The 144,179-nt window shown below is 38.9% G+C and overlaps 1 protein-coding gene across 3 annotated transcripts; it reads right to left on the bottom strand.

Annotated features, from left to right (window-relative positions):
• Positions 1–47,216: 47,216 nt before the first annotated feature.
• Positions 47,217–127,643, bottom strand: OMA1 (OMA1 zinc metallopeptidase). Of its 3 annotated transcripts, none has more exons than XM_061186524.1 (9): positions 127,557–127,643; positions 120,436–120,954; positions 117,765–117,993; positions 114,674–114,847; positions 114,467–114,574; positions 111,229–111,357; positions 107,979–108,053; positions 66,220–66,369; positions 47,217–47,572 (listed from the first exon to the last, which is right to left on the bottom strand). In XM_061186524.1, exons 2-9 carry the CDS (start codon positions 120,933–120,935, stop codon positions 47,363–47,365), a joined length of 1,575 nt encoding a protein of 524 aa, XP_061042507.1. In that variant the 5' UTR covers positions 120,936–120,954; positions 127,557–127,643; the 3' UTR covers positions 47,217–47,362. The 3 variants fall into 3 exon arrangements, with proteins under 3 accessions (XP_061042507.1, XP_061042506.1, XP_061042509.1); XM_061186523.1 differs by having other exon boundaries at positions 127,519–127,607; XM_061186526.1 differs by lacking the exons at positions 47,217–47,572; positions 66,220–66,369 and adding an exon at positions 106,620–106,686 and having other exon boundaries at positions 127,519–127,607.
• Between the last annotated feature and the right edge of the window lie 16,536 nt (positions 127,644–144,179).

Genomic DNA, 144,179 nt, shown 5'->3' with positions numbered 1-144,179 from the left:
TCTTTCCTCACACTATAAGCTGTCACTGACCTTGTTTTACCCCCTGGATTTAGCTACCACTCATCTTATACATTATTAAATACCACAGCTATACGGCTATTTCCCATGCCCTTCCAGGGGAGTGGTAACCCATATACTCAGCTACTTGCTGGACACCTCCAGTGGATGCCCCACAGACACCTCCAAGTCATCGATCCAACCGTGAACTAAGCTTCTGTCTCCACGAAGCCATAAGAATGGATGAGGTCATTCCCAAGAGCCTATTTTCCTTTGCTCTGTCATCCCTTCTGCCTGGAAGTCCCCCCTGCCTAGCCCCTTAACCTCCTTCATCCTGGTCCTCCTCCCCATCAGCCTTCTCCTGAAAGAAGGAGATGGTTTCCTTTCCTGCCACCATTCCTGTGTTTTCACTGCCCTCAACCTTGTGTCCTGTCATTGGATGGAGGGTCTTCATTATTGATGCCTCAGGCCTAACTCTGTTAATCTGTCTCATCATTTATAAGACAGTTAACCTTAGCATGTCTGAGCTATTGAACAAATATCAGTGGGAATTAGATTTGGTCCCTGACAAGCACGGGATCTGCAGTCTGTGGCCTGGGCAAGGCCACCATGGGGGAGAGAATCAGACGGCTGCCTCAGCTTCTCAAATTAGTATGGTCTTCCTCCCTGAAACCATTCCCAACTCCAGCCTGTTTAACTGAGGTTCTGACACCCGGCCCAGCATTCACCTGCCCAGTGGTGAAACATACACAGACTTTAGAGTCCAACTGGTCAGGATTTGAAGCCAGATCTTCATCTTGGTTGTGAGATCTCAGGCAAGTCACTTCACTGCTTTGAACAGGTAAAGTGGGCCTAATAATACCTGCCCAGGTATTCCACTGAGACAACCACACTGGATGCCAAGAATTTTACCAGCATTATCTCATGGAATCCTCATGCCCCCAAATTAGCTAGTTATACCTAGGCACACTCAATGGAGTTTGGGGGATGAGTAAAGAGAAATCATGAAATATTATTCTTTATCCTATGGGATTCTGTACTGGTATGAAAGAATGGAACCATCCCCCGCAACAGAGCAGCCAATTTCCCCGAAGATTCCCAGTTGGAACAACAAAAATTCAGACCACCATATGCTTAATCTGTCAAGTCTCTTAGCTGTTCAGTATCATTCACCAGCTCTCAGTCCCATGTCACAAAGATGAAGCTGGCTCCTTCTTAATGGTCTCCTCTTGGCAAGTGAATCATACCCGAGACAGGAATTAGAAAGTCAAGAAGTTCATACCAACCTCTCTCAAGTAAAGGTCCAGAAACTCAAAAAAGAAGAAACACTAGGAAGAGGAGGAGGAAAAGAAACAATTAAGGATTTTTTATTATCTGCTGAATAATCAAATGATACCATTGTAACATGTGACTCTAAAATTACTCCTTGGAGATAGAGTATTTAAAGAAAGAAGAGCAATGTCAACGATGTCCACAGTTCATTGTTCCTGGGTGAAGGGTCCCCCGCCCCCTGCCGCCAGCATCTGAGTCAGAGCACAGGGGGCGTTCCAACTGTTCCCTCTCCTCCATCCCCACACCCTACCAGGCACCAATTCCTGTCCGTCTACCATTTAAACTTTCTCTTCTGTTCTACCACCTCCAGCTACATGTTCTCTCTCTGTTTCTGGGCCCTCTACAACCGCCCAGTCTCTGAGCCTCCAGCCCATCCTCTGTGTAGCCTCCAGAGCTTTCTAAAACACAAAGGAGATCAACTTTTTCCCCTGTTCAGAGTCCTTCTTATCTCTCTACTGCCCTAGATAGTAGTTTTCAAACTTGAATGTGCGTAAGAATCACCCGGAGAGCTTGTTAAAGATACAGTGTTAGGTCTTACCCCAGAGATTCTGAATCTGTGGGTTTGGGGAGAGGCCCAGGAACCTGAATTTTTAACAAATACCCTGCCGCCACTTGGCATTCTGATACCTGCCGTCTAAATACTACATTTTAAGAAAAAGTGGGAAGGCAGGCAGGCAGGCAGGCAGATAGGCAATCAGACCTGGCATGAGGATTTAATTCACGTTCCTCAGAACGGTGTAGCGATTCCTCACCATCTGGCCCCTGCCAGTGCCATCTTCCAAACTGCTGTCTCTGACCACCCTGCAGAACACAGTGTTCCCTCAGCCATGCCCTGTCCTCTGTACCTTGCTTTGTTTTTCTCCAGAACACATTTCACCACCTGACACGTTTATGAAGATTACTGTGCTTATTTTCTGTCTTCCCTCATTACAAGAGAAGCTTCTGGCGTAAGCAGGAACATATTTGTTTACTTTCCTGTCTCTCATTACCTGGAACAGTGGCTGACACATAGTAGGTAATATCTACAAATATCTGTGGGAGAGAAAGCACAAGATAAGACGAAAATGTGGTGTCCGCAGCTCCTTCCCGACACTTCCTTTGAGGAGCAGTGCACCTTCAAGTCATGTGACTCTGGGGGACCCATCAGTGGCATTGCCTTGCATTCCGCTGAGCTAGGTAAGCACATGACCTAGGCCTGGCCAGTCACAGTGGCCCATCTCCATGTCCTTTGTGGTGATAGTTCTAGGGGTGGGGACTTGAGTCACTCAGGTCAACTGGTGTTTTTTCCAATAGTTATGAGGATGTGGACGTGGAGATATCAGTGACCACATTCCCTCCACATCTGCAGCAGCAGAAAAGGAAGCCAAAAAGAAATAAGCAGAGTTTAGAGATGAGGAGAGAGAAGAGTCTGGCTCTGTGGAGGTGTCAGGACCAAGTCTTGAGGCCCTAGTGGCTGCTGTCAGTCTGTCCTGCCATTCTGGAGTCACACCCCCTACCCTTTCCAGCTGCAGAAGCCATTCCCCAATTTTTGCTTCAACTAATTTGAGTTGTTTTCCCATCATTTGCAAATGACAGAGTTCTACCTAATACACAGGGACCAATTACATACATAGTTAATTGCAATTTGTTATGAAGTGTTAGGAAGGAAAATATGGGGTGTGTTGAGAATGAACAATTTGGGGGTCCAACCCAGTCTTTTTTTTTTAATTAAAAAAAATTTTAATACAATTTTTAAAGGTTACTTTCCATTTAGCAGTATTACATGGGGGCTATATTCCCCGTGTTGTACAATACACCCTTGAGCCTATCTTATACCCAGTAGTTTGTACCTACCACTCCCCTACTCTCACATTGCCCCTCCCCCCAGTCACTGGTAGCCACTAGTTTGTTCTCTGTATCTATGAGTCTGCTTCTTTTTTGTTATATTCACTAGTTTGTTGTATTTTTTAGATTCCACCAACCCAGTCTTGAGGGTCAGACTGCGTCTCCAAGGAATGGCATTTAGCTGTGGTCTAAAGGATGAGAGGACTTAGCCAGATGAAGAAGGGGAGAGAGGGTTCTGGGCAGTGGGGCAGCACATATGAAGGACCTCGGGTAGAAGGAGAGAGCTGGGAGCATTCAGGATACCAAAGCAGGCCGGTATAATGGATGCTGTTGGTCCCCCCTGCTCTCATGCTCTGGGATCCCTTCTGTTTCTATATGATTTGCTGCTAGTAGCTTACCTTACACCTGTGGCCTTCAGAGGCTGGAGACACCTCACCTGTGTGGAGAGCCAGTGTGCCTAAAAGTCTACATTCTCCTCAGGTGTCCAGTGCCAACAACTGACTGGTGTGGAAGAACCAAAACTAGACAAACTCTAGAGAATAGAACAACAACCAAAAAAAAAAACAGACTCACAGACATAGAGAACAAACTAGTGGTTACCAGTGGGGAGAGGGAAGGGGGGAGGGGCAAGATAGGGGTAGGCCAGTAAGAGGTACAAACTCTTAGGTATAAAATGAGCTACAAGGATATATTGTACAGCATGGGGAATATAGCCCATATTTTATAATAACTACCAATGGAGTATAACCTTTAAAAATTGTGCATCACTATATTGTACACATGCTACTTATATAATATGGTACGGCAACTATACTTCAATAAAAAAAGAAAAAAACTAGACAAACCCTGAGGTATAAATTATACTTCCCTCCAGAGGTATAACCTACACTCCAGCGCTTCCTGTGGGATCAGGAACAGTCTGGAACTACACCTGAAATCGCACTTACTTGGCTTCTTCCTGTTCCCTATCTTGCTTCTCCTGCTTCCTTAAGGTTCCTCCTGGGAACACTCAGAGAAGAAACCACCTGCATGTGAATCTTTGGCTCAGAATCCGACGTGGGGAGAAGCAGACTGAGACAGCCAGTGGGGCTAAGGCAGAGGGAGGCGGGGAGGTGGCAGGGGGCGGGGTTAGGAGGGGGAGGGGCCAGGGCATGGACTTTCACGGTTCTGTATAGAATCCTGGTCTATATTCGAAGAGCAGTGGGCTACCACCGAGGGGTTTTTAAGCAGCAGAGTAACCCTTCCGCACTCCCTCACTCAGTGTCGTAGGCCCCAAACTTTTCAACATTTTGCAGACGGCCCTTTCACAGCCCATTTGTCGGCTTCGGCTCAGGTCTTCCCTCTGCCTGGAAAGCCTTCTCCTACCTTCTCTACTCTGTTAACTCTGACGTGTCCCTCGAGACTCACTTCAAGTATTGCCTCTTCCAGGAAGCCTTCCCTGACCTCCATCAGTCACACGGACCGCCCCCAGCCAGGGCTGGACTAGATGCCGCTCCTCTGCACTCCCCCGGCATCCTCTTCTTACTTGTATCATTCGGCTCCCTTCAACAAATGAGCATTTATTGGGGGAACCTGCTCAAATATTTTATTACTGATGGGGCAAGTAATCAAAAAAGTTTAGTGACCTCACCCCCCTAGATCCTGAGCTTCCAGAGAACTAAAATTGTCCACCCTTTATTCCTTAAAGTCTTATTCAGTGCCTAGTAAAAATGAACAATTGCCTACTTGCTTCCTATGTGTCAGGCCACTGTCCCAAGCATTTCACACGCTTTTGTATTTATGACAATCCCGTGAGGAAGGTACGTGTTATCCCTGTTTTATAAATAAGGCAAGTGAGGCACAGACAGACTAAATAATTCACCCAAGATCACACAGCTAGTAAGCAGGATTCACGCTCAGGGGATACTGACTCCAGAACCTGGACTCTTAAACAACATGTTGAGACCAACCCACAGCAGGCATTAAAAGGAGGTGGGCATGATGCTCATCGTCACTGTCGTTACAAGATCCCTGCATTCCAAGCCTCATTTTGGTCTCTTCCTTCCCTGCTGGACCTCAGCTTGGTCATGCCGATACACTTTTCATCTCCTGCCTGCTTTTTCTCATACACCTTAATAGTCCTTGAAAGCTTCTGTAGCTCCAGCAGGCCCTCACCATGGGACGTTCCTGGGATTAGATTCTCATTTATCTCTATGCGGTACCACGTGAGATCCTTGTCTTCCCGACAAGATTTTAGGGAGGACTAGACACCTTGATGAAATTTTGGAACCCCCAAGAGGCCTGTCAACCACATTTATAAACCCTCTCTGCAGCAGGAATGGGAGGAGAAGAGAATTTCCTCGAAAGATTTCCAAGATGCTCCCAGTTGAAATCCGAAGACCGTGAGACCCATACACAGACTTACACCCTGGGGTTTATGGCGAAGGTTGGGGACGCGGGGGGGAGGGTTCACTGCCTTGTTCGCTGCTGCTTTATTCAGCCCTCACTAGAAGCCTACTACGTGCAGGGCACCAGGCTAGATGCTGAGCTTACAGAGATGCCAAGGAGGGAAGGTCACAGGCCCCAAGGAGCTCCAAACCTAGGCAGAAATTCTGACAAGCAAGCAGACCATTTTAATACACTGAGGCAAGTGTATTAAAGTGTATGCTTCCCATCACAATGGAAGCACAGAGGAAGGACCCTTGACCTGACCCAGATTAGGAGTATCAGGGAAAACCTCCTGGAAGAGGCCAGAAAATGGAAGGAACTTCAAAGATGGATTTGTGTTACGATCAGGACATTATTCCTTATTAAGCTGCATGACTTTGGGAACATTGCTTAACCTCTATGAGCTTGAATGATCTTATTTGTATAATGGGGGTAATTGTGTGTATAGCATGGAATTCATGACATAATTAATGAGACAAGTGTTTATCAGCCACATAGCTATCTGTTGAATTTCCACTAAAGGTCAGGCACCGTTCTTTGCATTTTCAGCCCACGTAACCCTAACAACTGTTTGTTATAAAAACTATCATTAACACCATTTTATAGATGAGAAAGCTGAGGCATTGTCTTAGCTTGAATGACCAAACCAGATGCAGTTCTTGAGACAAGGATCTGAGTGCAAATACTTTGTGGAGAGGTGCAAAGAACACGATAACAGTGGGGGAAAGAAGGCAGCAATAACAGGTACATTATTAAGCCAGCTGCTAAGGTGAGTGGATAGAGCTTAATCCTGCAGGGAACTCTGGGAAATGGTGCAAAACACATGCGTGGAAATTATCTCAGACAAGAGGCAAGGGAGCTGGGGCATTTGTACCCCCATATCTGTCAGTCATTGGTCAAAGGCTGCCCCCAGAAGACTCAGCCCTTATGTATACTGATAAATTGAGTTCTGGAGGCCCAAGGATAGCCCTCCCACAAAGATGCAGATGCTGGCCATGGAAAGTTGGGCTGGATTGAATGGGAATATGAAGGGGATGTGAAGAGTTAGGTACCAAGAACTGACAATGTCTGCTGTAGGTCCCAGAGGTTAAGTAACTTGCCAAGGTCACATAGCTAGTAAGTAACAGAACAGGGATTTGAACCCTGGCAACCTGGCTCCAGAGCCCATTCTATTAACTCCACACTAAACTGCTCCTAGATTGTTGGTCACATAAAGTGTAGCTCTTGTGGTTGTCATTGCCATCATGATTATTGTTCTTTGGTCCTGCCTTTAGAGATCAAACCCAAGGGCAAGTAGTCAAGTCATTCATTTTACCGTGTGTTGTCTTGAAAAGATTGTGTTTGGGAACGGGGCTGCTTAGTTCAAGCCCTAACTCTGCCCTGCCTAGCTAGACAGATCATTTCCCCTCTCTAGCCTTGATTTCCTCTTTTATAAAAGGAGGTGTCAGATTGGATGATCTCTATGGAAGTTTCCTGTCTGATAGTCTTTGCTCCTTTCATATGGCTTTTTCACCAAAGTGCAGGGTGCCCTCCTGGTAAGCCCAGGTCAGTGGGCTTCTCTGGCTTGACCGTCTCTGCCCCTTCAGACGGCAAGCTCCTGATTAACCAGCACTGACGGTAATTTAGGTTCTTACAAAATCCTCCTCATTGGAAACAAGAGAAAATTAAATTGCTCACTGGAGTCGGTAACAGATGGTTGGCTCCATCTTCTTCTGACTGGGACCCCCCCGGAGAGAGTAATTGAGGGCATCCTGTCAAATGAAAGGGACTGAGGGGGTGAGGGAGGCTGAAGCATGGTCGGGAGTCCTCTCTTTGGCACATAGTCACTCTGATGTCTCCCCATTTCTCAGAGAAGGACAAAATCAAATACAACCCAGAAGGAACTAAAGCAGTTTGTAAATAGGGCACGCTGGGGTGCCTCCAGCTTTTTAATTCCACTTTATTTATTTTGTTTCGATGTGTGTACGCGCGCGCACATGTGTGTATACCCCCAAAGCCAAGTTGGAGGCTTCCCAAGCATCTGGCCCAGGAAACTCAACTTGGCCAGTCCCAGGGGAACCCCTGGATGGATGCGGAGGCTGACTGGGCCCTGCTCGTTCATGCCAGTGCTGGCCGCCCTCCAAAAACTCCGAAATGCTAGTTTTAACCAAGAGCTGACACAAGATTCCTTATTATTACTCAACTGAGGAAGAGAGGAAGGAGAGGGTGAAATCATTTTCAAGCAATAGTTTCTACCCAGCAACCCACTGACAACATTCACACACACACAACCCTACTGTACCTTCTGAAGCTTCTGTCTCCCTTCCCGCAGCATCCCTTCAGGCCTTTTACCCAAATGCCTATCAGAACAGAAGGGTTCTCCTTTGATGCCAAAGTCCAAAGAAGCTTTTTTGAGAGGATGTCAAACAAGTACAATTTGGAGCATAAAAGACCAATAGTGCCCTACAGATCTAGTTCTCATCCTTACTCTGCCACTGACAATCTGTGTGTCCTTGGGCAAGTCACTTAGCCTCCTTTTGATCTGTAAGGACATCTTATTTTGAGGATTACAGGAAACAGCGTAGGTAAAGCAGCCAACAAAGGGCCTGGCACACTAAAGATACTTAATACATTTTTGTTTGAAGAATCACAGAATCTCAAGCTAAAAAAAAAAACAAAAAGGACCCACAAAAAACCTTTGGAGTCACTCTCCTAGATTTACTAGGCACTGGTAATGGACCCACAAGGTAGAATTTAAATGCATCCAGCATGTAAATTGATACAGCCACTATGGAGAACAGTATGGAGGTTCCTTAAAAAACTAAAAATAGAACTACCATAAGACCCAGTAATCCCACTACTGGGCATATACCCTGAGAAAACCAGAATTCAAAAAGAGTCATGTACCACAATGTTCGTCACAGCTCTATTTACAATAGCCAGGACATGGAAGCAACCTAAGTGTCCATCGACAGATGAATGGATAAAGAAGATGTGGCACATATACACAATGGGATATTACTCAGCCATAAAAAGAAACGAAATTGAGTTATTTGTAGTGAGGTGGGTGGACCTAGAGTCTGTCATACAGAGTGAAGTAAGTCAGAAAGAGAAAAACAAATACCGTATGCTGACACATATATATGGAATCTAAAAAAAAAATAAAATGGTTCTGATGAACCTAGGGGCAGGACAGGAATAAAGACGCAGATGTAGAGAATGGACTTGAGGACACGGGGAGGGGGAAGGGTAAGCTGGGACGAAATGAGAGAGTGGTATGGACATATATACACTACCAATTGTAAAACAGATAGCTAGTGGGAAGCAGCCGCATAGCACAGGGAGATCAGCTTGGTGTTTTGTGACCACCTAGAGGGGTGGGATAGGGAGGGTGGGAGGGAGGGAGATGCAAGAGGGAAGAGATATGGGAACATATGTATATGTATAACTGATTCACTTTGTTATACAGCAGAAACTAACACACCATTGTAAAGCAATTATACTACAATAAAGATGTTAATAAATAAATAAATAAATAAATGCATCCAGCCCCTCCAACTTCCTGTCCCCTCCTCGTGACAATGGTGGTGGCTCAGTCGCCCATCACCTGCCTCTCCCACAGCACACACATACATGCTTCTCCCTTACCCCATGGGGCCAGTAGATAATTTAAGGACTTTTCCAATCCATAACCTGGTTTGTGCTCAACAGTGCCAAATGCCCACAGTCCAGGAGCCTTCCTGTAATAACATTTCCCATAGAGTTCATCTAACAAGAGTGTTAAAGTTTTGAACACAGAAAAAAAAAAAAATCACCTATAATTCTACTGCCCTAATATCAAATCCTGATTCCATTAGCAAACAAGCTTTCCCATCATTTCTAAGGCTTTTCTTCACTTAAAATTCAGCAAGCCCTGGATTGGATCCTACAACACACAAATAACATTCATGGAAAAACTGATGGAATCTGAAAACAAGTCTGGAGGTTAGTTAATAGTAGTGTACCAATAGTTTTGACAAATGTACCACAGTAAAGTAAGATGTTAAAATTAGGGAAAGCTAGTTGAAGGGTGTGGGGGAACTCCCTGCACTGTCTTTGTAAGCTTTCTTTAAAGTTATTCTGAAATGAAGAATTCATTTTTTAAAAGGCAAGGTATAGAATAGGAGATGTTGTGTGGTACACTGTGTAAATAAATGAACAAACATGTTTGCTCTCCTACAAAAACCTTAGTAACCAATACTTTTCATTGTTTAAACATAGTAATCATACTTGATTTTTGTTGCTAAATAACAGTTCACCTCAAAATATCTCATTTCTATTTTCTTCTGACTCTTGCCACCACTTTGTAGTTGTGAAACTTTTTTTTCACCTCTTCTGCCTCTATTTCCACACCTGTAAAATCGGGATTATAGTAATTTCCAGATGTTATTATGAAGACTGAATGGGATAATGCAGTGCCTGGCAAATGGTAAGTATTGATTAGTGTTATCATTCCCCCATATTGGCTCTTAATCCAACTCCAGCATTAAAGCCCCATGTGACACTGAACAAACTATTAAATATCTCAGGACTTAGTTTCCTCATCTGTTGCTCAACACCGTCTTCTTTTGGAGGCAACCTAAATGTCCATTGACAGATGAATGGATAAAGAAGATGTGGTACACATAAACACTGGAATATTACTCAGCAATAAAAAAAAGAATGAAATAATGCCATTTTATATATAGTAGTGCCATTTGCAGCAACATAGATGGAACTAGACATTGTCATACTAAGTGAAGTAAGCCAGACAGAAAAAGACAAATATCATATGATATCATTTATATGTAGAATCTTAAAAAAAGGCACAAATGAACTTATTTCCAAAACAGATAGAAACTCACCGACATAGAAAACAAACTTATGGTTACCAGAGGGGAAAGAGGGTGGGGGAGGGATAAATTAGGAGGTTGGGATTAACATATACACACTACTACATATAAAATAGATAACCAACAAGGACCTACTGTAGAGCACAGGGAACGATACTCAATATTTTGTAATAACCTATAAGAGAAAAGACTCTGAAAAAGAATATATATATGTGTGTGTGTATACACACACCCACACAAACACACACACACACACATACCTGAATCACTGCACTGTACACCTGAAACTAACACGATATTGTAAATCAACTATACATCAATTTTAAAAAAGCCAAAAGAAAAAAAAGAAATCTAAGAGATGATCACTTAAAATACCATCAGCTAAATACACCAGAGTTATCATATTAAAAAAAAAATCATCTGTGACAGCATTAGCACCATTGGTATGGGTTGTCATACTATCCTAGAGGCAGAGTAAAGCAGGAGAAATAAAAATAGCCAACCAGAGAGCTTACCATCTGCCAAACTGTTATAAGAGCCTTACATGTATTACTCTTTTAATCCTCACATCAGCACTACGAGGTAGGGAATTTCCCTTTTAAAGATACCAAGACTTTGAATAGCCAAAGCAATCTTGAGAACGAAAAATGGAGCTGGAAGAATCAGGCTCCTTGACTTCAGACTATATTACAAAGCTACAGTAATCAAGACAGTATGGTACTGGCACAAAAACAGAAACATAGATCAATGGAACAGGATAGAAAACCCAGAGATAAACCCACGCACATATGGTCACCTTATCTTTGATAAAGGAGGCAAGCATATACAGTGGAGAAAAGACAGCCTCTTCAATAAGTGGTGCTGGGAAAACTGGACAGGTACATGTAAAAGTATGAAATTAGAACACTCCCTAACACCATACACAAAAATAAACTCAAAATGGATTAAAGACCTAAATGTAAGGCCAGACACTATCAAACTCTTAGAGGAAAACATAGGCAGAACACTCTGTGACATAAATCACAGCAAGATCCTTTTTGACCCAGCTCCTAGAGAAATGGAAATAAAAACACAAATAAATAAATGGGACCTAATGAAACTTAAAAGCTTTTGCACAGCAAAGGAAACCATAAACAAGACCAAAAGACAACCCTCAGAATGGGAGAAAATATTTGCAAATGAAGCAACTGACAAAGGATTAATCTCCAAAATTTACAAGCAGCTCATGCAGCTCAATAACAAAAAAACAAACAACCTAATCCAAAAAATGGGCAGAAGACCTAAATAGACATTTCTCCAAAGAAGACATACAGATTGCCAACAAACACATGAAAGAATGCTCAACATCATTAATCTTTAGAGAAATGCAAATCAAAACTACAATGAGATATCATCTCACACCAGTCAGAATGGCCATCATCAAAAAATCTAGAAACAATAAATGCTGGAGAGGGTGTGGAGAAAAGGGAACACTCTTGCACTGTTGGTGGGAATATAAATTGATACAGCCACTGTGGAGAACAGTATGGAGGTTCCTTAAAAAACTAAAAATAGAACTACCATACGACCCAGCAATCCCACTACTGGGCATATACCCTGAGAAAACCATAATTCAAAAAGAGTCATGTACCAAAATGTTCATTGCAGCTCTATTTACAATAGCCAGGACATGGAAGCAACCTAAGTGTCCATCGACAGATGAATGGATAAAGAAGATGTGGCACATATATACAATGGAATATTACTCAGCCATAAAAGGAAACGAAATTGAGTTATTTGTAGTGAGGTGGACGGAGTTAGAGTCTGTCATACAGAGTGAAGTAAGTCAGAAAGAGAAAAACAAATACAGTATGCTAACACATATATATGGAATCTAAGGAAAAAAAAGAAAAAAAAGGTCATGAAGAACCTAGTGGCAAGATGGGAATAAAGACACAGACCTACTAGAGAATGGACTTGAGGATATGGGGAGGGGAATGGTAAGATGTGACAAAGTGAGAGAGTGGCATGGACATATATACACTGCCAAACGTAAAATAGATAGCTAGTGGGAAGCAACCGCATAGCACAGGGAGATCAGCTCTGTGCTTTGTGACCACCTAGAGGGGTGGGATAGGGAGGGTGGGAGGGAGGGAGATGCAAGAGGGAAGAGATATGGGAACATATGTATATGTATAACTGATTCACTTCGTTATAAAGCAGAAACTAACACACCATTGTAAAGCAATTATACTCCAATAAAGATGTTAAAAAAAAGATACCAAGACTCAGAGAAGTTAAGTAAATACTCAGGGTTATTCCTGGTTGAGTTGGGCTTGAACCAGGTCATCTGGCTCTAGATTTGGTCCTCTCAGCCTTGCTGAGCAAGGACAGCTCTGAGCTCTGTCCAACTCTCTCAGCAGCTGGGGGGTGAGTGCACCAGCCAGCAAAAGGGATCTGGGAGAGGCATCACCAGCACCCACTGCAGGGAAGATGGAGAACTGCACACAGATTCTCACCTGTTTCTGCCCTGAAGTGATGCCTATCACTTCCAATCACATGCCATTGGTCAAAACAAGTCCTTTGGTCATGCCTAACATCAAAGATTCTGGGCCCAGAAGGAAGAAAACTACAAATATTGCTGCGTAGTACAAATGTCTGCTGAGCATTATTAAAATAAAGGGGTTTTCTTAAAAGGCTAGAAGCACTTGGTTTATATTGAAAAGGAAGCTGATTTAATAATGATTATTATTATATATTATTATTATTTAAAAAAATATAATTATATCAAATTTTTGTTTTTATAATTTTTGTTAACAGTTTAACAAATAATCCTCTTCCTCAAATATTTACAAGCTCACCACTTACTAATTATGTGACCTTCTAACATGACCAACCGCTCCAGGCTGTCTGGGACTGAGAGTTTCCAAAAACACGGGACTTTCAGTGCTAAAATCAGAATAGTCCCAGGCAAATCAGGACAGTTGGTCACCCTACCTTTGACAAGTATTTAACCTCTCTAAACCCATTTTTTACATTTGTAACATGAAAGATAATAATAAAATCTACTTTTCTGCGGGGATTAAATGTATATGTAAGCACAACACAATTCCTTGTGCATGGTAAATTCATTACATTCTGACGATATCGTAAATATTTTTTCCACTTTATAGATGAAAAACTTGAAACCCCAGCAGGGGATGAGAATCACCCAAGGTGCACAAGTCCATGTGCAAGGCTGTTCTTTGGGCTGTAGAGACCAGGCACTGCCCTGGGCCTGGCCCTGAACAGTGCCACTGGGCTCGGGCCCCTCTCGGGCCTGGGGAAAATCGTTACCCTATAGCGTCCGGATGGCTTCCCGCTCCGTGATTTATGCCTCCTGCAGTGAGCTTGCGCATGCACTCCTGTTCTTGCATCTGTGGAAAATGTCTCTTGCTGCTGGATTTAGAAACTCAGCTGTATGGCTAGTGATGCTCTCAGAAAATCCTCTCCTGGATGAATGGGGACTTTCCTTCAGGGAGTGATGAATTACAGTTCCCCGGCAGGAATAGTCATTCCTGGCACTTAGGACGCACGTTATACCTGGCAAAGGTCTTCCCCAGCAATCATCCCACTTGCCATTCCAACAACCTATGAGAAAGCAGAAGAGCCCATCACCCTCTTCATCGCTCAGATAGGGAAAGGCAGGCCCAGGGCAGTGAAGCAGCTCCAGAAGACAGCTCTCCACCCTACCAGAGTTCTCTCTGCCACAGTAAGATCCTCAGATAGAACTTCAGAAGTCACGTTCTGCTAAGGTGACCAACCATCCTGGTTTGCCTGACACTGTCCCAATTTTAGTTGTTAAGGTCACCCATCACAGGACACTCCTAGTCCTGGGGAAACCAGGCTGGTTGGTGCATGCCTTCCAAACCGCCTCCCTTACCCTGTTGTATAAATTTATACGCACCCTACGCTGCTCTTCTGTAGCACCCATCACAGCTGTAATTTAGCAGTCAATTGTGAAATGTGTTATTTAATTTTGTCTTGTCCACTAGACTATAGCTTTCGGCAGGCAATGATCAAATCTGCATCCTTTGCTCCTAGCCCATTACATTATGCAGAGTAGTCTCTCAATAGATCTTTCTCAACTAAATGAATGATTATGTGAATGAATGAATGAATGAATGAATTGCTCAGTAAAGGTTTGTGGTATGAGAATACCTAGCAACCACCTTTGCTCATATTGGCATTTCCCAAAATGTCTTCCTTCCGGGAGTCATTAATACATTAGTTACAAAAAATAAGTGTTTCCTTGGTGAAATAAGCACCAGAACTCTGTGTTAAACAAAGTCCATCAGGTTTCTTTATTTTGCAGGGAACTTTGTGTTTACTGAGTGAAGTATAACTATGTTTTCCAGCCAGTTTCACCATGAGCTCTTTTAGCAAAGAGCATTTGGGGGACTTATGCTCTGGAAAGCATCTTTTGAGAAATGCTGGGCTAGATAGCGTGTGTGCTTTCTGCCAACGCCATTTCCAGTCTCCTCTGAGGCTGTAGTTATTACCGCTGTTATTGATGCCATCATTGTTGCTCCTTGTCTATGGATAAGAGAAAGCTGAGGACGAGCTCTGCCTCTCACAACAAGCCCTTACTCTCCAAACTCCCATACCTCCACCTTCCAAGGCAAACTAATGCTTCATGAAAATAAATCACCGTGATATGCTGGCTTGTTTCCCTGAAATATTCCAGAGGGATGACAAGACTGTTTCAGCTCTTCTTCCCAAAGCCCCCATATCCCCCTGCAATCGTGGGCCCCATGGCTATTACTGGATAGTAAAAGGCAGCTCTTTGGACATCCCGTAAGATTGGAGTTGGTGACAAAACTTCCTTCATTTCATTAGCTAAGAGCTGAGGGCTCAATGGTGACGTAGCTAGACTCCTACATGGCTTAGCAACCTCCCTGGTCATTATTCACAGGTTATGACTGATCAGTCTCCTAGAGCCTGAAGAAGAAAAATCAAAGAAGGGGTTTGCTTAGCTGTCATGAATGCTAAAGAACAGAAGCGAGAGGGGTGTGGGGAGGAATAAATAGCACCTGCTCCTGAGGGGATGAAATAATGGTGCATTTCAAAGTAAATTTAAAACTGTTTTGAAACCTATCAGCCAATGGTGGGGTACAAAGTCATTTGTCAAGATGAAAAATAAGGAGAGAGTTGATCAACTTTTCAGTCTCAGAAAGGGCATGAAGGTAGATTTTCCTGCCAATGCCAGCTCTTTTCTAAATATGTTCATGTATTAATTTATTCTTTCATTCAACAAAGATTTATTGAGGGTCGATGAGCTGTTGGACACTGCTAGTAGCCATGGGAGACACAAAGGTCAGCAAAAGGAACACCACCTCTGCCTTCAAAGAGTCTAGAGGTCAGTGAGAGAGGGTATAAATAATCAGGTAGGCAAACTGTGACAAGTGCGATGAAAGAAAAGAAGGATAGTTACATGGTGCTAGTGACTGATGCATGACAGGATGATATGACCTACTATGAGCAATCAGGGGAGGCTTCCTTGAGGAGGTGACATTTGGGCTGAGCTCTAAAGGATGAGCAGAAAGTCTCACTTGAACTTTGTGAGACAGGCATTATAACGCCACATATCAGGATGTTTTTGGCTGTGAGTGGGAGCAAACCCAACTAAAAATGATGGAAGTGAAAGGAAATTTATCTTGCATAACAAAAAGACCAGAGGAAGCACAGCTTCTGGGTTGCTCAATTAAGTGGCTTAACAATGTCATCCAGAACTAGGTTTTTCCATCTTTCCTCCCTGTTGTCTTCTTCAGGGTGTGGGCTTGTGCTTTTGGTCTGCACCGTGCAGCCTCATGCAATGGCTGTCGTAACTCCAGGCATCACACAAAGGACAGCATTATGAGGCAGAAGGGTGAGTGTTTCCTCCCCTGAGACTTTTTCCGTTGAAGAAATCCTTTCCCAAAGCCCCCAGCAGACAACCGCCTCATGCCTCATTGACCAGAATTTCATCCCATGTCCTTTCCTAAACCAATCACTGGCAAGAAGAAAGGAATTACCACCACAATCAGCTTAGCTCAAGACTTCAACTCCCAGCCCCCAGAAGTCTGTGATTGCTTAATCGCTAAACAAAGACAGGGTTTTATTAACAAAGTAGAAGATAAGAATTTTGCTCACAATCAATTTTACAATTAGAAAATTGATATCAGAGAGTTAAACAACTTATCTCCTGCAACTTTAGATCGCAGCATGGATGAATCTGATCCCGATTTCATGTTTTCTTCTTCATCCAAGCATGCAATGAGGAATGGACCAGATCCAGGGAGGCTTCATGCTGTAACCCAAGATCTGGGGCTGGTCCTGCTGTTGAGTCTGCAGGTGAAGGAGCCCCAATTGTGGGAAGAGACAACAGGCTAAGAGCAGAGAGGGCCCAACACATTTTCAAGCGAGAAACTCGGAGACAGGGAATGCGAACAGAAGAAACTACTGTAACTAGAGATCCCATCAGGGTCTCAGAAATGAGGCAAAAATCACAGCTATTAGAACTGAAGCACTAGCAGCTGGGCTCAGTGACTGAGTAAAACCCTTGTGAGCTGCCCCCATCTCAGCACTGGATTGCACAGCTGCCTCAGCTGTGAGGACAAGAGGGCCAGAGGAGGATGGGGCAGGGAAGACTTCAAGAACAGTTCAGAGGTGAGCCATCCACACTTGTAAAGAAGAGAAAGAAAGGGAATCCATCAGAAGAGACAGGAAAGAATGGTCAGAGAGGTAGAAAAGAAATGGGAATAGTGTAGAAGGCAGAACAAGATTTCCATAGAAGGGGATAGTCAAACAAGGTCTGGCATAGAGTGTGAGTGGAATACACTTGGATGTATCTGTGCATGCATGAAGGAATTCATGAATGATTGAATACATAAGCAAATATGGGGAAAATGGCAGATCAGATGCAGGTACTGTATATATCAGGGGATGAATGAGCTCCCAGGGGTTGGGATCCAGGACAGAAGTGGGAGATGGAAGGTTATTGAAGATGACTGAGAAATCTCAGGACTTGGCACCTCTTGGATCTGAAAATCAGTAGGAGTCAGGTTACACCCCCCCACCCCACACACACGTATTTTCTAGATGCAGCTGCAAAAGCAGGCTCTGTTGCTTCCCTCCTATTTACAGATGACAGACTGGATGGGCTCCTTGGAGCAAAGCGCACATTTTTGCTTTGACAGAATACCAAGTAGATGGAACCCACCAGGATGGGTAGGAATAGGAAAGGAGACACCACCAAATACCAATTTTCTAAACTCAAGGATTATCTTGGAGGAGTCCTTATGTTCTGCTCTAGGATTATTTTCAGTCACACCCCTGTCCTGAAATCCTAGGAATGCCAAGGTCAAAGACAAGAGACATTACTTCTTCAAACATGCCCCCTTGATTTCCCAATCTCATGCTTTATATTCATGCTGCCCTTTCAAAGTGAAGTGCCTTCTTACCCCAAATTTACACGTCTCCAAGAGACAACTTCCAGAAGCTAGGCTGCCTTCTTATGGATCCCTTCATTTAAGGCAGTTGATTGCTCTCACACTGTCACAGCATCATTCCACTATATTTATATTTATCTGATAATTAATCTCCTTTTTCTCTAGCCCAAGATTATTTTGAGACAGGAACTATATCTATTTCATGTCTGTATCTGCAGTGAGTAACATAGCACCTGATTAATAGTAAGTGCTCCAAGCTGGTATACTGATTAAAATATATATGACTTCTGAGCAAATAAGTAATAATAAATAAAAGAATTAACAAATGAAGGATGAATGAGTGAATGTGAGTGAGTGAAAAAATTACTGAATACGAAGTGAATGAGTGTTTTCTGGTTCTAGTCAAGATGGAGTCAAGACACTCTCCACTCTGTCCCTCTCCCACTGAAAGCAACTAAAAACTCCAGAAAGAAAGCATGGGGCAGCTCTCTGAGGACTCTGAAAAGAAAATGGTAGCAAAAGAAACAGAACTTCAAGTGAAGCCAAACTACTGGTGAGTTTCACATTGATTTCTTCTCTCTAGTATTTCCCAGCCTGGACTCGAAGGCAGCCTGAAATCTAGACTATGCATTGGATGAACATGAAGCTCCTTCTAATTCTGGTTCGAGGAGCTACATGGCTCCAATTTTACACATGGCAAATAAGACATACGGGGTCTCTTTTGTTAGGGCATTAATCTCATTCATGAGTGGAAATGCAAAATGGTACAGCCACTCCGTAAAACAGTCTGCAGTTTCTTATAAAGTTAAACCTACACTTATCACATGATCCAGCAGTCCCACTCCTAGGCATTTATGTGGATAAATAAAAATATCTTCACACAGAGCCCTGTACATAAATGTTATAGCAGCTCTATTCATAGTTATCAAAAATAGGAAACCATGTGGATTGGATAAACAAAGTCTGATACATCCATACAATGGGATACTACTCAGCCATCAATAACAGCAAACAACAACAGCTATGAATGTCAAAGACACTACGCTAAGTGAAACAAGATGGTCTCAAAAGGTTACATACTATGTGATTCAATTTATATGACATTCTGGAAAAGGCAAAAGTGCAATGACAGAGAAGTGGTTGCCAGGGGTTACAGGTGGGAGGAAGGTTTGACCACAAAGGGGCACAAGGGTGTTTTTGAGGTGAGAAGCTGTGTGTTCTGGTTGTGATGACGATTGTATAAATCTGTACATGGATTAAATCTCCTAGAACTGTACACCCAGAAAGAGGAAGTCAATTTGACTGTATGTAAATTTATATAATAATAATAATAGTGAATGAATATATTCATATTCCCATGTCTTTGCTCACACTGTTCCCATCCGCAAAGGATTTTTTTCCATCCGCTCAGCCTATGTGAATCTCTGGCCATCTCCACTAATTACCTGGAATCCCACCTCTCGAGATGCCTCTCCTATTGCATCTCAGGGGTCCCTTGTAGCCCGAGGCATGCTGCCAAGAAGACCTGGTGCAATAAGGCACTCTGGGGTCAGCTTCTCTAGTATGCTGGTGAGAGTCCGGCCTCACCTCCCTCAGGCTGCCCTCCAGGGCTGCTACATGTTGCAGTGGCAGCTACCCTTGGGTTCTGTTTCCATTAAGACTCTTGACTGTGTGGAAGAGAAACCCACTCGAGCTAGCCTGGGGGAAAGGCATTAACCGTAGGGCTTCTCAGAGGTCTTGAGAACCTATGAGAGACAATTAAGCAGAGCCAGTCCCAGGGGCACTGAGACCTGGCCTCTCTCTCTCTTGCAGGGCCTGCGGCTCTCTGCTTCTCTCCATGGGTCTGCTCCATCCTCTGGACTCGCCCTGCTCTCTTCTGTTCGCACAGCAGCTTGTACACGGCCCCCCAGTTCCTCCAGCTCCTGGTGCACGCAACCTTCCTGCTCCAGGGCCCACCACATGCTGGCAGCAGTCTCTTACGCTTCCAATTCCAAAGTTTGGGAAAGAAATCAATTAGCTCAGCGCAACTGTTTGTCTGCCACATCATTCCAGGCTTGGGTTATGTGTCCACCTCTGACCCAGTGAGCAGCTGTGTGAAGTACAGGATCAAATGCCCTACAAGCTGCTCCTTCCAGGAGCCGTGACAAGGGCAGGCACTTCTAAAAGTGTTGTGAAAAACCAGAATGGAAAAGAATATGAAAAAGAATGCATATATATGTACAGCTGAATCACTTGGCTGTTCAGCAGAAATTTAAAACATTGTAAATCAACTCTACTTCAATAAAGCAAATTTTTTAAAAAGCGCTGCTCAAATGAATGCACTGGTATGTCAGGCTATAAAAGCACAACTCCCCCGCTGCACAAAGTCAATGCCACGCGTCCAGCTACAGGGGCGCCTGCAGTTTGGGGACAGCCAACGGAGGAGCCTCAGTGTTAAGACACATTGTCCAGCCGCTGCCTGGTGACCAGAAACTCCTTTCAGACAAGCCAGAAAATGAGGACTCAGAGAGAGTGAGGTCAGAAGGCCGGCTGGTTCAGGAGGCCTGGAGCAGTCGATGACCCAGACTCAAAGTTCACCTTGAGCAGAGGCCACGCAGAACAGCTCTGCCGACAGACGAAGGGGCTGGTAGGAGGAGGGCGCAGGAGGTGGATCTGTGAAGGGCAGGCAGATGCCAGGGCACTGGAGGACGAGAGGAGAGGAAATGGGCGTCCTAGGGGCACACGCCCTGGCTTTCTGAGTGTCTGCCTCCTCCCCCGCTCTACCTCGGGCCCCTCGCCCCTCACCTAAGTCTTGATGGAGAGCCTACCGCCTGTCACCTCTGTTACTCACCTGTCTGAGACTTCCTCAGCACCGCCTGCTCCCAGACACGATCCTCCAGACCCAGTCGGTGACAGTACGGTGCTGTCCTCCTTTCCTAGGAAAGGAGATATTTTGTCATACACTCTTCCCGCCTTTAAATATTTATTTATCCTATAAAACTCCAATACCTCTCCTTCCCTACCACCTCAAAAGCAGAGCTGACCCGGCCTGCTCTTGGTGCCTCTGGGCCACACCTCGACAGTGACTTGTAGCATCCTGACCTGAGCTGTGCTTGTGTGCCTTCTTCTCCCTAGATGGTTTGTGAGCTCCTCAAAGATAATGCATCTTTCTTGTGTGTTTCTCCACCACCTAGCGCAATTCTGAGTAGCGTCTGCGTCTGGGTTCCTGCAGAAGCGATTCTGAGATATGGATTTGAGGGCGAGTAACTCATTTGGGAGGGGATCCCAGGAAACATTTGTGGGGCTGTGAAAGTAAGAGAGGGAAAGAAGGGAAGGCAGCCAATCGACGGGTCCATTAAAACTCAGCTACTACTGGGGACAGGTGAGGCTTAATCCTCCTGGGAGGACTCTGGCAGGGAAGCATATGCATCTCAGAGCTACCCCACCAGAGGGGTGAGGGAGCTGGCTGTTATAAACCAGCTCGTATCAGTCATCAGGCCAGGGCTGCTTCTAGGGGGCCTTAATTCCCTGGGATTACAGCCCACCACTAGAACAGGCAAAGCAGGCTTTGGCAGTCAGAAAAAGCCCTCAGCAGAGACAGGCAGGCACTGGCCAGTGGAACTCGGTACAACTGAAAATGAAGTCGTAAGGAGGTGGGGATATGGGTGAGGTGGGGCAGCTTAAACATCTACCGCACTATGCTCAATTACGTTCGCTCAGAGTTCTTCAGGAATTAACTTCTGTATTACTAGGGAGTGATATATAAAAGAAGGAATCAATGTTATTATATTTAATTCTTCATATTTAATTCTTGCCAAGGGATCACAGTATGGTTACTCAAGCATTCTATTTCCTCTTAACTGTCCTTCCGCTGTACATCTGAAACTAACACAACATTGTAAATCAATTATACTTCAATGAAAAGATTTTTTAAATAAAAAAAAGGTTTTTTTTTTAAAAGCCACAAATACATCTTCTAATTTGATATATGTCACCCAATGGGCAGTTGTTCCAGAAACTGTGGTTGAGCATCTATGGGTGGGTGTCTCCTCCTTCTCCATCTCCATACCCCCGGCATCCCTCCCAGAGCTGTGAGGTCAAAGCAGATAAACGTCCCCAAAGAGGTGGCCTTTCTCCCATCAGAAGCACACAGCACAGACCCTGGAGTCAGACAGGCTTGGGCAGGACCCTGGCTCTGCCTCTACTCACTGCATGATTTTGGTTAAACAACTTTTCTGTGCCTTGTTTTTGTCGTCTAATAAACGAGCGTATCTTTCTCGCTTACTTTTGTGGGGATGAAATGACACAGGTATGGAAAATATTCAACATTGTGTCAATACTTTATTTCTCAATTCTCTTTCGTTCCCCTACGACAAGGTAACCCTGTTAGAAGGTCTAATGGGGGGAACAACTGATTTCAAAGATTGCGATCTTTGGGATCCTCAGTAAACAGATGAGGTTACTGAGCACAGAGAGGTTAAGAAAAATATTCAAGGTCACACAGCTAATAAATGGCTCAGCTGGGATCAGAGCCCAGACAATCTGGCCCCAGAGTCTATGCTCATATGCTCATGATAGTTTACTGATTCATCTGAGAATGAATACTGGAAGCAGAAAGATAATAGGCTACTGAAAGCATCCTGAAGTGCAATAATGCTGGATGGTCCAGAGCAGAGCAGTGGAAAGGAGGCATGGAGAGGAGAGTCATGGCAATGGAGGAGTATGAGGTCTAGGAAAAGGAGAAAAAAGGAGGAATCAATGGGGATATGTATTTTGCAAGCCCGGGGCTATTTTTTGGCTTCTGTAACTTAGGGCCAGAGAGCCAGGTTTCGGGAAAGAGGATGACACAAATGACCTTAAAAAAATCCACTGAGTCACCAAATACTCATTAAGTTTCTGCTAAATATGAAAACCCCCACCAAGCCTTAAATATGATTTAGAAGCACCTGAGAAGTTTATTTTTAAAATCTTAGTGCTTAGACCTCGACACAGACAATTAAGTCAGTATCTCTGAGGCTGAAGCTGTAGGCATCGGTATTTTTAAAAAGTATCCCAGGTGATTCTAATATGCAGCCAGGGCTGAGACCACCGGAATTCATTACCTCATTTAATCCTCACAGCATCCCTATGAGGTTCTATTATTATTGTCTCAGAAAGGCTAAGTAATAGCCAAGAAAGAGCAGAGCCAGGGTTCAAACTTTATGTAACTGCAAAGTCCATACTTTCAGCCACTCTGCAAGTTTAGAGGCTTAAAGAGGTCTTAAAGATTGCCATGTCCAGTCCCAGTTCATAGAATAGAAAATGGAGGTCCAGGGAGGGGAAGTGAATTGCCAGAGGTCACCCACACCAGTCGTGTCAGAGTCCAGACTCCTACCAGACCCCCAGCCCAGAACTCACTGCTCCCAGCCATGCTGTGTTCTGTTTCAGACTAGAATATTGATGCAGAGAAGGAGTAGTGAGGAAAACCACCCGAGTGCCGGGTCAGAGTGTCAGAGGGCGCTCCCTCACTCTCACGTCTGGGAAGGCAGACTCCGTGTTACAGGGAGGAAGCGTGAAAAGGAGCCCTAGCAGCCCACCCTCACTCTGTCCCCGCCCCACATCTACACAATAGCTCCTGCTCAGTGACAGCCAAAACCCTTATTAAGCGTCCTGTGCCATCTCATCTCCTGCCCCTGCTGAACTTACACCACGCGTGTTGTAAGGATTAGGGGAAAAAAATCCCTCCACCCCGAGGCAGAACAATAATAACATGGACGTTGACTGGGGAGGCCGTTCTTCGTGTGCGCTTGAAAAATAACGAAGGTGACATTTAGGGGGACCGCTCTGGCCTCCCTGTCACCGAGCCTCATCATTAATTTAACCATCTCTGTTATAGACAAACTTTCTAGTCAGCCTTGGAGGGGTGAGGAGGGGGCTTCCTGTCCTCTGTGGCCCATTAGAGATGCCCATTCCTCCTCCCCCAGTCACCTGAAATCCAGCCTCTGTCCAATTCTTGGCTCAAATGACATTTCTGCAGGAGAGCATAATTGGCTGCTGTGGACGAGGGGAGAAAAGGCAAGATGCGCACAGGCAGGAGGGGTCCAAGAAACGGCAATGCTCTGCCGCCTGATAGAAGCTATTTATCGAAGGCCCACAATGGGCCACTCATTCATGTATATATTCATCCATTCAACAATTAATTACAGGTAGCTCTTTGGTCTCAGGCACTGTGCTAAGTGCTGACTATATGCTGGTGAGCCAAAGGGGCACAGCCCCTGCCTTCCTGGAGCTTCTGGTTTAGTTCTGTGCTATCTAATATGGTGGCCTCTAGCCACAGGTGGCTACTTAAGTTTAAATTAAATGCAATAAAAAGATTCAGTCCCTCCTTTGTACTAGCCATACTTGAGGTGCTCAATAGCCACATGTGGCTAAGTGGCTACCATATTGGATAGACAGGATACATTTCCATCTTCATAGAAAGTTCAGTTGGACAGCACTGGTCTAGTGGGACAGGCAGGCACTTTCTGTGTATTCTTTCAGCTCTCCCTCACAGAACCTTTGAAGTAAGTGCAGTTTCCCCTATGTTAGAGAGGAGGGAACAGTGATCACCTGATCAGTTGTGTAGCCAGGGTTTGAACCCAGGTTTCTCCTACACCAAAACTTTTAAGTAAGTGAAAGGAAATAGGATCAAAGCCACAGGCAGAATGGCAAAGTGGTTTAGAGCACGTGGCTTGCAGTATGACCTACTAAAGTTTAAGTATCAACTTGAGCCAGGTTTTTTTAACGTCTCTGAGCCTCAGTTTATTCATCACGTGGGGATAATCATAGGATCACTTCATATTCTGGTAGAGATGAGTGGTAAGATAATGTATGTGTGCAAGTCCCTGGTATGGGGTAAATGCTCAATGTATGGTAGCAATTGTTGGTTTTGATGAGGAAGTTGAGCTCCAAATAACAGAAGTAACAATAGTGATTAAAAACCAGAAATAAAAGAGACACTCAGAAATCATTTGTTTTGGAAAACTCAAGAACAGAAAAATTAAAATCAGTGAGGAACAAGGAAGGTAAGCCCAGGATTTTGAGCATTATATTCTTTGTCTATATAACAAATTACCCAAACAGTCAATGCCTTAAAACAACAAGCATTCATTATTTCATAGTATCTGAGGGTCATGAATCTGTAAGCAGGTTATCTGGGTGGCTCTGGCGCAGGGTCTCTTCCGAGCTTGCGGTTAAGCTTCTGGCTGGGGCTGCATTATCTGGAGACTGGACTGGGGCAGAAGAATCAACTTGCAAGAAGATTTTGTCACAAGGCTGTTGGCAGGGGGTCTGGGTTTCGCTCCAGCTCTTTGGTCACCTTGGATCTTCACCATATGGGCCTCTACACAAGGTCCCGTGAGCGTTCTCAAGACATGGAAGCTGGCTTTCCCCAGAGCAACTGACCCAAGGTGGAGAGAGAGCAAGTGACAGAGAGAATCCATAGACTTTTTACAATGTAATCTCAAAAATAACACACTACCATTTTGCCATATTCTATTCATTAGAAGCAAGTTACTCAATCCAGCCTACATTGGACTGAGAGAGGAATTAAGCTCCACATCTTCTAAGGAGGAGCATCAAAGAATTTGTGGACATGTGTTACAGCTACCACAAGCATGAACTGGGCTGAGTGCCCAGGGCTCCCTTTCAGCAGAGTACATGGATGGATCAAAAAGAGTCAAAGACAAAATGTCCAGGTGCACAAACACCACTTTACCATTCAGGAGCTTGAGTCAGATCTGGGAGGATAGCAAAAGGCCTTATCAGATGAAGAAGTTGGCATCAGTGGGACATATCAGTAATATATATGCATATATGTGGGGCAGGGAAAGAAGGGTACATCATCTGTGTTATAATAGGATATAAACTTATTGTACATAAATCCTTTCTCCTAATTGGGGCATTGTGTTTGCAGAGGGAGGCACCGGAAACACTTCCAAAATTGCATTGTTTTATTTCTGGCCAGAGCATCTTCCCTGAATCCATCTCCTTTCCTTCACTTGGCCTCAGGCTGAGCAGCAGGGAAGAGGACAGAAGGAATGAATATTTATTGAACACTTACTATGCCATTTTATTTATTTCTCACAATCCTATCAGATAGGTGTCAGAGACAGATTATTAAAATACAGTGTAATCCCACTTGTGTATGTAGCTGTCCACAGTCCTGAATCTCACTGTTCTCTGAGTGGTCTGAAAAATGAGGTTGACCTACCCAGACGGCATGCATAAAGATTTATGGGAGCTGTGGATGAAAACATATTAGCCCTCTATTTATATGCTTAAGCTTAAAATAAGTAAAATATTAATGTTTACTAAGATGTAATATACAGATGGGCCCTGATGCCCTTACTAAATCTATTTGTCACCTACTCTCCCTGAGGGATCCTGGGGAAAGTGTAAGTGTCCCACAACGCAGAAGGGCTATCCACAGAGTCCTCATTCAATTTTTGGTTTCCAACATTTCATGGTTTACTGTAGTGGACATGTGCACAGTTAAGTGGCTTTACAGATTATATTATCTGAAATACTAGAGTTGGGTGAAGATGATGAAAATCTTCTATACCAAAGAGAGGCTCACTAGTTATCCCAGAGCTGAGTACTTAAAGGGGTTGTCTAGACTAAAGCTGAGATATAAAATTGTTTTTCAAAAAGACAAAGGTTTGCAATTTACTGACATTTTTGGTGATGAAACCAGCTGTTGGCAGTCCCTTACAGCCAAGACAATGATTAAATTCAACCTCTCATATAAATTAAACTTTGGGCCAAACTTTTAAATAACTGTTTCAGAAAGTGTTAAGACAAGGTTTTCAAAATCATAATATTTTAGTGCACTTCTGTCTCATTAATAAATTATTTTTAAATTATTGTTCATTTTTATCTCATGCTTAAAAAAAATCCCCATCTTAAAAATCTCCATTTGTGTATGTCTTACACACAAAATATTAGTACATATGTAACTGTACCATTTGTAAACAAAGAAATGTGCATACATTGATACTGGATGCTCAAAGTTTCCAATGCCAATAGAGGCTCATGATCAAAAGGATTGATCTAGAGCCCGGGTATTTGTCTTAATGTGGTTGAGACTCGTGCTCATTCTCTTGAAACATTTCTAAATAAGGAAAAGGCAGGATGGGCGAGAAAGGAGAGAGCAAAGATGAAGACACACAAGAGATGGAAGCTTTGGAGAGTCAGAGCTACTCAGGGATTGCCAAGGAGAAAGCAAGATTTGTTCCTTCTGAAGTTGGTTTCATATAAGCACAGTAACCAAGGACAAAACCACAACTGACCCCAGCTAAACTACTAAAGAGCTTTAAAAAAAAAAAAGTCAAAAGGTGTACATTAATGGATACAGAGGCAGGCAAGCATCGAGATGAACAATGGTAGTCCTGTGGGTGCCCCAACAGAGCACCCATGAAGAGAATGAGCTTTCTCTGTGGCTGAGTTATTCCAAAGGGCTCATGATTTTTCTCTGTTTTTATTTTCTATCTTGATGAGAAATGTGATGATTTCCACCCTGTCTCAGGACAAATAGAACTTTGACACATAGTTCACAATTTACGTAACTTATTTCATGTACTTCTGCCGGCTGTATCGTGTTTCTGACCATTACAAATACTTCTTTCCTCATTCGGTGGTGTTGTGGGTTATCCATGATCACCTTGCTGTCCCTTGATGCTCCAGTTGTGGGTGCTATTTTTTCCATCTGACACCGCAGGGAAGCGAACTGAGGCTCAGAGAGGTGTGTTACTGGACCAAGGACATATAAGGGGTAAATGGCAGATCCAGGATTTGGACCCAGATCAATAAAGGAAGTACCTTAACTAAATTCTCTTCCACATCTCAAGTGTCTCCAGCCTGAATTTTCTCAATCCCAAGGCATCTCTGTCAGTAGAAATGTTTCAGAGGTTCAGGGTACCCCAAGCCATTCTCAAAACTTCAAAAAGTCTCTTGAAATGGCATAAGACAGGCTATTTCTTAATAAATACAGTGCTTATACTGGATAAACTCTTTCAAGGGTGGAGTAGATGTATGAAAATCATATACGTGGTTATTGGTGGTCAGAAGAAGGAGAAGTCATTGCTTTAGATTTTTACCCGAAAGACAAATACCGGGACTTCCCTGGTGGTCCAGTGGTTAAGAATCCATCTTGCAACACAGGGGACGCCGGTTTGATCCCTGGTCAGGGAACTAAGATCCCACATGCAATGGGGCAACTAAGCCCATGCGTCGCTACTACTGAGCCTGTGCACCACAACTAAAGAGAAGCCCGTGCACCCCCAACGAAAGATCCCGCGTGCCACAACTAAGACCCGACGCATCCAAAAAAATAATAACTAAATAAAGTAAATATTTAAAAACAAACAAACAAAAGACAAATACCTTGCGTCAAGTCCCTTCAACTTCATATAGCATCTGGTGAAGCCAGACAGGTTGTTTATTAAGTAACCTCAGGCTGTTAATAAGACTTTATTGTGTTCAGTTTCCTCAACTATAAAATAGGGGTGAAGACAGACCTACCTCTAAGTGTTGTGGTAGGAATTTTTAAAAATCAAAACATGCAAAGTACTTAGACCAATGCCTGACATGTAGCAGGAAATCAGTGACAGTTATTGTTGTTTTAGCCTCAGTTTCCCCATCAGTAAAGTGGGCGAATTCATATACTACCTACTACCCACAGGCTTATTGTGAGACTCAAATGAAATGGTACAAAAGTGCCTTACAAGCTACAGCATGCTCTGAAGATGAGAAAATATGCTGTACTTTTCACTCTTCCGACTCACACATGAAACAAGTCTAAGAACAGCACATTCCAGCCGGGAAATTAAATGCTTTGATCCTTTGGAGTCAGAGTGTGTCCCTGTACAGATCAATGTTGCTGAAGTGAAAAGAGAGATTTAATTACCTCCAGCCTCAGTTCCTTCCCCGCTGAGAGCAGCAAGCTCCTGGTGGGAGGGAAGTCTGCGTGTGGAGGTGACAGGCCGGGTGTGCGCACCTGGGGAATCCCAGACCAGAAGCCCTGGCTCTGTTCCCAGGGCCAGACAGCTTGACACAGGCAGAGCTGACCCCAAAGAGAAGGTGTGAACCTGTGTCTTTGAAAAGGCCACGAGCTGCGATGGAATCCTGCAGCCTTAGGAGGTGGCTAAGCTTGCGTCCCTTGCCTCTGCATGCCTGTGCGTGTCGCCACGGAAGGGCACGCGGCAGTGAGTTTGCATACACTGGTATCTGCGTACTGAGGGGTATGGACACCACAGACTCGGTCTCAAATGCATAAGGTCACATGCACACTGGAGAGTCTGTGTGTGCATGTACCGGTGCATCTGGGCACACTTTGCATGTGAAACACGTGTGGGTTTGCATGCAGGCCCTGGGTCTGCCCCCATGGACATAAATGCATGTCTGTGTCTCTGCTCTTGGCCCAGTGGACATGGATCCATGTGGAGAGGTGGACCCATATGTGTAAGTTCCTGGCATCACAGGCACATACGAATTTGTACAGCTCTTGCCATGCATCTCGGTAGTGCCTGGGATCTGAGACAGGGCAGGCTGTGGGCTGCTGCCCACAGGATGTCTGTGGAGCCGGGTCTGGGAGACTCTGGGTAAATGCCCCAAAGCTAGGAAAAGGCAGGAAGGTGTGGTAGGGAGAAGCTGAGCTCACAGCAAGAGGGGTCAAGGAAGAGCAGATCTAAATGAGAGGAGATGTGGAGCCTGGGCTGTGGGGGGGAGAGGACAGGGAAGGACATGGTGCAGAGAGGGGGAAGCAGAGCATCTGGCTGACAAATCCACGGCCACAGGCACAGGCAGAAGAGCATCTTATTTTTTAACCAGAGATGTCTCCTTAAAGGTGCCGCACCAGCTGCCCCGAGTGCACACATAGGAAGTACCAGTTTGAGGGCTGTCATGCATACACGGGGTCTATCTACACGGGGCTTCTCTGGGGGTTGACGTATGATGCGACTGCATCTCAAGCATGTTGGCTTTTACTCAGGCAGCATTTAGACAGCACCTATTGTATACATGAGGTGTTTGGGAGGGACTTGAATGAAGTGGAATCACATCCCCTGAGCCTGAGGCTCTAAATGGAAGAATGACACACAATGCAGATAAAAATTACAAGCAACCTAAAGAAAGTGCGTAGGCATTCTACTTTCTAGATGTGTGTTCAAGTCTGAACTCCACCTTTTACTACTAGCTCTGTGGTCTTGGGCAAATTTTTAACCTCTTTGAGTTTCATTTCCCTCATCTATAAGATGAGATAATAGTACCGATATGACTAGGTCATTGTGAGCATTAAAGGAAGTCACCTAATAAAGTATAAATTATGTAGCATATGTGGTGGATGGGGGCCTGGTCCAGCAGACTCCTGGGAGGAGGAGGAGAGACTGACCAGGTGATGGGCTGAGAGAGGATGTGCGGGATCCAGACCTCCACGTGAGTCAGCGCTTGTTCTCAGACCTTAGCAAGATCCAAACAGCCTGCTCCCTCGAACCCTTGAACGTCAGGGCAGTGGAGGACCTTAGAGGAACACGAACCCAAGCTCTCATATTACAGAGGCAGAAAGAGACTCAAAAGGGCTCATGCAAGACCTTCCAGAAGTTTCTGGAAGGAGGCGCTAACACAGTATGAGGCACCATGTCATGCTTTTGCACACATTCTAAGCCCCACTGATTGGCAGAGCTGCTGTTAGCTGGCAGCACCTTTTTCAAATAAGAAAAGGACCCTCCTCTGTGCAGGTGCAGCCCCGTGGGGCCCAGCTTGGTGAGCTGTCACCTACAGGAGTGAATGCAGATTAGAACACCGTACCTCCTCCAGGCAGACACATCGCCTCTCAGCACATAGCCTGGAGTCCAGAGCACGGGCGAGACTGCAGCCCCTGCCCCTCTCAAGCAGATGCTCTGCAACATGGTACAGAGTGGCCCTGTGTCTGAGCCTTGCTAGGGTAGCAAGCAGCCAGCATGCCAGGCTCTGAAGGTGCAGCAGTGAGGCAGATACTGTCCCCACCCCTCAGGAAATCTCAGTTTGGTGGACAACAATGACAAAATTGCAACCAATCATTGTGGAAAGTTCCATGGGCGAGGGAGACTGCAGGATCAGAGGAGGACCCCAAACCGAGCCTCAGGGTCAGGAGAAGCTTTGCAAAAGATGGGGAGAGTGGGGCTGGGCATATCTGACACATCAGTGTTAGGGCATGGTGTTTTACATTTGATGCAGCCCTATCAAAGTGACGCATTGAAATAGCCTCCGAACCGAAATGGCTCCATTAAAGTCATAATGGATAACATTTATTGAGCACTTGTCATGTGTTTTAATTCATTTAATCCTACAACAGCCCTATGACATAATGTAAGTATCCACATTTTCAGATGAGAAAACTGGGGGGTTAAGTAGCTTGACTAAAGTACGCAGCTGGTAAGTGTCCAAGCTGGGGTGACGGCTCCAAGCTGTACCCTTATACTACCTCTGGTCAGACGTGTTCCCCCCATTAGAACTCAGGACTTGAGGCCAAGGGAGAAGCTGGACTTTGGGGATGAACAAACCTAGGGCAGTGTGGTGGCTATAAGAACATGCCTCTCAGGTGTCCAACCTCAGGGAGTGTAACTGACCAGTGGTCCCACCCGCTGTGCTCTGATGTCCAGCACCGCCTTTGCACCACGCTGGTCCGTGGCTGCTCCCAGCCAGTGGCAGAGCCCAGCAGGGACACTCAGGCAGAGCCATTCCTGGAAGACTCGGGTCTCCTGTCCCAGGCAACTTGGGCTCAAGGACTCCCAGACAGCCTTGCCAAACTTAGGATTCTCTAAGACTCTTCTACCCAACCCTCCTGCCTTGCCTCTGTCCTTTACTCAGGGTCACATCAACTCCACACGCTGTAGCTCTTGCAACGTCTCCTGGCTTCCCCTTCATTTTCTCTCCTGTTTCAGATTTCCTGCATGTTTAATCCTGTCTCGGTTTCTGGTTTCTACTTTCTCTAAGGACCTGGACTAATACGAATCAGGTGAGTGTGAGTGGGAGCAATGTGGGTGCCCAGCCGAAGTCCCTGGAGCGCTGAATTCTGAACCTGGAAGGCAGAGGAAAGGGAGGATGTCCAAGTGGTATCGCATGAAGCCCTGTCACTTTACTCTCCCTTCTTCAGGCATCGGAGAAGCAGTTCTTTCTTGAAGAAACAACCTCCCTCCCCTGCCACACGCCCGCCCCTCTTCCTTTCACCGGCTCCACCGGGGTCTCCTCTGGAGGTCACTTCCTCCAGGTAGCCGGGACAACTTGACACTGGGTGATGTGCCACTTTTTGTGCTGCCACTGCCCCTTGACCTTCACCTATCAGGGAACTCATCCCACTGCACAGCACCTGTCTGTGTCTCTGTGTCCCCTGCTAAATGGTCAGTGGGTCTGAGTCTGTGCTCTGTGTTCTGGGGCCTGGGACGTAGGAGTGGTAAATGAATAACCAAACACATTAATACCTGGATGATTGGCCTCATAGCAAACACATCACTTGACTTGTGTAAAACAGACAGAGGACCCGGAGGCAGAGCCCCACAGTGGACCACTGGGGCCAGAAAGCCCTTCGTGTGACCTGGCTCTGCTAATGAGCAGCTGGGTGGCTCCAGCTGTTCTCAAATTTGCTGAGCCTCAGTGTTCTCATCTGCAAAAAGGGGATGTAATGCCTAACTCTCCAAGTTGTGAAGATTGAAAATAAAACACACGAAGCATTTAACAAAGTGGCTGGCACAGTGCTAGGAACTCAGGCATCAGACCCTCTGACCTGGCTACCCCAGTGCCCCACAGCAGACCTATCACCCACACGCAGCGTTGCTCGGACGAAGGTGACTTCTCGGCTTTTGGAAAAGCTACCTATGCTCTGCCATCTGCTCTACCTGCCCTCTCTCTTCCCAGTCCCTCGTTTTATCACCTCCTGATTATTAAAAACATAATAAACACATATTGCTCCCCTGCTACTGTCGTAACCACTGGGGATTCAGAAATAAGGAAATGAGAGTCTTCTTAGAACTCATGGTCCAGTGAGGGTCAGGGAGAGAAAGAGAGTAGAACAAGCATAAAAATAAGGAATTGCTACTCAGTGCAGGAAAAGCCACAGTAGACTAAGACTCAGTTGCTGGCATGTGACAACATAGATCCAAGATTTTCCAAAGCAGAGCCAATTTCAAATCATTTTAATATATTTTCAGAAGAGGCGATTTGTTGGGTATGATTTAATATATATTAATTTTTTTATCGTGAAATACTTTAGGCAGATGAAAAGCACAGGTACAATGAGCAACCATGTACCAACCACCCAGCTTAAAATAGAAAACCTGACTGCATTCTCCTTTCTCTCTCCTTTCTCTCTCCTTTCTCTCTCCCCAATGGCAGCCTCACTCCTGAAGTTGGTGCTTATCACTACCTAGTGTGTTTTTATACTTTGATTACATATGTACATATCTACAAATGATGTATTGCTTTGTTCTGCATGTTTTAAAACTTTATATAAATATCACATCCTGCATCTATCACTCGCAACTTTTTTTTGTTTTTGCTCAATATTGTATTTTTGAGATGTATCCATGTTGAGGCCTTTATCTCTAATTCATTCATTCTTTTTCACTGCTCTATAGCATTCCATTGCATGTCAATATCATAATCTTGATCTGCTTTCCTGGTGATAGACATTTGGGTTGGGGAAATAGAATCACTATGTTTGTCTACTAGAGTCTCCCAAGAAGCAGACACCAAGACGGGATTAGATGTGCAAGAGATGTATTGGAGAAATGTAGGTGAATGACGTGTGGAGGGGAGAGGAGTAGGCAGGGAGAGCCTTCAGACCGTGATGAGGTCTGACACATAGGAAGGGAGAGTGGGAAGGAAGGAGGACTGAGTCGGGAGGACTTCTGACTAGTGCCATTGTAAGAAAGTCTCAGCTAGGCCAACAGGGAGTCCCCACGCAAAGGCTATTACAGGTGCCTCCTGTGAGGCAGGAATGGCCCAGCCCAGCTCTAGCATCCCTGCTGTGCCCAGCTGGGAGCCGTCCAGGTGAAACTTACAGTGGGCCTGAAGGTGTGGCAGCTAGAGCATCAGTAAGCTAAGCTCCCCACAGCAGGTTCTCTTGAAGGGGGTGCTGAGTGGGTCCACACCCTCCGTGGCTGCCATACTGTGCATGAGCAGAGAGGAGGCAGATTCCTACTCATCCATTCATTCATTCATTCTCTATCTTATGAAAAAATGTGAGATGTTTGAGAAGGTCATCACAGAACAGTGCCATGAAAGCTGGCTCCTGGAGGACTGTTTCAGACATCATCGCTAGGGCCAGCAGTCTCAGGAAACTACTTGCATTTTCGTCTTGGTGACTGCATGGAACTCTGCTGCCAAGGATCTACAGTCAAGGTCCTGAGAGGCTCCGTGGTAAGATTTTGGAGTCACACAGACCTGCATTTTATTCTCATCTCTGCCACTTGGTCATTTGTACAAGGCATTTCCCTGCTCTGGGTCTCAAAAATGAGGGTAACCAGACCTATCTCATGGAGTTGTTATGGGGATTAAAACAGATGATGTAGACATAGCGTCTGGCACACATAGTAGGTACTTTAAAAAAACATTAGTTCCTTCCCCTGTCCTTCTAGGCCATTGTTAGGGGGTATAGAAGCATTCTTGGTTGCAATAATTTTTCTCAAACAGAAACGTTAAAAACTAAGAGCCCTAGTTCTGCAAACTCCAGCTATCCATAGCAATCGGGGTAAATCGAAATGATCTCTACTGACCCTTCTTATTCACACCCGTCACTCTTTCTAAAGCAGCATTTGTGATTAATCTCACTCTAGGGCTAAATCGGTCCCAAGCGCTTCCAAGGCACTTGATAAAGAAGCTCTCTGATTTATAGCAAACACCATTATTGAGCGGTGGCAGAGAGAGGCCACTGGGGGATTTGTCTTGCTGGAAACTCTGTCTGTTGGAGCCATTTCTTCTATTTTCCTGGATAAGAGCTCAATTTCTTTCAAAATAGATAAATGGGGTCCTTGTTTTATTCCCTTGGTGGGGTGGGAAGGAGAGAAGAGTTGGCCAGTTTTTTAAAATAAAGAATAATACTTAACATTTTAAATTTGGAGAACTCTTTATAGCTGACACAGACATCAGGATTCAGCAGAAGGCTAGGCACATAGTACGTCCTCAATACATCTTTGTGGACATGTACAATCGTCTCATTTAATCCTCACAGTGGCCCTGTGAACTATACCAAGTCCATTCCTCCCATTTGACAAAGGGGGAAGCTGAGGTTCACAGGTAAGAAATGGAAGAGCTAGGACCCTGATGTAGACTCAGACCTGACCTTTATGGGTCACCACATCGTTGCCCTTGGTGGTCCAGAAGCAGAGCCATCATACCTGTTCCTTGAGCACAGATGCCTGAGATGAGTCTCAGACTGCAACCCTGGTTAGCCAGGGCTGCAACTTCTTTTTACCTAGTCTTTGGAGCCACTTGGTTCTATTCCAGAACACAGTCACAGAACATTTGCCTCTCACTCACCGTCCCACTTCCTCACTTGTGCCTACTCAGAGCTGGACTCTCCTTTCCAACAAACCTTACGGATGGTAGTCTTGTCTTTGCTTGACTATTTCCAGTAACCTAGAGCTCCCGGCGGGGAGCTGTCTACTGTTGAGAGTTCTTCTTATTTGGTTGGGCCAGCATAGTGCCCTTGGAATGTAATTCCCCTGGACCTTAGACTTGGCCCCAGGCAGAATAGCAGCAGTGAAAAGCTCAGGCCCAGACAGACCTGGCTTGAAGCATGGCCTTTCCATTTACTCGCTGGGTGACACTGGGAGGGTTAACTAATTTGCAAAATGGAACCAAAAATGTTTTATCAGTAGGATTTCTTTCAGGAGCAAGTAAGAGAATACTTAATTACCAGTGGCATAAACAATACAGACATCTAATTATCTCATTTCATAAAAGGTTTCAAGGGAGGCAGTGCCGGCATTGGCTCAGCAATACAGTGAGGTTGGCGTTCTAGGTTGGTATCTTCATGATTCTCTTGGCCTGTCCTCAAGTTCATTAAAAGGCCACAGCAGCAACAGACATCATATCTGAACACAAAACTTGCAAAGCAAGGATAGAAGACACAGGTTTATAAAAAAAACAAAATAGATGAACAACAAGGTCCTACTGTATAGCACAGAGAACTATATTCAATATCCTGAGATAAACCATAAGGGAAAAGAATATATATATATGTATGTATGTATAACTGAATCACTTTGCTGTACAGCAGAAATTAACAGAACATTGTAAATCAACTATACTTCAATTAAAAATGTAAAATAAAATAAACAAACAACAACAAACAACCAGCCTTTTCTGTGGCCTCTCTTGTCTTTCTCGGGCGGGGAAAATATTTGCCATCCTGGAAAATATTAGACTTTTCTCTATTTCTCATTGGCCAGATCTGGTCACATACCTACTCCTAGACCAATCACTGGCTTAGGGAGACAGCATTGCTATGACTGACTTAGATGATCATGATTTATCTCCTTGGACAGGGCACACTGCCATTTAAACAAAATAAAGCTTTGCTGGAAGGGAAGAAGAAGATTAGATGATCATGATTTATCTCCTTGGGCAGGGCACACTGCCATTTAAACAAAATAAAGCTTTGCTAGAAGGGAAGAGGAAGAACGGCTGTTGGCAACAATATTATACTTGAGGGTAAAATGGGATAATATATGCAAAGTGCTTAGAATTTCTGACAAGTTTTACTCCTTAAGTGTTAACTATTACTATTGCCTACTGTGATTATAAACATTAATAAAGGCATCCAGGTTCTCTCTGACCATCTCTTCTTCCACCTAGAACTTCAGTTCACCTTTAATTATGTTCTACCTTGATGATCATTCTCCTTGACAGAAAGGATAAAAGCATCATAGGTAGGGCTGCCTTGATGTATAACTCTACCAGGTGTTGTTCACATTGTAGTTTGGGTGGATGGCGCCCTTTGGAGGTGTGCAGTATATAACTTGTGTGACCATTAGCCTCAGTCCTATGAGTAGTAAAATAGTTCTTTCTGTGTCATCCACCTTCACCATACCATCTTCTCCAAGAAGTGGTCCTCTCCTGTTCGTGGTATATTTGGCCCTAAGAAAACCTTAGTTGTAATTTTTGTTTTATTTTGATCATTATTACTTTTCATAAGTCTCATGTAGAAACTTAGCCTAGTTCAACATCTTATCAACATCTTGAGTAAAAACAGGGAGAGGCAGTTCCCTTTAAGGAAGAGAGTCAGTGACCAGTTGTGGTCATTGAACTTGACCATGGGACCTCTGTCTGCCATTCATATGTCAGTGAGGCTGGGGGTAAGGAGGGCTCTCCAGCTCTGCTGCCACCTTTGAAATAGTTCAAAGAGAGAGAGCTCACTGGCAGAGGGCAGAGAAACCAGGGAAGGTATTGCCTAAATATTACGTAATGTTACCTTGAGTAGAAAACAAAAGACCTCATTGAAAAACCCTTCTTGTATTTGTCTCTTGACATTCTCTGCCTTACAAAAGAATCTCTTAAATCATTTGAGGCCTGGGAAGAAGTGAATCTCCTCTTAGATTTTGGCCCCAAACTTTCCTTTGCAAATCATCTTTGGAAGTAACTGGACTATAAGCCATAAGTTTGAAAGGAAAAGAGAAACAGCAAGTGGTGATCGGTTACCATGTGCCAGGCACATACATGCATAAACTCACTACCTTCTCATGGCTGCTCTGTGAAGAAGATATCACTGAATATTTGGTAGGAGTGAAATTAGTCCTGGGAAAGTGAGGGAATTTGTCTAAGGTCTGTCTGATTCAAAAGACACTTCTCCACATCACACTGTATTTTTGTGCATTAGAAACCAACCAACAAGCCAAACAGCCAACCCACCCTCATCTCATGGCATCAGATGGCATTAAATCTGGGGCCCATGAGCTTGGAGGATGAGGATAGTCCTCACTGTGACTCTGGGTCAAGTCACCCAAGCTCTCTAGGCTCTGATTTCTGCATTCCTCTATAAAGTGAGACGATCATATCCACTTCACAGAATGGTTGCGGGAATCAAACCAGCTCCTGCACGTCAAGTGCTTTCGGGGCCTGGCTTGTAAGAGGTGATTCATTATTCATCCACTAACGAATGGTGGCTCTCGTTATTGCTCTGGTTACTGGTCTTATTGTCAGTGACTCAGGACCTTGCTGAGCCCTAGTGACCGCATTTCCGGAACAATCCAACCTGAATGTCCCCTGTAGAGTAAGTTGGAGCGCTTCTGAGCAGGCTTCCCCAAAACTGGTTTGTCTTCCAAGCCTGCGTTTCCTTCACATTTCGGCTCCCGACAGATTTCTGAGTTCTGGACAAGGCCTTTAGTGTTACTCCGCAATCTGTTCCGGCTGTTAAATAAACTTCTCCTGCTCCCGGATGGGCTGTCGCGTGTGTGTAAAAACCACTTTATGCCTGGCCTATGATTTCCAAGTCAAAACTCCCTCTGCAGGGGCGGCTATTAGGGTCACTCCAGATCCAGAGTCTATGAATCACGGATAACAGGTTCAAACTCTGAGGCTGCTCTGGGGACTGATTATGGGGCCTGAATGAGGAATGATTAGCTATTGTACTTGGGCATGTTTATGTCTACTCTGGGCATCAGAGGATCACTTTCCGTGTCACCATCATTAGAAGAGGTGGCATTATGAAGGGACAATAAACAACTCGTGCCCAATACTACAGTTTATGAAGCCCATTTATATTTGAGAGTTGACTCATTACTTCCTCATAACAACCCTGAGAGGTAGGGGTTATTAGAACCATGTGCTGCGTAACCACGGGCCAATTCCCACCTCTCTGAACCTCAGTTTTGTCATCTGTTAAGTGGGATTGTTATGGGGACTCAATAATATAATAATGTTTGATAGCTAACTTCCCAGTTTGGGTCCCCCCAAAAGCAGGCACTGAGACAGGCACCAGGGGAAAGTAGGTACGCACCAGGTCATTTATCCGGCCTTGCTCTCAGGAAGCTCACATAAGGAAGTGGACAAACAGAGCGGGGAGGGAGAAAGCCAATGCAGGATGCATTAATGAGTGGGTTAAAGCTGCGGGCGACTGGGACTCAGTCCCACAGGGGACCCTATGACAGACTGGGGAACACAACCTAGAATCATCCCAAGAGGATGAGACATTTATCCACTGACTCTGATGCCCCACTGGTTGTGGGATACCCCGGGGAGCTCCCCTCACCCTGCACTTGTGGGTTGCCCCTGCTTGAGGCTGAGTGAAATCCTGCAGTGCCAGAGAAATGCCTCAGGAGAAAAGGAAGCAGGAGGGTGAGGAGAGCAGTGGAAAAGAAACTCTCCACTGCTGCTGCAGGCCAGCCCAGGGGGCTGAGGGCACGTGGGTGTGGCCTCACCGGTGATGCTGACACTCACTGCTGGCGCTGACTTCTTCATGCCTGGAAACGGCCCAGCACTGGACACACATTTGGTCCTCACACCGACCGCCAGGAGGCATCGACTCCATTTTCCAGAAGAAGCAAATTGAGCCTTACAGAGTAAAGTAAGTCACCCAGAATGAGCTGGCCTCCGATCCGGGTCTGTCTGGCTGCAGAGGCTGGACTATTAAGGGCAAACGTCAGGGCAAACCTAAAAGGAAAATCAGCCCATTTCACAGAAAGATGGAGACTCCCATTGTGAGGAATTTGCCAGACAACATTAAAAAGTGAATACTAGTACATATAAAATAGGTAATAAACAAGGACCTACTGTATAGCACAGGGAACTATACTCAATATCTTGTCATAAACTATAATGGAAAAGAATCTGAAAAAGTGTGTGTGTGTGTATAACTGAATCGCTTTGCTATACACTTGAAACTAACACAACATTGTAAATGAACTATACTTCAATAAATAACAAAGGTAATGCTAGTTACTATTCTTTATACTGATTTAGGAAACAGGTATTGAGCAGACCTTTGGCTTGAGGATAAAAAAGAAGGCCGTGACAGAGCCCCTGCCCTCGAGGAGGACCCGGGCACGGGGCGGGCTTGCAGTGAGATGAGGCAGGGGCAACGGCAAAGCTCTCTCCAGCCTCACGACGTACAGTGAGGATGAGCTGAGGCCCACAGATGCAGAGGGACCTGAGCCGTCACACAGCGGTGAGGAAGGGAGGATCTGAACCCGCATCTTCAGCCCTTGAATCCTCAGTGTTTCCTGAACTAGTTCCCTCAAGAGGAGGAGTTAGCTCCTTGTGACCAGCTCAGATCAAACCTGGTGACCCCAAGGACCTTGGGTAGCCATAGAGTCAAAGAGGTCTATCACTTCTGATGGAGAGAAGTCCTATGAAGACGCATAAAGCAGAGCAGAGGGTGAGTGAGATATCAGAGCATGCAGAATTAGCGGGATTTGTCTATCTCCTGCCATGGAGTGCTTGTGGTAGAGCCGAGGCTTACACAACCCTGGGGCTGGGAGGAGGTGAAGTAGAAACACCCCTGTGTGCATGGGTGAGATTTTCCAAATCTTCACTATATTATAAATAAAGCTCACCTCCAAACTGTCTCAGCATTAAAATGACTCCTATAGCTTGCTTGTTTGGATTCATTTATACATCTCTCCAGTCACTCATTCTTTCAATCCTTGGACTTGAATTCACTGAGCACTTACTATGGGCCAGTTTGTGTTCCCGAGGGCTGCTGGGCCTTTGTCATGAACACCCTTCAGTTAGCTGGTTGGCTCCTGGCAAGAGATGAGTGTTGAGAGGTGAGATCATGGGAAGTTTCAGAGCTTACGGAGCAGGAGAAAAGCCCTGGATGCAAGAATGAAGGGCCCCGAATACATGTTTCCCGTGTTGCCCTGACAACTGCTCTCATTTTCTGTGTGAGAGAAAGCATGTGAAAGCCAGTAAAGTCTTGTGAGTCTCACAAACCCAGTTAAACTCCTGGACTATCTGTGTGACCTTGGCCCAGTTACCCAGCCCTGGGAGCCTCCGTTTCCTTATACGTAGGTGGGGAGAATACCCTGTGCCTTGAGAGCTGCTGCCAGGATTACAAGGAGGGAAAGTTGTGGCATCTCGTCCTCAGTAGTGCTCAGCAAATATTAATTCCCTTCCTCCCAGTCCGTCACCTGGAGAACGGGCTGGCCCTTCCAGAAAACATTGATCTTAGTTCTCTAGATTTAAGCATCAGAATGTTGAAATTGATGGAAATCAGGGACACCGATTAATTATTAATCATAATAGGATTAATAGAATAACTAGGTTAAACACACATACACAGGCACATCCCTAAATTAGACTAAACCAAAACATGCTACAAATAAGTTTCCCTTTTTCTCACCCTTGGATAAGAACAGATCATCATCAATTCTGGGTTGTATCACATCAGGCAAATGGCCATCCTTTTGGAAATGGCCTATCCTAAATAATAATCTTATCACCCAGGCTAAGACAACGCTAGAATCAACCCGGGTACAGCATTTTGGATGTTGTACAAAGCAGATACACATTATTTTACTTAAAACCCCTAATAACCCTAGGAAGCAGGCAGGGAAAATGTTATCATCCCATTTTCCCAAATTAAAAATAGGACTAGTCATGTTGCCCTTGATTTTTCTCAAGGTATTCTAACATCAGAGGGGAATTGTTGTGGAAAAAATTAAATTCAACTTGTTTCTCTGCAAAAATAATACTTTAAAAAATCCTTAAATATGGAACAACAGAATCCTTGAGTAGACCATCCATCATCACTAACCTACAAAAATATGGTTATAATTTGATATATTGGTCAAAATTAATACATGTTAATTTTACTTTCTTTTATATTCTGGAGAGAAAAAAGCAAATCTGATTGTAAACCCATGCTGCCCAGGAAGAAGTCCCAGGCCCCTTGTGGCCTGTGAAGGTGTTATTGGAATCTGCCAGTTATGCTTAATATTTCAAAGAACCTAACTAAAAAGGTTATATTTTCTCTCATATAATTAGGCCACTCAGACTAATTAAAATCACAAATCTTTCTTTTGGCTGGAATTTGGTAGCACCAGAGATCACATGATGATCAGCGGTCCTGATTGGTCTTTGATGACATCATAGCAACTCTGAGACCTGGAAGCAGGACCACACTGCAACTCATGCCCCATGCCCAACGATCTCAGCTCCTAAACAGCCAGCGCAGCAAGAGACCCTGGTCATGTGTCTAGACACTCCAACCCTTCAAGACAGAGAGAACTTGTTTGCACAAGTCCATGCACGTACAGCCAGGTCATATAAAAGGAGTTCTTTGTCATTAAAAAGCTAGAGTCACTGGCCTACCTTTGAAGGCTATTGGTTTTACGATGGAAGTTAGGGAGTAAGGTGCAAAGGGGAAGCGCACTGATAGCGTTTTCTTTCCACAATGAAATGAGAGATATTTCTTACCAGATTAAGGAACTCTCTAGGTCTCAAATAAAAACACGTTATACAAATGCTGGAGAGGGTACAGAGAAAAGGGAACTCTCCTACACTGTTGGTGGGAATGTAAGTTGGTGCAGCCACTATGGAAAGCAGTATGGAGGTTCCTCAGAAAACTAAAAATAGAATTACCATATGATCCAGCAATCTGACTCCTGGGCATACATCCAGACAAAACTCTAATTTGAAAAGATACCTGCACCCCAATGTGCACAGCAGCACTATTCACAATAGCCAAGACATGGAAACAACCTAAATGTCCATCAGCAGATGAATGGTTAGAGAAGATGTGGTGTATGTATGTGTGTGTGTATATATATATATATATATATATATATACACACATACACACACACACACACACAAATGGAATATTACTCAGCCATAAAAAAGAACGAAATAATGCCATTTGCAGCAACATGGATGCAACTAGAGATTATCATACTAAGTGAAGTAAGTCTGAAAGAGAAAGACAAATACCATAGGATGCCAATTATATGTGGAAACTAAAATATGACACAAATGAACCTATCTACAAAACAGAAACAGACTCACAGACAAAGAGAACAGACTTGTGGTTGCCAAGAGGGAGGGGGAAGAGGGAGGGATGGACTAGGAGTTTGGGGTTAACAGATGCAAACTATTACATGTAGAAGGGATAATAACAAGGTCCTACTGTACAGCACAAGGAACTATATTCAATATCCTGAGATAAACCATAATGGCAAAGAATATAAAAAAAGAATGTATACAACTGAGTCTCTTTGCTGTACAGCAGAAATTAACACAACATTGTAAATCAACTATACTTCAATTAAAAAAACATTATAGGACAATTACCAGGAATTTTATCTCCATGTATTGGAATATACTTAAAATAGATAATTTTTACCACCTGCCATAGAGTATTACAATGAGTGCTTTTAAGTGCGGGAAGAGAGGGTATTGCCCCACTGTTCACAGGCGAGGGGTGAAGGGAAAGAAACCCTTTGCGTTCCCACTTCCTTTATGAGATTTGCCAGCTGAAGTAGTAAATGGATGAGGAGCACAGACTCTGGAGTCAGAAGATGAAGGTTTGAATCTCAGTTCTGCTGTTACTTGCTGAGTAGTGCTGGGCACACAGTTGCTTAATATCTTTGAGCTTCGGTTTCCAGATAAAAAATGGAGGTAATGCCTCTCTCTCCAAAGAATGTGGTATTGCTGAATGAGCACAAGATTACAAATCAATGAATCCTTTCCTTCCAATCCCAGTTCAGCCATTTACTTGGAGTGCATACTTGGGTAATTTGCCTAATTCCTCCAAGCTTTACTTTTCTCCCCTGTGAGTAAATGCCACTTGTCCTTCCAATCTCATAGGTTGGTTTTGAGGATATAATTCAGGTCAGAAAAAAATACCTTGTAAATAGTAAAGCAAATGTGTCAATGCAAATCCACTATCATATCACTGTAAAATTTTGCTACATTGTTTTTGTTCAGATTAAATATACTTTCAGACCAATCTTCAAAGGATCATCTTGTTACTTTCCTTGCTCAAAGAGGACAAAAGTAACAGGTTTTTATTCATTACTTACAGAGCTCGTGGTTGCATGTCCCTCAGCATGCTGTAGAGCTCTGTTTAGGTACTGTTGACTGTACCCATCCTTGGCTCCAGCCAGTTAGGACAATCGCATCCCCTGCCACGGTGATTGCTTCTGGGATGCTCTTTAGAGGCTGCAGTTAGTGTTGAAGGCTTTGTTTCAAAAGTTGCAAGATGGGTCACTCTTTCCATCTAGATGTGAAGTAAACCTGGCAGCTGCCTACAGCCATGTTGATATCATCAGGGGAGAGAAGCCAGAGCTAAGAAAAATCACAGGGAGAGAGCCATTGCTCTGATGATATCATGATCCTCTGGACCAAATTGTGTCCAAAGCTAGTGCACTTCTGGGCTTTTCTGTTAGGTGAGGCAATAACTTTTCTTGACTGAGTTTGAGTTGGTTTTTCTGTTCTTGAAAGTAAAGTAATCTTAAGAAATATACTATGTAACCTTGAGCAAGTTTCATTAACCCCCTAAACATCAGTTTCCTGATCTATAATGGGGGATCATATAATACCTATCATCTATCATCTATTATTGCAACTGCAGTGAGGTGCAATAGTACTTGAAAAATGCATAGCACAGTGCTTAGTACAAAGTAAGAATTCAATAAATTGGAGCTATTTTTATTATGTTTGGAGCTCTAGACACTGTGCTAAATGCTTTCAGTACATCATTTCCCTTAATCATCACGTCAACCTATAAGGTAGGATTTATAATCCCCATTTTACAAATGAAGAAATGAGGGTTAGAGGGTTTAAGTGACTTGCCCATGCTACCAAGAGGCAGAGATTTCACCAGGTATGATTATTTCTTTTTTTAAAAATCTTTTGACCAGATGATGTTGAGTGTACATTATCAGTAAAACGCTAATATGCCAAAAAAGGTTAGGTATTAGGGACATAGCAGTAAATACACATATTTTCTTTGAGTTTAGTTTTAGAGGATACAGTCTTACAACTATCTGGATTATAAGAGATTAGATTGAATTTGTGCCTTGGATTTACTAGCATCATGTTTCTTACAACTAAGCTAACCAGCCAACAACATCTAAATCTTACAGGCACGTAAAAAGCACTAAAAGTAAGTTATGCAACTAAATGCAGGACATACAGAGGTCGTTTCCATGTACAACTTAAAGCATACATACACATATTACATTCCAATTGTTATTTAATTTCTCCTAAAACCCTGAGCTGAAATGTAATACTTCTCTTACATTTATTGATTCCATGGATTAAAAATAAACCTTTTTCATATGTACTATAAAGGTATTATCTCTATATTTTCTCTGCTCTTTCTGACATGATGTCAACTTGTATGTGTTTCTAGGAAGTCTGAACAATTAGACGTGATAATGGAAGAAACAAAAATAGACTTAAGGTCTCCACTATACTATTTTCTTAGGAAACCTACAGGGAAATCTAATGGTGTGTTTTACTGTTTACCTGTAGGTGACATTCTCCAGATGTCTTTACATGTCATGGAGTGCCTGTGACAGAACATCAATCACTAGGGAGAGGAAAGAACAACTATATGGAGAACAGTTAATCTGAACCTCTGCCTTACAAGTGTCGTCTTGCGGGCAGATCAGGAAATTCCTTACAAGCAATCTATAGTAAGCCCCGAGAAACATAAATAGGCTCTGGACTTGTCTTCTTAACAACTAGGTCAATATTTTGTCTAAGAAAATGTAATTGTGTCAGGACACATCCCAAATGAGAAGTCACAGGCTTTCACAGGCAGGGCAAGAGGTTCCACTCCTATCCTGTCTCACTCCAGGTTTTCGATGTGAAGTTAGATAGAAGGGTCTGAGAGGAGGACCTGGAAAATCGTCCTAGAGATAATATAAGCGATCCCTGATTTTGTACTGAGGAGATTTTTACCTGTATTGAAGTCATACATGAGGAAGCTAACAAACAACTGAGAATAGAGTTTGTTCTTTTTCTTTTGATAGCTTAGTTTTTAGATGCCGAGAGTGTGGAAGTGGACAGATTTGTAGTCAGACAGATCTAGCTTTGCTCTTTCTAGATGAGAGACATTGAGTATATCATTTAACCTCTCCAAGCCTAATTCTCATCGTAAAATGAAAATACAGGCATACCTTGTTTTATTGTGCTTCACTTTATTGCACTTCACAGATACCGTGTTTTTTACAAATTTTTTACAAAGTCACAGTTTCCCAACAGCATTATTTTTTAAGTAAGGTATGTACATTGTTTTTTAGATATAATGCTATTGCACACTTAATAGACTACAGTATAGTATAAACATAACTTTTATATGCACTGGGAAGCCAAAATATTTGCGACTCACTTGATTGCGATATTCGCTTTCTTTCAGTGGTCTGGAACCGAACCCACAGTATCTCTGAGGTATGCCTGCAATAAAACCTACTTCACAGGGTTGTGTAATACATGGGCACAGCTCATAGTAGAAACTCAATAAAAGGTAGCTTATTTCCCTTTAATTCTAAGAAATGATTTATTTGATTTAATGTCTTATAAGAAAAATGTCTGTCTTAGAAATATAACCTCAACATCACTGGACTTCACCAGCTTGGGAGTACTAATAATACATAAATACTAATACATTTTTAAAACTTATTTCCACATTTAACTAATACAGTAATTTCTGGGTATCACTAGGGATGTGTCTTGTGCTTCTCTCATCTTCATTCAGCCCTTTGTCGATGTCTGCTGCCCAGGAAGATCAACTTGGGGGCCACGCCTCGCCCCTGCGTCTCCTGGTGATCCTCAGTGAGAATACGGTGGTTGTCTTCTCTGAGAACCCTAGAGATACCCAAACTAATACCCTCAAGAGGCCAAGATGACATGACTTCCTGTTAAGACTTCAATGCAACACAAGCACACTATGTATGCAGAAGATGATCCTCTCTCCCCATTTTCTCCCTTGGCCACTTGGACCACAAACAGCACTACTTGTGCCTCCCTATGAAAAAAGCTTCTTCAGCTTCTTCTTAATCCCTCATCAGCCATAAGCAAGGACCAGGAATCTGTCTATCTCAAGGTCCCCTATTCCATATAATCCCACGCTAATGCAAACCAATGTCTGCATATTTCAGACTGTCAGTTTCCCAGTTCATCATAACCACCCAGACTCTGAAATTCAGTTTAGGCTCAGCTGGAACCCTCTCGACAGTAACAATTACTGCACATTCTGATATTCTGATTTTTCATCCACTAGAGTTCTGCCTTCCAAATCAAAAGTATACAACAGAGTAAAATGTGTAATATAACTTTATTCTGTGACATTTTCCTCATTGAAGATATTTTAAAATAGATTAAAATATATCAATATTTTATGAAAAATAAATACCTAGTATAAGAATTTAGATAATACCTGTAATATACATGATTTGACCCTGAGTACCCTTTTTTTTCATTTCAAACAATATTTTTTAAAAAGTAACATGAAAATGATAAGGATTACTGCATTCTTCACATATCTGGTGTCTCATAAATTTTAATTCAACTGCCAGTTCTTTTCTCAACTATACACGTTAATGGTATTTGCTTCTCGTTTTGAATGGGAAGAGTATCCATTTTTGGTTTAACAGTGATATTTAGGTCTTCTTTCTCTGCTTCTTCAAGAAAATTCTTCATGCTGAGTTTGAACAGTAATCGAGGGTCTGGTCCAGAAAGTGGTGGGCAATTACAGGTCTCTCTAATTTTGAGTGCCTATAAAGAAAGAATACAACACAAAATATATACACATATATAAATTAATTAAGGTTATCCCAGTAATTCCTAATACGCTCTATGTAAAACAATGAAATATAAGAATACATTCTGTATTTCTGCAATAAAAGGTATCTTAATTACAACATATGAAAGAGAACCATATACAAATTCATAGTAAATAGTTATATTTACATGATTTGTTCATATAATATCTTCAAAAAACAACTATATTTGCAATGACTGCCCACTGTCCTGCTGGGGATAAATAAGCCTTCCTGGAAGTATCTCTATGATTTGTCAAACTCGAGCCAATCCCGAGAACATTATTCATATTAGAGAATATCTGAAGACGCAGAGAGATTTTTTTCAGGAGAAAGAAAACAACAGAAAATAGATGTGAACATACTGAAAGAAGATATATATGACTGGGACAGTCTGGGGTGGAAATGATGCTAATAACCTAGAAAAGTAAGCAAATCAAAATCATGACAACTTTTAACTCCAGGAAAAATAAAATGATGCAGGGAAAAGAAAAGTAAGCGCAGTATACGACATGGCTCAGCTGTGATTAGTGTTTACAGTTTTTAAAAACTGCATCTTTATCTAACCAAAATCACAACTTAACCATATCGGGAAGGGGGAGAGCTGGATACATGTGTGTGTATGCACAGGGCGTGACAGTGGTAAGGGAGAACTTAATTCTCATCCTCTATGGGGGAAAAGAAATAGATAATACCTAAAACCGAAAAGTTAGGAAGTAGCGATATAAGCACGTTATACAGATAAGGTGGGAAATACCGGAAGAATCATTTAATAGAGTTGCAAATGGTTACCCTTGAAACTGAAGGCAGGATATGGAGACTGCCGCTTTAAGTACTGGCCTTAGAGAACTATGTGCTTCTTCAAAGCGGGTACATGAATGACTTTAAGACATGAAAACTAAAATAGCAATTTTTTTAAGGGAAAAAAGTCTTAATACCTAAGGGGTTTTAAAAGAAAGATGTTTAAGGGGAAAAGCTAGTTTAGGTTTTTACTACTTCTAAATGTTTGATAGTGATGCATGTTAAGGGAAGAAAAGCAGGGGAGGGGAGAGTCAGTGCTTGGGGAGTAGGAAAGTTTTAAAAATATAAGTTCTCACTGATAAAATAATGACTTGGAGCAGTGGGGAGAAGACCTAAAGGACAAGGACCTGAGGGAAGAGGTCGCACAGGTACCTAGAAGAAGAGAATTCCAAGAAGCAGCAGTGAGTGCCAGAACCTGAGAAGGGAGCATGGCTGGAGCGCTGTGGAGCAGCGAGGAAGCCAGGGCAGCTGCAGCAGAGGCGGGAAGGCGGCAGGAGCAGACTACGGGATCTCACAGGTCAGGCTACAGATTTTAGGTTTTCCTCTGAGTGGTCCTGCTCCTGACATTTGTGGGGTCCATGGCAAGAATGCAAATGGAGGCTCAGATACCATATATTTAAACATCTAAAATGACTACATAAAAAAATGTTTTATTCTACTTTGAGGAACAGACAATCAAAATGACTCTGACAGGGACGTTCCTGGTGGTCCAGTGGTTGAGAATCCGCGTTCCAATACAGGGGACGCGGGTTCGATCCTTGGTTGGGGAACTAAGATCCCACATGCCGCGGGGTCAACTAAGCCCGCACACCGCAACTACAGAGCCCACGCCTCACCTAGAGAGAAGCCCGCGCGCCACAACAAAAGATTCCGTGTGCTGCAACTAAGACCCCATGCAGCCAGAAATAAATAAATTAATTAATTAATTAATATTAAAAAAAAAAAGTAGCTGTACCTTTTTTTAAAAAATGACTCTGACAGCCAAGCACAAAATTAGAATTCTTTAATTTCACATGTAAGGTTGCAGGGAGCCTACCCCAGCTGCTGCCACTGGCCTGCTGTCTACTCCCTTCTCCTCCCACCCCTGGCCTACCTGGCACAGTGAGGGACCTTTTGTGCGTGCGTCCAAAGGAAGAGGTCCATGCAGGCCCTGAAAGCGGGTTCCAAAGTGTTTGGGCGAGGAATTCCACTATCCCAAATACCAGAGTGCCATGTGGGGCACAGGTTCTTAAAAGGGACTACTCCCTTAGCTCCCATGGGAGAGGGGGGCATGCAACCAGAGGCAAGCCAGAAAAGGGTCTTTTTAAATGGTCGAGGCCAGGGCAAGAGTTTGGGTCTAGGAGACCTTTGACCCTGAATGAGGCTATAAGTTACCAAAATAAACTGAAGAGGAAAAAGCATTAAAGTGAAATTCTTTGGTGATAGGGGCCTTGTCTGAAGTTTCTTTGTATCTCACAATACAGTAGATTTAATATATGTATTGAGCGTTAAATGAATGTTTGTTAAAGTAAACTGAACTGAAAAAAGGAAGAAAATGTTTCCCAACTATAGCACTAAAGTAAAAAGAAATTCAGACCCTCAGCTACATGGTGACCTACTGTCCAAACAAGGATACCTTTGGGAGTGAAAGGAAATGCTATTAAAATAAGATTTACACTGAGACATCAGGCATAAACTGAGACTGTCCTGTCAAAACTGGGACGTACAGTCTACTCTTGCTTTAACTCCTTTACAACCATGTTGATGTTCTTTTCCAAGTGAGAAGACAACCTGTCACGGCTGCTACATCACATGCCTAAGGCCTTCACTGGTATCAGTAAAGGGCCAAGTGTGGAGTTCAGCAGGTAGTAGCTGGCACAGCTGAATTTAGCAATGAGAGATGCAAAGCAGCAAACAAAGAGAAGAGAGTGCCATCTCCTACAATCTTTTATATTCAGTAAAAGCTCTTCCCTTTCCCTTAAATTATTTTATTCAGTACTTTTACATTCAACAAATATTTAGAACATCACACTGAGCAAAGTGCTAGGTACACACTGATCAGAGCGAATAGTCATGGTCCCTGCCCTCATGCAATTTACTTTGCGTTTCCCCACGACTGGGCATTTGAATTGTTTCCATAGTTTTGTTTTATGTGGCTTTTATAAATTACCCTGCTATGAAAACCTTTGTTTAAAAAAAAGATGTTATTTTTTAACCTCCATTTGGGTTTACTTGAGGGAGACCCCCTAAAATAGAATGATCTAATCAAAGAGTAAGAATAGAGTATAATTTTTGTTATATAGGACCAGACTGCTTTCACCAGAAATGCTTTACCACCTTATAATGTCATCCGCATACATACATACCTGAGTTATTCATAATCAACAGAACATAAGATTTTATGATTTCTATCTAGATAACCACATAATTTCAAACCTCAGAATCCTTAGAAATCATCAGTTAAATTTTACAGAGAAGAAAATTGAGCCCTAGAGAGCTTAAGTGACTGGCAGGAAACAAAAAACTGCTTAGCGTTTGTTTATTCACTTGTAATTGCCAAAATTGGAAGCAACCAGGATGTCCTTTAGTAGGTTACTGCATAACCTGTGATGCAAGCAGACAATGAAATATTATTCAGCACTAATAAGATATAGTGCTGGCTATTTTTATGGCTTTTATCAAGCCATAAAAAGACATGGAAGAACCTTAAATGCATGTTTTTAAGTGAAAAAAAAAAAGCTAATCTGTAAAGGCTACATAGTGTATGATCATAGTTACATACATGACATTCTGGAAAAGGCAAAACCATGGAGACACTAAAAAGACCCATGGTTGTCAGGGGCTGGGGGGAAGACAGGGAGGAACAGGCAGAGCAGAGAGCATTTTCAGGGCAATGAAACTACTCTATGTGGTACTACAATGATAAACACACGTCATTATACATTTGTCAAAACCCATCGAATGTACAACACTAAGAGTGAACCCTAAAGTAAACTATGGACTTTGGGCCATAATAATGGGGCAATGTAGGCTCACCTACTGTAACAAATGTAGCACTCTGGTGCAGGATTTTGATAGTGGGGGGAGCCTGTTTCCATATGGAAGCAAGAGGTAGATGGTAAATCTCTACCTTCCACTCAATTTTGCTATGAACCTAAAATTGCTCTTAAAAATAAAGTCTGTTTTTTAAAAAGCTGGCATGGAAGTACTGATAAAAAGGCTTAGAAAAAAGAGATTAGAACTCACTTCTGTTGTTTTTAATACTTTTGCATTACATGTACTAATGTGTTTTGTTTTGTGTTTTTTTGCACCACATTATATGTTTCTTGAGTAAATCTTTTACTGAATAAAATGCACTTTGGAGATGTCTGAGCTACATTTCCTTAACTGCTAGAAAAACTATACATACTTTATAAAGGTTTTCTGTTACTATTTCTTCATCTGTGAACTGTTTTTCTCCTCTACCTATCAAGCAGAATCCTGTTACAGACCATACATATTTCCATCAAATCTTCATCTGTTTTGCATAGTAAGATTTTATTGCATATGTTGGTAAAATATTCTTTTTTCACTTTTGTTTCCACATTAATTTTATTACATTTTGCCGTGTCAACATCTTTTATTTTTTACAAATTCGAATCTTATTAAATATGCCTTCATCTCTTTTAAAGTAAGCAATGTTTTCCCACTCTACAGCTAGAATATGCCTTTCTATTTCCTTTGTTTTCTGTGTTTAACTTCATGCACTGCACATAATAGGTACTTAACAAATGCATGCTGAATTTTAAACAAACATTTAGAGAACACAAGCTATGAATAAATGGTTATGATAAATGTCATAAGAAAAACACTCTTAAGAGTTTACAGTCTAAGAGAAAAGAGGAGCACACTCTCATAACAAGAATACACAGTTCTAAGAATCCCATGGAAGATCTAGAGATAAATATGGGATTAGCCAGCCTAAAGATTCCAACTAGGAGTAAAAGGAACTAACATTTACTGTTCATTTTCTATGTACCTTGCACTGTGCCAGGTATTTTACCTGTTATCTAAATTGGTATTATGATACGAACCACTTTTGAAATCTTGGGCTCAGTGTTGAATACTTATCATTAAAGTGTCTTATAAGGGAGGGAGGGAAGGAAGGAGGCAGGACCTTACCCCACAAACATACAAGTACATACATAAAACATCCAGGACTTATTGCTATCCTAATATTACAGATGAAGAAAGCTGAATGTTAGATTAGGTAGCTACCTCAAAGTTAGGTGAGTGGGTCAGACTAAAACCCCAAACTCCTTAGACCACCGCTATTTTTTCCACTACTTCCTATAAGCATCCTTTTCCCATCACGGACTATTAATCTGCTGCATGCTAAATTTCTGAGAGAATGTAACTGTTATTCAACTGCATTGCCCAATTTTTCTATTTTTAACACAACATTTTATTACTTACCTTTCCTATTATTACCATCATGCAATAATTTAATAAATATTCGCTAAGCATCTCAGAAATGGTCTCAGGCACTATGGATATAGCAGTGAAAAGGGGCCTTACCTTCTGGGGGAGGAGACAGATAATAAGTAAACAAGGGAACTTTAGTTAAGTACACAAAGAAATTAAACAGTAAACTGTGTTACAGAATGACTGCATGGAAGACAGGCTATTGGAGATTGGGGGATCAGGAAGAGCCTCCCTAGGCACATAACGTTTGCATAAAGAGCTGAGGGAAGAATGTTCCAGGCTGAGAAATCGGCAAGTAGAGGGGTTGTAAGGAGGAAAGAGGCTCCACGTGAAATAGCTGGAATCAAGGAAAACCTGGGGAGAGTGGCACGTGAAAAAGCTGGAGAGGCAGGCAGTGGCCAAATTACATGATTTAAAGACCAAGTAAGGAGTTTGGATTTTTATTCAAAGTTAAATGAGAAGCCACTGAAAGCATGGAAATGACATTAAAAAGAGCATTCTGGCTACTGTATTGAAAATACGTTGTTAGGGATTGAGGTGAAAAGTGGGACAAGAAGATTAAAATAGGAGATGGCTGCAGTTAACCTAGGGAAGAGATGATGGTGACTTTTACTAGGGCAGTAGCAATGCTGATGGAGAAGGGAATACATCCCTAATGCCTTGTGGAGGCAGTCGACAAAATTTTCTAGTTGGCAAGATACAGAGAGTAAGGGAAGAGAGAAATTAAAGATGAGTCCTAAATTTCCTCCTCTGTGTTAATAGCTTCTCTTTTATTATGCTACCCATGCATCTGAGGATAATTTACTTGCTCACTGTAAATCATTATTGTTAAGCAGTATTGTATCGTTGGCTGGTTAATGACACCAGTCCATAAATTCTTTTAAAGGTGTTGTTCTTATCAAATTGTCAAAACAAAATCTTTTTGCTCACAAAATGATTAACATTTTGCTCATCAAATACTTAACAATGCCCCTTTTTATATTTTGAAGCTAGAATTAATTATTCACTGAATATTTGTTCTTTGAACTTTTAAAAAAATTCTCCAAAGTTAATCCCCATCAGGGCTAGGTGTCCTTTTCTTTACTTATTTGTTATGACTCTTTGGGTTTCTAATACAGTTGTTTTTGTTTATTTGATTTAATTACACCTTACCACTTTCCACAAAATTTAATTTGAGGAGGCTCATTCTAGTTATAATTTCTACTTCTAGCTGCATCCACTTTGGCAATACTCACACACACACACACTCATGCATGCACACACTTTATTTCTGATTTTGACCTGGCCCATTAAGTAATATCCAACTAAAAATAACATTCTTCGAAATATTTTTGGTTCTCCTGTATGTTAATTACTGTAGCTCCTCTCCTGATCATATTTACATTTCATTCTTTGTCTAACTAACCAATGATTCTCACTTTGACTAAATTTTCCAAAGAATCAACTATTGTAATTTTGCTTATTTCTGCTTAATTTTATTAATGGTATTTTCCCTATCTGGGACACATTACTCTATTTCTTTTCTCTTCTTCTGTCTTATTAATATAGACATTTAAATTGATAAAATTTCCTTTACACATCAGTTTGACAGCAACCCATGAAAACATAACTATATCACTGCTCTTATTGTTTATGGATTTCTCTCTTGCCTTATACACAATTTTATTTTAACTTTCACCCATCTTTTAATTTTTGTTATGCTAATTTTAATGTACTGTGTTCTGACAATTTGAACCATGACATTTTTTATATTACATACACATATTTTTTGTCCAAAAAAGTTGTATGACCAATATTGCTATAGATTTATGCACATTTAAGAAGAAAATATACATCTATTTCCAAGCATTTAGTTTCTAATGTCAGTTAAATCTTATTTTTGTACTATTCAACTCATTTTTTTGTTAACTCCTTTACATGATCTGTGGTTTTCTAAGAACAGCAGGGTGCAAGCTATAATCACAATCATATATAAACAAACTAAACTATATATTTTATCTAATTCTCGAGCGTCAGTGGATTCTGTAAAGAGCCCTACTGCTACTGAGCACTTCACTGACATATTGTTTTATGTGTTTCATTTATTAAGGGATCTTCCACCTTAAAAGAAAGAAAAGTTGGTTTGGCTAGATACCATAGCAAAGTGTATTAGTTCCATTGGCTTCTGTTTGGTTGGTTGGTTTTGTTTCTTTCCCCCTTAAACTCTTACAGTTCTCCAAAGTCTGAAAAGTAAGATCCAAAGTCATTCTTACTATTAAGTGTTTTAAAATTTTCTCTTTATACCTTGGCATCTTTAAGAGCCTGTCTTTGCAATGACGATTAAACACTTGATAAATTTAACTACCTAGGGATGTTCATGTCAGGCTTCTCATGCATGATGCTCTGGGATTCTTCTAAAAACCTATCTTGAGAAATGTTATCTAAATCAAAAAATGGATATAGAAACCAAAGTCAAAGAAATAAAGACATGAACGAATCCTTACCACTGTTACATGCAGTTTGGATTTCCTTGTATCTTCAATATGCTTCCATTGTTTAGACACTTTTTAGCTTTGGATGTTTTAATTTGGTTGTGCTATGTTCCTCTATCTCCAAGCATCAATGAGTCTTCGCTCTGGAGCATCAATTCTTCTCTTTACAACCTCCAATGAAAGTTTTACAAGCTTCTCTGCTGTATTCGCAAGTTTAGCAATTTTTGGAAATGGATGTATCTTACATTTGTAAAGTCATTCTTCTTCTGTCACTTTCAATGTAGTTAAATCAGCCTTATCATGCCAGCTTCACGTGGTGCTGCTTCTGTAGTTTTCATCACCTAGGCTGTCCTCTCCAATGTAACATTTTAAAATTAGACTGAGATTTGAGATTTGGTTTTGTTTTTTAGATTTTTCCACTCTTTGAAGCTTATCTTACTGGGGGAAAATGGGCATTTCAGGGGCTTTGTTTTTTTGTCGTTATTGTTGGATTTAGTTTAGATGAGGGTCTTTGTGGTGGTATTAGTTAAGGACACTCAGACACTACCTAGTCTTTTAAATACAATTACCTATGATCAACTTTCCTTTCTTGCCAACTCTTATGCACCCATCAACATTCTGATTTTTTAAAAAAATCTGTCTTACCTACATCTTAAATCTACTCTTGAGTAGGAGAGAAATGTGGCTGCAACATCTTTTATTCCGTTAGAGTTGACTTGGCTGGTCTGAGTTCCTTCTTCACTGTTCTATATAGATTCCTCCTGAAGACACACATGTAGCTAAGCCTTTTGAGACAGAGGAGGATGATATTTCCTCAATCAAAAACACTTCTCAGGTTGCTAAAGAACTGGATCTTTTGCAGAGTGCCATATCACCACTCCACAATCACTTGCTGGCCATAAGGGGGAAAACCACATTTCCAAAGGAGGGGTTAAGGCCATCGCCATCCAACCCCCCTGATCAAATGTGACATCACTAAACATGGAGCAGCCAGATTAAGAGAATCCTGATGTGAAGCAATATGAAGCACAGTTGCACAACCTATAAAATATTCTTGCCAAAAACGTAACTTCCATTTATAGGTATACAGAGAAACAAGTTGGTCAAAATCACAAAGAAGCAATCAGATACATCTAGAATGTGGGACTAGATTTATTCAACATGTCAACATGTTTAAAAACAAACAAAACAGAGGGGAGGGGCACTGTTCTAAAGTCAGACTTAAGGGACATAGCAACCAGATGCAGTGTATGGATCTTGACGGATTATGATTTGAACAACACAATCAGAAAACTATATTCTGAGACAGAGACATTTGAATATGCACAGGATACTTAATTTTGTTGAGGAGAATTACTTAATTTTCTTAGCTATGATAATGGTATGATTATGAAAGAAAATGATACTACTTTCTAAAATACATACTGAAGTAATTAGGAGGGAAAGCTCTCATGTCTAGGATTTGCATTAAAATACTTCTGGGGAAAGAAATGAGAGAAGAGGCAGATGAAGCAAGTGTATAAAAAGGTTGATACTACTGAATGTAAGTGAAAAACGGGGGTTTATTAAATTATTCAAATTATTCTCTATCTTTACATACGTTTTTAAATTTTTATCATCAAGAGGTAAACTAAAAAATTTTTCTTTAGAACAAAACTTCTTCCTCTCTAGCTTCCCTTTTCCTCTGTCATTTTTGCATTTCTATAACTTCATTCTTGATTTTACATCTGTATCTTTAGTTCTAAATTGCTCATGAGAGGTTTAAATGTTTCTTCTGAAAAATGAAAGCAGTCTCTTTACACCCTCTCAACCTCCAACTCTTTCCCTTGATTTCTGAAGGTTAAGCATATACTTTTCAAAAGATCTGAAATTTTAGCATCAATAATCGCAATGCAAAAGCGCACTAGAAACAAATTTAACAGAAAATAATGAGAATAGTAGGTTACCACTTTAAGAGACAGAAACTACAAGGATAATGTCTATGTGGCTACTTTAAAATAACAAAACAAAACTTCTGTTTATATATTAGTCTGACAGGATGATTTGATTTGGTATCAACTTGAAAGGCTAATGGAAGACATCAGGAAATAAAAACAGAGAAAACTGTGAAAGAATTTGAAATGGGCATTAAAAGATCATTTGGTATCCTGTCAAATGCATCCTTTGGTATTATCCCAGCCTTTCATGGCTTTAGGGCGATTTTACCACTCTGTAAGTTGTAGAAAACTTAAAACAATGTAAATGATACTTGTCCACAGAAAAGGAAATGAACTATGTCTGGTGAAATGCAACTGATTATCCCCTTATGAATGCGTCAGTTTTGCACCTACTTGTACAGTCATCTGAACTAGTTGTAAGATATTACTGGCTCCCTCATTAATAATAAGTTAAATAAAATCTCAGATGTGGTTCATTTTATATTTGTGTAAGTCATGATTTTACCTTAAAAAATTTTTTTTTTCCTCTAACTCATTTCCTTTCATAAACTGCAATGGAAATTGGAGTCTGACTAACTTTTTAAGTGGTCTAATTAAGTATAAATAACTAAAACTTTGAAGTTAATAGATATAAAAAATTAAGGCCACCTTGACACAGGTCAATTATCCTCTGGAATGATAAAATAATATGGAAAAGTTTTCAAATAAAATTTTATGATCAACCACTCCTAACATATGAGAATCAGGTATTAAGAAATGGCTGTATTTATTCCCAGTAATAACAGAAATATTTATAAAACAACTGCTGGTACATATCAGGATTCTTCTAGGTACTATATATCAAGTAAAACAGCAATTATTTATGCATAAAAATATAATAATTAAGTTCAAAAAAGGAAAAAAGACAGGAAAAAAAATTAAAGCCAAAGAAGCCTCATAATTAGATTAAAAGCTTCCTTTGAAAATAGAAACCAAGACATTTCAAGGAAAAAAAAATCACCTCAATTTTTAAACATATTTTTCTAAAAATATCATTACTTTTCTCCCCTTTCCCTATAAAAGCAATTTTTTTCTAATAGCCCATTCATTTCAGCCTCAAGTAGATACACATCACATGCACCATAATATTTTTTTAAGGTTTTAGACAATGTTACTGTCAGGCTTCCTGGCTTTATATGATTCAGAGGCCAATTCAATTACTGTAGCTGCTATGATATTTGCCTTTTCCTCAACACTCTTCTTGTCAGACAAAATGAAATTCTGCAAGGTGAACAGTGTATGTTTGTGTACATTGGCCAACAACGACATTTCACTTCAATGTTAAACACACTCATATTTTCTACTTATGAGATGTACAATATTAATGATTTATGCATTTACTTTGTCCAATTATAAATGTGTAAGAATGATTTACACATGAGTTAAAATCCCCAGCTTCCTGAAATTTGAAAGAATTTGAAATAAAATGAGATTAAAATGAATGCATTTGTAGTCTGCCACTGATTCTCATGTCTAAAAATTGAATGTAGTAACTTTGAAACTCAAGATTTAAAAAACAGTTTACAAATAAAGCTGATATTGAAAGTTCTAAGAACGTTAAAAAATAAATCTTATTCAAAATTATGATTACAATAACATAACCCCAGACAACTAGTAAGTCCAAATTAATCGTTTTTCCTACATATTCTATTATTCTCCATCCCCTTCCCCCTCACCAAGGAAAGGATGGCATAGAGTTGGTGAGAGAAGAAATAATACAAAATTCAGTATAAATGCTTTCAGTTGTAAGATAAATCTTTCAAGTAAATTTCTACCCTGGGTTATCATACAGTTTCTCTTATTCACACCTATTCATATTGTATAATGATACTTACAGAAGGAAAATTAAATAAGGTCTTTTGAGGACAACGTATGGTATATATATATAAATTTAAAATCTGAACATTGTAACTATAATTTCAAAACTGTCATACTATTAAACATCAACAGGTTGATATAACATCTGTTCTTCAGTTTTTCTCCCAAGTTGTTATGGTAACCGAATATGTGGAACATGTGTTTCCTAAATTTAACTGATTATTTCAAGTAAATAAAATTATAACATATCATATTATTAACTACCAATAATATTATTACTATAACCCTATATTTATCCTTTTCAAATGCTAGTGGATCACAGGATTATATTTAACAAGGCATTTACACATGCTTTATCTCAGAATTCACATTTAAAAAAAAAACAAGGGCATTTTTTTTTCTAATTTGGGGGCGTTTTCTTGATTTAGAAACAAAACAAGAAAGGAACTAGTCTATTTTCTGAACAATATACTATACTAAAATATTCCAAAATTATATGATTGTACTGCTTTGTAGGAGCTGTAGATCACATTCTTTTCAAACATAATTCAGATCCTGTTACTCCTCTCGTCCTCAGCTCAAAACCCTCCAGTGGTGTTCCATCTCTGAGCAAAAGCCAGTCTTTTTTTTTTTTTTTTGCGGGGCTGTAGAGCCTGCACCCTCCACCTTCCCTTGCTTACCCCATCCAATTACACTGATTTCCTTGCTGGTCCTCAAATACCAGGCTCACTACTGCCTCAGGGACTTGTACTTACTATTCCCTCTGCCTGCAAGGTTCTTCCTCCTAGGAAGCTACATGGCTCACTCTTTCACTTATTTCAAGTCTTCATTCAAATACCATCTTCCCAGTGAAACCTCCTCTGACCCAACCCCATTTCTTTTTTCCTTTTTTTAACATCTTTATTGGAGTATAATTGCTTTACAATGGTGTGTTAGTTCCTGCTGTATAACAAAGTGAATCAGCTATATGTATACATATATCCCCATATCTCCTCCCTCTTGCGTCTCCCTCCCACCCTCCCTATCCCACCCCTCTAGGTGGTCACAAAGCACTGAGCTGATCTCCCTGTGCTATGCAGCCGCTTCCCACTAGCTATCTACTTTATATTTGGTAGTGTATATATGTCCATGACACTCTCTCACTTCGTCCCAGCTTACCCTTCCCCCTCCCCATGTCCTCAAGTCCATTCTCTACGTCTCCATTTTTATTCCTGTCCTGCCCCTATGTTCTTCAGAACCTTTTTTTTTTGTTTAGATTCCATATATATGTGTTAGCATACGGTATTTGTTTTTCTCTTTCTGACTTACTTCACTCTGTATGACGGACTCTAGGTCCATCCACCTCACTACAAATAACTCAATTTCGTTTCTTTTTATGGCTGAGTAATATTCCACTGCATATATGTGCCACATCTTCTTTATCCATTCATCTGTCGATGGACACCTAGGTTGCTTCCATGTCCTGGCTATTGTAAATAGTGCTGCAATGAACATTGTGGTACATGACTCTTTTTGAATTATGGTTTTCTCAGGGTATATGCCCAGTAGTGGGATTGCTGGGTCGTATGGTAGTTCTATTTTTAGTTTTTTAAGGAACCTCCATACTGTTCTCCACAGTGGCTGTATTAATTTACATTCCTACCAACAGTGCAAGAGGGTTCCCTTTTCTCCACACCCTCTCCAGCATTTATTGTTTGTAGATTTTTTTTTTTAATTATTAGCACCTTTAATTATTCATTCATTTATTTATTTATTTATTTATTTTTTGGCTGTGTTGGGTCTTCGTTTCTGTGCGAGGGCTTCCTCTAGTTGCGGCAAGTGGGGGCCACTCTTCATCGCGGTGCGCGGGCCTCTCACTATCGCGGCCTCTCTTGTTGCGGAGCATGGGCTCCAGATGCGCAGGCTCAGTAGTTGTGGCTCACGGGCCTAGTTGCTCCGCGGCATGTGGGATTTTCCCAGACCAGGGCTCGAACCCGTGTCCCCTGCATTAGCAGGCAGATTCTCAACACTGTGTCACCAAGGAAGCCCCTGTTTGTAGATTTTTTGATGATGGCCATTCTGACCAGTGTGAGGTGATACCTCATTGTAGTTTTGATTTGCATTTCTCTAATGATTAGTGATGTTGAGCATCCTTTCATGTGTTTGTTGGCAGTCTGTATACCTTTCATGTGTTTGTTGGCAATCTGTGTATCTTCCTTGGAGAAATGTCTAGTTAGGTCCTCTGCCCATTTTTGGATTGGGTTGTCTGTTTTTTGGATATTGAGCTGCATGAGCTGCTTGTATATTTTGGAGATTAATCCTTTGTCAGTTGCTTCATTTGCAAATATTTTCTCCCATTCTGAGGGTTGTCTTTTTGTCTTGTTTATGGTTTCCTTGCTGTGCAAAAGCTTTTAAGTTTCATTAGGTCCCATTTGTTTATTTTTGTTTTTATTTCCATTTCTCTAGGAGCTGGGTCAAAAAGGATCTTGCTGTGATTTATGTCACAGAGTGTTCTGCCTATGTTTTCCTCTAAGAGTTTTATAGTGTCTGGCCTTACATTTAGGTCTTTAATCCATTTTGAGTTTATTCTTGTGTAAGGTGTTAGGGAGTGTCCTAATTTGATTCTTTTACATGTAGCTGTCCAGTTTTCCCAGCACCACTTACTGAAGAGGCTGTCTTTTCTCCATTGTATATCCTTGCCTCCTTTATCAAAGATAAGGTGACCATATGTGCATGGGTTTATCTCTGGGCTTTTTATCCTGTTCCATTGATCTATATTTCTGTTTTTGTGCCAGTATCATACTGTCTTGATCACTGTAGCTCTGTAGTATAGTCTGAAGTCAGGGAGCCTGATTCCTCCAGCTCTGTTTTTCCCAACCCCATTTCAAACAGCTCTTCCAGCACCATGACCACCTCTGCTCACACATTACCTATCTTCTATGGAATGTACTGTGTCCTCCCCAAATTCATATGTTGAAGCTCTAATTCCCAATGTGATAGTATTTAGAGATGGGGCCTTGGGGAGGTAACGTTTAGATGAGGTCATGAGGGTGTGGCCCTCATGATGGAATAGTGCCCTTATAAAAAGAAAAGACACTAGTGCAATCACTGTCTCCACCAAGTGGGACACAGGGAGAAGGCAGCTAGCTGTCTGAAAGCCACGAAGAGAGACCTCACCAGAAACTGAATCGACCATAACCTTATTATTGGACTTCCAGCCCTTAGAATTGAGAAAAAGTGAATTTCTGTTGCTTAAGCCAGAACCCTGACCTTGTACTTCTAGCCTTCAAGCCTGTGAAGAAATGAATTTCTGTTGCTTAAGCTACCCAGTCTATGGTATTTTGTTATGGCAGCCCAAGATAATACACTATTCCTCCTTCTTTATTTTCCTCCCTAACACTTATTACTGACTAACATACAATATATTGGTGATTTATTCTGTACATTACTAATTTATTCTATTCATTGTCTGTCACCCTTTACTACAGAATAAGCTTCCTGAAGGCAGGGTTTTTTGTCTATTTTGTCACTGAACCTACAATTCCTACAATCTGGCACAAAACAAGTAATCAATAAATATTTGTTGAATGCATAAAATACAGATTTAAAACATCTTAAATGTTGATATGGTACGGTAAGAAATAATACACTTCTGTGATGATATTCAAGGAAAACATTAAAAAATAAAAATATGCAATCTTTAATAAGTTAAATTAAAAAAAAAATCAAAGTTACCAAGATTTGTATTCTCAGAGGACCAAAGAATCTTTCCTGATTTTCTTGATCTTTTCTCCTCCTATGAACCTCATCTACTACAGGCTCTGTCTTCCTCTTACCAATTAAATGTGGAATCCACCTAATACTGCTAACTGTCTAGGATCATTTTCTTTGCTTATTTCCTAAGTGAACTCGCTCTCACTGCTTCAACTATCACCTTTTTTTGGTGACTTTGAAATCCTCATCTCTGGCCTAGACATCTCTGTACTATGGTGCTAGATTCCCAACTGCCTTAGAGGTATACATTACTTCAGGCATACTGTCAGGAATGTCAAAGGACATGAGCTTTAGGTAGAATATAACATTGTCCTCACTTAAGTAGGAAAAAACCTTAGATAAAATCTAACCCAAAATAGGTAGTCTTTAGTAGTATACAGACTCACATAATTCTATATATTGCCTGAGGAATCACTTTCTTCCATTACAGAAATTAGACCTATGATAGTAGGGAATTCCAATCTCTGAATTATGACTATGTGTTCTAATTAACAATATACTCGCGCCTTAACTATCAGTTTCACTTCAACCACTGAATTATTCCCAATATTGTAGTAGAGTTTTATTACTTTCAAATTGAATTTAATCACTTGGGGGGAAAATACAAGAAATTATATGAGTTTTTCAAATTAAGTTTCTGAACTAGCATAGTTTATTTTTAGAAGAAATATATCTCTCAATTTTTTTCTTTGCCATTGGCTTCCAAATAACATATCAGTTTCTCCAACCATTTTTCTTCATACTCACTAATCGATTCATTATTATTTTAAAGACTTTTCAAAGCACATTTATTACTTCTTTAAAGATCCTCGGTGCTTTGTGACCACCTAGAGGGGTGGGATAGGGAGGGTGGGAGGGAGGGAGATGCAAGAGGGAAGAGATATGGCAACATATGTATATGTGTAACTGATTCACTTTGTTGTAAAGCAGAAGCTAGCACACCATTGTAAAGCAATTATACTTCAATAAAGATGTTTAAAAAAAAAAAAAAAAAGATCCTTAGTTATCTGATGATGAAATGAAAACTTGGAATTTAGGACAGGCATCACATAAGAGTTGGGTAGAACTTATTATCCATTTTAAGCGAACCATATATTTTTAGAATTTCCTTAAGCAAAAATAAAAAAGAAAGGAAATTCTAAGAGAAAACCATGTGGTTATTATGGCTTTAGAGATAGGTTAAGCCTCCCAGGGTAGTATGAGGTCCCTGGGTGTTGGATGGCACTAAGAAGACTCTCAGAGTCAGTGCTCTTCAATACAAACCAGTTACTAATGAAACATGTATTGTCCCAGTCCTATGTTGTCTTTTAAGACGAATAATTACTACACATTATATCAAGTAAATTTCACTGCTGTTTCTTTCTCACATATTTTTTCTTCAAATTAAGAGTATAAGTGAAATATATTTAGGATAGGTCTCAAGAAGCTATGTCTGGCTGTCCCCAGTGTTCATAAAAGGCACAAAGTATGCTCAAAATATCAACAAATCTTGTCATCATTCCTTTCAAAATAAATCCAAAATCTGACCACTTCTCTCCCTCTCTTCTGCCTCCATAATCTCTTACCAGGATTATTGCAAGAGCCTATTAAATAGTCTTCCTGATTCCATCCTTGCCCCACTACAGCCCACACAGGAGTTCCAGCGATCACTATAAAACACTTGAGTCAGATCAAGTCCCTCCTCTGCTCAAAACCCTCTCTTAGCTTCCCATATCACTTGAAATAAGAGTCAAGTTCTTACAATGGTTTAGACGACCCTTCACCGCCTGGCCCCCGTACACCTCAATCATTCTCCCCTCCCTTACTACATTCAGCCCCAATGTCTTCCTTGCTATTCCCTGAACACACCAAGCATACTTTCACTTCAGGTCCTGTGATTTGCTGCTTCCTCAGCCTAAAAGATTCTCCTTCCACATACCCACAGGACTTGCTCCCCTGCTTCTTTCCAGATTCTGCTTAGTGAGGTCTTCCTTGACAAACGAACAATGACTAGTACACATTCTCTGCTTCCCAGCCTTCTCTCCTACCTTTAACCTGCTTTGTTTTTCTGCAACGTGCTTATCGCTGCTTGACATACTGTATGTATGTTTGTTTGCTTGTTTATTGTTTGCATTACCTAACTAGAATGTTAGCTCCAAGAAAACAGAGACTGTTTTGTTCCTTGCTCATTCCCCAGCAATAGAACACAGAATGGTAGATTAGCAATGAACATGAATAAATATTCACGAATGAATTAATGAATCTTACGGTAGTTTCTTATCCCAAATGAGATGCAGGCTATTCTTCCTTCAAAATGTATACCACTGTATTTCTACTTTTCTTATGATAATTCATATTCTTTACTATATTAAGAATCATTTTGTACTTATCTTAGCATCTGCAAATATCAAGACCATGTATTATTTCTTTTGTATCTTTCTTATAATAGGTAGTCAATGTTTGTTCATCTGAATTTGAAGACATGTTTAAAGATAGTTTTATAATACATCTGTATTTGTTGTGTTATCCTTTAGCAAATAAGCCCAAAACCAATTCTTAAATTGGTAAAGAATATTCCGCTTTTATAACCAACCAGCAAATTTAATGCAAGTGAGACAGAAGAGAGCATGTAGCCTGGTTTAAAGATGTCTGACATTCATTTTGTACCTATGTGGAAAGCACAGAAAACATTCTGAATGATGTTAAATCAAAAGGTTTTTAGAAGATAGTGAATACTACTTGGGAGAAAGCTGCTTCAGCTTGATCCATTAATGAATTCTACAAAAAAAACGAGAAAAAGAAGAGCACATGGCACATGCTTTATTCTATCTTTTAAAAGAACTAACCAGAAAGCAAACTAATAACGAAGGATTTTTTTTTTTCCCTAAGAAAACAAATTCCAGTGTCACTACTGGAATTAACATCCAGTCGACCCAAAATTTTTGCACAACTCATTAACTGGTATGTTTAATGATAAGCTTAAATCACTAAGAAAAGATTATGATCAGTATGATGAAAAATATGCCATGAGTTTTAGACTTTCACCAAATTTTTTTAAAATTAAAAAGTATGATACTAAAAAGGGTAAAGCTTCACCATCAAGAAAAGTCAACTATACACACCAATTTATTCACTAAGACTTGCGGACTAGCAGGATTTTACTTTTCAGTCAAATCTTTTGAAAACTGATGGTAATCAAAATAGCTGATTATTTATTCTATCTTTTAAAATAAATAACCAGAAAGCAAACTAATACAAAGGATTTTTTTTTCTAGTGCTCTTTTTCTAAGCACAAGAAGTAAAGTATTAAAAATAAATGATACAGTAAAAATAATGTCTTGCCTTATGCAGTGTTAGCTTACCTGAGGTATGAGTCTATCCAAGTGCTCAGCTCGATTTCCATGAGAAGGGTGTGTAGATAACCATTCTGGCAACTTGGGAAGACCATGGAGGCTTTCTGCAAATTCCATCTGTTGCCAAAACACTGAACTGGCTCTGACGTCCACACAAGCCTAAAATCAAAATTAATAAAAGCACAAAGTAAGCTTACTTATGAGGACATTATTTTAAATTTACCTTTATGTCATTACATGTTTTAAAAATATTTTCCATTATCATTTTAATAAAAGTAGAATATGTTCATTGCTTTAAAAAAAAAAAAAAAACTCAACCAATATGGTATTATAGAACTCAAAAAGAATCTTCCTCCCTTGCCCTTCCCCCTACACAGCATTCACAATAATCCCACTCCCAAAGATAACCCACTATTTTCATTCAGTATGATGGATATTAAGAACATGTATCAAGGGCAAAAATCTTCCACACGAATTAAAAAAATTTAGGTTTCATATAAAGATTTTAAAATCTGTTATTAAACTGTACTAAAGAAATTTTACTCTTCATCTATACCACTGGAATAATTAGGAAAAGACCTCAAATAAATATAAAGAAAAGACAGTTTTGCCCATTTTTGAATCAGGATTTTGTTGTTGTTGAGTTTTAGAAGTTCTCTATATATTCAGATATTAATCCCTTATCAGATATATGATTTGCAAATATTTCCTCCCATTCTGTGAGTCGTCTCTTTTTATTCTGTGGCTGGTGTCTTTTGAGGCAATTTTTTTTTTTTTTTTCATGAAGTCCAATTTGTCCACTTTTTCTTTGGTCAACTGCACCTTTGGAGTCACAGTTAGGAAATCATTACCAAAACCAACGTTGTGAAGCTTCTGCCCTATGCTTTTTTCTAACAGTCTTATTGTTTTGGGTCTTACACTCAGGTCCTTAAAAAATTTTGAGTTAGTTTCTGTATATGGTGTTATGGTGTTATGTAAGGGTCCAGATTCACTCTTTTGTATGTGGATATCCTGCTTTCCCAAGCATTATTTCCTGAAAAGACTGTCCTTTACCCATTTTCCACCCACGACAAAAAAATGATTTGACCATATGTGTGAGGGTTTATTTCTGGGCTACCTATTCTATACTATTAGTCTATATGCCTTTCATGCTAATACCACATTGTTTTGATTACTGCAAATTTGTAGTTAGTTTTGAAATTGGGATGTGTGAGTCTTCTAAGTTTTGTTCTTTGAAAAAGATTGTTTTGGCTATTCAGGTCCCTTAAGATTGCATATGAACTTTAGGATGGGGTTTTCTATTTCTGCAAAAAAGAAGTCATTGGAATTTTGATAGGGATTACATTGAATTTGTAGATTGGTTTGGGTACTGACATTTTAACAATATTAAGTTTACAATCCATAAACACAGGATGTTTTTCCATTCATTTATGTCTTCTTTAAGTTGTTTCAGAAATGTTTTGTAGTTTTCACTGTACGAGCCTGTCACCTCCTTAGTTAATTCCCAAGTCTTTTATTCTTGTGGACGCTACTGTAAATGGAATTATTTTTGTAGTTTCCTTTTCAGATTGTTCACTGTTCATGTACAGAAATACAACTGATTTTTGTGTGCTGACTTTATATTCCGCTACTTTGCTAAATTCGTTTATTAGTTTAAACAACTTTTTTTGTAGAGTCTTCAGGATTTTCTACATACATGATCATATCATCTGCAAACAGAGATAATTTTACTTCTTCCTTTAAAATTTGGATGCTTTTTATTTCTTTTTCTTGCTGACTAGAAACTTCCAGTACTTTGTTGAATAGAAGTGAAAGTGCGTATCCTTGCCTTGTTCACTATCTTAAAGGAAAAGCTTTCAGTCTTTGCTGCTGTGGGCTTTTCATATATAGTTTTTATTGCAGTGATGGAGTTTTCTTCTTACCTCTATTTTGTTGCATGTTCCTTATCATGAAAGAGTGTTGAATTTTGCCAAATTCTTTTTCTGTATCAATTAAGATAATCATGTGACTTTTTTCCTTCATTTTGTTGATACAGCATATCACTTTGATTAATTTTTATATGTTGAACCATTCTTGCATTCCAGGGATAAATCTCATTTGGCCATGGTGTATAATCCTTTTAATAGGCAGCTGAATTACATTTGCTAGTATTCTGTTGAGAATTTTTACATCAATGTTCTTAAGGGATATTGGTCAGTAGCTTTCTTTTCTTGTAGTGTCTTTGTCTGGATTTGGTATTAGGATTACACTGGTTTCACAGAATGAGTTAGGAAGTGTTCCCTCCTCTTCAGTCTTATGGGAAAGTTTGAGAAGGGCTGGTATTAATTCTTCTTTATATGCTTGGTAGAATTCATCGGTGATGCTGTCAGATCCAGAACTTTGCTCTGCTGGAAGATTTTGATTACTGATTCTCAATCTAATTACTAGTCACCCTTACTACTGCTTTTACTGTGTCCTATAACTTTTGGTATATTATGTTTTCATTTTCATTCATCTCTAGTATTTATTAACTTCCCTTGTGATTTCTTCTTTAAATTCATTGGTTGTTTAAAAGTATATTGTTTAGTGGAGGTTAAATAATATGTTACTAAACAACCAATGGATCACTGAAGAAATCAAAGAGGAAATCAAAAAATACCTGGAGACAAATGAAAATGAAAACACGATGATCCAAAACCTATGGGACACAGCAAAAGCAGCTCTAAAAGGGAAGTTTATAGTGATACACTCTTACCTCAGGAAACAAGAAAAGTCTCAAATAAACAACCTAACCTTACATCTAAAGAAACTAGAGAAAGAAGAATAAACAAAACCTAAAGTTAATGGAAAACTGATGAATTCATAAAAGTGCTAACAAAAGATCAAGATGAAAAAAACATTAATTACATGGGACTGAGTGAACTGATGAGGATGATTATAATTTTTGTGACTTTCTGTTTGGAAAAAAAAAAAAAAGAGAGACTGTCAAACGTTAAATAAATAAATAAATAAATTTGAATTCTAAAAAAAAAAACAAAACAAAAAACCCAAAGTTAGTAGAAGGGAAGAAATCGTAAAGATCAGAGCAGAAATAAATAAAGTAGAGACTAAAAAAAAATTAGAAAAGATCAATGAAACTAAGAACTGGTTCTTTGAAAAGATGAACAAAATTGATAAACCTTTAGCCAGACTCATCAAGAAAAAAAGGGAGAGGACTCAAATCAATAAAATTACAAATGAAAAAGGAGAAATTACAACTGACACCGCAGAAATACAAGGGATCATAAGAGACTACTACAAGCAACTATATGCCAATAAAATGGACAACCTGGAAGAAATGGACAAATTCTTGCAAAGGTACAACTTTCCAAGACTGAACCAGGAAGAATTAGAAAATATAAACAGACCAATCACAAGTAATGAAATTGAAACTGTAATTAAAGATCTTCCAACAAACAAAAGTGCAGGACCAGATGGCTTCACAGGTGAATTCTATCAAACAATTAGAGAAGAGCTAACACCTATCCTTCTCAAACTCTTCCAAAAAATTGCAGAGGGAGGAGCACTCCCAAGCTCATTCTACGAGGCCACCACACCCTGATACCAAAACCAAAGATATCACAAAGAAAGAAAATTACAGACCAATATCACTGATGAACATAGACACAAAAATCCACAACAGAATACTAGCAAACTGAACCCAACAGTACATTAAAAGTATCATACACCATGATCAAGTGGGATTTATCCCAGGGATGCAAGGATTTTTCAATATCCACAAATCAATCAATGTGATACAACACATCAACAAATTGGAGAATAAAAACCATATGATCCCAACAGACACATGAAAGAATGCTCAACATCATTAATCATTAGAGAAATGCAAATCAAAACTACAATGAGATACCGTCTCACACCGGTCAGAATGGCCATCATCAAAAAATCTACAAACAATAAATGCTGGAGAGGGTGTGGAGAAAAGGGAACCCTCTTGCACTGTTGGTGGGAATGTAAATTGATACAGCCACTATGGAGAACAATATGGAGGTTCCTTAAAAAACTAAAAATAGAACTACCATACGACCCAGCAATCCCACTACTGGGCATATACCCTGAGAAAACCATAATTCAAAAAGTCATGTACCAAAATGTTCACTGCAGCTCTATTTACAATAGCCAGGACATGGAAGCAATCGAAGTGTCCATCAACAGATGAATGGATAAAGAAGATGTGGCACATATATATAATGGAATATTACTCAGCCATAAAAAGGAATGAAACTGAGTTATTTGTAGTGAGGTGGATGGACCTAGAGACTGTCATACAGAGTGAAGTAAGTCAGAAAGAGAAAAACAAATACCGTATGCTAACACATATATATGGAATCTAAAAAAAAAGGTCATGAAGAACCTAGGGGCAAGATGGGAATAAAGATGCAGACCTACTAGAGAATGGACTTGAGGATACGGGGAGGGGGAAGGGTAAGCTGGGACAAAGTGAGAGAGTGGCATGGACATATATACACTACCAAAGGTAAAATAGATAGCTAGTGGGAAGCAGCCGCATAGCACAGGGAGATCAGCTCGGTGCTTTGTGACCACCTAGAGGGGTGGGATAGGGAGGGTGGGAGGGAGGGAGATGCCACAGGGAAGAGATATGGGGACATATGTATATGTATAACTGATTCACTTTGTTATAAAGCAGAAACTAACACACCATTGTAAAGCAATTATACTCCAATAAAGATGTTAAAAAAAAAACCCATATGATCATCTCAATAGATGCAGAAAATCTTTTGATAAAATTCACCCATTTATGATAAAAACTCTCCAGAAAGTGGGCATAGAGGGAACATACCTCAACGTAATAAAGGCCATATATGACAAACCCACAGCTAACATTATACTCAATGGTAAAAAGTTGAAAGCATTTCCTCTAAGATCAGGAACAGGACACGGATGTCCATTCTTGCCACTTTTATTCAACAGAGTTTTGGAAGTCCTAGCCGTGGCAATCAGAGAAGAAAAAGAAATAAAAGGAATCCAAATTGGAAAAGAAGAAGTAAAACTGTCACTGTTTGCAGATGACATACTATACTTAGAAAATCCTAATCATGCCACCAGAAAACTACTAGAGCTCATCAATGAATTCAGTAAAGTTGTGGGACACAAGATTAATATATAGAAATTGGTTGCATTTCTATACACTAACAATGAGCTATCAGAAAGAGAAATTAAGGAAACAATCCCATTTACCATCGCACCAAAAAGAATAAAAACCTAGGAATAAACCTACCTAAGGAGGCAAAAAACCTGTACTTGGAAACCTCTAAGACACTGATATAAGTAACTGAAGATGACACAAACAGATGGAAAGATATACCTATTTTCTTGGATTGGAAGAATCAATATTGTTAAAATGACAATACTATCCAAGGCAATCAACAGATTCCATGCAATCCCTATCAAATTACCAATGGCATTTTTCACAGAACTAGACAAATAATTTTAAAATTTGTATGGAAACAAAAGAGCCCAAATAGCCAAAACAATCTTGAGAAGGAAGAACAGAGCTGGAGGAATCACACTTCCTGACTTCAAACTATACTACAAAGCTACAGTAATCAAAAACAGACATATAGATGAATGGAACAGGATAGAGAGCCCAGAAATAAATGCATGCATTTATGGTCAATTAATCTACGACAAAGGAGGCAAGAATATAAAATGGAGGAAAAACAATCTCTTCAATAAGTGGTGCTGGGAAAACTGGACAGCTACATGTAAAAGAATGAAATTAAAACATTCTCTAGGGGATTCCTGGTGGTCCAGCGGTTAGGGCTCGGCACTTTCACTACCATGACCCAAGTGCAATCCCTGGTGGGGGAACTAAGATCCCGCAAGCCGAGTGGCGTGGTAAAAGAAAAACAAACAAGCAAACAAGCCAAAAAAAGTCCCCATTCTCTAACACCATATACAAAAACTCAAAATGGATTTAAGACTTAAATGTAAGACCAGATACTATAAAACTCCTAGAGAAAAACATAGGCAGAACACTCTTTGACAGAAATCACAGCTATATCTTTTTGGATCTGTGTCCTAAAGTAAATAAAAGCAACAGTAAACAAATGGGGCATAATTAAACTTAAAAGCTTTTGCACAGCAAAGGAAACAATTGGCAAAACAAAAAGACAATCTACTGAATGGGAGAAAATATTTGCAAATGATATGACTGATAAGGGATTAATATCCAACATATATAAACAGCTCATACAACTCAATATCAAAAAATCAAACAACCTGATTAAAAAACGGGCAGAAGAACTGAGTACATTTTTCCAAAGAGGAAATGTAGATGGCCAGCAAGCACATAAAAAGATACTCAACATCACTAATCATCAGGGATATGCAAATCAAACCCACAATGAGTTATGACGTCACACCTGTCAGAACAGCTATAATCAAAAAGAACACAAATAACAAATGTTGGTGGAGAAAAGGGAACACTCCTACACTGTTGGTGGGAATGTAAATTGGTGCGGCCACTGTGGAAAACCTCTGCGTGGCGGTTTCTCAAAAAACTAAATATAGAACTACCATATGACTCAGCAATTCCACTCCTGGGTATATATCCGAAAAAAAAAAACCCACTAATTCAAAAAGATACATGCACCCCAATGTTCATAGCAGCATTATTTACAATTGCCAAGATATGGAAACAACCTAAGTGTCCATCAACAGATGAATGGATAAAGAAGATGTGGTACATTTATATAATGGAATACTACTCAGACATAAAAACGAATGAAATAATGCCATTTGCAGCAACACAGAGGCAATCAGACATTATCATACTAAGTGAAGTAAGTCAGAAAGAGAAAGACAAATATCATATGATATCACTCATATGTGGAATATAAAATATGACACAAATGAACCTATCTATGAAACAAAAACAGAATCACAGATATAGAGAACAGACTGGTGGTTGACAAGGGGGAGGGGGTTGTGGGAGGAATGGAGTGGGAGGTTGGGGTTAGCTGATGCAAGCTTTTATATATAAAATGGATAACAACAAGGTCCTACTGTATAGCACAGAGAACTATTCTCAATATCCTATGATAAACCATAATGGAAAAGAATACAAAAAAAGAATGTATATATATGTATAACTGAATCACTTTGCTGTACAGCAGTAATTAACACAACACTGTAAATCAACTACACTTTAATTTTAAAATAAATAAATAAATGCATTAGTCTCCTAATTACATTAAAAAAAACAAGATTTGAAGTTACAAACCAAGGTTACAGTAATACTAACTTTTATACTAATAGCTGTTTTTTTCCTTTAAATATATGTCTCTTAAATCGTGTAGAAAACAAACAAAAAGTACAGTTACAAACCACTGTTACAATAATACTTTTACAACTGCCCATGTTTTTACCTTTATTAAGATCTTTATTTCTCCATACAGCTTTTGTTCTGTTTTATTCTGGTTTTTTGTTTGCTTTTTTGGCCATGCAGCATGTGGGATGTTAGTTCTCCAACCAGGGATCAAACCCGCGCCCCCTGCCCTGGAAGCGCGGAGTCTTAACCACTGGACCACCAAGGAAGTCCCTTCATACATCTATGAGTAACTATCTAGTATCCATTCATTTCACCTTGCAGGACTCCCTTGTACATTTCCTACAGGGCAAGTCTAGTGGTCACAAACTCCCTCAACTTTTGTTTAACTGGGAATGTCTTCATTTCTCCCTCATTTTTGAAGAACAGTTTTGCAGGATATAGGATTCTTGGTTGACAGGTTTTTTTTCTTTTAGCACTTTGAACATACTGAGCCCTGTCTTCTGGTATCCATAATTTCTGGTGAGAAATCTGCTGAAAATCTTATAAAGGCTCCCCTGAATGTGATGATTTGCTTCTGTCTTGCTGTTTTCAAGATCTGCTCTTTGTCTTTGCCTTTTTAAAGTTTGATTATAATGTTCCTCAATGTGGGTCTCCCTGTTCATCTTCCTTGGAGTTCAATGAGCTTCCTCGATGTTTATGTTTATGTCTTTCTTCATTTTAGGTAAGTTTTCAGCCATTATTTCTTCAAATATTCTCTCTGCCCCTTTCTCTCTCTCTTCTCCTTCTGGGATTCCCACAATGTGTATGTTGTCCACTTGATGGTTCCCACAAGTCCCTTAGGCTCTGTCTGCTTTCCTTCAATCTTTTTTCTTTCTGTTCCTCAGCCTTAATAATTTCTATTGTCTTATCTTCAAAGTTCACTGATTCTTCTGCCTGTTCAAATCTGCCTTTGAATCTGTCTTGTGAATTTTATATTTCCATTACTGTATTTTTCAGCTCCAGAATTCCTTGTTGGCTTCTTTTTAGGTTTTCTATCTCTATATGGATATTTCCATTTTGCTGATAATCACTTTCTTGACTTCCTCCACACCTTCCTTTAGTTCTCTGAGCATCTTTAGGACAATTATTTTAAAGTATTTGTCTAGTATACCTGCCATTAGGTTTTCTTAAGGGACAGTTTCTGTGGATTTACTATTTTACTTTGAATGGGCCATACTTTCCTGTTTCTTTGTATATCTTGTGCTTTTTGGTGAACACTGGACATTTGAATCTAATAATGTGGTAACTCTGGAAATCAGATTCTACCCCTTCCTTAGGGTTTGCTGGGTTTTTTGTTGTTTTGTTACTGTTTGTTTGTTTGTTTTGCTGTAGGCTGTCTCTGTGCTGAGGATCAGCCTGAGGTGTAAATTTAATGTCTTCTCAGGTTTTTTCTAGCATGTGTGGTCACTTTCTAAATCTCCCCATGTATGTACTCGTTTTTAAATGCCCCAGTCTTTAGTGTCTGGCTCCCAAAAGAAAAAATAAAAAGGGAAAAAAGGAAAGGGGGGAAGGGCACTGGACACTTAAATCCCCTGAAAGTCACTTCAGCCAGGAGGGGAGGGGCTTGCAATAATGGAGGGAGGTGCAACAATAATGGCTATCTACCTCTTTGCATCTGTGTGATCAAAAGCAGCATTCAGTGATCAGAGCACAGACCCCTGATATTTGGAGGACAGGGTCCTTTTTGGTCAGCTTCTCCCTAGGGAGCGAAAGAGTTAGACCACACTTCCAATGTTCCAACTTTTCCATGGCTGCCCAAAGACTGGCTTCTGTCTCACCTGACTCAGAGCACTAACAAGACCCAGCATACACTAGATGCCTGGTAACCAGTGAGAACCAAAATGAACTAGTGTGAACTAGCACACAAGCAGTCACCACAGCCCCTCCCCCCAGCTCAACACAGAGTGAGCAGGCAAAAAAAAAAAAAGTCCCAGCTCCCAGCTTCTCCTTCCTGGCTCTCCTCCCTGGGGATAGGAGGTGAAACCCATATCTAATGTTCCTACATTTCTGGGAGCTGCCAGAGGGACTAGCGACTGTCACACCTATCTCAGAGCACTGACAGGCTCTGGAATACTTTAGATGCCTGGGGAGCACTAAGACCAAACACAGAGGTTTGGACTAGCCTGAATGTTTGAGAAGTTTCCCAAAGTCTTTGGCTGGGCCGATTGGTAAGGATCTTCTCCTGTACAAGGCCAGTCTGTGAAGACTGGAAGAAGTGGTTGTTTTTTCCACTGTGAAGATACCAATACAAAACATCAAGAAAAATGAAGAAACAGGGAAATAAGCCCCAAAAGAACAAGTTAAATCTCCAGAAACCAACCCTAATGAAACAGATACATGATTTACCTGACAGAAAATTCAAACTGACCATCATAAAATTGCTCATCCAGATCAGGAGAAATGCATGAACTGCAACCAAGAGATAGAAAATATTAGAGTACCAAACAGAAATCTTGGAGCCGAAGAACACTATAAATAACTGAAGAATTCACTAGAGGGGTTCAACATCAGGCTAGATCCAGAAAGGATCAGTGAACTCGAAGACAAGTCATTAGAAATCATCTAGTCAGAGAAGAGAACAAATAATAAAAGAGTGAAGAAAGCTTAAGGAATTTATGGGATATTATCCAGCAGCAGACCAATATATACATTATAGGAGTCCCAGAAGGAGAGAGAGAAAAATGGGACAGAAAGCTTATTTGAAAAAATAATAGCTGAAAACTTCCCACTTCCAGAGAAAAAAATAGATATCCAGATTCAGGAAGCCAAACACACTCTAGAAAAGATGAACTCCAAGAAATCAACACCTAGACACATTATATACCAACTTGTCAAAAGTCAAAGACAAAGAGATAAGTTTGAAAGCAGAAAGAGAAAGGTGAATCAATATGTAAAAGGGCACCCCATAAGACTGTCAGTGGCTTTATTCAGCACACATATTGCAGGCTAAAGGGAGTGGGGTTATATATTCAAAGTGCTGAAAGAAAAGAAATGCCAATGAAGAATACTATAGCAAAACTGTCCTTCAAAAATGAAGGATAAAGACTTTCTCAGACAAAAAAAGCTGAGGGAGTTCATCACCACTAGACCTGCCTTACAAGAAACACTAAAGGGAGTTCTTCAAGTTCAAGCAAAAGGACTATAAACAGTAATATGAGAGCAATGAAACTGTATAAATCACTGGTAAAGGTAAATATATAGACAAATAAAGAATATTGTAATATTCTAATAGTAGTAGGTAAATCACTTTAATTCTTGAATAAAAGTCAGTAGTATTAAAAATAACTAAGAGTATGTTAATGGATGTAAATATAAAAATATGTAAATTGTAACATCAATAACATAGTGTGTAGAGGAGAAAAAGTAAAATGTAGAGGTTTTGTATGCAAATGAAGTTAAGTTGTTATCAGCTTAAAATAGACTGTTACAACTAGAAGATGTTTTATGTAAGCCCTATGGTGAAAACAAAGAAAATACCTGTAGAAAAATATATAAAAGAAAAAGAGAAAGGATTCAAAGTATATCCGTACAAAATATCAAAGAAACATGAAGACAGCCAGAAAGAGAAAGGACAAAAGTTCTACAAGACAGACCGAAAACAACAAAATAGCAACAGAAAGACTTTTCTTATCAATAATTACTTTAAATGTAAATGCATTAAAGTCCTCACTACAAAAATAAAGAGTGTCTGAAAGAATGAAAAAACAAGATCCAAATATATGCTATCTACAAGAAACTCACTTTAGATATAAGGACACAGATAGGCTGAAAGTGAAGAGCTAGAAAAAGATATTCCATGGAAATGGTAACCAAAAGAGAGGGAGGGTGGTTATACTTAGAAATAGGCTTTAAGACAAAAATTGTCACATGAGACAATGGCATTATATAATGATAAAAGGATCAATAAACCAGGAAGATATAACAATTATAAATATACATGCACCCAACATCAGAGCATCTAAATACATAAAGCAAACACTGACATAATTGAAGGGAGAAATAGCAATACAATAGTAGCAGGAGACTGTAAGTTCGTACTCTCAATAATGGATAGAACATCCAGACAGAAAATCAATGTGGAAACAGTGACTTTGAACAACATGACAGACCAAATAATCCAAAAGACACATACAAAATATTCCACCCAACACCAGAATACACATTTTTCTCAAGAGCACATGGAACATTCTTCAGGATAGAACACGTTAGGTCACAAAACAAGTATCTTTTCCAGTCACAATGAAATGAAACAAGAAATCAATAGCTGAAGGAAAACTAAGTATTCATAAATGTGTGCAAATTAAATAACATATTCCTGAACAACCAGTGGGAAAAGAAGAAATTGAAAGGGAAATCAGAGAACATCTTGACACCAACAAAAACAAAAATACTACATACTAAAATCTATACAATGCAGCATAAGGAATACTAAATGGGAAATTTATAGTAATAAACATCTACATTAAAAAAGACCTCAAATAAGTAATCTAAGTTTACATCTTAAGGAATTATAAAAAGAAGAACAAACTAAGCCCAAAGTTAGCAGAAATTAGAATATAATAGAGATTATAATGGTAGAAATAAACAAAATAAAGAATAGAAAAGCAATAGAAAAAAAAAAAAAACGAACTAAGAGCTGACTGAATCAGTAATAAATAAATATCACAACAAAGAAAAGCACAGGACCAGATGGCTTCACTGGTGATTTCTACCAAACATTTAAAGAAGAATTAATGTGAATCCCTCCCAAATTCATCCAAAAAACTGATGAGAAGGGAACACTCCTAAACTCATTTTACAAGGTCAGCATTGCCCTGATACCAAAGCCAGCCAAAGACACTAAGAAAATTATAGACAAAAATTCCAGATGAACATATAGACGCAAAACCTCTCAACGAAACACTAGCAAACCAAATTCAATAGCACATTAAAAGAATAGCATATCATGACCAAGTGGGATTTATGCCTGGGATGCAAGGGTGGTTCAACATACAAAAATCAATTAATGTTATATACTTCACTAATAGAATGAAGGATAAAAATAACATGACCATCTCAATAGGTACAGAAAAAGCATTTCAAAAAATTCAACACCCTTAATGAAAAAAAATCAACAAACTAGGAACAGAAAGAAATTACCTTACCATAATAAAAGCTATATATGAAAAACCCCCAGTGAACATCATATTCAACAGTGAAAAACTGAAAACTTTTCCCTAAGACCAAGAACAAGACAAAGATGGGTTCAAGATGGTGGAGGAGAAGGATGTGCACTCACTCCCTCTTGTGAGAGCACTGGAATCACAACTAACTGTTGAACAATCATCAACAGGAAGACACTGGAATTCACCAAAAAAGATATCCCACATTCAAAGACAAAAGAAAAGCCACAATGAGACAGTAGGAGGGACGCAATCACAATAAAATCAAATCCCATAACCACTGGGTGGGTGACTCACAAACTGGAGAACACTTATACCACAGAAGTCCACCCACTGGAGTGGAGGTTCTGAGCCCCACGTCAGGCTTCCCAACCTGGGGGTCCAGCAACGGGAGGAGGAAATCCAAGAGAATCAGACTTTGAAGGCTAGCAGGACTTGATTGCAGGACTGAGGGAAACAGAGACACCACTCTTGGAGGGCACACACAAAGTACTGTGTGCATCAGGACCCAGGCGGAAGGAGCAGTGACCCCATAGGAAAATGAATCAGACCGACCTGCTAGTGTTGGAGGGTCTCCTGCAGAGGCGGGGGGGGGGCAGCTGTGACTCACCGTGGGGGCAAGGACACTGGCAGTAGAACTTCTGGGAAGTACTCCTTGGCGTGAGCCCTCCCAGAGTCCGCCATTAGCCCCACCAAAGAGCCTGTAGGCTCCAGTGCGGGGTCACCTCAGGCCAAACAACCAACAGGGAGGGAACTCAGCCCCACCCAACAGCAGACAAGAGGATTAAAGTTTTACTGAGCTCTGCCCACCGGAGCAACACCCAGCTCTACCCACCACCAGTTCCTCCCATCAGGAAGCTTGCAGAAGCCTCTTAGATAGCCTCATCCACCAGAGGGCAGACAGCAGAAGCAAGAAGTACTACAATCCTGCAGCCTGTGGCATGAAAACCACATTCACAGAAAGATAGACAAAATGAAAATGCAGAAGACTATGTACCAGATGAACGAACAAGATAAAACCCCAGAAAAACAACTAACTGAAGTGGAAATAGGCAACGTTCCAGAAAAAGAATTCAGAATAATGATAGTGAAGATGATCCAGGACCTCGGAGAAACAATGGAGGCAAAGATCAAGAAGATGCAAGGAATGTTTAACAAAGACCTAGAAGAATTAAAGAACAAAGACCTAGAAGAAGTAAAGAACAAACAAACAGAGATGAACAATGCAATAGCTGAAATGAAAAATACACTAGAAGGAATCAACAGCAGAATAACTGAGGCAGAAGAACGGATAAGTGACCTGGAAGACAGAATGGTGGAATTCACTGCCGCAGAACAGAATAAAGAAAAAAGAATGAAAAGAAATGAAGACAGCCTAAGAGACCTTTGGGACAACATTAAACGCAACAACATTCGCATTATAGGGGTCCCAGAAGGAGAAGAGAGAGAGAAAGGACCCAGAAAATATTTGAAGAGATTAGAGTTGAAAACTTCCCTAACATAGTAAAGGAAATAGCCACCCAAGACCAGGAAGAACAGAGACTCCCAGGCAGGATAAACCCAAGGAGAAACACGCCGAGACACATAGTAAACAAACTGGCAAAAATTAAAGACAAAGAAAAATTATTAAAAGTAACAAGGGAAAAATGACAAATAACATACAAGGGAACTCCCATAAGGTTAACAGCTGATTTCTCAGCAGAAATTACAAGCCAGAAGGGAGAGGCACAATATATTTAAAGTGATGAAAGGGAAGAACCTACAACCAAGATTTCTCTACCCAGCAAGGATCTCATTCAGATTCAATGGAGAAATCAAAAGCTTTACAGACAAGCAAAACCTAAGGGAATTCACACCACCAAACCAGCTCTACAACAAATGCTAAAGGAACTTCTCTAAGTGGGAAACACAAGAGAAGAAAAGAACCTACAAAAACAAACCCAAAACAATTAAGAAAATGGTCATAGGAACATACATATCGATAATTACCTTAAATGTGAATGGATTAAATGAACCAACCAAAAGGCACAGCCTTGCTGAATGGATACAAAAACAAGACCCCTATATATGCTGTCTACAAGAGACCCACTTCAGACCTAGGAACACATACAGACTGAAACTCAGGGGAGGGAAAAAGATATTCCATGCAAATGGAAAACAAAAAAAAGCAGGAGTAGCAATACTCATATCAGATAAAATAGACTTTAAAATAAAGAATGTTACAAGAGACAAGGAAGGACACTACATAATGATCAAGGGATCAATCCAAGAAGAAGATATAACAATTATAAATATATATGCACCCAACATAGGAGCACCTCAATACATAAGGCAACTGCTAACAGCTGTAAAAGAGGAAATCGACAGTAACACAATAATAGTGGGGGACTTTAACACTTCACTAACACCAATGGACAGACCATCCAGACAGAAAATTAATAAGGAAACACAAGCTTTAAATGACACAATAGACCAGATAGATTTAATTGATATTTATAGGACATTCCATCTGAAAACAGCAGATTACACTTTCTTCTCAAGTGCACACAGAACATTCTCCAGGATAGATCACATCTTGATTCACAAATCAAGCCTCGGTAAATTTAAGAAAACTGAAATCATATCAAGCATCTTTTCCGACCACAATGCTATGAGATTAGAAATCAATTACAGGGAAAAAAACGTAAAAAACACAAACACATGGAGGTTAAACAATACATTACTAAATAACCAAGAGATCACTGGAGAAATCAAAGAGGAAATCAAAAAATACCTAGAGACAAATGATGACATGATACTATGAACAGAAAATCCTAAGGATGCCACCAGAAAACTACTAGAGCTAATCAATGAATTTGGTAAAGTTGCAGGATGCAAAGTTAATGCACAGAAATCTCTTGCATTCCTATACACTAACAACAAAAAATCAGAAAGAGAAATTAAGGAAACAATCACATTCACCACTGCAAAAAAAAGAATAAAATACCTAGGAATAAACCTACCTAAGGAGGTAAAAGACGTGTACTCAGAAAACTATAAGACACTGATGAAAGAAATCAAAGATGACACAAACAGATGGAGAAATATACCATGTTCTTGGATTGGAAGACTCAACATTGTGAAAATGACTGTACTACCCAAAGCAATCTACAGATTCAATGCAATCCCTATCAAATTACCAATGGCATTTTTTTTACAGGACTAGAACAAAAAATCTTAAAATTTGTATGGAGACACAAAAGACCCCGAATAGCCAAAGCAATCTTGAGTGATAAAAACGTAGCTGGAGGAATCAGACTCCCTGACTTCAGACTATACTACAAAGCTACAGTAATCAAAACAATATGGTACTGACACAAAAACAGAAATATAGATCAATGCAACAGGATAGAAAGCCCAGAGATAAACCCACACACCTATGGTCAACTAATCTATGACAAAGGAGGCAAGGATATACAATGGAGAAAAGACAGTCTCTTCAATAAGAGGTGCTGGGAAAACTGGATAGCTACATGTGAAAGAATGAAATTAGAACACTCCCTAACATCATACACAAAAATAAACTCAAAATGGATTAGAGACCTAAATGTAAGACCAAACACTATAAAACTCTTAGAGGAAAATATAGGAAGAACACTCTTTGACATAAATCACAGCAAGATCTTTTTTGACCCACCTCCTAGAGTAATGGAAATAAAAACAAAAATAAACAAATGGGACCTAATGAAATTTAATAGCTTTTGCACAGCAAAAGAAACCATAAACAAGATGAAAAGACAACCCTCAGAATAGGAGACAATATTTGCAAATGAAGCAATAGACAAAGGATTAATCTCCAAAATATACAAGCAGCTCATGCAGCTCAATATCCAAAAAACAGACAACCCAATCCAAAAATGGGCAGAAGACCTAAATAGACATTTCTCCAAAGAAGACATACAGATGGTCAAAAAACACATGAAAAGCTGCTCAACATCACTAATTATTAGAGAAATGCAAATCAAAACTACAGTGAGGTATCACCTCACACTGGTTAGAATGGGCATTATCAGAAAATCTACAAACAACAAATGCTGGCGAGGGTGTGGAGAAAAGGGAACCCTCTTGCACTCTTGGTGGGAATGTAAATTGATACAGCCACTATGGATGGAGAACAGTATGGAGGTTTCTTAAAAAACTAAAAACAGAATTACCAGATGACCCAGCAATCCCACTACTGGGCATACACCCAGAGAAAACCATAATTCAAAAAGACACATGCACCCCAATGTTCACTGCAGCACTATTTACAATAGCCAGGTCATGGAAGCAACCTAAATGCCCACTGAAAGACGAATGGACAAAAAGATGTGGTACATATATACAATGGAATATTACTCAGCCATAAAAAGGAATGAAATTGGGTCATTTGTAGAGACATGGATGGATCTAGAGACTGTCATACAGAGTGAAGTTAGTCAGAAAGAGAAAAACAAATATCGTGTATTAACACATAATATATGTAGAACCTAGAGAAATGGTACACATGAACCGGTTTGCAGGGCAGAAATAGAGACATAGATGTAGAGAACAAGCGTATGGACACCAAGGCGGGAAAGCACGGGGGATAGAGGGGGGTGGGGGGATGAATTGCGAAATTGGGATTGACATATATACATTAATATGTATAAAATAGATAACTAATAAGAACCTGCTGTATTAAAAATAAAATTAAAAAACAAAAACAATAAGTGAAATAAGCCAGTCACAGAAGGACAAATACTACACAATTCCACTTATATGAATGAGGTATTTAAAACAGTCAAACTCACAGAAGCAGAGGGTAGATGGTGGTTGCCAGGAGCTACGGGTAAGGAGAAATGGGAAGTTGCTATTCAACAGGCATAAATTTTCAGTTATGCAAGATAAATAAATTCTACAGATCTGCTGTACAACATCATGGCTATAGTTAACAGTAATGTATTATATACTTAAAAATTTGTTAGGAGGGTAGAGCTCATGTTAAATGTTCTTACCACAATAAAAAAAGAAAAAGTGATAATTACAGATCAAAATACAAATATTTTTAAAATAAATATTTAGCCCATCACAAGCATAACTTGCTTGCCTCAGTAAAAATTATGGCAAAGTAAGGAATTTGTGTTTATCAAGTGTCTGTAAGTACATAAAGATAGAAAGAATGAGACTTTCTAGACATTTCCTTTTTAAAAGAGAACTAGTAATGGCCACAGCTGTTCAAAGGAAACATAAGAAAATATGTTTTAGTAAAATACATTGGTCCTGGAATACTTTTTAAGACATTATGCTGGGGTAATGGGAAAAGACTGGGTTTTAGAACCAGAAAGACTGGGTTCAAAATACCAGTTATTTATTTTATTTCAATAATAATCACTTACATGATACTATGTTACAGATATTAATTCATTATATTAACTCATTTAATCGTAACAACCTCATGAAGTAAATCCTATAATTACGCTCATTTTATAGATCAAAGAAACCAAGGCCCACAGAGGTCAAATAATTTGCTAAGGTAACACAGCCAATAAGTGACAGAGCTACAATTTGAACCCAAGGAGACCGATTCCAGAGTGTGTGACCTTGGGCCAATAATTTAGTCTGCAGGAGTCTCAAACTTATCTGTAAAAATGAAATTAAAGCAGTGGATCATTGGGATTAAATGTGGTAACTCTTGTAAAGTACCCAGCCCAGAATCTAGAACATAGTAGACACTGTTTTTACTGTTCTTTTCACCTGGTGAGCAACCACAGGCCTATGGTTATTGCAGCATCCTCAATACGATCATAAGTGATGATGTCATGAATTTACAACTAAAGAAGGATCTAGTTTATTCAGCCTATAATATTAATATGCAAGAATGTGCATTAGGGGATATATTAATTGACAATTTGCTACTATTCAACTAAAAACTCATATTCATAAGAGTACAATAGTATAAGAGCTATTCTTATAATCTGAACACTTCCCAAGATCAAAACAATATTAGAGAAAAATATATGATTAGACCTAGACCTAGTACACCCTACCTGTAGCCAAAATTTTCATTAGAAGTACAAAGAAGAAAAGTGTCTCTGAATTGTGCTCTCTCTATTCACCTAGACTCTCCAACCAAACTCCTGCCAGCCATCACCCTCTCCAAGAGGTAAATTCTGACACTAGCAGTTCTGGATTTTTTTTGGAATTGCATTAACACCCTACACTTGTCCCAGTCATTCTGGCATTCTCTCCTCTATTCCATGTAGACATGTGGTAAATAAAATAGCCATCTGAAATAATACTACAAAGGACTGTGGGAGAAGGGCAACTGGACTCCTAGATGTAGAAGAATACACTGAGGCTATTTTAAAATTAGATTTAAAGGAACTAAAACAGATATAAAAATGGTCATCTTAGAGGCAATACTGCAGATGGCCAAAATTGTTCCTAGCAGGTTAAAGTATGATAAAAAGTTCCATTTCAGAAATAGAAGGGAAAAACTTTACTACATGTGAGCCCTTTGACAAGTTACTTGCTTTCTCTATCCCTCAGTTTCATACGTAAAAACGAACCTATACTTCACAGGGTTGCTACGAAGATTAAGAGTTAGCATATTTAAAACGCTCAGAACACGTGCAGCACATAAAGAAATGTTAACTATTATTATTATCATTGTTGTCAAAATCATCATCAGTATTATCAGCACTACTGTTATCACTGTCATCATCATCTACCAGGGAACTAGTTTATTTCAGTCTCTCACTTTAACAGGTTCATTTTCCCAATACTGCTGATGGATGACACTGCCTGTTAAAGCTCACTTTACTTCTTGTGTAAACAACATTTTTCTAGTCAATAATTAAAAAGAGCTCTTTTCCAACTAAATGTGATATAGTCTTGGGATGGTTACAGCTAAACCATCCTCAATATATGCCGATCTCTCTTATTTAAAAAGAAAGAAAAAACCTTGACTTATCAAAACTATCTTAAGTACCCTAACAAAGAGGAAAAATGAGACTGCCATTATTTTATAATCCATTTCATTTTAAAATTTTCTGCGTCTTTTGATTTCCAACATGTCAGTTCATCATCAACATAATAAATTTTCATGTATTTATTTTTCTCTATCCTGAAGTTTTATCATAAGATTCAATACTAGTGCTGAAATCATAGCAACTAAAAAAATTAAACACAAAAGCTTGTCTCATTTCTCTAGGTGGAACAATTAGGTTCAAAATGAGATGTAATGCATAATATTTGCATTATCAAAGTTTACTTCATAACACACCTAGTAAGTGAAATGTTCTCATTTATTATTTTTTCTTTCTTAAATGAATCACTGAAAAAGAACCTAAGATATTAACCCAAATAGAACACAAAGATAGTTTGCTATGAAGAAGGCTCAGATTACTAACCTGGAAAACTCTGAGACCTGAATTCTAGCCCTGGCTTTTGCTACTAACTAGCTGTATGTTATTAGACAAATCACTGCAACTCTTTGGACCCTAATTTCCTAATCTGTAAAAGGAGACGGTGGATCAGATGATCTCCAATTTTCCTTCCTGCTCCAAAAGTCTGTGATTCTATAACCTATTATTTTACAAAAATTTAGAATTTTGAATTTTCTCTTATTCCTGCGATGAAAGTAGATTTTGCTTATTACCTATTTCCCTCACTAGATGGTGCTATCTGCATAGTTATTCAGGTTACTTGAAGAAATAACCCAGCTATGTCTCTCAAGAGGGGCACTTACAAGCTTTTGGGGCTGGACTCCTCTCTCTGGAGAGCTCTCCAGGCCACTACAGTATATTTAATATCCCTGCCCCCTCCATGCCCATTAAACATCAGTAATCCTACCTCCCAGTCACTGTGACAATCAATAACAATCATATACAGTGCCCTAAGAGGCTGTCCCCTAGCATAGAACCACTAAAAGAAAATTAGTTTTCTTTCTCATCTTTAAGAAACAGATATTCAAAATATATATATATATGATTTAGTTTTTTGTGAAATCAAATAAACAAAAATCATTTCTGTAAATGACTGTAAAGTGTCAAATTCTCTTTACAGTGACAAATGAATACACACACAACAAAATCAAATACTTCACGGGACAACTTTTTGTCAGCTGATAACTGGACAGCTAGTTGTTATTCTGCACTTGGGACACCTCAGTCTTACCAGTTTTTATAACTATATTTTTCATTCTGATTATTTACGTAATGATAAAATATCTCATAAATGAAAAATTAAAACTACAACTATAAAAATGTAAAGATACAAAATAAACTCACAGCCAACAGCAGAGCTGATATAGAGTATCTCTAGAGGAGGCAAGCTGCATATTTTGAAAGAGGCCTCATGAGTAACTTGATTTTAATGAATTTTCCATATTATTTAGCTCTTGGCCTTAAAATCTCATAAACCAATAGGACAGCACATGACCAATAGATCCATCTCTCAGGAACAGTTCCCATTAATCAAGCTCACAAGATTGACATAAAATAAGAATGCCAACTTACTAGTTTACAGCAGTAACTATAACTGCCCAAACTACAAGGGCACAGGGCATTTGTGTCCTCAAGTCAGCATGTTCTCTCCCTCATAGGCATGGTACAAAGGAAGCCAGACTATAATCAGAAGGCTGCCTAATAAGGATAGAATTAGGAATAAGAGAATTATGTGATCTGAATATTAAATGGCAAGAGGTCAAAGGAGTCTGATGCATCAGTGTCCAAAAAGAGGACATAAGCCACAAATAAGAATCAAATTCAGGATGTTCAAATTAACCTTTGAGGTAAATGCGATCATTATTGCTATTTTTCAGAGTAGAAAATAGATTTGAGGTTAAAGGATTTACCTACTCATGTCGAGGAGACAAGAGTTCAAACCACAGGTCTGACTCTGGAGTCCAAGGTCTCGACCACTATGCTGGATAAGGTATAAAATCCCAAAATTGCTAACAGGAAGTCTCTACCTACTTTTCAGTTTTATCTCTTGACACTGGTGCTCTTGAATACTACCTACATTTTAGCCATACAGAATTTTCAACCCCTGGACTAGACCATCATTTCTGTTGCCTTTGAACATGCTGCCTGCCATGCCAAAAACACACCCATCAACATCTTCACCAGGCTAATTACCACTTGTGTAACTATTGTGTATCCCTACATTGTAGTAAATGGTAGGCACACACTAAATATATGTTGATCTAATAAATGAAAATTAACCCAATAGGTCAGAGAAAAGCTATGTACATCACTTAAAGAAAGTGACATCTGGGCCTCAAAGATCTGTCTTCTAATTGCTTGAATTAACAAATAGGAAAGAGAATGTGCCAGTCAAAAGTAAGGGGTTATTCAGCCCAGAAACTGAAGAATCTGGTGGAAATGCTGGCCAGTGACCATCTAAGTCTCACCTTGAGAAAGTGAGCATCCTAGCTCACTGAACCTGCCTCTTATTTGCGGCATGGGGGAGAAGAGAATGCAGGTGAGTATGATTGGAGTCAATGAAAGCTATTAACGAGGCTGTGCAGATGCTGATAGTGGAAATGGAAACATAATAAGATACATTTTATACAGAGAACAACCAGGACTTGGTGAAAGATTACATGCAAATGATAAAGAAGAGGGAAGTACTAAGGAGGACTCCAGATTTTTTCCAAAAGCAACTGAATAGAAGGTGGTATAATCTGGGGGAAAGGAAGACTAGAAGAGAAATAGGTGTGAGGAGAAATCAAGGATTTAACATTGAATATATCAGGTTTGAGATACTTGTGAAATAGACAGAGGAAATAACAGCAGACATTTGAATATAAATAATTAGAAGATTCACGCTCTTAGGACTTTAACTGTATTAACTCTGTGATATAGGTCCTATTATTGTTCCTTTCATACTGATAAGGAAAACTGAAGTACAGAAGGGAAAGATATCTTGCCCAAGATCACAGAGCTAGTACTGTCTCTGGCAAAGCAGACTCTCAAGCTTAGGAAGTCTGGCCCCAGAGCTCACTCATTATCACTAGACTGTATTGCTTCCGTGGCAGCTGACCGACAGCCGCATGCTGGGGGAACTCCAGAACGGTTCACCACTTGGCATCCAGAAGAGAAGGGTTGACGTAAAAAGACTCAAGTAGAGAATTAAGTAAAAGTCTCCACAGTGAACGAGAAAACGCCCACCTCCCCTCCTGGCTCAACCCCTAAACAATTTATAAGATTCTTCTGCAAAGACACCTAAATAGCCACAGAGAAAAGACATATATATATATATATATATATATATATATATATATATAGACATATATATATATATAAATTCCATATGGAAATTCCCAAAGAAAGAGCTATAATCTTACAGTGAAGTCCACTATCCCAACTTTTGCATACAGAGCTTCTGAAAAGTTTCTTAATGCCTTCTTATAAAATATGGACAGAAAATCATGAATCACAAATTTGGGGATTTACACTTCCATCCACCAAAGTAACTAGTACTGGACCTGTCCTCCCAACATGAATAACTATAAAATGGAATGAATCTAAAAGGCACACGCTTTCAAGTACTAGACAACAAGCAGGACAAGACTATGATCCTTAAGAGAAGAGAAAAACATGAGTGATTCCGAGATTTACCCCTGTTCTCTGCCTGGGGGCAGTTTCCTGACCACACCACAGGGAGGTAGAACCCAAGCAGAGAATGGTGAGCTTGACTGAGCTAAGGTATTAGAAGACAGGAGTTTAAAGCTGCAGAAGTTGCAGGAATTTGTGGGGCAAGCTGTCAGAAAGAGCATGCCCCAGAAACTGGTGTGGAGTTTACTTGGAGATTCCTTAAACTGGATTTCATCAAAATTAAAAATGCTTGCTCTGCAAAAAAAAATATTAAAAAAATCCCTGTTAAGAAAAGATGACCCGCAGATGAAGAAAAACAATTTTCAAACCACATATCCAACAAACGACTGTATCCAGAATATGTAAAGAACACTCTAAAGTCAATAGTAAGAAAACAATCAGACTAAATCCTTTATAACAAGAAACTAATAATGCCTAAACTTAATGAGTCAAGAAACTACAAAATAAACTCATTATGTAGAAATACAGAGGTAAATAGTAAAAAGAAGTTAAGGTGATTTTCACCTCTGGGGTATAAGGCAGGGGGCAGTGAAGGCTGTTATTTCCCATTATGAGTTTATAACACTAAATTACTTTCTATGCTATAATGAAATGTGGGCTACACACACAAATAGATACATATATTTTTTAAAGGGGAGAACGGTTAATAGTATCAAATGCTACTAAGGAGAAGAACATGATAAACGTGGCAAAGTAAGCATGGGATACGACAACATACAGGTAGACAAGCAGACCTTGAGAAGTGTAACTGTGGTAGAGGGATAGCAAACTGGAGCATGGATTTTGAAATCAAACACACTCAAGTTTGAATCATGGCTTTACCATTTTGTACCTGAGAACAAGAAAGTAACATACCTGGGCTTCAGTTCCTTTATCTATACAATAGAGATGATGATAACAACTATTTCATGGAGTTACTATAAGGATTAAATTAGGCAATGCATATAAAATACTAAGCAAAGTACTGGAACATAATAAGTATTAAATGGCAGATAATGGTGTTATTATCTAAAAAGGTGACACAGAGTAAGTGGTAGTATAAATATAATATTTCAGGTTTTCATACTATTTCTCCCTTTGGCAGGAAAGAAATACTTGTATTCAGAGATTGCATTTTTATATCCTAAGTGCTCCATAACAAAGATGTTATCGCTATATATTCATGACTTCACATCTGTAGCAATATCATATTCTCCTTTGAACTAAATAAACCATAAATACCAAAAGGTCACTAGTCCATAACAAAATATTTAGTGTGCTTTAGAAAATAAGATCATAGTTTCATCTATCAAGATATACCTTTTTAAAAAAATATGGCTTGCATTTATAAATAATCAAAGGAATATCAATATTTCTTTAATAACTTCTCTAACTTCATTCCTCTTTTTTTAAATAAAACAGGAAATTTAACTTACCAAGTCACCTCAAAACACAAAACTGGCATTTGATTACTCAAAGTTGTAATTTCCAAATCTGCCTGGATATCAGAATCACTTGGCAGCTCCTAAACATTTTCAGATTCAGACCTTCATCATCTGGCTACTGAATCAGAATTGCCAAGGGGGAGCCTAGAGTATGTATTTTTAAAATCTACTAATCAAACATAATAAAAGGCCATCTGCAAAAGAAGAAATAAAGGAGCCAATGAAAATGAAGCATTATGTTCAACTTGACTGCTAAGCAAGAAAATTCAAGTCTTAAAAGCAATGAGATTTCATTTTTTGTCCAAATTAACAAGAAGAGATTGAAAACAGTACTGAAGTGGGTATTAAAAAAAGGCATCCTGAGTTGTCACTGGTAAGATTTGCTATTAACATTTTGAAATAATTGGGAGTATCTTTTAAAATAAAAATTGAAATGCCAGTAATCCCACCCTATAGCTATTAAAGCCCAAGGAGCAGACGGATATGTGTATAAGGTTGCCGATTTCAGAATTATTTGCAATAAAAACAACAAAAAAAAAGAAAGAGACCAATAAATAACCCAAAAGTTCATTAATAGATACCTAATTAAATGAGTTATCCAAATTACAGAATATTGGGTAGCTATTCAAAAGACTAAGTTAGGGACTTCCTCTCCTAACAGTGATGGAGTCAAGTAGCTTATTATAGCAGACTGACGTTCCTGTCAAAAAAGATTAGAAAATCTGGATAAAATATAAATAATATTTGTTCAAAGGTATTGAAGAGTTACCAAGTCAACCAAGACTAGAAAAGCCAAAATCCCAGAAAGAAGGAAAACTCACTGAGGTGAGTCTGATCTTCTGTTTCACAATGCCATCCAGCAAATCTATTAAATTTTAAGCAGTGAAGAGCAAGAAACTGAGAATACAAGCAGAAATCAAAAGAAATCCAAGCAGAAGCAGAAGGAGGTGACTAAGAGCTTTTGACTGTCTATCAGGGTTAGAGAGCCAAAACTTGGAAGTCAAGATTGACAAGGCAGCCAAATTTGAGAAGTCAAGATTTGAAAGTATGGAGACAGAGACAACACTTGATGCCAGTTCACCGAAGGAGCTGCACAGGGCACTTTTTAAAACAAAAAGTAGATGAAAAACTGAGTAAAGATTTCAACAGTCTTATGGCGCCGTGAGAACAAAAACTGAAGTTCAGGAACCACTACAGAGAAGGAAGTCAGTATATACTCCAAGCCTTCAGTAGGCTTTGCTAGGCAGTAATACCCTTATGAATGAAGGTGAACTAGAGGTAAATTGAAACTTATAAAGACTCAGCTCAGGCTCTGACTGACTGAAGTGATCTGCTCTGTTCTAGTTGTCCACCAGACTACAAGGAGAATCCCCGATGATAGAAGAAATTACCAATCAGAGTCAACAGTACTGTTTATATAAAATGCCCAGTATTTAATCAAAAATAAGCAAGCATTAATTTCCAAAATACACAGACAGCTTATATAGCTCAATATCAAAAAAACAAACAACCCAACCAAAAAATGGGCAGAAGACCTAAATAGACATTTCTCCAAAGACATATAGATGTCCAAAATGCACATGAAAAGATGCTCAACATTGCTAATTATTAGAGAAATGCAAATCAAAACCACAATAAGGTACCACCTCACACTGGTCAGAATGTCCATCATCAAAAATTCCACAAATAATAAATGCTGGAGAGGGTAAGGAGAAAAGGGAACCCTCCTACACTGTTGGTGGGAATGTAAAGTGGTGCAGTGACTATGGAGAACAGTATGGAGATTCCTTAAAAACTAAAAACAGAGTTACCATATGATTCAACAATCCCACTCCTGGGCATATATACAGAGATAACTATAATTCGAAAAGATATATGCACCCCAATGTTCATAGCAGCACTATTTACAATAGCCAAGGCATGGAAGCAACCTAAATGTCCATCAGCAGATGAATGGATAAAGAAGATGTGGTGTATACACACACACACACACACACACACACACACACACACACACGAATATTACTCAGCCATAAAAAAGAATGAAATAATGCCATTTGCAGCAACATGGATGGACCTATAGATTATCATACTCAGTGAAGTCAGACAAAGAAAGACAAATATCATATGATATCACTTACATATGGAATCTAAAAAAATGATACAAATGAACTTATTTACAAAACAGAAACAGACTCACAGACACAAACTTATGGTTACCAAAGGGAAGGGGGAGGGATAAATTAGGGATTTGGGATTAACAGACACACATTACTATACATATAATAGGTAAGCAACAAGGATCTACTGTATAGCACAGGGAACTATACTCAGTATCTTGTAATAACTTAATGGAAAAGAATCTGAAAAAGAATACATATATTCCATAAATATACTTCATTTAAAAAAGACTTAATATAAAGTCATAATTTAAAAAAAATAAGCAAGCATACCAAGAACAAGACCAAAGGCAAAAACACACAACAGAAACAGACTCAGAGATAATAAAAATAAGTTAACAAACATGAATGTTTAAAGAAAATTGTGATTAACACATTCAAGAAAATATAAAGAAAATTATGACAAAATGGAGAATTTTACCAGATAATTGAAATTTATAAAAGAGAATCAAATTAAAACTCTAGATGGAAAAATATAACAGAAATTTAAAACTCAAAAATGAGTTTAATAGCAGAATGAACACAGCTGAAAATAAGATCAGTGAACCACAAGACAGGAGAGGAAAACATACATTCTGAAATGTAGAGAGATAAGGACAGAAAATTTAAGGAAAAAAAAAATGCAAGAGACAAATGGAAGTATAAAAATCCCAAAGCTACAGGGGAAAAGAGAAAAATATTGCAAAAACAATATGTTAAAAAATAATGCCTGAGAATTTACCAAACTACTGAAACATTATAAGCCGCAGCAAGCACAATAAATACAAAGAAAAGCACACCTAGACACACAAACTATAAAAAAGCAAAGACAAACAGAGAATTTTAGCAGTCATGGAAAAAAAAGACCCACTGCCTTCAAAGGAACAAAAAAAAGACTGACAGTTGACACCTGAACAGGAACAATAAGTTAGAGAAAATCGAAATGTCATCATTAACATACTGAAAGAAAATAACTGCAAATTAAAAATTTTATGCCTTGCAAAAATATTATATTAGGAAACGTGAAATTTTGAGTAACGAAAGAAAAGGGAAGGAAACATGTGAACCCTCCAGCAGATAACAATTATAAAAACCTGATTTAAAATAATTATTTAAAGATAATGGAAAGTGTACAAAAACAGAAGCCAGAAGAGAATTTAATCTTGAAAAACTTCAACAGCAGAGATAAGACAAGAATTCTTGCTTTCTGGCCTGAAGGTGTTGCCCAGCTTCCACTGACAAAGCTGCAGAAAATGGCAACAGGCTCATCAGCCAAAGTGCCAGAGATCATAGTTCAGGGATGTTAAAGCAATGAGAAACCTAAAGGAGGAATTCTGACAATGAGGGAACTACAAAAGCAATGAGAAACTCTGTATAAACTCCACCCAAATCCCTGACTGGCATCTAAACTACATTTAAGGCAGGGAATTACAAGGAGGGTGGGTGGGAGTTGTAGAAAAGCAAGCAAAGACCAGAGAGAAAGCGACTCTTGAAAAATAAAACTGTGGGGGCCAAATCTGTAAGTCTGCTGCCTTTTTTCTTTCTTTCCTTTTTTTTTTTAAAACTCAGTGTACTCCTCAACCATGAGCAATTTGGACGACAAAAAGCTGAAGCCTTATGGGCTTCAAGTCAGTTAACAGAACTGGAAGCCAGCAGCACAAATGGAAATTAAGAGGAAATCCTCAGAAGCAAGAAAACAACATGAAGGGTGAACTTCATCTTGGCTTAAATACATGATGACTGACAAATACACTACTGCAAAGTTTGTACATTTTGCCAGAAATAACTCACTATCAACCTGAAGTAGAGAGAGGGCAGACAGCAGAAGCAAGAAGAAGTACAATCCTGCAGCCTGTGGAACAAAAACCACATTCACAGAAAGACAGACAGGATGAAAAGGTAGACGGCTATGTACCAGATGAAGGAACAAGATAAAACCCCAGAAAAACAACTAAATGAAGTGGAGATAGGCAACCTTCCAGAAAAAGAATTCAGAATACTGATAGTGAACATAATCCAGGACCTCAGAAAAAGACTGGAGGCAAAGATCAAGAAGACGCAAGAAATGTTTAACAAAGACCCAGAAGAATTAAAGAAAAAACAAACAGAGATAAACAATACAATAACTGAAATGAAAACTACATTAGAAGGAATCAATAGCAGAATAACTGAGGCAGAAGAAAGGATAAGTGACCTGGAAGACAGAATGGTGGAATTCACTGCTGTGGAACACACTAAAGAAAAAAGAATGAAAAGAAATGAAGACAGCCTAAGAGACCTCTGGGACAACATTAAACACAACAACATTCACATTATAGGGGTCCCAGAAGGAGAAGAGAGAGAGAAAGGACCCGAGAAAATATTTGAAGAGATTATAGTCGAAAACTTCCCTAACATGGGAAAGAAAATAGCCACCCAAGTCCAGGAAGCGCAGCAAGTCCCATACAGGATAAACCCAAGAGAAACACGCCGAGACACATGGTAATCAAATTGGCAAAAATTAAAGACAAAGAAAAATTATTGAAAGCAGCAAGGGAAAAATGACAAATAACATACAAGGGAACTCCCATAAGGTTAACAGCTGATTTCTCAGCAGAAACTCTACAAGCCAGAGGGGAATGGCATGATATACTTAAAGTGATGAAAGGGAAGAACCTACAACCAAGATTACTCAACCCGGCAAGGATCTCATTCAGATTCAATGGAGAAATCAAAACCTTTACAGACAAGCAAAACCTAAGAGAATTCAGCACCACCAAACCAGCTCTACAACAAATGCTAAAGGAACTTCTCTAAGTGGGAAACACAAGAGAAGAAAAGAACCTACAAAAACAAACCCAAAACAATTAAGAAAATGGTCATAGGAACATACATATCAATAATTACCTTAAACGTGAATGGATTAAATGCTCCAACCAAAAGACACAGGCTCACTGAATGGATACAAAAACAAGACCCCTATAAATGCTGTCTACAAGAGACCCACTTCAGACCTAGGGACACATACAGACTGAAAGTGAGGGGATGGAAAAAGATATTCCATGCAACTGGAAATCAAAAGAAAGCTGGAGTAGCAATACTCATATCAGATAAAATAGACTTTAAAATAAAGAATGTTACAAGAGACAAGGAAGGACACTACATAATGATCAAGGGATCAATCCAAGAAGAAGATATAACAATTATAAATATATATGCACCCAACATAGGAGCACCTCAGTACACAAGGCAACTGCTAACAGCTGTAAAAGAGGAAATCGACAGTAACACAATAATAGTAGGGGTCTTTCATACCTCACTTATACCAATGGACAGATCATCCAAAATGAAAATAAATGCGGAAACAGAAGCTTTAAATGACAAAATAGACCAGATAGATTTAATTGATATTATAGGACATTCCATCCAAAAACAGCAGATTACACTTTCTTCTCAAGTGCGCACAGAACATTCTCCAGGATAGATCACATCTTGGGTCACAAATCAAGCCTCAGTAAATTTAAGAAAACTGAAATCATACCAAGCATCTTTCTGACCACAATGCTATGAGATTAGAAATCAATTACAGGGAAAAATCATAAAAAACACAAACACATGGAGGCTAAACAATATGCTACTAAATAACCAAGAGATCACTGAAGAAATCAAAGAGGAAATCAAAAAATACCTAGAGACAAATGACAATGAAAACATGACGATCCAAAACCTATGCGATGCAGGAAAAGCAGTTCTAAGAGGGAAGTTTATACCTATACAAGCCTACCTCAGGAAACAAGAAAAATCTCAAATAAACTATCTAACCTTACACCTAAAGGGACTAGAGAAAGAAGAAGAAACAAAACCCAAAGTTAGCAGAAGGAAAGAAATCATAAAGATCAGAGCAGAAATAAATGAAATAGAAACAAAGAAAACAATAGCAAAGATCAGTAAAACTGAAAGCTGGTTCTTTGAGAAGATAAATAAAATTGACAAACCATTAGCCAGACTCATCAAGAAAAAGAGGGAGAGGACTCAAATCAATAAAATTAGACATGAAAAAGGAGAAGTTACAACAGACACAGCAGAAATACAAAGCATCCTAAGAGACTACTACAAGCAACTCTATGCCAATAAAATGGACAAACTGGAAGAAAAGGACAAGTTCTTAGAAAGGTATAATCTTCCAAGACTGAACGAGGAAGAAATAGAAAATATGAACAGACCAATCACAAGTAATGAAATTGAAACTGTGATTAAAAATCTTCCAACAAACAAAAGTCCAGGACCAGATGGCTTCACAGGTGAATTCCATCAAACATTTAGAGAAGAGTTAACACCCATACTTCACAAACTCTTCAAAAAATTGCAGAGGAAGGAACACTCACAAACTCATTCTACGAGGCCACCATCACCCTGATACCAAAACCAGACAAAGATATTACAAAAAAAGAAAATTACAAACCAATATCAATGATGAATATAGATGCAAAAATCATCAGCAAAATACTAGCAAACAGAATCCAACAACATATTAAAAGGATCATACACCATGATCAAGTGGGATTTATCCCAGGGATGCAAGGATTCTTCAATATACGCAAATCAATCAATGTGATACACCATATTAACAAATTAAAGAATAAAAACCATATGATCATCTCAATAGATGCAGAAAAAGCTTTTGACAGAATTCAACACCCATTTATGATGAAAACTCTCCAGAAAGTGGGCATAGAGGGAACCTACCTCAACATAATAAAGGCCATATATGACAAACCCACAGCAAACATCATTCTCAATGGTGAAAAACTGAAAGCATTTCCTCTAAGATCAGGAACAAGATAAGGATGTCCATCCTCACCGCTATTATTCAACATAGTTTTGGAAGTCTTAGCCTCAGCAATCAGAGAAGAAAAAGAAATAAAAGGAATCCAAATTGGAAAAGAAGAAGTAAAACGGTCACTGTTTGCAGATGACATGATACAATACATAGAGAATCCTAAAAATGCCACCAGAAAACTACTAGAGCTAATCAATGAATTTGGTAAAATTGCAGGATACAAAATTAATGCACAGAAATCTCTTGCATTCCTATACACTAATGATGAAAAATCTGAAAGAGAAATTAAGGAAACACTCTCATCTACCACTGCAACAAAAAGAATAAAATACCTAGGAATAAACCTACCTTTGGAAACAAAAGACCTGTATGCAGAAAACTATAAGACACTGATGAAAAAAATTAAAGATGATACCAACAGATGGAGAGATATACCATGTTCTTGGATTGGAAGAATCAATATTGTGAAAATGATTATACTACCCAAAGCAATCTACAGATTCAATGCAATCCCTATCAAATTACCAATGGCATTGTTTTACAGAACTAGAACAAAAAAATCTTAAAATCTGTATGGAGCCACAAAAGACCCTGAATAGCCAAAGCAGTCTTGAGGGAAAAAAATGGAGCTGGAAGAATCAGACTCCCTGACTTCAGACTATACTACAAAGCTACAGTAATCAAGACAATATGGTACTGGCACAAAAACAGAAACATAGATCAATGGAACAAGATAGAAAGCCCAGAGGTAAACCCTCGCACCTATGGTCAACTAACCTATGACAAAGGAGGCAAGGATATACAATGGAGAAAAGACAGTCTCTTCAATAAGTGGTGCTGGGAAAACTGGACAGCTACATGTAAAAGAATGAAATTAGAACACTCCCTAACACCATACACAAAAATAAACTCAAAATGGATTCGAGACCTAAATGTAAGACTGGACACTATAAAACTCTAGAGGAAAACACAGGAAGAACACTCTTTGATATAAATCACAGTAAGATTTTTTTTGATCCACCTCCTAGAGTAATGAAAATAAAAATAAAAATAAACGAATGGGACCTAATGAAACTTCAAAGCTTTTGCACAGCAAAGGAAACCATAAACAAGACAAAAAGACAACCCTCAGAATGGGAGAAAATATTTGCAGATGAATCAACGGACAAAGGATTAATCTCCAAAATATATAAACAGCTCATGCAGCTCAATATTAAAAGGACAAACAACCCAATACAAAAATGGGCAGAAGACCTAAATAGACATTTCTCCAAAGAAGACATACAGATGGCCAAGAAGCACATGAAAAGCTGCTCAACATCACTAATTATTAGAGAAATGCAAATCAAAACTACAATGAGGTATCACCTCACACCAGTTAGAATGGGCTTCATCAGAAAATCTACCAACAACAAATGCTGGAGAGGGTGTGGAGAAAAGGGAACACTCTTGCACTGTTGGTGGGAATGTAAACTGATACAGCCACTATGGAGAACAATATGGAGGTTCCTTAAAAAACTAAAAATAGAATTACCATATGATCCAGCAATCCCACTACTGGGCATATACCCAGAGAAAACCACATTCAAAAAGACACATGCATCCCAATGTCCACTACAGCACTATTTACAATAGCCAGGTAATGGAAGCAACCTAAATGCCCAGCGACAGACAAATGCATAAAGAAGATGTAGTACATATATACAATGGAATATTACTCAGCCATAAAAAGGAACGAAATTGGGTCATTTGTTGAGATGTAGATGGATCTAGAGACTGTCATACAGAGTGAAGTTAAGCCAGAAAGAGAAAAACAAATATCGTATATTAACACATATATGTGGAACCTAGAAAATGGTACAGATGAACCGGTTTGCAGGGCAGAAATTGAGACACAGATGTAGAGAACAAACATATGGACACCAAGGGGGAAAAGTTGCGGGGCAGTGGGGGTGGTGGTGTGATGAATTGGGCAATTGGGATTGACATGTATACACTGATGTGTATAAAATTGATGACTAATAAGAACCTGCTGTATAAGAAGAAAAAAAAACCTGAAGTAGATTTCAAAAGGCTAAAGATGCATATTGTAATCCCAAAAGGAACCATTAAACATAATGCAAAGAGTTATATCTAAAAAGCCAATGAATGGAATACTAAAAAGTATGATTAACTCAAAGAAGGAAGAAAAGGAGGAATAGAGCAACCAAAACATAGATAAAAGAAATAGCAAAATGGTAGACCTAAATACAAGCATATCAATAATTACATTAAATATAAATGGACTATACACTTCAAACTAAAGGCATAGATTGTCAAACAATAAAAAAGCAAGAACCTAGTTTATGCCATCTGTAAGAGATGCATTTTAAATACAAAAACTCAAATAGTTTGAAAACAAATGGGCAGAAAAAGATATTCCAAGTGAGCAATAACACCTAAGAAAGCTGGAGAGTCTATATTAATGTCAAGCAAAATAATGTCAAACAAAATTAATTCCAGGATATATGCCCAGGAGTAGGATTGCTGAATCATATGGTAATTCTATTTTTAGTTTTCTGAGGAACCTCCATACTATTTTCCACACTGGCTGCACCAACTTACATTCTCACCAACAGGGTAGGAGGGTTCCTTTTTCTCCACACCCTCTCCAGCATTTGTTATTTGTAGACTTTTTAACAATGGCCATTCTGACCAGCGTGAGGTAGTACCTCACTCTAGTTTTGATTTGTCTTTCTCTAATAATTAGCAATGTTGAGCATCTTTTCATGTGCCTATTGGCCATGCACCCCTATGTTCATAGCAGCACTTTTCACAATAGCCAAGACATGGAAACAACCTAAATGTCCATTGACAGATGACCGGATAAAGAAGATGTGGTACATATATACAATGGAATAGTACTCAGCCATAAAAAAGAATGAAATAATGTCATTTGCAGCAACATGAATGCAACTAGAGATTATCATACTAGGTGAAGTAAGTCAGAAAGAGAAAGACAAATACCATATGATATCACTTATATGTGGAATCTAAAATGTGACACAAACCTATCTATGAAACAGGAACAGAAAAAGGGACATAGAGATTAGACTAGTGGTTGCCAAGGGGGAGGGAGGTGGGAGAGGGATTGTGAGTTTGGGATTAGCAGATGCAAACTGGTAGATACAGAATGGATAAACAACAGGGTCCTACTGTGTAGCACAGGGAACTATATGCAATATCCTCTGATAAACCATAATGGAAAAGAATATGAAAAATAAGGGACTTCCCTGATGGTGCAGTGGTTAAGACTGCACGTTGCCAATGCAGGGGGCCCGGGTTCGATCCCTGGTCAGGGAACTAGATCCCACATGCATGCCACAACTAAGAGTTCGCATGCCACAACTAAGTAGCCCATGTGCCGCAACTAAGGAGCCTGCGAGCCACAACTAAGAGCCAGCACAACCAAATAAATTAATTAATTTAAACAAAAAGCATATGGAAAAGAATGCATATATATGTGTAACTGAGTCACTGCTGTACAGCAGTAATTAACACAACATTGTAATTCAACTATACTTCAATAAAAAATAAAAAAAATTAATGCCAAACAAAAAATACTTCAGAGTATTGCTATAGAGACAAATAAAAAAATACTTCACAATAATCAACCAGTTCAATAAGAGGATAAAATAATCCCACATGTGTATGCACCTAATAGAGAGCTTCAAAATTCAGGAAGCAGAAACTAACAGAACTGAAAGAAAAAATAGACACATCCACAGTCATAGTTAAAGATTTCAAAACTCCTTACTCAATAGCAAGTAGACAAAAAATCAGAAGATATAGAAGATTTGAATGACCTATAAACTACCTTAACTTAATTGATATTTATAGAATATACACTCAGCAAATACTGAATACACATTTTTTCAAGTGATGGAACAGTCACCAAAATAGACCAAATGATACACCACAAAATAAGTCCCAACAGAGTTGAAAAAATTAAATTCTCACAGAGTATATTCTCTGACCATGAAATAATTAATTAGAAGTAAACATTTAGACAAACTCCAAATACCTGGATATTAAATGACTCACTTCTGAACAACACATGGATGAAAGAAGAAATCACAATGGAAATTTTAGAAAATATTCTGACTTAACTGAAAAAAAAAATGCAACATATCAAAATCTGTGTCTAGGTAAAACAATGCAGAGTGGGAAATTTAGAGCTTTAAATGCTATTCTAAACAAGAAGAAAGTCTAAAACCAATGACCTAAGCGCCTACCTTAGAAAACTAGAGAAAGAGTAAATTAAACACAAAGTAGAAAAATTAGATTTCATAAAAATTTTAAACTTTTATTGTTCAAAACACATTATAAAAAAATAAAGCAAGTCACAGAATAAGAGAAAATATGTGCACAAATATTTGACAAAGGACTTATATCCAGCATATGTATAAAGAACTCTTACAATGTAAGAATAAGAAGACAACTCTCAGAAAATTATAGGACACTGATGAAAGAAATTAAAGATGATACAAATAGATGGAGAGATATACCATGTTCTTGGATTGGAAGAATCAACATTGTGAAAATGACTCTGCTACCCAAAGCAATCTACAGATTCAATGCAATCCCTATCAAACTACCACTGGCATTCTTCACAGAACTAGAACAAAAAATTTCACAATTTGTATGGAAACACAAAAGACCCCGAATAGCCAAAGCAATCTTGAGAACGAAAAATGGAGCTGGAGGAATCAGGCTCCCTGACTTCAGACTATATTACAAAGCTACAGTAATCAAGACAGTTTGGTACTGGCACAAAAACAGAAATATAGATCAATGGAACAGGATAGAAAGCCCAGAGATAAGCCCACGCACATATGGTCACCTTATCTTTGATAAAGGAGGCAAGCATATACAGTGGAGAAAAGACAGCCTCTTCAATAAGTGGTGCTGGGAAAATTGGACAGGTACATGTAAAAGTATGAAATTAGAACACTCCCTAACACCATACACAAAAATAAACTCAAAACGGATTAAAGACCTAAGTGTAAGGCCAGACACTATCAAACTCTTAGAGGAAAACATAGGCAGAACACTGTATGACATAAGTCACAGCAAGATCCTTTTTGACCCAGGTCCTAGAGAAATGGAAATAAAAACACAAATAAACAAATGGGACCTAATGAAACTTAAAAGCTTTTGCACAGCAAAGGAAACCATAAACAAGACCAAAAGACAACCCTCAGAATGGGAGAAAATATTTGCAAATGAAGCAACGGACAAAGGATTAATCTCCAAGATTTACAAGCAGCTCATGCAGCTCAATAACAAAAAAACAAACAACCCAATCCAAAAATGGGCAGAAGACCTAAATAGACATTTCTCCAAAGAAGAGATACAGATTGCCAACAGACACATGAAAGAATGCTCAACATCATTAATCATTAGAGAAATGCAAATCAAAACTACAATGAGGTATCATCTCACACCGGTCAGAATGGCCATCATCAAAAAATCTAGAAACAATAAATGCTGGAGAGGGTGTGGAGAAAAGGGAACACTCTTGCACTGTTGGTGGGAATGTAAATTGATACAGCCACTATGGAGAACAGTATGGAGGTTCCTTAAAAAACTAAAAATAGAACTACCATATGACCCAGCAATCCCACTACTGGGCATATACCCTGAGAAAACCATAATTCAGAAAGAGTCATGTACCAAAATATTCATTGCAGCTCTGTTTACAATAGCCAGGACATGGAAGCAACCTAGGTGTCCATCATCGGATGAATGGATAAAGAAGATGTGGCACATATATACAGTGGAATATTACTCAGCCATAAAAAGAAATGAAATGGAGGTGTTTGTAATGAGGTGGATGGAGTTAGAGTCTGTCATACAGAGTGAAGTAAGTCAGAAAGAGAAAAACAAATACAGTATGCTAACACATATATATGGAATCTAAGGGAAAAAAAAAAAAAAAAAAAAAAAAAAAGGTCATGAAGAACCTAGTGGCAAGATGGGAATAAAGACACAGACCTACTAGAGAATGGACTTGAGGATATGGGGAGGGGGAGGGGTGAGATGTGACAGGGTGAGAGAGTGTCATGGACATATATACACTACCAAATGTAAAATAGATAACTAGTGGGAAGCAGCCGCATAGCACAGGGAGATCAGCTCGGTGCTTTGTGACCACCTAGAGGGGTGGGATAGGGAGGGTGGGAGGGAGGGAGATGCAAGAGGGAAGAGATATGGCAACATATGTGTGTGTGTAGCTGATTCACTTTGTTGTAAAGCAGAGGCTGGCACACCATTGTAAAGCAATTATACTTCAATAAAGATGTTTAAAAAAAAAAAAAAAAAAAAAAAAGAAGACAACTCAATTTAAAACTGAGTAAAATATCTAAAAAGACAGTTAACAAAAGACGATACATGAATGGCCAGTACACACATGAACATATGCTCCACAGCATTAGTCATTAAGAAATATAAATTAAAAATATAAACAGAGTAAAAACATCCGAAATAGGGCAAGGATGAGAAAACAACTATGTGTTACTTATAAGAGACACACACATAAGAACACAGAAAACTTGAAAATAAAAGAATGGAGTAAGATATGACAGGCAAGCACTAACCTAAAGAAAGCTGTCACAACAATACCAATAAAGGAAAAAGAGAACTTCAGGCAAGAAGCATTACTAGAGACAAAGAGGGATTACATATTGATAAAAGGATCAAGCTACCAGTAAACTCTAACAATCCTATATGAGTATGCTAAAAATAGTATTAAAATATAAAAAGCAAACATTAATAGAACTAAAAGGAAAAACAGAAAAATACAGAATCACGAGAGACTAACCTCTCTTGGTAACTAGAAAAATAAAAGCAGAGAAAAAAATTCAGCAAGGATATAGATGATCTGAAACAACAGATTTAACAAACTTGACAAAATTGACATATGTAGAACACTGCACCCACAATGGCGGAATCCACTTTTAAGTGCATACCATTTTAACAAACTTGGTAACATGCTGAGCCATAAAGCAAAACTGAACAAATCTGAAAGAATTCACCATTCAGTATATTCTCCCATCAGACTGTAATTAAGCTAGACATCAAAAACAAAAGGTAAATGTTTAGAAATCAAGGAATGTTCAGAAACTAAGGAACCCAACAAATGTTTAGGAACTAAGGAATATACTTCTAAACAACCCATGGGTCAAAGAAGAAATTACAATGAAAACAAGAATATATTTTAAACTGAAGAAAACAAAAACATATCAACACTTGCAATATGACGAGATATTCCGAAAAGAAAACGGCTAGGCATAAATGTATACATTAGAAAAGAAAATGACAAATCAATGACATAAAATCAATGACATAAGTATCTATCTTAAGAAGTTAGGAAGAACAGCAGATAAAGCTCAACGCACAAGGAAATAAAGATAACAACAGTAACTGAAACAATAGAAAACAAACATAGAATAGAGAAAATAAGCAAAGCCAAAACATCTTTTTGAAAAGATTAATGAACGTAATAAAATCTAGCAAAAAGACAAAGCATATATCACCAATACTAGGAACAAAGGGGACATTTTAAAAATATATCTGTAGAATGCAGGAATCCTTGAGACATTAAAGATATAAGAAGAGTATATCAAAACAACTTTATACCAATAATACTGAAAGTTTAAACAAAACCTAAGTTTCTAGAAAAACAAAACTTATGAAAACTGACACAAAAATATAAAAATCTGAATAGTAGTTCTACATCTATTAAAGAGTAGTTCCACATCTGTTGAATCCATAATTAAAGACCCTTCCACAAAGAAATGTGTAGGCCCATATGGCTTTACCCATGAATTCTCCAAACATTGAAAAAATAAATATCACTATTCTTACACAAACTCTTACAAAGAAGAAGGAACACTACCCAACGCTTTTTATGAGATCAGCATAATGTTGATACCAAAACCTGACAAGACATTACAAGAAAATTCCAAGCCACTACCTCCTATGAACACAGAAACATTCTAAACTAAACATTAGCAGACCAACTCTAGCAATACATTAAAAGGTTAATATAATTGACAAAATTGGTTTATTTCAAAAATAAAAAATTGTCATTTTTTAAACAAAAATAAATTGTAATTTGCCACATTAACAGATTAAAGGAGAAAAACTATATAATCATCAATAAGTGCAGAAAAGCCATTTGAAAAACATAACGTTCATAATTTTTAAAAATCTCTTAGCATATTAGAAATAGACGGGAAACTCTTATCTGACAAAAGTCAGGTTTAAAAAAAGCTTACAATAAACATCAGAATTAATGGTGAAATACTGAATGCTTTTTCACTAAGATCAGGAAGAAACAAAGGTGCCCACCATCAACACTGTGCTGAAGTTTCTGGCCACTGCAATTAGGTAAAAAAAAAAAAAGGAAGTATACAGAATGGAAAGGAAGCAATAAAGCTGTCATTATTCTCAGACAACATAACTATGTATATGTAAAAATCTAAAAGAATCTACACACTATTAGAATTAAGTGAATTTATTTAGCAAGGTTGCTGGATACAAAGTCAATGATAAAAACAAACTGTATTTCTATATATAGGCAAATTTATTTTTTCAATGATATTGTCTATAACAACATCAAAAATGTCAAACACTTAGCAATAAATCTAACAAAAGATGTATAAGTCCTATACACACAAAAAAATTTCAAAACATCACTGAAAGAAATTAAAGAACATCTAAATAAATGGACAAATATACCATCCATGGATTGGAAGACTCAATACTGTTGACACTAGTCAGCTGTCCCCATATTGATCTATATTCGATGCACACAATTCCAATCAAAATCCCAGGCATGTTTTTGTACAGGTATGTGATTTGACAAGCTGATTCTGAAATTTATATGAAAAAGCAAAGGACCAAGAATAGCAAGTCAATATTGCAGAACAACATTGGAGGACAGAAATCAAGATATCAAGATATCAGATATCGAGACTTATAACACAGCTACAATGACAATGTGGTATTGGCTCAAAGATAAATAACAGGCCAATGGAATACAACAGGGAGTCCAGAAACAGACTTACATATAGCCTCCCACATTGATGACAAAGAGACACTGAAGTATAGTGGAGAAAAGATAAACTCTTCAATAAATAGTGCTGAGTCTATTAGATATCCACACGGGAAAAAAATTATCTTGACCTCCTCCTTATATTTAACAAAACAATAAAACTTCTTGGAAATAAAACAGGAACAATTCACTGAAATAAGCAAAGATTTCTTTATCAGAACACAGAATGCACTTACCTAGAGGGAAAATTTCACAGACTGTAGTACATTAAAATTAGGAAATTCCTGATAGAGCCAATCTGTGGCCCATCATTTGGGAACCTCTTAATCTATGCAGTCTGATAATTCACTTAATTCTACTTATGTAACATTCAAAGAACACTGCTTTTGTGAATGAGTAATATCTTGATTTATGAAATTAAATCCATAAAACTCAAAATGAGAAATTCAGATAATAGTAATTTTCAATAGTTAGGACTTTTAATAACTACTGAAAACTCAACAAAGAATCAAATACAATTTGAATTTAATATGTGAAGTGGCATTGTTTTCACTCATTTTTAAAAATGCAGTTTTACTTTTAATGTTAAATCCTACTAATAATATGCAGTTATCACAGGTGATTAAAAACAGCAGACAGGCATGAAGTGCCCTGTTAGGTAGATATGAACACAGCTAACGTAAACCAGAGTAAAGGCCCAGAGCTGCTCTCTGTGGCTAGCAAAAATAAGCCATCTGCTGCCAACAAAAATAATCTGAAAGGTACAGAGTAATAAGCCTGCTCTTCTATCGTTTATTTAAATGGTGAAAATTCAGGTTGCTTAGCCAGGAATATAGCTACAGTAAGATAAACCTTTCTCCAAGTGGGGAAAAACAGCTACACATCATCTTACTTACTCAAAAAGCCTCCTTAGATCAGCAAACTAAGGGAAAGGAGTAAAATAAAGATAGCAATAGCTTCCAGAGGGCATGGACTTAAAAAGGTATTAATGAAAAATTATATATAGTCCAACTTTCATTCTATGCCCATGCCAAACCTCATTAAGATGATACACATTTATCTTTTACTATGTGAAGGACACTGTGTATTCTCAACTACTAAATATTTTACCTTTGCAGCAAGTTGTAGTCCAATTTTGTCAGCTTCAGCCTCCAGTGTTCTACTATATGGTCTATCAAACATAAACTAAGAAGAAATAAGAAAGAAAACTTCCATTAAGGCTATTTCATAACAAAAGGAGCAAAAAATTAGATTTCAAAAATTAATTTCATGAAGTACCTAGGATATAGTTTTTATGCTCTCCATGATTAACATTTAAAGAACACCATGGTATAAAACAAAGTGCAGCCTTTATTTCCTCCATCAGAGATTAATATTTTTAAAACATGGAAAGAATAGGAAAAAACCATGCCTGCAAACTTTTGGAGAGTCCACAGTATCATATAGTGGACTTCTATTTTTCCAATTATAATCTCTACTTACTATGTAGAGGATTCCCTAAGAAAGCTTATTGATGCAGGATTTTTAATATGACCAAGGAACATTGTGATCTTGCAGTTTTAAAAGAAAATTGAAAAACTATAGCTATATAATAGCCAGTGACACTACTAGAGGATTTATTTCAGTTAGAAAATTAACCATATAGCAGAATGTTCTTTCTTTGACATATTATCTTAATTTCCTCTGTTTTCTAAGTATTGATTAGTTAGGAAAATGAACTTTTCTTCCAACTTCAATAAAAGAATACAAATAGATATTATAACTGTAATTTTCCTAATTACTTGTATTTATGTGAATGCTTTCCAGTTAAATACTAATTTTCAGTAAGTACTAAAACTTTGTAGAAGATGGATCAATAGGCAGGATATTTGAGAGAAGAGCTATTAATTGGGGAAGCAATTTTTCAGAGGTAGCTGCATGTCAGTAATGGCTAGAAACAGTAAAATCAATCTAATCCACTGTATATGACCATTAGATATGACTTGCTTCCTTCTCGATCATGTCTGTTTTAGGTTGCTGAACTACATTATATAGTGTCTGCACTTTCCATAAGCAGTCTGCAGGTGTGCCAACGAATCTGCCAGTAGTATAACCAATTAAAAACATTGGCTTTAAAAGGAAAGAAACGTGTTCAAGCCCAAACGCTGATGTGTATTAACTACTAGTTCTGGGCTAATTTTTTAACCCCTCTAAGCCCAATAGCATCATATGTAAAATGGAGCAGTAACAGTACCAAACTCCTAGAGTTGCAGAGAGGATGAAATGAGCAAATAATAATAATAATAATAATAACTCCCATTTGTTGAGTCCTTACTTGGTACCAGGTACTGTGCTAAATGCTTTCAATCAGTGGTTCTCAACTGGATGTGATATTGTCCCTCTGGGACATTTGGAAATGTCTGGAGATATTTTTGATTGTCACAACTGCGGTTGGGGAGAGAGGGGGGAGTGCTACTGGCATCTCGTGGGTAGAGGCCAGATGTGTAGAGGCATCTAGACGTGTAGAAGCCACTGAACATTCTGCAATGCAGAGGACAATTCCCCGCAACAAGGAATTATCTTGTCAATTCTCTGTCAATTCAAAATGTCAATAGTGCCTATATTGAGAAATGCTGCTTTAAATGTATAATTAAACCCGCAATAATGCTTTGAGTTAGCCACTACTATTATCCAAACTTACAGATAAAGAAACTGAAACCTATAATAAGTGCAGTAACCTGCTGAAGTTCTATAAAATTTAGGTCTAATAGAGATTAAATTCAAACACAGATCCATCTGGTCAGAGCCTGTATTCTTAACCCCTGTACAAAATTAATCTATAATGTTTATCCTAGTGCCTACAGTACAGTAAGTACTCAATAAATGTTAGTTACTATAATCATTATTAATAGCTCTCAAAACCCTACCTGGTAGCGCTCTATGAGGGCTGCTACATTGTACCCAGACAGTTAAGTGAGGGCCCCCTACTTCCTCCTTCCTCTCTTCCTTTCTCTGACAAAAAAATGTCAGCAATTCCCCCTCAAGAACTTCACTATCAGCATTCCCCTCTACTCTCCAAACACAATGAGCAAGCTTCTAGAGAAAGAAATATTTCCTTGTCACCAAAATTACTGGGAGGGGGCCTTGATTTAGGGAAAAAGAGTTCAAACAGAAGTAATCCTTACTTCATTTTCAGTTTAATTATTAAAGAATTATACTCAAATAGCAGGATCATCAGGTATTTCAAGGGAGAAACAGCTTCCAGTTATCTTTCTTAAGACTTAATCTCCTGATTCCATTACAGAAAAAGCTATATATTGATAAACGGGGGGAAAACTACATTACCTTCTTTGACTTCCCAGCACATCAATGATAAAAATAAAATTCAAAATATGAGATTCTATAATCTAAGCAATAACCATTCTTTCTTTTTCCATTTAAGAACCTTTATTTCAATATAAATGAAACCAAATGATATGCTAACACTGAATAAAAGACTTAGTTATTCAATTTCTAAAGCAATTTGTCTCAAAGAATTTTATACATTGGATTTAAACAGCACCCAGATGGCACTCTGATGGGTGCTCCACAAATCACTGAATAAACAAATAACAGATTGTTCCTAAATAAACAAACCTCCCAGGACAAGAAGAAATATCTGACGAAAGACATAAAATAAAATAACTAATCATAGTTAAACAAAGCAAATATTAAGATTGCGAGACCCCCTTTCAGTAGTGTACTGTTTTGAACAAGATGGAGGACTCAACAAATTTTATCAGATGACTGTCATTATGCATAAGTACTAAAAACAAAATTAACAAATACCTATTAAGACTGTCCTTTCAGTATTTTCCAGGCAACATTAATTTAACTGGGAGTGAGGAGATGAGGGTAGTCAAGCAGCTTCTGCCAACCCTGCGCCCATAAAAGTTTACAGGTTTTAAGAGTTCTCCAGTAAAATGCAAATATTTGGGGGAAGGGAGAGTCATCCAGTGAGTACACCACTGTTACTAGGAGACAAAAGGGGAACGTCTGAAGGTAAAGCAACAGAAGGAAAGAAAGGGTTGTGACTGGGTTTCTCTCTGTAAGAACAATAACTATGAAAAAAAAAAAAAAATGCTAGCCAAAAGTTGCCAAGCCCTCCTAACCCATCTATCTCCATCATATAAGAGATGTAGTATTTTCTAATTTGAATGCTCATTATTAAGAATATCCCCTAAAAATAAGAAGACGTAAGACACTAAAAATTAGCACCCGTTTTTCATGATAAGATTCATGATAAGGTATGAAAACATTTCTGGTACTTTTTCCTTTACAGTAATATTAAAATGTTCTCACCACAGGCCATTGCAAATTCAACTTATTGCCTCACACTTACCTCCTGCAATTTAGACTGAATCCACTGGCCCAAAAGTGCCAAACTATCTCGAGGACAAATGGCCCAAATCATTGTGAGAAAAATCAGACCTAGGAAATCCAGGAAATGAACCAAGCTAGCCTTTTCTGCCTGAGAAAAATCAAAATAATGAAAATTACACTTAATAAATTCAGGTAATACATGCTTACATTTTCTAGTTCATCGTGTGTAATCACATTAAATAACTACATGTGTTTAACTGAACTTCGCCAAGTAAGACTGCAAATTCTTTTTCTTCCGTGTGCTTTATCCTTTCCCAGTCTGTTTTTCCCATCTCTTGCTTACATAGTTATGCATTCATTTATTCATTTAACTAATATCTACTTGAGCCACTACCACCATTCAGATACAATGACAGGTTCATTAACCTACAGTGTCTTATATTAACAAGCATAATAATCTTGTAAAATAGGTACAGTTGTTCCCTATTTTATAGATAAACTAAGATGAAGAGAGATTAAAAGAGTTGCCCAAATTCACAAAGCAATTAGTAAAAGAACAAGGAATCAAACCCAGGAAGTTATAGTTTCTAATACAGTCGCTAAATCTTTTTAAAAAATGAAATAAATGTGTTTATTATGCTTATACTTTTAGACAGAGACCAAACACTACCTAACATATGAAGCAGTTAAAACAAGGAACAATTCAGGAAAATATTAGAAATTTATTTTTTAAATAAAAGTCTTTTGGGGCTTCCCTGGTGGCGCAGTGGTTGAGAATCTGCCTGCCGATGCAGGGGACACGGGTTCGAGCCCTGGTCTGGGAAGATCCCACATGCCGCGGAGCAGCTAAGCCCGTGAGCCACAACTACTGAGCCTGCGCGTCTGGAGCCTGTGCTCCGCAACAAGAGAGGCCGCGATAATGAGAGGCCCGCGCACCGCGATGAAGAGTGGCCCCCACTTGCCGCAACTAGAGAAAGCCCTCGCACAGAAACGAAGACCCAACACAGCCATAAATAAATAAATAAAGAATCCTGGTCAAAAAAGGTGATGATTAAAAAAAAAAAAAAACTCTTTTGACTTCATGACCTAATATGTGAAGAGTCATGCAAGTTTGCAACTTTATCAGCCTGGTATTTCCCACCAGGAAATTCAGTTATATGGTTTTTTGTATTTACTTATAGCAGTAACCAAAAAATGTTTTACTTAAAATAGTTGTTTGGAGTAGTAATATCTAAATATAAGTTTAATGCACTGGACTGTTCATTGTTCCTCACTAAAGTTGCTGAATAAATGTTATTGTAATGCTGATACTGATAATATAGGAATCATTACTTGAATGTATGAAACATGGCTAACAACTAAAAATAATCACCTAGAATACTTCTTAATATAATCTGCCCTCACAAAGCATTCTTTGCTTCATTGTAAGACTCATGAAAAACAATTATGGAATTATTTTAGCACTAAATGATGAAGTCATTATAGAAGAGAAAATCCTTGTAATTAATTATTAAAGAATATAATTGTTATTGCATAATCTTAGAAAACTAAAAAATTTTTTAAATTTGTATTTGTGAAATAATGAAAACAACATAAAATGGAGACTCCTAAAAGAGAAAACATAGTATTGACAGTGTCTAAGACCTCTAACAAAGAAATATTAATAACTATTTCCTATTTTTAAGACCATTTGCTTTTTATGTCTTGTCTAATTATTGCTCTTGCACTGATAGAGATGACAACATTATGCTGAATAAGGTACTGACCTAGATGCCAGAAAAATTAATGTACTGAAATGAACACCTTTTAAAAACTAAAAATGGCCAAAATTGATTGATTTTGGAGTTATGAAGCCATTTCTAGAAAGACATAACGTATTTCAACTGCTTAGATTTATTCTTGTATGTATCTGTTTAAGGAAAAGATTTTTTTCTATTTTCCTGTAACTCAGAAGAAATAAAGGAGATAATTACTATTTGCGCTCTAGAATAGCACAACTTTGGCCCACCTCATCTTTTTGATACTCTAAGGAAAAGACAGAATTTGAGATGACTTTTAGAGGGATTAATAACATTATCATTTCCACTTGAAGTTAATATTACTTTCATTTCTGATATATTCACAATCCTTCCACTATGTACCTTTGTGTTTTCAATTAAAAAATATACCTCTCTCTAATCATGTGAACAAATGAGCCATGCACAATTTTTAATGAATAAAAATAAAAATATGAGTAAACAAATAGATTATTTTTCTAGATTCATACCAAGTCAAACAGATGTATATTCACAAGGGTATAAATCGACCTGAATTCTATGATCTATGAGAAAAGTGCTGCCAACAGCCGGGTAACTGTAGGAAAAGGAAGCAGTGCCAGACTTGCAAACAGAAAACCTTGATTAAAGTTCCAATTCTGCCAGTTTGTCACATTAGTCATGTTATTTAGGGTCTTTTTAAACATTAGAGACCTCGTATATAATACAGCAGCAGTCCCCAACCTTTTTGGCACCAGGGACCGGTTTCATGAAAAACAATTTTTCCACGGACAGGGTGGGGGGATGGTTCAGGTGGTACTGCGAGCGATGGGGAGTGGCAGATGAAGCTTTGCTCACCCGCCTGCCGCCCACCTCCTGCTGTGCGGCCCAGTACCAGTCGACGGCCCGGGGGTTGAGGACCCCTGTAATATAGGGATATTAAATACCTACCTCATGAGGATAGTATTAAAATTATGAATGAGAAGGTATTAAAAAACTCAGCAAAGTGTAAAATGGCAAGGTATCATTATTATTACTCTGCATTAATTATACATGGCGTGTCATTCTAGACATTTTCAAAGATGCTCTAAGCTATCCTCTGAGAATGAATAAAAAAGTAAGAAAACATTTACCACTTGAATAGTAATATCACTTTCCTACAGTTGATTTTCTGACTAGATTATAAGTATGTTAATAATTATGGAAAGTTTAAAATCTAATTTGAAATAATTACAGGTTGAGAATAATCACTTCTTAGCAAAAAAGACAGGTGATAAAAATAGTATTTAATAGAAACACTAATTATTCAGTATCAAACACTAAAGATGATAATAATTCTCAAAATTACCCAATCGTACTTTCTCAGGTAACAGAGTAAGTCAATTACTAAAAACTAAAATTCCATCATAAAAAATAACTGAAAAGATTCAGTTCTCTAAAAGATTTAACTTGCTAATTTCAAAGGAGTGTTTCAACAACTGAACATTCATTTTAGGTACTTACGGCATGCTCAAGTACTGCATGTGCTATTTCATGGCCCAGAAGGAAGGATAGCTGATGAATATCAGTCACACTATTTAAAAGCCCAGTGAAGATAAACACTTGTCCATTCTGCACCATAATGAAAATAATGTAAGGAATTAGAACAACATAAAAAACAAGGACGCTAAATTTAACAATTAAAAATTAGGCTGGGTAACATTTACTTACTGGAAGCACAAAGGCATTTATATCTGGGGAATCAACCACGTGAATTATCCAATTGATCTCAGAGATCCCTGGAATATCTTTATTGCATTCAATTAAATGATGAACCACTTCTTTAACAGCCACATATCGGGCGTCTTTCTCAGTTAGCATATCATTTTTAAATTCTTCCATCCACTGAAAGATTAAAAAGAAAAGTAGTCTCTAAGAGAGTGTTAGCTCTACAAAATGTTTATATTGCTTTAAGGAGTGTTATATGGCACTTATTGTTGAACACTTTAATTTTTAATTATGTAAAAATATGCACATACTAAATACTCAAAAAATTTCAAATTTGAATTATTTATGCAAAGGCAATCTGGTTTCTCACAAAGAGAATAAATTCTAATAACTAAGATTTTTCATATAAATTGGTTGAAATAAAAATTTCACTCATCTCTTCTATTAGCCTATAAACAAATAAAATGCTTAAATATTATTTCTAATTTCCTAAATATTTTAGAAAACAAAACATTGCCTAGAGAACAGAAAGATTTCATATAAGAAAGTAAAATACAAAAGAAAATTACTTTCATAACATACTGAATAGAAAATCACCCTATACTTAATAAGAAAGTTAAACTTCCACCAAAAAAAGGACACTTCATTAACTTTAAAGTGTTTTAGCCAGACAGATTGAAATTACTAAAATTTTAGAACTAATGGGCAAATCATTTTCTCTATATTATGCTAATTAAGACTAACCACCATATGAAGACACTTTCTGAAGCTATATTCATGAGACTCTTTCAAGTGTACTTCGAAAAGTGAGGATGTTCTGAAAATATTAAATTGCCATAAAATGTATAATTTCTTTCATATATGAATCAAGAAGTCCATAACCTTCCTCCTTGAGATGCATTAAAAAGATGATTTTATAGAATATGAATTTAAAAGTCTTTATATAGCGGGACTTCCCTGGTGGCGCAGTGGTTAAGAATCCGCCTGCCAATGCAGGGGACACGAGTTCGAGCCCTGGTCCGGGAAGATCCCACATGCCACGGAGCCACTAAGCCCGTGTGCCACAACTACTGAGCCCACGTGCCACAACTACTGAAGCCCGCGCGCCTAGAGCCCATGTTCCGCAACAAGAGAAGCCACTGCAATGAGAAGCCCGCACACCGCAATGAAGAGCAGCCCCCGCTCACCGCAACTAGAGAAAGCCCGCGTGCAGCAACGAAGACACAACGCAGCCAAAAATAAATAAATAAATAAATTTATTAAAGAAAAAAAAAGTCTTTATATAGCATTTTTTAAAAGCACACGTCACCAATGTAAACTGTCTGAAACAAAGAAAACCAGTGAAGTAGATACAACAAAAAAAATTGTATGTAATTATAGTACTTTATAATAATCCCATAAGAGCATGTGTTTGAATTTTCATAACAAGCAGGTATTACATTTGTAGGCTAAAAAATAAGAAAAAACATATATGTACATGTATATAATTTTTTAAAGCTTCTTAGTGATATAAATGGTAGAAGATAACACTAATTTAACACTAGGCCTTTCTCAATCTTAACAGAACACTTTCCTCAAACTTGCTTCTAACTAGACTATTCTAAGAAACATCTCAAATCTCTGTATAAACTGTATAGAAGAGATTGGTCTTATCTTTATTAAGAACAATCTTTTTAGTGAAAAACCATTATTTCCTTTTTTATGGTAACTTTCCATTAACAAACTCAGAAGCTCAATTGAAATAAAAATATATAGAAATCTAACCATGACAAAGCTGTCAAGTGAGGTTATAAATTCAACAAATATTAATTAAGCATATACAGGCACACCTCAGAGACATTGTGGGTTCAATTCCAGTTCTCGATATCTTTATTGAGATATTCACCACAAAGTGAATATCTTAATAAAGCAAGTCACGTGAATTTTTGGTTTCCCAGTGCATATTGTGTGCAACAGCATTATGTCTAAAAAAAACAATGTACATACCTTAAAGAACACTTTATAGCTAAAAAATGCTAACCATCATCTAAGCCTTGAGCAAGTCATAATCTTTTTTGCCTAACAAATATAATAGTAATGAAAAGGCTTGAAATATTGCAAGAATTACCGAAAAGTGACACAGAGATATGAAGTAAGCAAATGCTGTTGGAAAAATGGCACCGATAGACTTGCTTGACACAGGGTTGCCACAAACCTCCAATTTTTAAAAATGCAACATCTGCAAAGTGTAATAAAGCGAAGAACAATAAGATGAGGTTTGTCTATCCTGTTTATGTGCCAAGCATGAGAGATAGAAAGATGATCCGTCCTCAAGGAACTCACTAGTGGTATAAAATGTTTAACTACTTGAGTGACTATACTTTCCAAGGAGGTAAGACTTCTGAATTCTAACTTTATTTTGCATTCAAAAAATATAATAAATAGCCAAAATTGATGTGCGGGGGGGGGGGAATACCTTACTCTACTTTATTTTCAAGGTACAAAAATTCAAATTACAGATCTATTTATTCAAAAAATATATACTAAGCACTACTTTGTACACTGTGCCAGTACTTAAGATGAAATGATAAACAGAATAGACAGGGTCTCTGACCCCCTGGAGCTAGTCTAGAAAGGGAGACAGATCAACAAATAAATAATTATGCAAATAATTATGGTGTTACCCTCATGATAAGTGTTTTAAAAGAAAAGGACAGTATGCAAAGAGAAAAGTAGGAGACCTAGCCCCAATATAGCCAAGCACAGAGCATAGCTACAAACGACTAATTCATAACGCAGTCTGTATGAAGGATACCCCCTAGAGCCTAACATAGCCACCCTGCCTAACCCAGTCAGGATAATCAAGGAAGGCTTTCCTGAGAAAGTGACATTTAAGGTGACATGTGATGTGCAGGAGTTAGCTGGGTGATCCAGAGGAAAGGCAATGTAGGCAGTAGGAATACTAAGCATGAAAGGTCTGAGACCTTTTGGAAAAAATGCTAATTTGCTATCAGAGATTAAAATTAAAAACTAGTGCATCTTTCATATTTAAGAAACTTTCCTCCTTTGAGTATTATATCAAGCAATGTAGTTAAAAACAATTCTTTCTACTTACTGCTTCATATTCCAGTTCTGATAAAAGTCTGAAATGTTCTTTCCCCAGTAATAGAAGCTTGCTCCTTCCTGTGACTGGACTCACTTCCAGGTGTGTAAAATAAAATACTACAAAAAGCAATCCAAAACTACTCAAACCAAGGAATAACTTCCATTTATTCTTCCTTACACTTTCTTTAAATAGTTCCTTTTTGTTAGGAGGAAGTGCCTGCCACCATTTCCTTATGCCCCTAGAGCAAAAAGAAAAATTCAAAGTTCTGATAATAGAATCAGTACATATCACCAAAACTTAATGCTTATGCTAAAATTCTGTCATCAAATACTCAAATTTTTATATTTTTCTGTATAGATGGTTTTTTCAGTTTTTAAAAATTCTTAGCTAAATGATGAAAAAGTAATCAATTATATGGAGCTATAGTTAAAAATTCTAATGCTCATTTGAATTTTCTTCAGTTATTTTAAAGGTAAACGCTAAATGAGAAGCTGTTTTACTATAACTACCATTAACATTTATTGACTGTTTAGCACATTCAAGGTACTCTTCTAATGCTATACGTATATCATCTCATTTAATCTTCATAATAATCCTGTTACAGAAGAGAAGATTGAGGCTTAGAGAAGTTAAACAATTTATACAAGGTTGTAGAGTTAATAAGAGGAAAATGAGGCAAGGAAGGCAATATAATAGGGATGAACTGCCCAAATAAACATCTGAAGGCGTTACGGTACAACAAATCTATACCTTTAACCACCACTGCCCCCACTGCTCGTCAGACATCTGACACAATCTGCCAGTATTCCAGTAAGGTACAAGGGAAACTATCTCAGCACTGATTATAGAAACAAATATTGCTCAGTAGCAGAAACTCCACTAACCCCTCAAGAACATGACAAAGGAGAGGTAATAAAAACAGCATAAGCACTGTAAATACGGAAATGAGAGATTTTATAGATAACATCTGGGGAGGTCCAATTCTACCAGGCAACAATATACTCTCTGCTGCTTGTTAGGGTTCATGGACATTTTGACAACCAGTAATGTTTTCAGCACTGGAACAGAACTTCTTCCCTATGAGTTCATCTGTGAAATTACAACAAGAATTTAAAATATATACATCATTCTCTTGACAAAATTTATTTTATAAAATAACTTCTTTGAGTTATCTTAATCTTGTTAAGTGACACACCTAAAATGCCTTTAAAGTGTTTCAACCTAAAAAGATTCAGATCAAACCATGAAGTATACTTATTTCCAATTTAAAAGTTTATGACATTATTATTTAAAATGTATGAAAACATATCCTAAAATAAAATTTTAGGTGATTTACTATAGTAATATCAACAAAAGGTTAAAAATAAATAAATAATTTAAAAGGATGAAAAAGTGTTATTGGCCCAAGAACTTGGGCTGAGTTGTGACAAAGATTCTCTCCTCCCCCAAACTCTACTCAGACTCCCCTGAACTCTTTTTCAAATAGGCCTTGTCTTTTGGACTGCTGTGTTCATCTCTGCATTGTCCAATTTTAGCAAGAATCCTGCTAGGTCAGTTAAGTCAGAATCCCTCATCCTCCATATCTGATCACAATACCCAATCTGTCCTTATCATTCATCATCCCCCAGGTGATATCTGATCACCCTCACCTGCCTTCAGCAATAACTCTAGTAGGTCAGTTTGGGTGGAATCCCCCCTTGCTCCTGATGTTTCCTCTCTGTAGTTTTCCATCTACCAACCCCCGCCCTGCCCACATAGCCCATGGTGTATTCAGAGCTGACTCTGGTTCTATACTGAGGTCTCTTTTCTCCTACTGCAGAAGTTCTGAATAAAATCTGTTTTTACTTCTTTAACTACTGTCTAGCTCTGGCTTTCTTTGATAGTCGTTACTTAAATTGAGAGCTAAATTAGCTGTATATTTTCTGAGTGCCAAAGCCTAGTCATAAAGAACACAATAAATTACAGAGTACAGGTCCTTGATTTTTGATAAAAAGAAAACTGGGTTGGTTAGCATGGAAGTAAGAAGGCTAGAAGGCATTTCACAGTTATCAAACATAAGAAAAGTTTATAAGGAGACAACGCTTAACTTTACCTTTCTTCAATCTTCATGGAGCACATAAGAGAAAACAGAATTATGAGGGGGAGTTATAAATTAAATATGAAGTATTACTTAGCTGTATAAACATTAAGTATTATAAAGGATCACAAAGAGAAAATAAAGATTTGTCGGAAACAGAATAGAAAAATAAATAAATAAATAATAAATACTAATTAAGAGTTAACGTGGCTAGGAATGAACCCTTTCTTAAGTAAGCAAAATTCTTCAGTTTCATGATCCATTGTCTCAAATTCCATGAACTAAAAAGGAATGCTTGTAAGTACAGTTCTTATACGTGAGTTATAACAAACATTTCTGATTCTTGTAATCATAAATATAAGACCTTTTAAATAGTGTCTATATAAAATATACAAGAATAATTTTTAAAGATCACATTTCTGTACTATAATATGCAATAAATGATTTTAAGATTATTAAGGCATACATAAAAAAACTGAGTAGAACCAACTGTTTAGAAACTGAATTCTGAGCTAATTATGGGAGGGAAATCTATCAAGTTTTCTTTAAAAGTGAGTTTTACAGGTACTTTTTAAGAGTTTATATTTTTAAAGAGCATTTTACCTGCCCACAATGATAGCCAGTAGCTTCTGCACTGGTTTAAGAATCATCAACAAGAGAGGAACCGGAGCAGCTTGAAACCGTGGAGAAGTATGGAAACTCCTGATGTCTCTTGTGGGTAAACAGTTTAGAGGATGCACCACTGAAAGAGCAGGAACTACTAGAATGTCTTTCATCAGTAGCTGTCTTGAAAAAGAGTTATTCCATGCAGTACATTTTTGGGTAATCATCCAAATTTCCTTACTTCTGGTGCTCAAGAGGCAGCCTGTTCTTTTGTTATTAAAAGTCCTATAGAAATGAAAGTTTTCAGGCAGAAATGTCCATCTATCACCCTGATTTACTCCCAGGCCCAGAGACTTATTTACTATATTGTTAATTTTCACTTGATGACAGTCCAGTGAGGTTACAGCTTGTGTGTTACATTTTCTCCAGCTGGTCAGTAAATTAAATCGGAAGAAAACACAGTTTCTAGCAGCAAACTGCAGTCCACAGATGAAGCTCATCTTTGTTTTGCTTGATTATCTGGAACACAAAATATAAACTATAAATATCTAAGCAAAATACTTATTACCAAACTGGGAATATAACACTTATGAAAAAGGTGTTCTTCCTTTAACACATCTCCGACTAAATTACCTTGGGTTTCTACTCACTGCCCCCTGCACCAACTCCTCTTAACAATAAAAACCAAAGAGGTTTTACTAACTTTTAACTCAACAACATGTACTTTCAAAATCTGGATTTTTTTCTTCTTTTCATTTTTTAATTTTAGTTGGGGGAGTCTATTTTTATTTTAACAGCTAAATTATTTGGGGAATAAGCAATGGATTAAATAAAAACAGCACTAAGTTTCAGCAATTGGCAGTAATGGGGGGAAAGAGTATTTAATGGAATAGTAAAGTCTAACATAAAAGGCATTTTTAAAAATACAGATTTGTGGGACTTCCCTGGTGGTCCAGTGGTAAAGAATCCGCCTTACAATGCAGGGGAAGCAGGTTCGATCCCTGCTCCAGGAACTAAGATCCCACATGCCGCGGGGTAACTAAGCCCGCACGACACAACTACTGAGCCCGTGTGTCTCAACTAGAGCCCACTGTGCCACAATTACAGAGCCCACGTGCCCTGGTGCCCGAGCACTACAACCTGAGAGAGAAAACCCGCACGTCACAACTAGAGAGAAGCGCGCACACCACAACAAAAGATCCTGCACACCTCAACAAAGACCCTGTGTGCCGCAACTAAGACCTGACGCGGCCAAAAAAATAAATAAAATAAATAAATATTTTTTTAAAAACCTAAAAAAAAAAAAAAAAGCAAAAATAAATAAATAAAAATAAAATACAAATTTGTTCCTTTCAAATATAATACTGGCACTTCTGATTCAGGTCAATACAGAGTAAAAGGGACTTATCCTGTCACTGAAAATAACCAAAAAAACAGACAGAATATGAAGACCTAAACAGACATTTTTCCAAAGAAGACACACAGATGGCCAACAGGCAATGAAAAGATGCTCGACATCGCTAATTATTACAGAAATGCAAATCAAAACCACAATGAAGTATCACCTCACACTGGTCAGAATGGCCATCGCCAAAAAGTCTAGAAATAATAAATGCTGGAGAGGGTGTGGAGAAAAGGGAACCCTCCTACACTGTTGGTGGGAATGTAAATTGATACAGCCACTATGGGAAACAGTATGGAGCTTCCTTAAACTAACAGAGCTACCATATGATCCAGCAATCCCACTCCTTGGTACATATTCATAAAAGACGAAAACCCTAATTCAAAAAGCTACGTGCACCCCAATGTTCATAGCAGCACTATTTGCAACAGCCAAGCCATGGAAACAATCCAAGTGCCCATCAATACAATGGAATATTACTCAGCCATAAAACAGAATGAAATACTGCCATTTGCAGCAAGATGGATGGACCTAGAGAATATTATACTTAGTGAAATAAGTCAAATATTATATATCATGTATATTTAGAATCCAAAAAAATAATACAAATGAGTCTATATACAAAACAGAAACAAATTCACAGACATAGGAAACAAACTTATGGTTGTTGGGGAAAGGGAGGGGGGAGGGATAAATTAGGAGTATGGGATTAACAGTTACAAACTGCCATACATAAAACAGATAAGCAACAAGGACTTTCTGTATAGCGCAAGGAATTATATTCAACATCTTGTGATAACCTATAATGGAAAATAATCTGAAATATATATACACACACACACACAACTGAATCACTTTGCTGTACACCTAAAACTAACACAATATTGTAAATCAACTATACTTCAATTAAAAAAAAAAAAGACACAATAAGTAAAACAATGGTTTCAACATACTGAACATCAGGCAACGAAGAACAGTCATCCCTGAGAAATGGGAAACAAATAAGGCGAGCCCTACAACTGCCCAAGCCTTCTGCCTGGAGAGAGTTTCTAGGCCACTATGCAAAGAGGGGAAACCTAGCGCAACCCAATGGTCCTCCTAAATTAAAGAGATGAAGCTGGGAATTCAAGGATATTAAACTAGTTATACATATTGCTTATGTTTAAGAAGTTAAAGGAAAGTTTGGGCATGTTATGTAGAGACATGGAATATATTTTTTCAAAAGATCGACATTGAATTTCTAGATTTGAAAACTATAATGTCTTAGATAAAAATTATACTGGATGAGACTAACACCAAATGAGACATTGTATAAATAAAGACTTACAAATTGACGTATCAATAAAAAACTATCCAAAATGAAATGCAGAGAGAAAATAGACTTTAAGAAATGCATACAGCATCACTGAGGTGTGGGATAACTCAAGTGACCTGATAGATGTGTAAATGGAGTCCCTGAAAAGTGGGGAGGGATAGTAGACAGAAAAAAAAAAACTTGAAAAAATAATGGCCAAAATTGTCCAAATTTGATGAAAACTGTAAACCCACAAATCCAAGAAGTTTAACAAACCACACACACAGGAAACACAAAAGAAACTACTCTAAGGTATATCAAATTTCTTAAAACCAATGAAAGAGAAAACCTTAAATTTGATACCTTGGATTAAATGGATACATTCCTTGAAAAACACAAACTACCAGAGCTCACTCAAGAAGAAATAAACAACCTGAAGAGCCCTATACCCAATTTTTAAATTGAATTTATAGTTAAAAACCTTCCCATGAAGAAAGCTCCAGAACCAAAAGGCTTCTACCAAACATTTAAAGAAGAAATAATAATAATTCTATATAAACTCTTCCAGGAAATTAAAAAGGAATAATTTGCAACTCCTTCCATAAGACCAGCACTACCCTGATACCAAAGACTGGAAAAAAAATTACAAGAAGACTACAGAATAATATCCCTCATGAACACAGATACAAACATTCTTAATAATATTTCAGGAAATCTAATTCAAAAATATATTAAAAAGACAATACCTCATGACCAAGTAAGGTTTGTCTCAGGAATGCAAGGTTGAATAAAAATTCAAAAATCAATCAATGTAATTCACCCTAACTGAAGAAAGAAACACTACATGATCATCTCAAAAGACACAGAAAAAGCAATGGATAAAATCCAACAACCAACACTGATAAAAACTCTCAGTAACTAGGACATCTACAGGAACCTATAAGCAACAGTATGTTTACTGGTGAAAGATTTCCTCCTCAGATCAGGAGCAAGGCAAATATGTCTGCTCCCACCACTTCTATTCAACATTATACTGGAGATGCTAGCCAGTGCAACAGAATTAAATAAATAGATACATAACTAACTAAATAAATGGCATCCAGATAATAAAGAAGTAAAATGATCTTTATTCCTAGATAACATGACTGTCTATCCAGGAAATCCAAAGAAATCTACAAAAAAAACTATTAGAATGAGTTTAAGGTGGCAGAATACAAGAGCAATACACAAAAACACTAGCAAGTGAGAGAAGCCAGACTCATACACAGGAAGAAAAATACACAGGAAAGAACACTACTCTCTCTCCAAAAATCATGTTCTATGATTTCAGCTATATAATATAAACTGTAGAAAATGCAGACTAATTTATACTTATAGAGAAATCAGAGGATGGAAAGGTAAAGAGGGGCAAGAGGAGGGATTACAAAGTTTGGGGGGGCAACTAAAATGTTCACTATTGTGATTGTGTTGTTGGTTTCATAGGTATACACATAAGTCAAAACATGCACAGTTTAAATATGTCCAATTTATTGTATATCAACTATACATTAAGCTATTTTTTTTAAAAGGTACTAAAAAGAGACAACCAAATGCAATGTGTGAACTCTGATTAGATCCTAATTTGAAAGAAAAAAAAATTTGTTTTAGAAGACAACTGGAACTATTGGGGTAATTTGAATATGAATTTGCTTTTAGGTTATTTTAGATAAGAGTTGCTTATTTCCTTAGGTGATAAAGATGTGGTTATGTAGGTGAATATCTTATACCTGAAATGCTTGCTGAACTCTCTTTTCATGATGAATAAAACTTTCAAATTTTATAATAAAAATACATTCATGGGCTTCCCTGGTGGTGCAGTGGTTGAGAATCCGCCTGCCAAGGCAGGGGACACGGGTTGGAGCCCTGGTCTGGGAAGATCCCACATGCCGCAGAGCAACTGGGCCCGTGAGCCACAACTACTGAGCATGCGCGTCTGGAGCCTGTACTCCGCAACAGGAAAGGCCGCGATAGTGAGAGGCCCGCGCACCGCGATAAAGAGTGGCCTCCGCTTGCCGAAACTAGAGAAAGCCCTCACACAGAAACGAATACCCAACACAGCCAAAAATAAATAAATAAATTAATTAATTAAAAAAAAAACATTCAGACATACACACAGAACATAAAGGCGATACAGAAAAACCCTAACAATCTTTGTATCTAAGTGGTGGTTATATATGTGCTCATTAAATTTTTTTTCAGTTTTTTTTAGTGTTTCAAATCTTCATAATAAAAGTTGCAGGGAAAAATACATAAATCTAACTCTGTCTAGGCTAATACAATATTATCTGGAAAGATGCTTCAGAACATCAATTTTCATAAATAGTATTATCTATATATCAAATTATTTGAAAATTACTCAAATTTTTTACATAGGAATGCTTAAAACACACTAGTATATACAAATATAAATAAATCTAAAGGAATACACACCAAACCATTCACAGTGGTTATCTGGGGTGGCAGGATGATTGTAAGGGATTCAGTATTTCCATCTTATATATTTCCGTGCTGTTTAAACTTTTACAGGATGTGTTATTACTTTTGTAAGCCCCAAATCAATAAAGGCAACTATATTTGTAATTACCATTGGTTTCCATGGGCTTCAATAAACTCCTGCATATTGCAGACCAAGCCCCTCATAATACCACCTCCCACTGTTTCTCCAGGCACCTTCCCTACCCCTCCTTCACCCATTCTGAAGCTCCAGACCCAGATTTACTTACACCTCTCAGAAAAGCTCTCATCTCTGTCTGTGCACATCTATTTACACTGCTTAGCTCTGTTCACATGTCAAGCAAACTCCTGCTCATAGCTCACAACTAACATGAAATTTATTCTACTGACACAGAAGTTAGCAAAAGCCCCAAACACTATGTGTAGTACATATATAAGCAAAAACGTTATCATTTATATCACCAACAAGTGTCACTTGAAACAGAAATAGTGCCTGATATTTTGTAATCCCTGCTTTATCCTTAAGAAAGGGTAAAGAATGGGAGAAGAAAACTATTTATACATTTTCAAAGGTCCAATCACTAGATTACACAGAGCAGAAGAAAGAATCAGGGCTGACACATCCTCTTCAAAGAACTGTAGGAGGTCAACAAACATAGCTGGCAGACTTCCAGGATTACTAAATTAATGATGTGAGAAAATTAAACAATTTGGATTGTTAGCCTCTACGAACATTTCAGATCCTTAATTCTTTAAGTGCCATCTCAGAATGAGCAAGTACAGCGCTCACTGGCACTCACGGCTGAAGCCGGGAAGACAGTTTTAACAACTCTTCTCAAAGTGACTATTTCTTCCCTAGTTTCTATGGAAACAGCTGTCAGATTGGCAAAAATAGAACATGTACTTTAAATAATCATTCAAGCAAAGTACACACATGATGGAAGGCTTAAAAAAATAATAATAAATTGGAAGGCAACAGAGTCGGTTCTTAAGCTTCCAAATGCCAGACTGCACCCCTTCACCACAGCTGAGAATGATGGATATGGACCCAAATCCTTTTAGTGAGGGTTACATGGCATTGGTCAGAGTCACTATAGTTGTTCAATCCCTGAATTCCCAATGAAGTATTTTCATCTCCCTGGACTAAAATTTCTCATTGAGGACTGCATGGCACAACACAATTGTTGTTCCACTTTACGCAGGCAAGTGACATTATTTAAGGAGCACAAAAAGTGAATTTGTAGACGAGTTCATGAAGAAATTATTTAAATACCCTACAACTCTTGAGACAGGGAATTTCCTATTTTTCACTGCGGGGTTTGGGTAGGAAAACTTTTATTTTCTCTGCTTTAAGAGCGAACAGGTAAAAGAGATGGTTTGAGTCTCAAGATGCCAAAAGCGGCTGGAAGCGGTTTTCTACGGGTGAAGGTGTCACTGTGACGCACACGATACTGCGGTAAAAAGAACCACAACTTTTAAAAAAGGGCCGCTAATGAGAAGGCTGGGAGGAGAGGGAGCTTATCTTCCCGGAAAATGCAGCCACCTGCCTATTTGCAACTCCCGCGCTGCCAGGGTAGCACCTGGGGTCCCCGCAGTTCACACCAGGACGGGATCAGGCGGGAAAAGGAGACTTTACTGCCACGTCCTCCTTTCCCACTCTCCCTCTCCCCCGACTCCACACGCCGCCCCCGCGCTTCACTCCAGCCCGGCTCCCCGTCGTCCCTCCTCCACCCCAGGCCTGGCCACCCCAACCCAGCCGGGTCCCCAAGGGTCCCCGCTCCTCACCCCAGCGCCCCTCCAAGCTCCCCCCACCCCAACTCCCGTACTCTGCCCCCTCCCCTGGGCCAGGCCCACTCTTAACAGCCGTGCAAAGGCGACCCCCACCAGGACAGACCCTAGCAGTGTCGAAAACGAAGATTCCTCTGACCCGACCTATGCGCAAGCGTACGCCCCGCCAAAGGAGCCCGGCCTCTTCACTTCCTGCCCTCGGCTTGGACATGGACGCCTTTGGCTCCGCCCACACCGGGCAGTCAATACACCCGCCCAGAGTCTTCCTCCCAGAGGGCCCCGATCCCATGTGAACTGTGGCGCTCTAGCGCCCCCGCGTGGCCGGAGGAGGGACGTGGCTGCAGGCAGAGCTGTTCGCCTGGGAACATCTTCACTTGCTCAAGTCTTGGAACCTGACTTGGGTTCCTCTAATGAGTGATCCAGGCAAGGCTGTGCCCGCTGTAGATTCTAAGGCAGTGCTGACCAAAAGGAAGGAGTTTCGAGGGCTGCCAAAAGGCTAAGGTTTCTTGGTTCAGAAGTCGCACTGATAGAAGTAGTATTTGGACTGTGAAAACTCTGTTTTCACATGGCACATTCTAAGGAAGATGAAGAATAACCTGAAGCATCTGGAAGATAGCTGAAAATAGCTGGCTACAAAGTGATGTGTATAGTACACTTCATTCATTCCACCAAAAAATATTTATTGGGCACCAAGTGCCTTCTAAGTGCCAGGGAAACAGAGAACAAGACAGACCCTACTTTCATGGAGCTTATATCACAGTGAAGAACGAGACAACAAGCAAGTAAACAAGTAAATAAATAAGATATCAGATAGTGACATGATCCCATAATTTCAAAGTCAGTTTGTTATATTTATATTCTATGCACAATGAAGAACATCCTAAAGGATATAAACACTATTTTTAGGTATCACTTTTAGAGCGTTTTAAAGTAATTTTTTCTTTTATCTTGCTTGTCTATATTTTGTAATTTGCCTTTTGCTTTAAAGGAACTATGTTGGCATATCTCTGACCACTGGTTCCGTAAAAACTGAAGGGGCAGTTCCCTGAATCTTCATGGGCTTATCTCCCACCCTCTGAAGTGCATGTTTCTTACCAAGGTTTCCAATATACTAGCCACCTCTTGCTCATCCTGCCTGATTAGCATGGTGTCATCAATGAAACAGGTGTGACATTCTGTGGGTTGACCAAGTGGTCCAGATCCTGCACTATGATGGATCACAGAGCTGACACAACAGCTGTGATCAGGGCTATTACATGATTAGGTCTGCAGTAGTTTGTAAGCCATCCTCCTGGTTTCTGAAGGGGCCAGACAGGCAAACTAAATGGAAATATGACAGGGACGACCATCCTTTGGGTTGTTCATGTGGCATTAACTCCACCATCACCCCCGCTTCCCCTTGGATGAAATACAGGTTTTGATTTACTATCTCGACTTGATAGGGAGGGGACAGTTTCAGAGGCTTTCACTTGGTCTTCCCCACATGAGAACTCAAGGCCAAGGACCTAATGTGGGGCTTGCTTCAGCTTCCCAATATATATACTCCCAGTTATGCACTGAGAGTCTGGGGAAATGACCACTGGGTGGGTCTATGGGCCCAGGGACCAATTGTAAGCTGGATGTTACCCGGGACTCCGCTTATTACCTGACCCCCAGAAGTCTCCAGTCTTAGAGAGAGGACTTGATAACACTTGGATTTCTGAGTAACAAGATCCTTTCAGACCCTGGGAAATGTCTGGGTATTCCTCTTTCCCCAATATATAGTTAGCTGAGAAAATGGTCATAGGCCATGGAGAAATCATTACTGTAAATACTTGTTTCAGTGTTTTAGGGTTCTTCCTATGGACCCAGCCACCTCTTTGGTCAATGAGTTCTGTGGTCTGGGTCTGAAAATTGACTCAGATGTGAGAATTAAGCAAAGAACATGACTTTTTATTGGGGTAGCAACTCTGAGACACCTGTTCCTCCATTCTTTATTTTTATTTTATTTTATTGGCTGCGTTGGGTCTTTGTTGCTGTGCGCGGGCTTTCTCTGGTTGCGGCGAGCGGGGGCTACTCTTTGTTGCGGTGCGCGGGCTTCTCATTGCAGTGGCTTCTCTTGTTGCAGAGCACGGGCTCTAGCCGCATGGGCTTCAGTAGTTCTGGCACGCGGGCTCAGTAGTTGTGGCACGTGAGCTCTAGAGCGCAGGCTCAGTAATTGTGGTGCACAGGCTTAGTTGCTCCGCGGCATGTGGGATCTTCCCGGGCCAGGGCTTGAACCCGTGTCCTCTGCATTGGCAGGTGGATTCTTAACCACTGCACCACCAGAGAAGCCCTGTTCCTCCATTCTTGTGTTTTTCTGGTCATAGATGTTAAGCAGAACCCAGTTGGCTGCCCATCTATTCTTTCCCCTAGGGACACCTTGTATTATTAAATACCTTCACAACCTCTGTGGATCAAGCCCCCTAAGGCTGCCCCCTTGACCTTGCCGGCTGTTATAGTAATTACAGCCCCCAGACTTCTGGTGGTTAAAGCCACTATCTGGCTTCTATTACTTCAAGATGCTATCATCCTCCTGGATATTATCAAGCCCAGCCCTGTGATTGCTTCTCTTACCATCATCCCTAGCTGGTACTCCTCTCATCAGTGCCTTCCTTGCTGTCTTTGTATATTATCTGTCTTTTGGGCCTCCAATGGAACATAATCCTCTGTCTGGTCTTCTGGCTCCACAAAATAAATCACTCCAGCAAGCCCACTTCCCTTGGGCTTTTCTTTCCTTCTTCTAGAGTCTGCCAGAGCAATTCAGATGGCTTCCTCTCTGGAGATTTCCCTTGGATGAAGACACCTGCCTCATCCAAGAATATGCCTTCTCTCCAGGGACAGTGCACATCCAATGACTGGTTAATCTGTGGGGACAAAGGCCTGACCCTTGGATTTCAGTTGAGGACAACCCTGCAGGGCCATCTCAGGTCTCCATGGGACTGGCGGAGAAGCCCCACTTCTTCTGCCCAGTCCTCTTTCCTTTCCTCTCCAGCAACTCTGCACACAAAGAATTCTTTCAGAATCTCTTTCTAGGGAACCCAATCTAAGGCAACTCAGTTTTCTCCAGAAGTAGAAGCTGCTTTGATACAGAAAGACTTTCATTCTCACCTCCTAGAGGAAGTACTGGAAACTGAATACTGAATTAAAGGAGAGACTAACTCTGAAGAATTATGAGGGATGAATTGTTTTAGCACCAGGCATAGACAGAAGCTCAACAGACAAGAGGACTCTGCTGATCTAGATTCGAGCTGAGAGCCAGGTGAGATGAGCACAGGATTTGATGAGGGTCACATATTTGATAGTCTGCAAGGCACGGGTGGTCTTGACTAAAGCAGCCTTTCCTTTTTCTTGAATACGTGCTAGGCCTGACTGTTCCGGATGTTGGGGATGGCTGGCTCTGCATCTGAAATGCCCCCCACATAGACAGTTGCTGCATCTTCATTTGCATATTCCACTCCAACAAAAATTAGCTCAGTATTTTCTTCATCCACATTTGACTTTTTTACTTTCTTCTCCTTTTTTACCTTCTTCTTCCCACATAACATGAACAGGCAGGCCATTTCATTTTTTAAATTTATAACATAATATTTTTTTCTTTTTTTTTTTTTTTGGCCCCGATGCATGGCATACAGGATCCTAGTTCCCCAAGCAGGGATCGAACCCGTGCCCCCTGCAATGGCAGCAGGGAGTCTTAACCACTGGACCACCAGGGAAGTCCCTTTTCTTTTTCTTTCTTTCTTTTTTTTTGCCCAAATAGAATTGTCACACCAAATTCCAGTGTGTTATTTTTAGAAGTTGCCACATGGACTAGCTTGCTAGTCTGGTTGCTGACTGGTCTCCCTACCTCTGTATAAACACAGCCAACCAGACCCACTTCCTGAAGCTGGGGGCTAAGAGGGTTCAGTATGGCTCAGCGAGCTCCAGGCTGGGCCCAAGAGGAAGCCACAGCTTGGACACGTCCTTGCTCACTCTCCAGAGGTTAGTTCTCCAGAGATCCCAGCTGAGCACTTTTCTAAGAGTCAGTGCAAACTACTATTTCTCTAATACACAAGTTAAATAACACCACAGAAAAGCAAAAAAAAAAAAAGTACCCTTAACCCCACTACCCAAAGATAATCACTGTTAACATTTTGATACGTAAGCTTCTTGAAAAGCAAAATTAAAATTACTTTAGGACTTCCCTGGTGGCACAGTGGTTAGGAATCCACCTGCCAATGCAGGGGACATGGGTTCGAATCCTGGTCTGGGAAGATCCCACATGCCACAGAGCAGCTAAGACCGTGAGCCACAAGTACTGAGCCTGCGCTCCGGAGCCCGCGAGCCACAACTACTGAAGCCCGTGCCTAGATCCCATGCTCCGCGACAAGAGAAGCCACCGCAATGAGAAGCCTGTGCACCGCAACGAAGAGTAGCCCCTGCTCACCACAACTAGAGAAAGCCCGTGCGCAGCCAAAAATAGATAAGTAAATAAAATAATTTTAAAAGAAGAAGCAATGTTTAAAAAAAAAAGAATTAAAAAAAATAAAATTGCTTTAAATACTTAAAACTTTGTTAGGACAAAACATTTCTTACTGTTGTTTTAATGTGCATTCCTTTGATTCCTAACAATGTAAGCAATTTTTTATGCTTATCTGCTCTTTCGATTTCTTCTTTAGCAAATTGCCTGTTCATGCCTTAACCTGTTTTTCTATAAAAACATTCATTTTTATCTTACTGACTGGTAAAAATATTTTATATATTTAAGAATTGTCTGTCGTTCACGTAGCAAATATTTCCCCTGCTTGACAGTTGCCTTTCAACTTTAATTCATGTCTGCATGTATAAATAATGTTAAAAATTGTGGTATAGACAAATCTATCCATCTTTTCATTTTGGTTTTTGCCTTTGAGGTCATATTTGTAGTCTGTCTCAATCCCAAAATTGTGTATTTACCAATATTTTCCTCTAGTATCAATATTTAACGACTTTTTGTTCTTAAATCTTTAGTCTACTGGGAATTTATTTTGGTGCAAAGTAGGATAGAAAAATATAACCTAAAATATTTTCTGAATGATTAGGCCAGTGGAGCTTTTACAAAAGACACATGCATATGCCCTTCCCATGGTGAGGACACCAAGGTAACTGCTGTCCCAGCAATTAATTGAACAACCCATCCTTTCCTGACTCAGTTGAAGTGTTGTTTTTGTTACATACTAAATTCTCATAAATACCCACATCTTTTCCTTTGTCTGTCTGTTCTGGCACTAGTATAAGATTCTAATTATTCTAACTTCACAATATAGATTTTATTTTCAAATATTTTCTGGCTCTTCTTATACATTTGGCCTTTAAGATGAACTTTAGAAATTTTTTCAAGTCCTCCCCCACCAAAAATGCATTGAGATTTTGATTTTGTTATTGTTGTTGTTTTTAAACTTAGATTAATTTTGAAGAAATTTATATCTTTGCAGTGTTGACTCTATCAGTCCGGGAAGCTGGCATATGTCTCCATTTATCCAGGTTTTCTTTTATGTCCCTCCATAAAGTTCTACAGTTTTCTTATATGAGTCAAAGCAGTATATTTTCTAAAGGAACTATAAACTTTGACTTGTCATCTTAAAATTACAGAATCCCAGAACTGGAAGGGACTTAAAAATCATCTCAGCATCCCACTCAATCTGTAGCTGAGTTTGCCTCTCAAACAAGCAAAGATATGGGGTGTATTTTGGTGAGTTTTTTTGATATGATGACATCATATTATATGTATTTTCTGTGACTTCAGTTTATCACTTGAACAGCAAGTCTTGGAGAAATTTCTACATCAATGTATATAGATCAACTTAATTCATTTTAATCACTGCATAGTGTTCTATGGAAATGATATCGCAACACTTAATTATTATTCCCCTGTTGTGGACATTTAAACTATTTCTGTTGTTTTGTTCTTACAAAGAACTCAGCTTACAACCTTGCACCCTAACTAAAAGTTCTCAAAATTCTAGAGCACACAACCAGTGCCTGCAAAGGCCCCCTCCTCAAAGTCACCACCAGGTGGCACAATGCCTGTTCAAAGAAAGGCTTTTCTTTGGCTTTCCAGTGTCCTTCAGTTCCGTTCAATAAACATTTATTGAATGGGTGTTGTATAGTAAGCCCTGGAGTTTTGTAATACCCCAATTTCAACACAGTAAAATTCATTACTTCAAAAAAATACTTGCTGAGGGCACACTATGTGCCAGGCACTGTGTAGGTGTGAGGGCTCCAGGGAAAATTAACAATCCCCAGCCATTCTTCTGAACTCCAACAATTCCCAAAATAAAAGAGGGGTCATTACAACATGGTACCCATTTATTTCTAAGCCCTGGATAATTATTTACCCATTAGACCAAGAGACCAGGCAGCAGATTCTCAAATAATTTGGATAATCCCTTAAATGTGTTGTGCGATGTCCATGCTTATATCCCTATGGTCTTGCACATGCTGTCCTTTCTATGTGGAATGTTGTCTAATTTGGGTTTCCCTCAGAAGGATACCCTGAGACAAGGAATCAAATGTAAGTAATTTATTTGGGAGATGATCCCAGGTAGCACCAGCTGAGGAGCAGAGAAGTGAGACAGAAAAAGGAAGGAAGCCAATAAATGATGCATTAACCAACTAGTTACAGATGGGGTCAAATGGAGTGGAGTCTCTCTGAAGAGTGTGGGGAGACTATGTAACACACAGAGTTTTCCTAACTGGAGGAGAAAGTTGCCTGGCTATTTATCTACCAACTCCAGCCAGTCATTGGTTGAGTGCTGTCTGGGGGGGTGATTAATTCTCTGCACTTCCAGCATCTTGCATATGCTTCTGAGGGATCCAAAAGCCTCAAGAAGAGGAATGCAGATGTTGGCTGTTGCAAGTAGAACCAGCGTGTGCAGAGTTATGGGCCAGACGCCAACATCCAGGGAGATATGAGTGGGCACCACTGGCATCTACTACAAATGCCTTTTCTACTGTCACCTGGCTAATTCATTCTTCAAAACACAGGGCAGAAATCACACCCTCCGGCAAGTCCTGCATGCATCTGCAGCAGGCCTGGTGAGTTGCCCCACTTTTCTGTGTACCAGCAGCACTTCATGCTTATGTTTTTCCTACTAAGAGACTGTAAGTGGTGGCTCTGAGACCCAAGTTGGCTCCTGACTCCAAATCCCAGGATGAAACCACTAACACGCTCCCGTACAAGTGAGCCCCTTGACTTGTAGATGCATGACTCCAGTCTCTGCCTCTGTCTTTTTTTTTTTTTTGAATTTTAGAATTTTGTTTATTTTTTTATACAACAGGTTCTTATTATCTACCTCTGTCTTCATATCACCATCTTCTCTGTGTTTCTGTGTCCTCTCTTCTTATAAGGACACCAGTTTTTGGATTTAGGGCCCACCCTAAGTCAGGATGATCTCCTCTCAAGATCCTTAGCTTAGTTAAGATCTACAAAAACTATTTCCAATGGGAATTTGAAGGAGAAAAAGTTCTCCTGTGTGGCTCTTAAATTAATAAAATACAAGACTGGAGCTGCTGGTGGCCCTATTGCCCTAGATGAGGAGGAAGTTGGCCTAGAAAATGAAAGCCAAGCCATGAGCAGAATAAAGATATAAAGAGAGAAGCAGAAACCTGACATTATTTGAGCCCTTGGACCCAACCATGCCTAAAGCTAATACCTCTCCTTCACTTTCCAGTTACATGAGTCAACAAATTCCTTTTGCTTAACTAGTTTGAGTTTTGCTGCTAACAAACACTTGCACCTGAAATAGTTCTTAATAATACAATCAAGTATTACATATCTGCTTTCCTCCTTGATTGATCCATTTCCCCTTCTCTTCTTCTTATACCTGACAAATTCCTATTTATCCTCAGGTCTCAGTTTAAACTTTCTCAAGTAGACCTTCCCTAAACTGATCCCCACCTCCACCCCAGATTACATCAGTTTTACCTGATGGATGTTCTCATAGCCCAGCATTCCCTTATCATAACACTTATCTCACATGATTGTACTTGCCTGTTTAGTTTATTCCCCTGTCCCAACACTACCTCTGTGCTGAAATGTAAGATCTTTGAGAACAGAAAAAAATTCTGTTTATTGCTCTATTCTGGTTTCTAGCATAGTGATGAAAAGTAGTAGATGACTAATGTCTGTTCATTCACAACTTTGAATCTTCATTTGTTTTTCAAAGTGTGGTAAAGTAGGCTATGACCAAATATAATTTATGGCTGCTGTATGTGTGTGTGTGTGTGTGTGTGTGTGTGTGTGTGTGTGGCTACTGGACAATTGTAATATGTCCTGATTAACTTTTAGTAGAGAGACTGGTAATTACTTTTACCTAGGGATTTCTTAATAAAACTATAATAATAATTTTTCGAAAACACCCAGGCTAATCAAAGGGAATAATTTGAAGAGGATAATTATACTCATGGAGGATGAAGGTTATTGCTTTAATAGTATTGAGCGGTCTGATGAGACTAAAGAAAGGAAGAACTCAGTTTACCAGTTCCTTAGGCATTTTCTGAAGATCTGGATTTAAATCTAAATAATACATCACCTTGAATTGTCCTTCTTTTAAATAACGTTTTTCCCCCTGATTATTGAAGCAAATTATAAGCATCATAGAAAATTTGGAAAATATGTAAAAGTATATTTGGAGACAATGGAAAGCCCCAGTATCCCCACTGTTGAATCTTTGTGTGTATCTGTAACCAGGTGTCAGTTCAGATCCTGGCTCTTGCCCCCAGGGACACTCCTGGCCTTACCTTCTCAGGGTCCCTCCTCCAGGATTCCTGATTTCACTTCCCATGGGTGTCCCCTTTTTATCCCACAGAAACAGAGATGCCTTTTCCTTGATTTCCACACTTGCATAGCCGACTTATCCTGAAAATCTGGGGGTAAAGACAAGGAGGAAATTTACATCACAGTTCCGTATTCATCATTTATTCGTTCATTCCGCAGGCACTGCCTTTAAAGGAAATGGAATATTAGAATTTCCTTTGCTTAGTCAAATCACACACTAGTTGTCTGGATGGAGTTGAATAGTATCCCCCCAAAATATATGCCCACCTGGAACCTATAAATGTGACCTTATTTGGAAATAAGTTCTTCTCAGATGCAATCAAGTTAAGATGAGGTCATACTAAACTACAGTGCATCCCAATCCAATGACTGGTGTCTTATAAGAAGAGGGAAATTTGGACATAGACACACACAGAGGAAAGACAGCCATAGGAAGGAGAGATTGGAACTATCTGCCACAGGCCAAGGAGTGCCAAGAAGCTAGAGGATGCGAAGAATGATCTAAGGAACATGATGCTTCCTTAGAGCCTTCAGAGAGCATGTGGCCCTGCTCACACCTTGATTTTAGACTTCTAGCCTCTAGAACTGTGAGAAATTACTTTCTATTATTTTTCAGCCACTACATTTGTTGTGCATAGTTATGGGGGCGCCAGGAAACTAATACAGGGGTCAACCCCATGCTGAATGATCTCTCCTCCTTGCCTCTCCATCCTCTCCACCTCACCCTCATCCCCCAGCTTCTACCCAACTCCAAAAAAATATCCTCCCACTTCTTAATACAAATCAGTTTGGGTTCTTTCTCCTGTTCCCCAAGCAAGGGGCCTCCCTTTGTAAATCCAAAGGCTTATCCTTTGCTTCACCAAATGGGCGGTGGCCAAGGAGGGATTCCCTTTCTCCCACCCCAGTAGACTGTTCAAAGAAAACCAGGTGGAATAATGATTGATTTCTACACTGATAAAAATTATACCATTGCACTTGAAGATTAAAAACAGAAAGAAGAAAAAAAGAGGAAAACAAAAGCAGTTATGGTCAGTTTGGATTTAAAATAGCCAATTTTGCATTTAAATTACAAATGTGTTCCCATTTTTCTTTTTAAAAATGGAGCGGGGTCATTGTGTCAGTTTGGTACTATTCCCCCTGCCCTTCACTTAACAATATATTGTGAGCACTTTCCCCTATTAAAAAGTCCTCAAAAATTAAACCATAATTTATACAGATCCACAATCCCTTATCCACAAATTCAGAATGCTCTGAAAACTGAAAGCTGTTTTGAAAGTTTGGTGCCAACCCATTTGATGGCAAAACTGACCTGAAGTGGCCTACAGCTATTTATGGTCTATTTATACCAATTTGCGTGGCTATTAATAAGTTTCATGGCAGAAATCTGGATGTGTTGATGATGTTGCTCCAGACCCTATTGAGAGTGCTAAATAATACACGCACGATTATGACCAGACCTAGGTGGACAGCTGCAAAGGATCCCAGCACCAAGAAGTTTGCAACAACCAGCCATACGCTCTCCCCTTTTAGTATAAAAGAAGCCTGAATTCTAACTCAGCCGTGTGGCTGACAGGGTCTTCGTGCTCTGGCCGGGTGTCAGGCCTGTGCCTCTGAGATGGGAGAGCCGAGTTCAGGACATTGGACCACCAGAGACCTCCTGGCTCCATGTAATATCAAATGGTGAAAGCTCTCCCAGAGATCTCCATCTCAACGCAAAGACCCAGCTCTACTCAATGACCAGCAAGCTAGAGTACTGGACACCCTATGCCAAACAACTAGCAAGACAGGAACACAACCCCACCAATTAGCAGAGAGGCTGCCTAAAATCATAATAATGTCACAGGCACCTCAAAACACACCACCAGATGCAGTCATGCCCACCAGAAAGACAAGATCCAGTCTCATCCACCAGAACACAGGCACCAGTCCCCTCCATCAGGAAGCCTACAAAACCCACTGAACCAACTTTAGCCACTGGGGGCAGACACCAAAAACAACGGGAACTACGAACTTGCAGCCTGTGAAAAGGAGACCCCAAACACAGTAAGTTAAGGAAAATGAGAAGACAGAGAAACACACAGCAGATGAAGGAGCAAGGTAAAAACCCACCAGACGAAACAAATGAAGAGGAAATAGGCAGTCTACCTGAAAAACAATTCAGGGTAATGACAGTAAAGATGACCCAAAATCTTGGAAATAGAATGGAGAAAATACAAGAAACATTTAACAAGGACCTAGAACAACTAGAGCGCAAACAAACAATGATGAGCAACACAATAAATGAAATTTTAAAATCTCTAGAAGAGATCAATAGCAGAATAACTGAGGCAGAAGAATGGATAATGGACCTGGAAGATAAAATAGTGGAAATAACTACCGCAGAGCAGAATTAAAAAAAAAAGAATGAAAAGAATTGAGGACAGTCTCAGAGACCTCTGGGACAACATTAAATGCACCAATATTCGAATTATAGGGGTCCCAGAAGAAGAAGAGAAAAAGAAAGGGACTGAGAAAATATTTGAAGAGATATAGTTGAAAACTTCCCTAGTATGGGAAAGGAAACAGTCAATCAAGTCCAGGAAGTGCAGAGAGTCCAATACAGGATAAATCCAAGGAGAAACACGCCAAGACACATATTAATCAAACTATCAAAAATTAAATACAAAGAAAAAATATTAAGAGCAGGAAGGGAAAAACATCAAATAACATACAAGGGAATCCCCATAAGGTTAACAGCTGATCTTTCAGCAGAAACTCTGCAACCCAGAAGGGAGTGGCAGGACATATTTAAAGTGATGAAAGGGAAAAACCTACAACCAAGATTACTCTACCCAGCAAGGATCTCATTCAGATTCGACGGAGAAATTAAAATCTTTACAGACAAGCAAAAGCTAAGAGAATTCAGCACTACCAAACCAGCTTTACAACAAATGCTAAAGGAACTTCTCTAGGCAGGAAACACAAGAGAAGGAAAAGACCTACAATAACAAACCCAAAACAATTAAGAAAATGGTAATAGGAACATACATATCGATAACTACCTTAAATGTAGATGGGTTAAGTGCTCCAACCAAAAGACATAGACTAGCTGAATGGATACAAAAACAAGACCTCTATATATGCTGTCTACAAGAAACCCACTTCAGACCTAGGGACACATACAGACTGAAAGTGAGGCGATGGAAAAAGATATTCCATGCAAATGGAAATCAAAAGGAAGCTGGAGTAGCAATTCTCATATCAGACAAAATAGACTTTAAAATAAAGACTATTACAAGAGACTAGGAAGGACATTGCATAATGATCAAGGGATCAATCCCAAAAGAAGATATAACAATTGTAAATATTTATGCACCCAACATAGGAGCACCTCAATACATAAGGCAAATGCTAATAGCTATAAAAGAGGAAATCGATAGTAACACAATAATAGTGGGGGGCTTTAACACCTCACTGACACCAATGGACAGATCATCCAGACAAAAAATTAATAAGGAAACACAAGCTTTAAATGATACATTAAACAAGATGGACTTAATTGATATTTATAGGACATTCCACCAAAAACAACAGAATACACTTTCTTCTCAAGTGCTCATGGAACATTCTCCAGGATAGATCATATCTTGGGTCACAAATCAAGCCTTGGTAAATTTAAGAAAATTGAAATCGTATCAAGTATCTTTTCTGACCACAATGCTATGAGACTAGATATCAATTACAGGGGAAAATCTGTAAAAAATACAAACACATGGAAGCTAAACAATACACTACTTAATAACCAAGAGATCACTGAAGAAATCAAAGAGAAACTCAAAATATTCCCAGAAACAAACAGCAATGAAAACACAATGACCTAAAACCTATGGGATGCAGCAAAAGCAGTTCTAAGAGGGAAGTTCATAGCAATACAATTCTACCTCAAGAAACAAGAAACATCTCAAATAAACAACCTAAACTTACACCTAAAGCAATTAGAGAAGAAGAACAAAAAAAACCCAAAGTTAGCAGAAGGAAAGAAATCATAAAGGTCAGATCAGAAATAAATGAAAAAGAAAGGAAGGAAACAGTAGCAAAGATCAATAAAACTAAAAGCTTGTTCTTTGAGACGATAAACAAAATTGATAAACCATTAGCCAGACTCATCAAGAAAAAAAGGGAGAAGACTCAAATCAATAGAATTAGAAATGAAAAAGAAGAAATAACAACTGACACTGCAGAAATACAAAGGATCTTGAGAGATTACTACAAGCAACTATATGCCAATAAAATGGGCAACTTGGAAGAAATGGACAAATTCTTAGAAAAGCACAACCTTCTGAGACTGAACCAGGAAGAAATAGAAAATATAAACAGACCAATCACAAGCACTGAGATTGAGACTATGATTAAAAATCTTCCAACAAACAAAAGCCCAGGATCAGATGGTTTCACAGGTTAATTCTATCAAACATTTTGAGAAGAGCTAACACCTATCCTTCTCAAACTCTTCCAAAATATACCAGATGGAGGAACACTCCCAAACTCATTCTATGAAGCCACCATCACCCTGATACCAAAACCAGACAAAGATGTCACAAAGAAAGAAAACTACAGGCCAATATCACTGATGAACATAGATGCAAAAATCCTCAACAAAATACTAGCAAACAGAATCCAACAGCACGTTAAAAGGATCATACACCATGATCTAGTGGGGTTTATCCCAGGAATGCAAGGATTCTTCAATATACACAAATCAATCAACGTGATACACCATATTAACAAATTGAAGGAGAAAAACCATATGATCGTCTCAATAGATGCAGAAAAAGCTTTCGACAAAATTCAACACCCATTTATGATAAAAAAACCCTCCAGAAAGTAGCCATAGAGGGAACTTACCTCAACATAATAAAGGCCATATGTGACAAACCCACAGCCAACATCGTTCTCAATGGTGAAAAACTGAAAGCATTTCCTCTAAGATCAGGAACAAGACAAGGTTGTCCACTCTCACCACTATTATTTAACATAGTTTTGGAAGTTTTAGCCACAGCAATCAGAGAAGAAAAAGAAATAAAAGGAATCCAAATTGGAAAAGAAGAAGTAAAGCTGTCACTGTTTGCAGATGACATGATACTATATATAGAGAACCCTAAAGATGCTACCAGAAAACTACTAAGCTAATCAATGAATTTGGTAATGTAGCAGGATACAAAATTAATGCACAGAAATCTCTTGCATTCCTATACACCAATGATGAAAAATCTGAAAGAGAAATTAAGGAAACACTCCTATTTACCATTGCAACAAACAGAATAAAATACCTAGGAATAAATCTACCTAAGGAGACAAAAGACCTGTATGCAGAAAACTATAAGACACTGATGAAAGAAATTAAAGTTGATACAAACAGATGGAGAGATATACCATGTTCCTGGATTGGAAGAATCAACATTGTGAAAATGACTATACTACCCAATGCAATCTACAGATTCAATGCAATCCCTATCAAACTACCAATGGCATTTTTCACAGAACTAGAACAAAAAATTGCACAATTTGTATGGAAACACAAAAGACCCCGAATAGCCAAAGCAATCTTGAGAATGAAAAAAGGAGCTGGAGGAATCAGGCTCTGGGACTTCAGACTATACTACAAAGTTACAGTTATTAAGACAGTATGGTACTGGCACAGAAACAGAAATATAGATCAATGGAACAGGATAGAAACCCCAGAGATAAACCCACACACGTATGGTCACCTTATTTTTGATAAAGTAGGCAAGAATATACAATGGAGAAAAGACAGCCTCTTCAATAAGTGGTGCTGGGAAAACTGGACAGCTACATGTAAAAGAATGAAATTAGAACACTCCCTAACACCATATACAAAAATAAACTCAAAACGGATTAAAGACCTAAGTGTCAGGCCAGACACTATAAAACTCTTAGAGGAAAACATAGGCAGAACACTCTATGACATAAATCACGGCAAGATCCTTTTTGACCCACCTCCTAGAGAAATGAAAATAAAACCAAAAATAAACAAATGGGACCTAATGAAACTTAAAATCTTTTGCACAGCAAAGGAAAACATAAACAAGATGAAAAGACAGCCCTCAGAATGGGAGAAAATATTTGCAAATGAAGCAACTGACAAAGGATTAATCTCCAAAATTAACAAGCAGTTCATGTAGCTCAATATCAAAAAAACAAACAACCCAATCCAAAAATGGGCAGAAGACATAAATAGACATTTCTCCAAAGAAGATATGCAGATTGCCAACAAACACATGAAAGGATGCTCAACATCACTAATCATTAGAGAAATGCAAATCAAAACTACAATGAGGTATCACCTCACACAACTCAGAATGACCATCATCAAAAAATCTACAAACAGTAAATGCTGGAGAGGGTGTGGCGAAAAGGGAACCCTCTTGCATTGTTGGTGGGAATGTAAATTGATACAGCCACTATGGAGAACAGTATGGAGCCTCCTTAAAAAACTAAAAATAGCATTACCATATGACCCAGCAATCCCACTACTGGGCATATACCCTGAGAAAACCATAATTCAAAAAGAGTCATGTACCACAATGTTCATTGCAGCTCTATTTACAATAGCCAGGACATGGACGCAACCTAAGTGTCCATCGACAGATGAATGGGTAAAGAAGATGTGGCACATATATACAATGGGATATTACTCAGCCATAGAAAGAAACGAAATTGAGTTATTTGTAGTGAGGTGGATGGACCTAGAGTCTGTCATACAGAGTGAAGTAAATCAGAAAGAGAAAAACAAATACCATATGCTAACACATATATACAGAATCTAAAGAAAAATTTTTAAAAAAATGGTTCTGAAGAACCTAGGGGCAGGACAGGAATAAAGACGCAGAGGTAGAGAATGGACTTGAGGACACTGGGAGGGGGAAGGGTAAGCTGGAATGAAGTGAGAGAGTAGCATGGACATATATATACACTACCAAATGTAAAATAGATAGCTAGTGGGAAGCATCTGCATAGCACAGGGAGATCAGCTCGGTGCTTTGTGACCACCTAGAGGGGTGGGGTAGGGAGGATGGGAGGGAGACGCAAGAGGGAGGAGATATGGAGATATATGTATATGTATAGCTGATTCACTTTTTTATAAAGTAGAAACTAACACACCATTGTAAAGTAATTATACTCCAATAAAGTTGTTAAAATATATATATATATATGCACCAAATTATTCTTCTAAAATTTGAAAATTCTGAAATGCATTCAGTCTCAGGGAGTTGTGGATATGTATAACCATCCCCTTGTTGTTGGATATTTATTTTCAGCTTTTTGTTATTATAAAATTGCTGCAGGGAACATGTCTCATATGTGAAACTTTGTTTGTATCACTGTTCATTTCCTTAAAATAAATTCCTTGACATGGAATTGGGAAGTCAACGAAAATAAACATTTCTAATGTTCTTGGTGGATATTGTCAACTTGTTTTCCAGAAAATTATACCAGTTAACACCTCCCTCACCAGCTCTGAGTAATACCAGTTTTATTAATTTCATAGAAGAAGGATTTTAACCCATTTTGCTTTGAACACATTGGATAACTGGTGATGTTAGATCTATTTTTAAAAGTTGTTTATTATCATTTCTAGTTTCTCTTCCAGAATTGTCTATTCATGACCTTTGTCTGAAGACAGGCCATCTTTTAAGATCGTTCTGCGTATGTGCTGCACCAAGGCCAAGGGGTGCGGTAGCCAAAATCAAGTCTGACTCCAATCATTTTCTCTTTACAAAGGTACCTACCTACCTGTGCACTTGGCAAGCCTGTACCATAAAACTGGGTCCAAATAAATGGGGTGCCTTTTTCTAATTTATCTGCCCAGAGGGGGTGTACCCTTTCTAATTTGCACAAAGTTACCTAGCTGAGGCCTTGATTAGATCATTGTTTTTCTAATCAATTTGTCT

Source organism: Eubalaena glacialis, chromosome 3, assembly GCF_028564815.1.
Source record: "Eubalaena glacialis isolate mEubGla1 chromosome 3, mEubGla1.1.hap2.+ XY, whole genome shotgun sequence".
NCBI lineage: Eukaryota > Metazoa > Chordata > Mammalia > Artiodactyla > Balaenidae > Eubalaena > Eubalaena glacialis.
The sequence above is the reverse complement of the archived record's forward strand: the minus strand, read 5'-3'. Positions and strand labels throughout refer to the sequence as shown.

Bases quoted from the DNA above. Each gene is read 5' to 3' on its own strand.
- OMA1 (XM_061186524.1), bottom strand. From the start codon at position 120,935: ATGAGCTTCATCTGTGGACTGCAGTTTGCTGCTAGAAACTGTGTTTTC. The intron at 114,575-114,673 runs GTAAGTAAATGT...ATTATGGTGCAG, and splicing joins TAAATGCCTTTGTGCTTCCA to AATGGACAAGTGTTTATCTT. The intron at 108,054-111,228 runs GTAAGTGTGAGG...ATTTCTTCTTAG, and splicing joins TTCAGTCTAAATTGCAGGAG to TTTATGTTTGATAGACCATA.